The 109,916-nt window shown below is 40.8% G+C and overlaps 18 protein-coding genes and 2 long non-coding RNA genes across 49 annotated transcripts; 9 read left to right on the top strand and 11 right to left on the bottom strand.

The window, feature by feature from the left end:
* The first annotated feature begins 13,828 nt into the window (after positions 1-13,828).
* LOC124305053 (uncharacterized) lies at positions 13,829-15,340 on the top strand. 3 transcript variants are annotated; one of them, XM_046764026.1, is made up of 6 exons: positions 13,830-14,208; positions 14,341-14,541; positions 14,631-14,721; positions 14,848-14,882; positions 14,964-15,076; positions 15,172-15,340. In XM_046764026.1, exons 2-6 carry the CDS (start codon positions 14,373-14,375, stop codon positions 15,262-15,264), a joined length of 501 nt encoding a protein of 166 aa, XP_046619982.1. In that variant the 5' UTR covers positions 13,830-14,208; positions 14,341-14,372; the 3' UTR covers positions 15,265-15,340. The 3 variants fall into 3 exon arrangements, 2 of the variants coding, with proteins under 2 accessions (XP_046619982.1, XP_046619981.1); XR_006908309.1 differs by having other exon boundaries at positions 13,829-14,208; positions 14,341-14,503; positions 14,848-15,076; XM_046764025.1 differs by having other exon boundaries at positions 13,833-14,208; positions 14,848-15,076.
* On the bottom strand, positions 14,736-19,827 carry LOC124305041 (intraflagellar transport protein 81 homolog). The gene is made up of 12 exons (XM_046763999.1): positions 19,472-19,827; positions 19,248-19,393; positions 18,915-19,026; positions 17,966-18,082; positions 17,660-17,872; positions 17,310-17,588; positions 16,793-17,107; positions 16,557-16,710; positions 15,956-16,104; positions 15,756-15,836; positions 15,494-15,657; positions 14,736-15,431 (listed from the first exon to the last, which is right to left on the bottom strand). The coding sequence occupies exons 1-12, from the start codon at positions 19,574-19,576 to the stop codon at positions 15,335-15,337; spliced, it is 1,932 nt and encodes a 643-aa protein (XP_046619955.1). The 5' UTR covers positions 19,577-19,827; the 3' UTR covers positions 14,736-15,334.
* A 37-nt stretch (positions 19,828-19,864) lies between these two features.
* Positions 19,865-23,033, bottom strand: LOC124305044 (probable tRNA (guanine(26)-N(2))-dimethyltransferase). Of its 2 annotated transcripts, none has more exons than XM_046764009.1 (11): positions 22,925-23,033; positions 22,608-22,663; positions 22,395-22,547; positions 22,017-22,101; positions 21,759-21,946; positions 21,423-21,645; positions 21,039-21,332; positions 20,782-20,949; positions 20,536-20,694; positions 20,267-20,457; positions 19,865-20,126 (listed from the first exon to the last, which is right to left on the bottom strand). In XM_046764009.1, exons 2-11 carry the CDS (start codon positions 22,655-22,657, stop codon positions 19,937-19,939), a joined length of 1,701 nt encoding a protein of 566 aa, XP_046619965.1. In that variant the 5' UTR covers positions 22,658-22,663; positions 22,925-23,033; the 3' UTR covers positions 19,865-19,936. The 2 variants fall into 2 exon arrangements, with proteins under 2 accessions (XP_046619965.1, XP_046619966.1); XM_046764010.1 differs by having other exon boundaries at positions 22,921-22,982.
* LOC124305050 (alpha-ketoglutarate-dependent dioxygenase alkB homolog 7, mitochondrial) lies at positions 21,381-24,596 on the top strand. 2 transcript variants are annotated; one of them, XM_046764016.1, is made up of 5 exons: positions 21,381-21,484; positions 22,933-23,185; positions 23,284-23,457; positions 23,754-23,881; positions 23,989-24,596. In XM_046764016.1, the coding sequence occupies exons 1-5, from the start codon at positions 21,471-21,473 to the stop codon at positions 24,116-24,118; spliced, it is 699 nt and encodes a 232-aa protein (XP_046619972.1). In that variant the 5' UTR covers positions 21,381-21,470; the 3' UTR covers positions 24,119-24,596. The 2 variants fall into 2 exon arrangements, with proteins under 2 accessions (XP_046619972.1, XP_046619973.1); XM_046764017.1 differs by lacking the exon at positions 21,381-21,484 and adding an exon at positions 22,545-22,713.
* Positions 24,283-27,038, bottom strand: LOC124305048 (transcription elongation factor S-II). Of its 2 annotated transcripts, none has more exons than XM_046764014.1 (4): positions 26,830-27,038; positions 26,229-26,406; positions 25,719-26,080; positions 24,283-25,540 (listed from the first exon to the last, which is right to left on the bottom strand). In XM_046764014.1, the coding sequence occupies exons 1-4, from the start codon at positions 26,896-26,898 to the stop codon at positions 25,205-25,207; spliced, it is 945 nt and encodes a 314-aa protein (XP_046619970.1). In that variant the 5' UTR covers positions 26,899-27,038; the 3' UTR covers positions 24,283-25,204. The 2 variants fall into 2 exon arrangements, with proteins under 2 accessions (XP_046619970.1, XP_046619971.1); XM_046764015.1 differs by having other exon boundaries at positions 26,819-26,972.
* A 1,142-nt stretch (positions 27,039-28,180) lies between these two features.
* LOC124305045 (FAD-dependent oxidoreductase domain-containing protein 1) lies at positions 28,181-32,548 on the bottom strand. The gene is made up of 7 exons (XM_046764011.1): positions 31,857-32,548; positions 31,403-31,684; positions 30,694-31,200; positions 30,206-30,351; positions 30,063-30,149; positions 29,840-29,993; positions 28,181-28,794 (listed from the first exon to the last, which is right to left on the bottom strand). Exons 1-7 carry the CDS (start codon positions 31,953-31,955, stop codon positions 28,540-28,542), a joined length of 1,530 nt encoding a protein of 509 aa, XP_046619967.1. The 5' UTR covers positions 31,956-32,548; the 3' UTR covers positions 28,181-28,539.
* Positions 32,549-32,647: 99 nt separating this feature from the next.
* LOC124305051 (metallo-beta-lactamase domain-containing protein 1) lies at positions 32,648-34,492 on the top strand. 4 transcript variants are annotated; one of them, XM_046764022.1, is made up of 4 exons: positions 32,648-33,082; positions 33,301-33,363; positions 33,482-33,598; positions 33,727-34,492. In XM_046764022.1, exons 1-4 carry the CDS (start codon positions 32,932-32,934, stop codon positions 33,927-33,929), a joined length of 534 nt encoding a protein of 177 aa, XP_046619978.1. In that variant the 5' UTR covers positions 32,648-32,931; the 3' UTR covers positions 33,930-34,492. The 4 variants fall into 4 exon arrangements, with proteins under 4 accessions (XP_046619978.1, XP_046619976.1, XP_046619977.1 ...); XM_046764020.1 differs by having other exon boundaries at positions 32,649-33,082; positions 33,199-33,363; XM_046764021.1 differs by having other exon boundaries at positions 32,651-33,082; positions 33,479-33,598.
* Positions 33,648-38,796, bottom strand: LOC124305040 (carcinine transporter). 2 transcript variants are annotated; one of them, XM_046763997.1, is made up of 12 exons: positions 38,684-38,796; positions 37,991-38,209; positions 37,604-37,771; positions 37,384-37,487; positions 37,140-37,294; positions 36,761-36,929; positions 36,380-36,628; positions 35,702-35,916; positions 34,837-35,018; positions 34,516-34,694; positions 34,100-34,343; positions 33,648-33,963 (listed from the first exon to the last, which is right to left on the bottom strand). In XM_046763997.1, the coding sequence occupies exons 1-11, from the start codon at positions 38,744-38,746 to the stop codon at positions 34,106-34,108; spliced, it is 1,941 nt and encodes a 646-aa protein (XP_046619953.1). In that variant the 5' UTR covers positions 38,747-38,796; the 3' UTR covers positions 33,648-33,963; positions 34,100-34,105. The 2 variants fall into 2 exon arrangements, with proteins under 2 accessions (XP_046619953.1, XP_046619954.1); XM_046763998.1 differs by lacking the exons at positions 37,991-38,209; positions 38,684-38,796 and having other exon boundaries at positions 37,553-37,711.
* Positions 37,271-41,684, top strand: LOC124305056 (uncharacterized). 2 transcript variants are annotated; one of them, XR_006908310.1, is made up of 4 exons: positions 37,271-37,406; positions 37,555-37,867; positions 37,973-39,117; positions 40,069-41,684. It is a non-coding gene; the product is annotated as an uncharacterized LOC124305056 (long non-coding RNA). The 2 variants fall into 2 exon arrangements; XR_006908311.1 differs by having other exon boundaries at positions 37,934-39,117.
* Positions 38,684-48,283, bottom strand: LOC124305038 (importin subunit beta-1). 2 transcript variants are annotated; one of them, XM_046763994.1, is made up of 7 exons: positions 47,643-47,911; positions 46,868-46,926; positions 46,608-46,790; positions 46,121-46,474; positions 45,824-45,973; positions 43,833-45,685; positions 38,684-38,796 (listed from the first exon to the last, which is right to left on the bottom strand). In XM_046763994.1, exons 1-7 carry the CDS (start codon positions 47,695-47,697, stop codon positions 38,787-38,789), a joined length of 2,664 nt encoding a protein of 887 aa, XP_046619950.1. In that variant the 5' UTR covers positions 47,698-47,911; the 3' UTR covers positions 38,684-38,786. The 2 variants fall into 2 exon arrangements, with proteins under 2 accessions (XP_046619950.1, XP_046619951.1); XM_046763995.1 differs by lacking the exon at positions 38,684-38,796 and adding an exon at positions 42,110-43,057 and having other exon boundaries at positions 47,643-48,283.
* Positions 48,284-49,198: 915 nt separating this feature from the next.
* LOC124305052 (calcium load-activated calcium channel) lies at positions 49,199-51,132 on the top strand. 2 transcript variants are annotated; one of them, XM_046764024.1, is made up of 4 exons: positions 49,199-49,736; positions 49,839-49,916; positions 50,486-50,805; positions 50,921-51,132. In XM_046764024.1, the coding sequence occupies exons 1-4, from the start codon at positions 49,676-49,678 to the stop codon at positions 51,011-51,013; spliced, it is 552 nt and encodes a 183-aa protein (XP_046619980.1). In that variant the 5' UTR covers positions 49,199-49,675; the 3' UTR covers positions 51,014-51,132. The 2 variants fall into 2 exon arrangements, with proteins under 2 accessions (XP_046619980.1, XP_046619979.1); XM_046764023.1 differs by lacking the exons at positions 49,199-49,736; positions 49,839-49,916 and adding an exon at positions 49,942-50,168.
* A 139-nt stretch (positions 51,133-51,271) lies between these two features.
* LOC124305035 (DNA (cytosine-5)-methyltransferase PliMCI-like) lies at positions 51,272-58,604 on the bottom strand. Of its 3 annotated transcripts, XM_046763985.1 has the most exons (15): positions 57,678-58,601; positions 57,120-57,483; positions 56,718-57,050; positions 56,340-56,492; positions 55,760-56,219; positions 55,441-55,640; positions 54,898-55,315; positions 54,232-54,561; positions 53,968-54,119; positions 53,563-53,897; positions 53,069-53,180; positions 52,796-52,945; positions 52,545-52,711; positions 52,188-52,428; positions 51,272-51,578 (listed from the first exon to the last, which is right to left on the bottom strand). In XM_046763985.1, exons 1-15 carry the CDS (start codon positions 58,418-58,420, stop codon positions 51,336-51,338), a joined length of 4,401 nt encoding a protein of 1,466 aa, XP_046619941.1. In that variant the 5' UTR covers positions 58,421-58,601; the 3' UTR covers positions 51,272-51,335. The 3 variants fall into 3 exon arrangements, 2 of the variants coding, with proteins under 2 accessions (XP_046619941.1, XP_046619942.1); XR_006908305.1 differs by lacking the exon at positions 51,272-51,578 and having other exon boundaries at positions 52,306-52,428; positions 52,545-52,724; positions 57,678-58,603; XM_046763986.1 differs by lacking the exons at positions 51,272-51,578; positions 52,188-52,428; positions 52,545-52,711 and having other exon boundaries at positions 52,804-52,945; positions 53,069-53,166; positions 57,678-58,604.
* Positions 51,502-62,841, top strand: LOC124305039 (centromere protein I-like). Of its 3 annotated transcripts, none has more exons than XR_006908307.1 (16): positions 51,502-51,596; positions 58,688-58,867; positions 58,934-59,059; positions 59,243-59,392; positions 59,514-59,602; positions 59,784-59,914; positions 60,193-60,379; positions 60,474-60,580; positions 60,643-60,797; positions 60,919-61,122; positions 61,225-61,331; positions 61,416-61,735; positions 61,855-61,972; positions 62,105-62,278; positions 62,487-62,643; positions 62,737-62,841. XR_006908307.1 is itself a non-coding variant. In XM_046763996.1 (15 exons), the coding sequence occupies exons 2-15, from the start codon at positions 58,816-58,818 to the stop codon at positions 62,553-62,555; spliced, it is 1,989 nt and encodes a 662-aa protein (XP_046619952.1). In that variant the 5' UTR covers positions 51,502-51,596; positions 58,688-58,815; the 3' UTR covers positions 62,556-62,841. The 3 variants fall into 3 exon arrangements, 1 of the variants encoding a protein (XP_046619952.1); XR_006908308.1 differs by having other exon boundaries at positions 62,487-62,648; XM_046763996.1 differs by having other exon boundaries at positions 62,487-62,841.
* LOC124305042 (endonuclease/exonuclease/phosphatase family domain-containing protein 1-like) lies at positions 62,667-67,299 on the bottom strand. 8 transcript variants are annotated; one of them, XM_046764001.1, is made up of 8 exons: positions 66,929-67,297; positions 66,433-66,552; positions 66,203-66,357; positions 65,610-65,933; positions 64,729-65,018; positions 64,363-64,581; positions 63,893-64,142; positions 62,667-63,788 (listed from the first exon to the last, which is right to left on the bottom strand). In XM_046764001.1, exons 2-8 carry the CDS (start codon positions 66,464-66,466, stop codon positions 63,420-63,422), a joined length of 1,641 nt encoding a protein of 546 aa, XP_046619957.1. In that variant the 5' UTR covers positions 66,467-66,552; positions 66,929-67,297; the 3' UTR covers positions 62,667-63,419. The 8 variants fall into 8 exon arrangements, with proteins under 8 accessions (XP_046619957.1, XP_046619958.1, XP_046619960.1 ...); XM_046764002.1 differs by having other exon boundaries at positions 66,451-66,552; XM_046764004.1 differs by lacking the exon at positions 66,433-66,552 and having other exon boundaries at positions 67,189-67,299.
* A 7,547-nt stretch (positions 67,300-74,846) lies between these two features.
* On the bottom strand, positions 74,847-76,667 carry LOC124305054 (uncharacterized). 2 transcript variants are annotated; one of them, XM_046764027.1, is made up of 3 exons: positions 75,749-76,667; positions 75,412-75,652; positions 74,847-75,022 (listed from the first exon to the last, which is right to left on the bottom strand). In XM_046764027.1, exons 1-3 carry the CDS (start codon positions 75,830-75,832, stop codon positions 74,925-74,927), a joined length of 423 nt encoding a protein of 140 aa, XP_046619983.1. In that variant the 5' UTR covers positions 75,833-76,667; the 3' UTR covers positions 74,847-74,924. The 2 variants fall into 2 exon arrangements, with proteins under 2 accessions (XP_046619983.1, XP_046619984.1); XM_046764028.1 differs by having other exon boundaries at positions 76,524-76,667.
* Positions 76,668-76,922: 255 nt separating this feature from the next.
* LOC124305047 (adenosylhomocysteinase) lies at positions 76,923-79,958 on the top strand. Its single transcript, XM_046764013.1, has 7 exons — positions 76,923-77,110; positions 77,538-77,728; positions 78,337-78,678; positions 78,753-78,968; positions 79,088-79,314; positions 79,395-79,560; positions 79,699-79,958. The coding sequence occupies exons 1-7, from the start codon at positions 77,083-77,085 to the stop codon at positions 79,828-79,830; spliced, it is 1,302 nt and encodes a 433-aa protein (XP_046619969.1). The 5' UTR covers positions 76,923-77,082; the 3' UTR covers positions 79,831-79,958.
* A 206-nt stretch (positions 79,959-80,164) lies between these two features.
* LOC124305046 (uncharacterized) lies at positions 80,165-82,948 on the top strand. Its single transcript, XM_046764012.1, has 8 exons — positions 80,165-80,350; positions 80,641-80,748; positions 80,834-81,043; positions 81,128-81,619; positions 81,709-81,778; positions 81,879-82,041; positions 82,346-82,582; positions 82,684-82,948. Exons 1-8 carry the CDS (start codon positions 80,324-80,326, stop codon positions 82,709-82,711), a joined length of 1,335 nt encoding a protein of 444 aa, XP_046619968.1. The 5' UTR covers positions 80,165-80,323; the 3' UTR covers positions 82,712-82,948.
* Positions 82,943-89,452, bottom strand: LOC124305036 (GATOR complex protein WDR59). 6 transcript variants are annotated; one of them, XM_046763990.1, is made up of 20 exons: positions 89,301-89,452; positions 89,126-89,175; positions 88,921-89,056; positions 88,652-88,865; positions 88,443-88,576; positions 88,082-88,231; positions 87,830-87,989; positions 87,659-87,738; positions 87,455-87,521; positions 87,163-87,371; positions 86,820-87,083; positions 86,589-86,742; positions 86,320-86,516; positions 86,097-86,230; positions 85,826-86,023; positions 85,640-85,766; positions 85,167-85,196; positions 83,919-84,079; positions 83,696-83,792; positions 82,943-83,446 (listed from the first exon to the last, which is right to left on the bottom strand). In XM_046763990.1, the coding sequence occupies exons 1-20, from the start codon at positions 89,352-89,354 to the stop codon at positions 83,426-83,428; spliced, it is 2,637 nt and encodes an 878-aa protein (XP_046619946.1). In that variant the 5' UTR covers positions 89,355-89,452; the 3' UTR covers positions 82,943-83,425. The 6 variants fall into 6 exon arrangements, 5 of the variants coding, with proteins under 5 accessions (XP_046619946.1, XP_046619943.1, XP_046619945.1 ...); XM_046763987.1 differs by having other exon boundaries at positions 83,539-83,792; positions 89,301-89,451; XM_046763989.1 differs by having other exon boundaries at positions 83,539-83,792; positions 88,652-88,825; positions 89,301-89,388.
* Positions 86,169-90,326, top strand: LOC124305057 (uncharacterized). The gene is made up of 3 exons (XR_006908312.1): positions 86,169-86,289; positions 89,667-90,106; positions 90,201-90,326. It is a non-coding gene; the product is annotated as an uncharacterized LOC124305057 (long non-coding RNA).
* A 238-nt stretch (positions 90,327-90,564) lies between these two features.
* On the bottom strand, positions 90,565-94,746 carry LOC124305037 (coiled-coil domain-containing protein 39). Its single transcript, XM_046763992.1, has 11 exons — positions 94,262-94,746; positions 93,762-94,187; positions 93,477-93,698; positions 93,190-93,381; positions 92,919-93,134; positions 92,469-92,852; positions 92,143-92,397; positions 91,566-92,048; positions 91,273-91,485; positions 90,888-91,188; positions 90,565-90,798 (listed from the first exon to the last, which is right to left on the bottom strand). Exons 1-11 carry the CDS (start codon positions 94,355-94,357, stop codon positions 90,674-90,676), a joined length of 2,913 nt encoding a protein of 970 aa, XP_046619948.1. The 5' UTR covers positions 94,358-94,746; the 3' UTR covers positions 90,565-90,673.
* Between the last annotated feature and the right edge of the window lie 15,170 nt (positions 94,747-109,916).

The raw sequence follows: 109,916 nt of genomic DNA, 5'->3' as shown, positions 1-109,916 counted from the left end.
CAAACTACTGATGTGAGTCTGGCTGTAGCTGCGTGTGAATGTTTCCGGTGTCTAACATCTGGAGATTTCCACTAGGTACCGTTCCGACGTCACATATCATATAAAAATTTTCTGGTGCATCGGCCGGGAAACCAAACGTTATAATCGCGAAAAACTTTTTGTGACGCGAGTAGCGACCGACGGACGGCGGAATTTTTGCGCGCCACCGACACGAACTGAAAATCATCCTAATCTCGCTCGGTCTAATAAAATGACTAAACAAACTCGAATTTTAATACCCGTTAACTCGCCAAAATCCTAAAAATCAATGAGTCAATCAAGAATTTTTCCATCCGCTCTGGAAATTTCCCATTCAAATATTTCTTCAATATCGCAACTACTGGGACCTTGCATCACCGAGATCCCTCGTTTTCATCGAAATACCCTGTCGAACCAAGTTTTCAACCTTTGATCGAAATCTCTGACAAATACCCTTTGTTCTCATAACGAATGCTCCCGAAATCGAACGAAATAAACGGAGGAAAACGCGGAACCATAGCGAAGCTTTGGGAACAATATACTCAGCCGATTATATTAAGCGATCCGCACGAAATCCCAGACTCTGTAAAGGAGCCTTATCTCAATAAACCACAGAATTCTAACCACACCATCGGAACTTCTGAAGATATTTGCTATTACGAGGGAGATACAGAAGAACGAATAAAAGAAAGAAATAAGCTGTTCGAGCCCCCAACGCGACCCAGAACGATTAGCGAAGAAGACGCAAAGATTAGGAAAAAGGCGAAAATTCTTTCTAAATACCTCCCGTTCAAACTTCCAACGATTCCTACCTCCTTTTTCTCCGACACGGGATCTAAAATTTAAAATAAACCTTATTAACAAAAGATTGTGCAATCCCAACATTAAATGGGAAAGGAAGACCCTCCTACCGATAAAAAACGCACAGCCGTAGTACATAGTCCGCCTTCAGACCGACGACTCAGATCACAAGTTAGTACGCAGGGCACCCAATTATTCGAAGGACAATTAGAAAATTTAGTGGAGACGAACGCGTCGGGAACCTCAGGACTAACTCCTGAACAGTCGCAAATCTCCAGCCAAAACTCTAATTCAACGAATAAAAATTCTCCGGAGAACTCGAGAAAAACAGAAAAACCCACTCAAATACTTATTCAAACGCCTGATTCGGAAAACCAATCCCAAACACATATTAAGATTCCTCAGGAATTTAAAATGGTGAGCGAACCCGTTGCAAGTACAGGCGCAACCGCCTTACCCGCACCGACTTATCATTATATCTCAATTAAGGATACCTTAGAGGCAGTCCCGGTGTTTGACGGCAATCCGTCCCAGGTTAGAAGTTTTGTGCAGGGATGCAAGGATGCACGCGAAATGGTCCCGCCTCAAGTTGAATTAAGCCTCGCGCGAATAATACGTAATAAAATCAAGGGAGTAGCTCGACGTGTGATCGAGAACGAACGGTTCGACACCATAGACGAATTAACCGCGCGAATAAATGAGCTTTATGGACCAGCCAAATCCGTTAATCTGTGTCAGGGTGAACTAGGGAAAATTTTCCAAAGACAGAATGAAGACGTCGTGACGTACGCCTCAAGGGTACGCGAAGCGATGGAAAACATAAGACAGGCATTCTTGCAAGAACAACGTACGGACGATTTCGAAATTTTTACGCGAAATACCGAAGCGGACGGCAAAGCCGCCTTTCTGCGCGGATTAAGACCTGAAATCGACGGAAAAATCCCCACAATACCCGGTACTCTGAAAGAACTGGTCGACGCGGCAATGAAAATAGAAAAACAGGAGAAAATTAAAATCCAACTTAGACGAGGAGATCAACCTAGCACAATTCAGGACGCTACAATAAATTACGCGATGTTCCAACCATATAATTGCGTTGTATGTGGAGCAAACGACCACGATAAATACGATTGCCAATACAATTCAGATAAAAGCTATTACGACCACCGTAAACCTCGGAATCAAACTTATGTCATCCAAGGTAATCGAGCAGACTATCGGAATAATTATAATTCGAGAGATACTTATTCGGATCCCCGACGTAACTCGAACACCTACCAACTTCAAAATAATACTAACTCTAGAAATCAATTTCCGAAATATCAAAATCGTCAAATAAATTACCAACCGCAACCCGGTTACGATTCAAGAGAAAATCGTCCCAATCGGCAACAGGGACTTCCGAATTTCAGTAACCAAGACAATTACAGTAATCGAAGGTCGATCTCCCCTAATCAACAAGGTTATCCTAGAAATAATCAGTATCGCGAAAATCGCTATCAAGGGAACAATCAATACCGCGGAAACATTTATCCCAGCAATAACTCGTACCGCGGAAGAACTTATCCAAGGGACCCTAGCCCACAGAGGTCACAACCAAATTTCAGACAGGGAAACCAGCGTCCAAATCAGTACGACGATAATCAAATGTTTAGACAAACGCGTTATACTCCGCAAACAAATTATCAGCCCTACAACTCGAACCGACCTGAAGAATACCAGACAGAACAACCACGCGAAAACTGTCGATATTGCAAAAATTACGGTCACTCAATCAGCGAATGTCCAATTAAACAGCGAAATGATAGATCAAATCAAATACCGCGAGAAAATCGAGTCTCATTTTCGGGAAACGGGGAGAGCCTGCCGAACGACGGTGCGACCTCGGAGGCTCTCAAAATGCCCAACCGCACCTTATCTATTATACAGGGCGTACCGATAGAAAACTAGTGACGTTGGCTACAAGCGATATGGAACAAATAATTATAGATCCGCCTCAAAATTCCGATGACAAATCAATCAATACGATCATAAATCCAGAGAGTACAATCCCTACGATCAAATTAGAAGCGAGCGAGTTACAAAATCCGAGTACTTTCATGTTGGATACAGGCTCCGACTTGAACATTATAAAAAATAACTGTGTAAGGTCAGAAATTGAAATAAACGAACAAAAGAAATTTAATCTTAGCGGAATAGTCCCCGCGTGCATAGAAACTATGGGGGAAGTTCCCATAAACGTAATAGGAACCGAAGCTCAATTCCATATAGTTCCGGAAAATTTACCAATCCCACAGGACGGAATAATAGGATCCCAGTTCTTCAATGAAAATCGAGCTCAGATAAATTTTGATAAAGGCACATTAGAATTCGGTAACGTACAAATCCCATCCCTAAACCAGCAGGAAAAAACGACTCCGTATAGAGCGCAGACTGGCAACTGCGACAAACTCGCGGAGACCGAACTAGGCACCGAGGTTTTACCGCTCCTGGATGTAGAATCTAATGGGTGTGTCGGTTATACAAAATCCGATTTAACGGCGGAAATTTCCGAACCTCTTAAAGGAAAGGAAAAGGTCGAAAATCCGGAAGATGTTATCGTAATTCCATCGAGGACACGGCTTGGCATCCGTATCAATCTCGAAAAAACTGAGTTAACCGAAGGGTACGTACCTCTGATAGACGCAGGTGACAACGTCTACATAGGGAACGCGTTAGTGACAAACCGAGATGATAAAGCGTACCTTTATGCAATTAATACGTCAGACTCGGAAGTAAGACTGAGAATTCCACCGCAAATCCTGGAAGAAATAGGTGAAACAGCGGACTCCTTAAAATCAGATACCCAAAATTTTAAAATCAAAAGTGAAAATGCAAAAGAAACCGTTAATTATAAGAATATACCCACAAAATATCAAATATATCCTGACGAATGCATGAAATACGACAATGAATCCGATGAATCTACGAAATATTCCGATAAATCGATGAAAAATAACGACGAATCTGCGATAAATCAAAGTAAATCCAATGAATCTATGAAAAACGATAATAAATCTACGAAATATTCCTATAAACCTATGACAAATGATGAAGAATACGCGATAAATCCAATCGAATCCAATGAATCTATGAAAGATAATAATAAATGCATGAGAAATAATAATGAATCTACGTTAATACTAAGTGAATCCAATGAATCCGTGAGAAATGATAATAAATCCACGAAATATTCCAATAAATCCATGAAAAATGATGACGAATCTGCGACAAATCTAAGTGAATACAATGAATCTGTGAAAAACGATAATGAATCTACGAAATATTCCAATAAATCCATGAGAAATAATAATGAATCTACGTTAATACAAAGTGAATCTAATGAATTTGTGAAAAACGATAATAAATCTACGAAATATTCCAATGAATCCGTGAAAAATAACGACGAATCTGCGATAAATCAAAGTGAATCCAATGAATCCGTGAGAAATGATAATAAATCTACGAAATATTCCAATAAATCGATGAAAAATAATGACGAAAATGCGATAAATCAAAGTGAATCCAATGAATCTGTGAAAAATGATGATAAATCTACGAAAAATTCTAATAAATCCGTGAAAAATAATGACGAAAATGCGATAAATCAAAGTGAACCCAATGAATCTGTGAAAAATGATGATAAATCTACGAAATATTCCAATAAATCGATGAAAAATAATGACGAAAATGCGATAAATCTAAATGAACCCAACGAATCTGCGGAAAACGATAATAAATCTACGAAATATTCCAATGAATCGATGAAAAATAATGACGAAAATGCGATAAATCCAAATGAATCCAATGAATCTGCGAGAAACGATAACCAATCTACGAAATATTCCAATGAATCCATGAAAAATAATGACGAATCTGCGATAAATCAAAATAAATCCAATGAATCTGTGAGAAACGATAATAAATCCACGAAATATTCCAATAAATCTGTGAAAAATGATGACGAATCTGCGATAAACCAAGGTGAATCCAATGAATCTGTGAGAAACGATAATAAATCTACGGAATATTCCAATAAATCCATGAGAAATAATAATGAATCTACGTTAATACAAAGTGAATCTAATGAATTTGTGAAAAACGATAATAAATCTACGAAATATTCCAATGAATCCGTGAAAAATAACGACGAATCTGCGATAAATCAAAGTGAATCCAATGAATCCGTGAGAAATGATAATAAATCTACGAAATATTCCAATAAATCGATGAAAAATAATGACGAAAATGCGATAAATCCAAATGAATCCAATGAATCTGCGAAAAACGATAATGAATCCACGAAATATTCCTATAAATCTATGAAAATTAATGATGAATATACAATAAATCCAAGTGAATCCAATGAGCCTATGAAAGATAATGATAAATCCATGAAAAATAATAATGAAACTACGATAATACCAAGTGAATCCAATGAATCCGCGAAGTACGAAAATAAAACTACGAACAATAAGTGTAAAAGTAACTCCGACGAGTCCGAGAAAAATAAGAATAAATATTCCGACGAATCCATAAGAAATGATAATTCTATAATGAACCTGAGCGAATCAAATAAACCCCCAACGAATGAATTAAATAAAATCGAACTAACAGGACAGTATATTACTGACAACGCGAACGAGGCTGTAATAAATAAACGCACGTCGATATTTAAGGAAAAGGCAAATCAATACAATAAAAACCAAGAGACAAATAAATATAAAAGAAGACAAGAAATAAAGAAGTCTACGCGAATCCGAATTTAAATCCTATACGAAAACAGCCGAAGACGAGTATAAAAGGAAGACAACGTGCGCAACCCCACGGAATATCTCTACGCAAAACACGAATCAACCTAATGAAGTAGATATCCCAAAAATAAAACGATTATTTATGGTTCAAAATTCCCACAACCTAATCAAAGCCAGGGTCGAGCTTTTGGAATCCTTTTGAGATTAGAACACTTAAATACCGAGGAAAAAGAGAATATCTATAACTTAATCCGAGCAAACGCAGATATATTTCACCTACCAGGCGATAATCTAGGATGTCTAAGCATACATACCCTGTACTCAGCAGCAACGTACAAGTTGCGGCAGAACTTCGTAATGCGCAGGCACACAACACACGTACAAACATACGCACACATTCAACTCTCAGCCCAGAGGTAGTGAACTATACAGCGAGACTACGAAGCACCGCACAAAGAGGAGACCCCGAGTATAGGATACGCTCTGTAATATATCCCATCTCATTCTTTTGCACGTTCAATCTTATAGATATATATGTTTGTCTCTTTCTACTTAACGCCTCAAGGTTCCGAACGTTACACTTGATTTTACCCCACACAAAATTTCCGTACCAAGCCTTATAACTCAAATAGTTTCTTAAGGAATAAACTCCAAAAATTTTAAAACTCACGCTTCCCCTACTCCAAGAAGACATACCCAACCACACAAATCCCGTTAAAAACCAACCGCTCGCAATTAATAATCCTCATCAACACTATGATTTCAACTACTATATCAACATTTCGATTTTGCAGATGAAGCTCTTGGCAAACCAGGAAAATTTTGTCATAATATTCGCAGATAGATTTCAGCCAGATATGCGAACCTTAGAAATAAGGCGAGCTGGTAATATTATTGCCGTAATATGCAATAGAATCATGCCAAATTGGGTAAAGAGCGTGACCCGCCAGTTGTTGTGGAACGATGACCTGCCACCAAAAACCTATAACTATAGCATATATACCGACCACATCGTTAGCGATATATACACCACCGTTAATCTTTTCGATTACGGGAATTATCCGAATAGCATAGTAATGATCAAAGACGTAGATGGCGATATATTTTCAATAGTTTTTGACGATCAAAATTACAAGGTCAAGCAACACTTTATGATCGACGATCCGGCAATCGAAATTCCTAACAACGGCGACGATGAATTAATAAACTAAAGCCATAACAAGACCCATTGTCGGGCACATTACTAACTAATTCCATTATCATAACTAATCATGCCGCACATAAATACCTTTAGTTAGGTACATCTGATACCTATATATATATTAATTTATTATGTATTAATTTATTATGTATTATGTATTAATTTATATATGTATATATATATATATATATATATATATATATATATATATACATATATAAATTAGTATACCTCTAACAATAAGATAAGAATAAGGAAACACCCAACCCTTATGCGGGAGTGACAGCCAATGTACAGCGAGAGCATACATCAAACCAACCCCTTAAAAGAAATGATGCCATATGAGAACGACACTTTAACCTGTGTGCAAAGGAGCTATCACAATGTGAAACAAACGATAATCGAACTGATGCGAAACTATGGTGATTGCAGCTCCAAAATGTACATCATAGACCTTCAAGGATTTCACGGGGAAAACCATGTCTTCATGATAAAGGAAATCGCGGTGATGAGTTGCTGCGAAGGACCAATACACCATTCGATAGTCCGTATGGAAACGGAGAAATCTACCCTTCCGCCGGAAATCCAAACGCTCAACCAGCAACTAACAGATCATCACCACGGTCTCGATTGGCACGATGGCACAGCCGTTGCCAGTGACGTAACTAAGGCATTAGGGGCACTGTACAAGAGCACAAAGATCTACGTAAAGGGCCCAGATAAGGTCGAGGCCTTAAGACCATACTTCAACGACATAGTAAACCTGGACGACCACGGTTGCCCGCCCCTAACGACTATTAAAGAAAACGGAGTACCGTGCGTCCAACATTCTTTCATGGATTCCAAATTCAACTGCCCCCTCCGCAACGTCACGGCGTTACTTTACTGGATGAAACAATCCTTCCACGAACCTGTAAACTGCGAAAAATGGACAAACGGACCTAATCTACTCCCACAAATAGAAATGCCAACTTGCCAACGACGGCAGGAGACACCGAAAAGAAGGGTGCCCGAGTCACATAAGAAAATAGCCCTTAACTTACTGGGACACATAGTCGACACAATCGAAAGAGTTTGCAACAACCCAGAATAAGGAGAGAATAACAACGAATACGCGTCGCCAACCCTCCAACAAACCAAATACCCAAACCGATAAACAGGCTTGTAAACCCCACAACTATGCCCACTCGATAGCTCAGACATAATGAACTCATTTGCACCACGAAAAGAATTTGTTGAACTCGTAAATTGATAATACTGACGCCTATACGTTGTAACATTACAGGGCTAAAGATGTACATTATCGACATACAAGGACTTAGAGGGAAAGATAGCGCGTTCATCATTAAAGAAATCACCGTGAGAAGGTGCTGCGGAACCACAATACACCACCTTATCCTCATCACAAAGACAAATGGGGCTGATTTACCTGCAAGAATTCAGAAGACTAATCGCTGGCTGAAGGAGTGCCTCCACGGCCTTTCCTGGGAAACTGGATCGAACACTCGCGCTCAACTGGAAGAATTAATAAACTCATTAAACCCCGATGAAACCGTGTACGTTAAAGGCAAAGAGAAACAAATCATAATGCGTGAATATTTTACCACGGTAATCAACCTAGAAGATTATGGATGCCCAGGTATTCCGGACATAAAGAACTACGGAACCTCGTGCGACGAACATTCAAATTTGAACCCAGACTTCAACTGTTCATACCAAAACACCGCAGCCATGATGTACTGGATGAAAACAAAATTCTGTGGACCGGTGCCTTGTAGCCGATGGAAACCCAACGCAGACATCGCTTCAGAACCACCTGTGGCTTCAGACCCGACGAAACTAGAACACGCGCTCACTACAAGGAGAAGGCTAGACGTCTTGGAACAAGTGGTCGAAGCAATCAAGGAAATTAACTGCAATACTAAGGAAGACGAAGTTTAAAATAAAAACCAGCCATCTCACAAACACTGACGAAATACAACAACCACCAAAATGTCCCAACCTCCTCCACAACCGTGCACCCCCGCCAGAACGAAAGACAATCCCATCGAACACCAGAGTGCTCATTAATCACCGTCGATTTTCTTTTACGACCACAGAAGATCGAGATGGATCTCCGGCTGGCAATCCTGCCCCAACTGATCTGGATGACCACGGCTCTAATCGCCTACGACTGCGGATCAAAAATGATGAACCTGACCACGGTATCCCTCCTTGAAGTGGGAACATGCGACCTGCCAAAGCTACAACCCGTAACCAGCACCATCAAAATGCAGCTCCTACAACTCACCGACTACTCAGAGGCACGAATCATACAATGCAAGGTGGAGATACATCGATCGATTTTCCACTGCGGAATGCATTCGCATATTTCGGCAACCAGCAACGGACAACTCGAATATATACACTTTGTATCGAAGGAAGAGTGCATACAAATGCACCTGTATAAATCATGGAGATTCGGAGTTAATAGCGTCATATCCTCATTAAAACCAAATGGAACAACAACAAAAACCATATCACTCGGAGGAGCAACGAATTTTGACGGGACTTGCGAAGGCATACAATACTCCGACGAATACGGAACATGGAGCGACGTAATAGTTCAAGGATATGTAAAAATCAGTCTAGCCGAATATATTGCAAAAATAAACCTAAATTCAAATAAAATCATATTTCGATCCGGAACAACGTGTGACTTCAGCAACGGTAATTGCGTAGACAATGAAGGAGGAAACACGTTTTGGGAAACCTTGCCAAAGGATTCCTGTCAATTGGACCGATACGACGTCTTATACGACGGCAAAGCCACAAAAATCAAAAACAGCGACGAAACCTATGACGAAGTGTATACAGTTACCACCCAAGACATAACCTTCGCCTTTTCGAAAAAGGGACGTCAACAAGTATGCGGGTACGAATTGATTCGGACCGAGCACCCAAAGCTACTCATCATCGAAGAACCAACTAAAAACGCGTTCACTCACAAAAAACCCATAGCAACCAGCAACCTGGACATTTTCACCTACGTAAATTCGAAATTCGTATACGTGGAAAGACATATGAGAATGCAGATGTCAGCATTATACCGAGACGTACTCTCGCAGAAATGCAAATTGGAACAACAAGTTTTACGGAACTTATTGACAACCGCAGCCGTAACGCCCGACGACTTCGCGCACCAATTAATGAAAGGACCAGGCTACATGGCAACAATAGCAGGAGAAGTAATCCACATAATCAAATGCATACCAGTTGACGTAAAAATTAGAAAGACGAAGAACTGTTACCAAGAATTACCAGTATTCAGAGGAAACGCCAGCATGTTTGTATCACCGAAGAGCCGCATGTTGTTAAAAACCGGAGTACAGATAGAGTGTAACCCTTTCATCCCAGTAATGTTCAATCTCGATAAGAAATGGTATAAATTACTACCAGAATTGACCGAATCAGTGAAACCAGGCACAATAGAACCTTTAACCACACCAACATGGAAATACATTAACCCCAATAACCTAGCAACCAGTGGAATCTACTCCTCTGAAGATCTGGAACGACTGAGAGATCATATCATGTTCCCAGCAGAGAAATCTGGAATACTAAACGACATGGCAAGAGGAATGTCAGGACAAACCATAGCAAATCAACAATTATCTATCATGCAATTCCTAACCGAAGAAGCAATGCAAAAAATAGCCAAGAACACATGGACAAAAATGTGGGGTTGGTTCGTAAGCTTCGGCACTCTCACCGCAGGAGGAATCGGGATTTGGGTAACCATCCAAATAACCAAATTCATCCTCGACACAATAATCCACGGATATGCTCTGAGAAAAGCCTACGGGTGCAGCTTTCACATGTTCGGAGCCATATGGAATTCCTTGACCAACCTGCTCTTACATCTAGCCAGGCAAAAACAAGAGGATGATACGGAATCCAAAGGACCATCTAACAATCAAGCTAAACCGCCGCCTCAACCAAAACCTTTAGACATATCCTGGAACCAGGAACAACCAAAACCGAAACACTGCTCCGGAATCCCTGAAATACACATGGACATGTCAATCAAACACGAATACGCAATACCCGGTTCCTTCAAGCAAGAAGCACCAGCGCCAAAACCTACGGCCGGGCGATATTATGAATCAATGGGAAACAACGCGAGAAACGTTAACCAGACCGAACCCACAACAGAAGGAAACGGAGGATACAAAACACCCCAAAGAATGCCGATACCCGGATCCCTCAAGCAAGAAGTACCAACGCCGAAACCCACGGGCACACAATATTATGTATCAATGGGAAACAACACGAGAAACGTTAACCAGACCAAACCAACAACAGAAGAAGACGGAGAATACAAAGCACCCCAAGGAATGCCGATACCCATATACCCCAATTTAAACATGAAGCCAGCAACCCAATCACCAATTGCAAAAAACGTCTCAACATCGACCATGGACCCCAAGGACAACCAAAGTACCGTATGGATTGAAAAACCTACAGCACCCAACGACCGTCAGGAAGAATGATCGAGCAGAGGCTCGCCATTCTTGCATAAGGGGGGAGGTGTAACATCCGACCGGAACGTCCGTATGTTTTATCGACTATTATTACTGCATGTTACTTTTATCAACTAACCAAACTCGAAGTACGAGAATCTTGTAACCATAAGAAATTAAAACAACTGTCTAACTATTTGGAATATCCCTAGATGGAAATAACTATGAAATTCACTAGCCAAGGCTTAAAAACCATGTTACGAGATCTTCGTACTACAGAGAACTATAATACTATTATGCGTTATTATATATCATATTAACACTATAATTAACTAACACAATTATACCCAATTATTATATAACACTCAACAATGCCATTTGTGCATTTGGAGCTGAGAGCTATACTATAAGCGATATACGCTTTACTATATAGCCTGGAGTATAGAAGACTGTAAAACCATAGATAAACGCATAACCAATATAATGTAAAGATAGCACTGCTGCAATAACTCACAAAACCAGAGACTGCAAAACCATCAAACCGTGAATGCTAATTACCCAGCATGAACTATACCTTATTCCGCAACGCCGTATTGTAGGCAACACGCGCTACGTTTTGAAGGCAATGCAGATCTCCAATGTGGAACCATACAGAGCCTTACCTAGAGAATACATTAGGAAACTTACCGACGAAACGAAAACGTTCTAGAAGCTTCCAAGCCGATTTATATCAATATAAGAATTAACAACTACAGAAGGGAATCATATACAAAAGCACACATGTAAACCTGCTCTAAAGCTATGAATCATCAAATTACTAAATACTCTAAATCTGTTAAGATAATTATAACACAAACAACTAAGGATATTCGCAGCAGCGCGATTCTAATAATGTTAAACAAATAACAAACTATGTTCATAAACAATTGCTATTGTACTCCAGGTTAATAACGACAGTAGTCGACTATAATACATATGTAATCCTATATAGACATAGCTATAAAACTAACAAACGACAGGTAACCAGAATGAAATATGGGCTTTGTAACGAACAAGATAGCAAAAACATTAAGAGGTAGACAGGAAGAAGTTAAGTGGCTGAGGGGCACCACAAAAGGGGCTGGCGCCACAAAAGGGGCTGGCGCCACAAAGGGGGCTGGCGCCACAACGAAAAGCCCACGCAGTTCGGAGAACTACGGAACCAAGTCCACGCACCTACACCACCGCACCAAACAGCGATACACCATACGTAAAAACCTACGATATAGTAATAGCTAAAGAACTAAGATAACGGGCGTGTATGCGCGAGGATGTCGTGACCTAATTAGAAATTCCTAGAAAAAGAGGGGAGGTGCGCAAAGGTGACCAAAAAACTAGAGAGGGGGATCGTTCTGCGCAACGATCGACCCCTATAAAAAGGGCGACCGATCACTCGATCGCTCTCTTGTGTTTCTACCTCCAGATTCGTCATCTAGTTCCGGTACAGTCTCGCGGTAAAATCCTTTAGCCTTTTGCATTAAAACTTTCATACAACGTTACTCTGCCCAAAAGTTCAGCGAACTTCAACTCCATTTTTTGTCATACTAAGTTTAAGATCTTACACTGTGTAACTCCGTTTTTGTGACTTTTAAATATCAAAACTTATAAAATAAACCAAGTTAGTCAAAATATCCAAAATATTAAAGTCAGTTATTCCGCTAAAACCTCTCACCAATCTACAAGTCATCGCATCCAGAATATTCTCAAAAAGGTAAGCCAAATTAAATCTTTTATCCAACAATTTCTCCCTCTTCGGTTCGTTCGACTAGAGCGACAGAATGCCCGTTGTCCGGTGTATTTCAATACTTAATCGGTAATTGGTGACCCAAACTACTGATGTGAGTCTGGCTGTAGCTGCGTGTGAATGTTTCCGGTGTCTAACATCTGGAGATTTCCACTAGGTACCGTTCCGACGTCACACTGTGTCGAACATGGTGCTTTCCAACAACGACACAGAACGACACAGTCGGACACAGATGCGGAGCATGGTTGGACACTGTGTCGGATTCATTGCTGCCAATTTTTTAGTTAGAGATTTTATTTTCGACGCATGGTATTATTTATATTTATTTATTGAATGCAATGATAATCTACACGCGTTTCACAAATTTTTTTTTCCTGGAGCGCTCAACGATCCTAGATTTTTCGTATAATGCATGAGCGGACTCTAGTGACTGAATTAAGAACCTCAAAGCGTTCCAACAAGCACCAAGGCACAGTGTTCGACCGTCTAACACAGTGTCTCCTTGCTGGAAAGCTCCCAATCACATCAACAAAACATTCCACTATGGAATATAATTGTGATGACGTGAATGAACTGGTAATTCATTACGTGAGAAACCGCCCGGAATTATGGGATAGAGTATTCCTTTCTTTTAGGTTATGTAGCTATCGTTTGTACACATTTTTACAACGCATCTTCGATTTCCGTACGTGGCGTGGCGCTAAAGTCTGCCGCGTGCATGGAGTCGCCTTCCGCATGCGTTTGCCGGAGGTCAACATGGAGTCTTAGCTTTAGAGCATGTACTGTATATGCTCTGTACGGCCCGAATGCGCAGTCCATGCTCTATTTTTATAATCCAGATAGTATACAGATCAGTGTATACACCGTATACACGTTTTTGCATGTTTACGTACCACGGCAATGGTTGTTTGTAAATACAAGTGCGCTGCGAATAACGAATTTCTAGAAAGCCGAAGTTAGGCCACTTCTGTTGGTTTTCTGTATCTTGCGTGAATAGAAACTGCTATAAGTTGTATTCCAGCGAATCAGGCAAACGGTACATTTTGCGGGTATCTTCTACCTGAGGCCAAAGACTATGGAATCTGAGGCTAACAAACCGTAGAAAATAAGGTTAGCGATCAACTATTGTCAGTATTTGCAATTACATGCATTACACCGTATAATAATTAAAAAAAAGCACAAGGTGTTGTAATAAAAACACGTGATCTGATCAAGCTAATTCGAAAAATGAACGTTCCACAGTTGTCGTTGGATGAAAAAAACACCTAAAGAAAATGGAATTGGCAGGCTTTAGGGAGTGCGAGGATGTTCTTGGATTTACTAATCAGACTGCAGTCCTGCTGAGTGGAATGGGAGCTAAAGAACTTGTACCGCAATTTAGGGAGAGAAATATATCGACTGAAATGTTAGCTAATTTAACCCACGATGACCTTGTGCTACTCGGTACTCGATATCTTTACCTTTTTCAATATTGTGCTAATGTTCCATTTATTTGGATCACAGCTTATGTGATGCTTAAATTTTTGTCACAGGTGCAAGTCATGAACTTGCTCATCGTATGCTCAAGCAGTTGTCTCCAATATTGAGGCGTACCGGTTTAACGGTGTTAACACCGCAACAAAAGTAGGTTTATGAAGTAAAAGTATATAAAGTCGGTATTCATTTGAAACATGTATGCATAGGAATGAATATGTATGATAAATGGCGTTCGAACAAGTTTTGTACAGATATAATTTTCGATTTTTCCAGGTTAGACCAGCTACTAGAATCTCTGGAAAATAATGGTAAACATTTATCACTCATCAACGCGTTTGTTACGTATACCAGATTGCGTCTTAACAAGGAAAAAATGGATTCTTTCATAGAAATAAACGGTAATCTGCGCAGTAGCCAAGCTTTGGAATTGGCAGTTGCAGCAACTATTTCTGAGATCGAAGAAGCTCGATCGGCTCTGCAAGAACTGAAATTGTTTCTAGAGGTACGGAACTCCACTTTTGATTTGACTCTACCGGCAATGTACAACTCTTACCGCACTTAAGCGTATAACAAACTGATGAATATTTTTTTTTGCAGGACGGAGGCACCTCAAGGAGCACCACTTTTTACTTTGCTACGCTCAGCGGGTTGGGACTGTTGACTTGGATGTTGTTTAAAACTCGTTTCTAAGTTTTGTACCTACTTGAAACTATCCATTTCTACTTTTGTAATAAAACTATAACACGAACAAATAGTTGCATTACTGCAAAATCAAGGTCTCTGCTCCTTGTCCACGTACAACGACCCCGTCTCTGCGTTTGATTTCCTCGGCGGACTGCCATTTGCACTCGTAAATCCTGAAAGAGTCCCAGTTGTTATAAGCACTCCATTCTGCATGATATTCCAAGTATATACCTACAATATCAAGTTGCCCCACAGACGAATCTGCGTCTCACAGTTAGTCAATTGATCCTTCAGCGATTTTTCTTCATTCTTAAAAAAATTAAGCTTTTTTTCCTCTGCTTGAATTGCTTCGTTGAGCTCATCCCTTAGTGTTGATCCACTGCTGGGGCTCGCGTAGCGCTGTAAATGATGCATCGATTGGAAGGCAAGTCAAGTATGATTATAGTTGTTTGATACAGAAGTGCGAAGAGACCAAAGCAAATCAACATATTACACACCCTCATCTCCTGCTGAATTTTGTCTTTAGCAATTTTCAGTTTTGATATGTTGATGCGCAACTGCTTGATTTCTTCCATCTCCTGCATATAAAGGGATAAATTTACCTTTGAATACCAAAGTAGTTTGGATACCTATGCTAGGGATGTAGCGAGTATTTTATTCTCTGATGCACGCATAGTGTATGCATTATCAAACCTGCCTTATCATTATTATCTCGGAGAGAATTCAATTCAGATGATAATGCGACTGTAGAGCTCTCCAAGCTCGTTTCTACAGAGCCATGGCTAATTTTAGCTCTTTCGTGTTGCTCGTCTACTTCCTGTGCCTTCTGTCTTAGTGGTCTCAGGTCTGTAATCAAATATTGCCGAGGTTTCACATTTTCAACTAACTTTCTGTACATGCATACATGCCCCATAGTGAATGCTATAAAAACAGAGTTGCGAAAGACCGGGAAAATCTCGAATAGTCAAGGAATTTCGTCTTTTGGGAAGTCCGAGAATTATGATGAACGACAGGGAAAATCATTGTACTTTTTTGATAAACTGTTTTCAAATTTCAGCCATGTCTCGTAAATTCAGCTAAGCTAGCTGTCGGAAATAGTATTGTTCAATTTTTAATTATTTGTGTATTTTTAAATGCAAATTTATATATCGAAGTTGCACAATTTCTGGAGCTTTAAGTCATAAAAGTTGCCCAACATTAAAGGAAATTCTAAATTTTTTGTCATGAACAGTCAGAGAATTTTAATTGAGGAAATTTGGGAGCTCCCTGAAGAACTATAATAATTTAATAGTAATTACCGTTCAGCAGCGAGACTAGTTGAGCCCTGAATGCAGAGATATTCCGCGCCAGTTCTGCATTGGCTGAGATCACGTTTTCTGCCGTGAATCCATTGGGTAAAGTTTTCGCAGGTCCCATTTGCACGGGGCTGATACTGACCCGGACGCGGCTGAGCTAAGTTGTAAAGAGTGATGTCACAGAAGCCAGTATCACCAGCATAGATGAAAACGAGTTTTAAAACAAAAGGAACAATTACTTGCGCCTCCAATATACGCAGGGTTCGATTTAGGACTCCTCCCTCTGCTCGAAGGCCAGCAAGCTCCGCTCTGTGTTGCTTGTATAAGGTGCTCCTGGCCCTGAGGTGCGTGACGTAACGCTTCAGTTCGTCGCCTCTCGGCGCTGGCTCTTCAGCGAGCTGTCTTGCTTCCTCTCTTCGCTCGGCTAACCGAGCATTCATTTCCTCTAGAGTCTCTTCAGATCTCTTCAGCTTGTCCAGCACAGTTCGCTTCATTCCAACAACTGCCGCTGCCTGCTGCCTGAATGGTGCCACTTTGTCTGTACCTCCAGTAGCCTGCGATAATCGTAAAGCGCCCAGTGCAGTATTATGTTTCCAATAACCATAAAAATGCGGTATAAATGTGACTACCAAGAAAACGAAATTCGATTTAAAATATCACCAATTCAATTGTTACTGTATCTCGTTAACACAATGAAAATCTTCATTAAATTTGACATGTATAATACTGTAACTCTGATCAATATCCTTTAGTCACCTTGTTTTCAGCTAGAGTTTGTACTTCGCGAGCAGTTACATCCAGTTTATTCCGCAACGCAATAATATCATCTGGTCCCAGGTGCACTGAGCGAGCGACGAACCTTAAGGCATCAACGTGAGACTTTTTTGCTGCTATCTCGGCAGGTAGTCGATCTCTTGACATGGCTGTTTGCACGGTAACTTTTTCCGACAAACGTTGAATCAGTTTTTGGGGTGTAAGACTTGCTCCAGCTTCCTTCAAATTGTGCAGCTCGCGTTCCATCCGTTGCAATGATACCTGGGTGGGGGAGGTTTCAAGAATAAATCGAATTATAGACATCACAAGAAGCAATGTTCGTGTCGTTTCACCTGCAACATAGCTGTAGATTCTTGTTGTTGGCGTTTTTGCAACGTCAGCTCACGTTCCCTATCTCTTTCAATTCGAAGTTTCCGAGCAGCTTCAAGCAATTGGGGTGCACTCTCAGCCCTTAGTTTCATTTTTTCCACTCTTCCCAGAATCACTTCGCGCTCTTTTTGCATCGCTTCCAGGTCATTCTTCAGTTCTGCCGCAGCCTCACCACCCTGAAGAAAATGATGGGTGAATACCTACATTATTCATCATGCCAAGAGGGGGAAAATTGTAATGTCTAGTTGAATGTTGTTAAAATATTCTACCTTCTTTCCCGCTTCTCGCTCTTTGTGAATCACTTTGAATTCGTCGACCAATCTCACGTACTGATCGTACAGTCCTGTCAATTCAGGATCACCTGAATACTCTGTGGGCACTTCTACCTGTGTAATTTGGGAATCAGCCAAACATAACATTTCATCACTATTCATCTAGTAGCTCAATATTTACCTAAAGGAATTTTATCTTGTCTAAGAAATCTAGTGATATTTTTTCCACTTTCGCATACGGATTAAAACACTTTTAGTCAACAGCAGAATTTTGACATTTTTGAAGTGAAAACTTCTTTAGCGCCATTGGTGAAAACTTCTTCAGCACAGGAGTGATGTGAAACTCAATGAAACGACGATCGATGTAACGGAAATATTGATGAAACAGAAATGCAAAACTTAACTTAATTAGCGTGGTAGTGATTTGAAACTCGATGAAACTCGATGAAACGACTATCAATGTAACGAAAACTGAACTTCTTCAGCATGGTAGTGATTTGAAAGTCGATGAAACGAAATGAAACGATTATCGATGTAATGAAATGAAACTACTATCGATGTAACGAAATGAAACGACTATCGATGAAACGAATAGTTATTCCACTCCTGATACTGCATTTTCTTCATTCTCTCGCAGTTTAGTTTCTAAAAGTTTCACTTCTACCACATATGAGCTGCACACGTTTTTAAAAAAAAAAAAAAAAGATATATGTGACACTTTTTTAAATTTTATTGGATAATCACGTGTTTAGTAAGTTATAGGTAAGCTAGTGCAATTTTCCAGTTGCGTAAAAGGAGTTGACTCTTTCTAGATATACCGTTAAATGATCTAACTATATGGAATTCTGTGGTGTATACTAGTTAGCCAAATGTGTGTATTTCGTGTAAAGCCATATTGCCAAAAACTATTATTCTTATATGACCTAAACTTTTTATTTATCGTCACCTTCACCAAAAAGCGGGCCAGATATGCTCTTTGTCGTGAGATATCCATGTTGGATAGAAGCCATTTTAGAACGGCATGTATCGTTGAGGACTCTCCCTTCACCAGTCCGTGCCTGAGGATATTCGCAAATATGCAACTGTTTGTTATATGTTCTCACAAGTTAGCAGCGTCTAGGGAAATAATGAATTTGATCATTTTCAACTAGCTTGAAGGGGTAGACAGCCCTTGAAAGTCGAAAAAAGGGGACAGAGCGTTAGCAAAATACTAGCAAACATTGATATAGAAAAGTCAGTCTCTACATTCATCCTCAATCACCATCAATATCGCATTTACCTGAATAACGCTGGGTCACCTTGAGGTTGATACTTCAAGACTCTCAGGGCGGAAAAGATGCGTACAGAGTTTTGTTCCGGGGTTTCGATTCTAACATCGTGCGGGGGACCATCTTGTTGTATTTCGGACAAAACATCGCTGAGAACCTATAAAAATTGTTAGGGTCAGATAATGTTTGCTTTCATTATTCAAATTGTGCATGCTTAATAATAACACAAACTCACTTGTAATAGATCATCAGAACGCAATGCATCGAAGGTGATCAAATTGTAGTTTCGATCTAAAACTTTATTGAGCTCTGCTATGATAAATTTGATATCTTTGCTCATCCTTGAAACAATTGGAATAAGCCTAGTATTAGAAGAATAACAAGCTCACCGCACATACGACTTCACATCACCCTAGAAACAGCTGTAAATGTAATCAACACGAATCAATATTTTTTCACAGTTGTGCCATTTCGTTGTCAAGGCGACAGTTGCTGGGCAGGTGTTTTAAAGTCTGATCGCTCTGATGTATAAAAGTTATTTGAAAGCAGAAATGAGCCAAGCTGGATACTTTTCAACGACTAGTATTCAACTAGAAAAGAGGTAGTGTTATCAATATAATGAAATCACTTGTTCTTCATTATAAACTTTAATGTCCATTCAGAGTTATGTTAACACATATGTACAAGTTTGTAAAACTAATCAGTCTCTTTTCAACTGTTTCTGTGGTGACGGTTTCGTTTGATCGTCTTCTGGAACTACGTCGCCTTTTTCTGGTGAATCGAAAGATTTCATGATGCCAGATTCGTCAGAGGAAGCTGAGCGTTGTTTCCTTTTGAAATGTTTATTTTGGTTCTTCTTCTTTTTCAATATCGAATCTTTTGTCTGCACCCTGAAAGCGGATACACGTATTTTGTCAATACCCGCATCAATTTTAGGTGGAGACCAAAGTTTAAACTTAGTTCACAGCTTTGAGAGACCTACATAGGTATACGAACGGTGAAGAGTGTCAGGTAATTGCAAATTACATACATCATTGTCGACTTTGTACCGGGGCCCCAGTATGCGGTTGGGTTCTTTTGAAACCTGGATAATTTCTTTTGCCTCGATGCCGGATTAGCAAGGGGATGCGGTTGAAAAGATATTTCATGTGAAGACGAGGTGTTAAGAATAGCCAGCGCAGCGCTATCCGATTCAAACCTTTCCTTTTTGGCCGGATGCAACTAGAACACAAATAAAACATAATGAGATATAATAATACAGCCAGTTAACAAATAATTAACTATTTAATATAATGCCACCTTTTCCCATGCTCGAACTATGTCCCATATAACACTGTTTGGGGCATCGGTTTTAACCGATGTTTTATGTGCATGTGAAATTGACACTTTATAACCGGCGTTTATCAGCGCAGAACTAAATGTCACCATGGGGGGTACCTCGCACTTTACTATAGACATCTGCAAAAAGAGACAATCAATAGATGATTGATTAAAACTCTTGGAATTCGGCACATAAATACACTCAAATGCTGTGTGTCTTCTTACTAATCGATCAAGTAAGTAGTAGAGCGGTACGTCTAGTTCTTCGTAAATCACATTTAAGACGCCTTGAAGCCTTTTCTTGGTTCCAAATTCACCTGTATCCACTTTGGACAGAAGTTGCGAAACAAACTGGCGATCATGTAAAGGACCAAGCCAAATTGGCCCACCGATCTGTAAGAGTAAGGTTACTGCTTCACATTCCTTGGCAAAATTATCGTTATATCGCTACAACACTGTGATACGAATTTTTGCTTGCTTACATGGTGTTTGTGACCACAATAGTGACAAAGTTTATCAACTGGCGGTCCTGCTGGCAGGCCGTACTTGTTGTCAGACTTTGTCATGCTGAGCGGTTGCGTAGTAATACTCTCGCACCCGACGCATTGGTAAATCATTCCCAATTTACTCGCTACTCCCTTGCAAACAATTTGCCCTGTGTAGACCCTCACAAATACCCTGATATAAAAATCTACACTAATCGATATCAATGGCTGTATGTACCGGCCGTAATGTCCTGCATGAGATGAGATATGCTGCAAAAGTATCCTCAGGGCCTGAAAATTTTACTTTCTTTACCAGGTCAAGGCCGCGTTCGTGTGTTCCATAGCAATTCAACAACGTCGCAAGACATTCATGACTCTCACCATTTCATGACAGGCTTTTGACTTCAAGGAAATAGCGCCATATTTAACATGACACGTTTCTGGTGAGTTCCCAGCAAGAACCGCCATATCGGTAGCTGTAATCAAAAGTAAGCCCCCCTCGGAAATGCATTGTACAGCACCGTCCAGAAAAACCGAAGGTGAACCGTAAGGGTCCACATCTACAGCATCGAATCGATCGCTCCTGTGCCGGTACATAACCATACTGTGAAAGAGAATTCAAAGATTTAAGCATTTGCGATTACACGTTGCTAGGAAAAATTAATACGAGGTCAAGATAATATTCTTTAATAGAAGGAATAAAAATTAATCACGCACGTTGCATCTTCGTGACTGGTCGTTACAAGGTCCCCCACACCATTATGGAGTACATTTTTCTTTATGCTTTCTACCGCGGCGGCGGAAATGTCATTGGCAGTAATTTGATGAACGAACGGAACCTCTTTGGCATATCTGATACTGCGTAACCCTGTAGCAGACAGAGCTTCCAAGATCGTAATGCCTTCCTGTAGATGGGATAATTGAACACACAAAAATAAAGAAATCAATTACATCAAAATGGTAATCCCAACTCACCGAACACCTTTGAGCAGCCTTCTTGCTGGGTTCAATTTTTTGATAAGTCTTTCTTTCTTCAGTGAAAATTGACAATACGGCGACACTGGAAGAAAAATGAATTGTCACTGAGACATGAACAATAGAAACCCTTAATATTTATTTAAGCAATGCATCAATAGTACAAATTTTGGAGTGACACTAGGGTCACCTTGACGCTTAAACAAGTTGCTTAAACACTTAAACTCAGACAGTTAGACAGAGTGATGTTGGTTTGCATAGGTGGAACAAATCAGCATCACTGATAGAAAAAATTGAGAGAACTCTTATTTAAGAGGCCAAGTTGATCCTTCTAACGCTAATATGGCATTGCCTTAAGGCATAGCGACGAACGATTACCTGAGGTCTCTGTTGAACTCTTGAACCGGATTGTAGAAGACTTTTTTCTCATTCGCCAATATCTCGGCCATTCCTTCCCTGACGACGATGGACTCCTCGGCGCCCCGAGTCTCCGCTGCCTGAGTGTTCATTACAATTTTCGCAAAAGAGGAGCTGAAAAATGGTCAAGGATTGTTTATATCGCGCACATGATTTTGCACAGAATATACTCACGCACTACGTACGCTGACCGAAGATAAGCGAGTTGCCAGGACGCGATGCATCAGTTACTATCAGTGAAAACCGGGAAACAATAAAAAGAAGATATTGCAAACACGCGGTAACCCCCGATTTTCAATCTCCGTGAACAGACATAGAGACGCCGGGCGAATATTTAGTTTCAATTTTAAACTAACCTAATTAGCAGTCTGTTTACCGACACAACTCACCACGCAACTGGACGAGATACTATCACTTAATATCACGCTTTATTTATCTTCGTAATTGTAGATACGTATGTAGATATACTGTAACATTATAGACGTACATACTTTATCAGTAGAGGAATGTTGTCGCGTTCTGTGCTTTCGGCGTGGCCTCAAACCCTATGGATGAAGAGTCTCGGCTCTAACCTCATGAACTCGGGATCCCGGAGATCCACCAAAACTTTGTCGAGTGACTGGATGTCAGAGCTCTCTGCCACGATGCGTATTTTTCCAGATTTCATAACTCCCCAAGAAGAAGAGTCTCTATTTCAGGAAATTGAACCCTACCTCAAGAGACTCAGATACGAATCTTCGCACTGGGATAACGTGAGATCTCGTTGCATCAATTATTTTTTTTTTAATTACCTTGAGTCCCAACTTGTCCCGTTAAAATTTTAAAGTTCTATCTTTCTGTTATCCGATAGGCTATACAAAGTTACAGGGAGACTGAGAAATCGACGTGGAACAAAGGGAACTCTGCTGTCATACAGAAAATTCAAAAGACGGCATTTCCACCCGATACCTCTCTTCTAGGACATGTTCATGTGTTGGACCTGGCGGGTGACGGAATGATAAAACCTCACGTCGACAGTGTCAGGGTACGACTTGTCACTAAACGCGGTTTCCATTGACGTGTGTTTAGACACATTAACTAGTTGTCTGACAAAGATGATTGTATCTACTCAAAACAAACACACCGGCATAGGAGATGCGGATGTTTCAAAAAGAAGCTAAATCATTGGGTATTCGTCTTACAAATTTGCACGACACGGCACACGGAGCATATCTATGTCTGCCTCTTTCCAAGCAAACTAGCACTCATGAGATAAAGGTTGAAACAATATTTCTCGAACATTATGCTAACTATGTCAGATTTGGTTTTTAATTTTTTCAGTTTTGTGGTGATACAATAGCTGGACTGAGCCTCTTAAGCGACAGTGTGATGCGACTTACTATGGTTGGTTATGAAAAAGAATGCTTTAAAGATTACCTGCTCCTTCAACGATCGCTATACGTAATGAGGTAGATAAAAATCTAAAAGTTGCTGCTTTTGTCTCATTGGCATCTGAAATTTTACCACGTATAAAATTTTAGAATAACTTTATGATCAAATTATGATACTATTTTAGCGGTGCTGCCAGATATAAATACAATCACGAAATCCTTGGTCCAGATGAATCCACTTTTGAAGGGAACAAGATCCCCAGATCCAGACGAATATCTGTGATATGTAGGTGTGATCCCAAGCACATAGACTAGATGTTTTCTAATATTGAAAGAATGTGAAAATATTATTACGAAGAAGTGAATACTGTTATATAGACAATGTAGTGATACAGTATAGATACTCTTTGGCAAGTGGAAGTTACTAATAAATATGCATTTGGATATTTATGGGTAATGTGAATTAACCATAGATAAGATTCTGTGGTACAAGTTTATTATTTATATTACCAAGTTTGCGAAGAAATATACTCACACAACGTGTTTAGAAGTCACGCCTGCAGGTAGAAAATGATTTATAGCGTTGTATGCGGTTGACTTTTACAGATTGTTTATTCAAACATGATAAGGAGTAGCTAACGATTTTTTACTTTATTAACTACCATTAAATCCAATCTGCACAAGTGTTATATGTATAACTAATTACTAGCATTCACCTTTTCAATAAAACGACCGTCATTTGAAACTAATTATCGTTGACGTAATTCTCACATGCGCTAAATTGCGTCGATTCCGACAATTATGAAAAATCAGTCAGCGTTCGGCCATTTATTTACAAATTTTTCAGCTGTTTCCAATCGAACTTTTCAAAGGAGAAAAAAAAAGATAGTCTCTCCGCGCTTGCAGGCTGTGGTACATATGCCTATAGCAGACAACAATCAAGTCAGGTAACTGTAATTCGGCCATTCTCGTGTGAATGTACCTATGCGCACCAGTATTTGTATACCGTCGTGATGTTGTCTTCTGTAAAGTATGATTACTGACATATTCAAGTTTGGAATTAAATGATCCACGTTTTTCTTCCAATCGAAATAAAAAAAAAAAAATTTCATTTTCTTGTACCCAATAGACAAGCCACATCTGCTCTAAGCATCGGCACGTTTATGTATCCTATATAGATAGAAACAAGATGCATACATCAATCGATAATCGTTCACAGCTAGCCTCACACATTGAGCGAAGGAAACGATATCCCTTACTTGAATGCGTGATAATAATATGATCCGAAAATTCGTTGGCCAATGTTTGATTTTCACCATTCATATTAACGCTACGATGAACTTCAGTTTATAGTAGGTTAAATAATGTAGAGACGGAGCTGCGACGTCGCGGCAGGAAGCTTCAGCAGAACTTCCAACGGTTCCCACATTCGTTGCACAAGACAAATGTTGTCATAGGTTCGTCGGCGGATCGTGTCTGAACCTGATTATATGTGCAATTGCGCTTCTTGCACTTTCCACATTTTAATAAGCTGGTCTTTGTCCCCTGGACAGTTGCGAGTTGCGCATCGTTAATGGCCTCTTTCTTGAACTGCTCCCGCAACTGTTTAATCTCGTCGCTTGCCATTTCCTCAGCAGTCATTACAGCCAGACGGCCAGGAGGAATTGCTCCAACAAGAAAATTTGTTCTCAAAGTCGGATTTTTCGCATCTCTTAAGTTTGCGACTCGGCTGCGTACCTGCAAATTCAAAACACTTACAGGAAACAATCCCCAGCCCTGCTCTTAATAATAGATATATAAAGATTCGATGCAGTAATTCGTTTCCTGAACCATAACTAGGATATTTGAAAGAAAGAAAAATGTTTGTACACTGTGGGGCCTTAGGCTAGCTTTACACATATTTCAAAAACTCTACTCTGTTCTTGTATCTGTTGTCCGTATTTTTGAACTCTGCATAAATTGCTTCCTCCAGCTCCTCAGCAAGTTCTTCTGGACTGGCACAACCTTCAATGGCTCCTCCGTCAACTCTTAGTGCAGCAGCCAACAGTTCTCGGCATTTTAACCTAACTGCATCTGTGGTGGTGGCGGCTGGAAAAGAAGACTGTTTCCTTGACAAATCTTTACTTGTCTTATCCTCCTTGGATTTAGAATCTCCCCCATCAACAACTCCATCTTTTTCCTTCTTCTGATCCCCTTCTTCCTTGACCTTGTCCAATTTCTCATCTTTTTTTTTTGATCCACTTGAAGAACTTGAATCTTTGCAGTCTTTGTTAGGACCTAGACCGGAGAGGGAAAAGATTAGAGACGTCTATTATCGAAAATCTGTTATTTAGACTAGACTTTGAAGCTTTTTTTGTGATAATTTAAGGATTTATATGTAATGTAACGCTAGATAAACTCTACGAAGCAAAGACAACTTCCTCACCAGATAAGAATTTCTTCCAATTCTTTATGAGCGTTTTTGAAAGGGATATAACTTCGTCGTCTTTGCTCGATTTCCTCAGCGCATTTACCGTCATGCCAATCCTCGTTTTTGTCAAGAGTTCCAAATTTACTGGTAGTTTTTGCAGAACTTTCAATAATTCCAAGGCTTGTTCTTGGCCCTGTTAATAGTAATTTTAATCAATAAACAAAAAATTGATTATCCTCATTAGGATATTTCATTTAGAAACATATCGGGCCAAGAGAATCAGAAATCCACGAGTCAACAACGGCATCAACACGGTAACGTTTTGAGGTTATGTTGGATCAACTTTGGGACTACGCTTAACATAAATGCTTTAACGGTGTAGTTGCAGGGATGATGCGGGTAGCTTTTTACGATACAAAATATTACGGTATATGATAACCGCGTTCGTTATCCCCATAGGTTTTGAGGCAATGTAAATGTCGATTACTGATAGATTCGGAAGTAAATAATCTGCTGCCTCGTCGATGGCGAGCGGACAGGACAAACTTAAGAATCACGGATTAAGCCGGCAGAATTGGGGAAGCCGCGATTGCAAATTTACTCACGGCAGACTCACCGTCCCGTCGCCGCTCGACATTTTAATCAGTTTTTTCTGGATCCTTAGCACTTCCTCTTCAGCACTCATATTGATTTTTTAATATGTGATCGGAGTCCTCTTTATGATGTATGTTACGGATCGCATTAAATACACGCGAAGCAAAGTGTACCCGGCGTCGTACCAGTGCTATCCCGTGCTATCTACGCTTGGCGGCAGTGGGAGAACCATAGACATAGAAAACCTTTTGGTGTAAGAATAGGAGGTACATAAGTTCGACTCGCTCAGAATGCTTCAATTACTTTACTTTACTAGTACATCAGTCGAGTCCAGGTGTCGCATGCACCGAAAAGTCACCACCAACGAAAACTTAAAATGTCTTTTGGAATAGTTTGTATCCACGCAGGAATTACAGTCAACGTACAATTCCTCAAGCTTTCTCAGACCACTTTCTAAATAAATTATGATCTTTAGAAGCACCCAACAGTGATACTGGTGTTTCTGAATGCGAATACCGTGCTGGCAGTCGGGTACACAGCAGCACTTTCAAATTTTATTATATTGTAACAATGCGGCAATCGAGAATGGCACCTGACAAATAAACGAGTTCTTGAGCAGAAATCAAGTGATCAAATAAGCACGAAGTAAAGATACACGAAAAATGCGTTTTCACACATACTTGTTTTTTCACCGTGACATCAAAGTTGACTGAAGAGGAGAGCCAGGGGACTTTAGTAAAATAATCACGTAAGTGTTGAGTAGCTTCTCTGCTTCTCGTTACTACGTGGTGCCAGCGGAAACTAAGTATATCTCATATAAGAAATTCGTTCGTCCAGTTTGCGGTGAAAGCGGTTTCATTTATTAATTTATCAAGGACATCGTATCGATGAAGGACTCTATTCTCTGTACAGGTCTACATTCATTGTCTCAATTTTTGATCGAAGACTACTAAGTACGGTTACGCTCGTTACTTTAATGGAAGAATGTTGAACGTCTCTGCCGATAAAGAAGATACCGGATGGCTAATACAGCTTCTTATGGTCCCCGGCGCCCCCGGCCCCCTCACTGGCAGAGAACGGGTCACTAAAATTTGCCCAGGAGTAATAGTCTTTAAATTATTCCGTCAACGTACATATGTATATAATGATTCCTGAAAACCTTTGCAAATGTATGACAAAGGCTCAACTTATTTGAATCACAGTAGGAAGTTCGGGACGCATACACTGTCTGAATACCCTGGAATGTATCCTGTTGGAGACAAAACTGGTCACTGCACGTGCGCTGTGTATACCGTGCTATCTGGTTTTGAGCAAGGGTTTTGAGAACTTGATACGGAGGATACTGGGTACAAATATTCAAGTGCAAGACATTGTTTTATGTTTAAAGGATACTTTATTTTCTAAAATGAGACACCTGTCAGCAAACTCAGATTTGGTACTTTGGATAACCTATTAGTCTCAAGTTTTTTTTTTTTATTTTTGTATCAAGAGCAGATGTAAAAATTTCGTGCAAGTGTGGTACTATATTGCTCTCTGACAGATAACCATGTCGAACCGCTTTTGTATGTGTAACCATACTTATGTAACAGTACATATCCATCTCCACTGAGATAAAACTGGATAAAATATGAATGTATGGCAGACCCTCTGACCATGTTATTAATCTGTACCAATAAATTGAATGCAACTTGAATAGCATATCCTTTGTTTTTTTCTATCTATAGATAGCCTTTCAGACGATATTCGCTTCTAGCATTGGTTCTAACGTAATTATTCTATCGAAACCTAGCCTTGTTAAGTCTATCGTTACAAATCGACCATCTATAATGAGCTCTGATATAGCTCGACCCACAGCTGGTGCGTGTTGAATTCCATGGCCACTGAATCCAGTTGCCAGGTATAAATTGTGGTAGTACGGATGCATGCCAATGATTCCGTTTTCGTCAAATTTATTGTACTCGTAAAAACCTGCCCACGAACTTTTTACCTGCAATAACAATCAATTATTAAATATATATTATTAAAGTACCAGCACTAACTAATTCTGGAGACAAAATTTTCATGCACATCCGTAATTAATGTAATATCTATTCATATATGGATATTGCCTTGCAAAGTGCCCCGTGCCTATGCAGCAAGCATAGGTGGTAATTAGAGGGCACAATAAGTCAATAATGAAGTATTTATTGCCTCGTGCTCAGAAAATTAAAAGGGTATTTGAATTTTCCAGCAAAGTCGGCCAATAGTGCGCGTTTTTTGGCAATCGTGAAATTTTTTCCTTTCTTTGATATTATTATCTACTAGAGTTTCATTGCTACAATGCATTTAAAACATCTTGTTTTGCAAATGCGTTATTCACCTGTTTTACCGCGCGTAATGGTAAAAAAGCGTATTTTTTTTCACCCTTTGTATTTACGCGAAAAACATGAGAATATATTTAAAACCGTTAAAACTAAAAAAATTGATCAATAAACTTTATGAAAAATAATCATGTTCATTAATGGTGTAAGGACAAAAACGTCTACATGCGACCTTATAGCATTCCGTTCAATAATGCTTTTTGAGAAGATAAAAAATTTTACCCATTTTTCCCGAAATCGACAAATCATTAGGTTTCGAAAATTTTCGCGTCATTTACGAAATAAAAACACAGAAACGGCGAATACAACCTTGTACGATCTATAAATGCAATAAATAAAAATGTATATTGGTGATGAAAAAGCGTAGAATTGAGTGTTATGTAATGAGTGCTCGTGTAGCGAATGCTGCGAAACGAAAAATTATACACCCTTTTACCACCAAATTCGTCTTTTTAGCCCACGCATCTTTATACCATTAGATACGCGACATATTTTGGACAATCTACTTCCGTTTGCACTTGCATAATCCACTAATTCAAGTAGTAAAATAGATTTTAAGCCCAGCTAAAATTTTTAAACAGACACTAATAAGCTTGGAATTTTCAGGGAATTCTGAATGCCTATAAATTAATTTAATATTTAGATATGACAATACCATGGGTTGGAATTTACCTTCAAGTTCCCAAACGCCTCGACTCTTTTCGCTAATATAGGCCAAATTTTTTGATCGAAGTATTCAAGGTCGACTTCGAGGTTGTCGACCGCCGGTTCATCTACCAGTTCTGGAGACCGTCCGCAAATATAATTGCCAGCCAAACCTTCCCTCCTGTTTCAACGTGTTTGAGTGAAATAGATTAAGGCGAGAAGATAAGTTGCATAAGTCACGTCTGCTCACCTAAAGTACGTTCCTGTAGGATCTATCGTCAGCGGCGTGTTGAGTCCAGGGCCGTCAGGGGAGTGAAAGCAATAGACATACCTCTTCCTGACGAATACACACAGATTAACAACGGTAGTTGAAAATTTTTATATTTGGCTTACCTGGGCTCGACAGGCAATGGCACGCTCAACATTCCAGGCCCAGTCCCGATTTTTGCCATTCTCGCTATATCGTTGCTGTGTGCCCCAGCAGCTATGATAGCTATTGCAAATTGGATGCTCCTCTCTTCTCCAGATTGGGTTCTTACCTAAAAATTAGTAAGATGCCTATTGTAACAGAGATCTGAGCCTAGGTTTTGTACAAGGTTTGTTTCAAATTGCTGAGGTGAATACGTCCTTGGATTATTTTGTTCTTACCTGCAATGATTAATGATGCGCGACTTGAGAATCCTTTTTTTTTTACCAAAGATAAACGATACTTGACATAAGACTGTTCTCCAAGTCTATTTACGCATTATCCTTTTCAATTTGCGCCTCTTTTGTGGAAAATGTTTTAGGATAAAATATCGACAAATTTGAATCAGACACAGCGATAAAAAAAATAATCCTATAATGAAAGTAAACGACAATCGTCACAAATTTTAACTTACTGTTAGCTTGTCCAGTCCGACATACTGGCCCGCAGGAATGCCGGATACTTCTATGTTAGGGTTTTGCTTGAATTCAAATCCTACAGCTTCGGCTGCGATGTATTCAGCTCCGAGGTGTATAGCTTTGTTTTTCAGGCCACTAAGGAGTGTCCATGGATCAAACCAACCCTCGTTTTGTAGACCATAGCAGCCAAGCTCTATACCGTCAGTGTTGATCCAAGGAAAATTTTGTGTCAATTTTTCAGGGGTCAATAGCAAGTTCTTCGCCCCCAGAGAATTTTGCAGTACAGAATTTCTCTTAAGTGTATCGGCGCCTGCTTCAGATGCCAAAAATAAGTATCCATATGGATGAAATTGCGGATCTACCTGCGGCTCTCCTTCGATACTCAAGTATTCACCCATGTTACGTAAGAACTCTGCCCCGTACAGCGACATTTCAATATTTTCTTCCAAAGAGAATTGCTGACGAAGACCTCCAGCGGACAAAACTGAGGAACATTTCTGGTACTGCAATGAGATGTCATTATTTTTCAAACATTGTCAAAGGTTCAACATCCCTCGTTAGGGATATGGGAAAGTTCATACACATACGTAGAAATATATCGATTTTGTTACGTTTATACATGCAATATGCATGGGGCAATTTTGTTTCGAAATGGAAAGTATTTATGTATGTATTATCTTTGCAATCCAATTTTTATGCACTTACTGTGGGATCTTTTTCAATTACAACTACACGAAGACCATGAAGAGCGCGTTTTCTAAGCCAGTAAGCAATAGAGCTGCCCATCGCACCTCCACCAATGATAATGACGTCGCACTGCTTTGGGAAATCATACGGAACATCACCTTCCGTGTTATCCTCAAGCTCACGCTCTGCCTGTGACATGGTCAGGCGTTTTTTGAGCTGTCTGAAGTCGTATGAGAGCGCTCCCAGGGTGCGGGAAATTGGGTTTGCTGGGTCAGGTTTGTTACTATCATGCTTGAGTTGCTGAAAAGTTGATAATAGAAATTAACAAAAAGGAAACAATTAGGTGACATTTACTCATAGTTTTTAAGTGTAGCAAAGAGTTGAGTTTTATTTTGTATAATTTGTCAAATATGAAGTTTAAAGAATAGCCAACCATTACTGAGATTATAATAACATTAGGCTATGTATTTACCTTGGTGGAATGAAAATTAGAAGTCTGTGGGTAGAAGCGTGGGCAGCAAAACGGATTAATGTGACTGCTAGCTCTAGATATAATCACACGGCGCAGCATGTTGAAAAAACTGGTTACAACCGTTTTACCAGTAGATATGCCGGGCGAGGGAACTGAATCTTGACTGGTACATACATACCAGCTAGTAGTAATTTATATATGTAGACAATTCACTTTCGAATATTCATATGATTGTGTATGCGTATCTAAGATGCCTCTCGAGCTACGAGATTAGCACAGCACAATCTTTTCTCGGCGTTTCTGCCCCTGCTATTACTGCATGTAAGATAGACACGGGTCACTAATTGTCTACCAGGATGACATTTCATACTCCGTACTTTTGTCAGTAAGGGGATAAGATAGTCTGGTTTACTGTTGCGTTCAACCTCGTCACCCTGTTGCCGGTATGGCGTAATCGATGGTCAGAACGTGCGACTTGAGTGCGACCGATTGTGAATGCCGAAGTGCTGACTTTAGGCGACTATCACTGATATATATGACAATCGATAACTCTTCCCCTTCTTTTTTTCCATGCAAGCTCAACTTGTTAACAACGGGATTCATTCATGGATATTAGTATGTACAATATCAATGAATCCGTTACAGATGATTACGGACTGGATTCACTCCGAAGATCAGCTGAGATCAAAGCTCCAACGAAATAACAGTGGAAAAAAATTTTTTAAAAAGTAACACTCAATGCCATCTACTCGTGCGTATGACAACTACCGAGCCATCATTACGAAGGTGACGGTAGAATTGTCACACACTGATTATTTTTTTTAACCACATTTTGAACACGCCTTCCGTTAAAAAGTGCCTTTCTTCTATTCGCTCCATAAGTAGGAAGTTGAAGGATAAGAAATCTGTGCCATCGTTTACAACGTCATCTAATGAGGCTTTCATAGAATTCACTTCAGTAGAGTCTATTAGCGTAACTTAAAACTATTACACCTATTTCCGTGCTCATTTTCTTTCGAGGTTAAGGGTTTCAATAATATCACATATAGTGAAAGAAGAAACAAAGTTTTCAGAGATGTTGGATGTAGTTGTATTATTTAACGGCTACTCGAAACGTCTCAGTCACAACAGAACAGAGGCCAACTGCACATGCACGCTTATCAAAGGACCAAAAATCATTATCGTGGATACAATGACGGCCTGGGACCGAGAACGTCTCGTTGAGGGTAGAATATTATATCTGTTATCCTGAGAACCATGAACATATCAGAGACAAATATTTCGATATCTTAATGCTAATAATCACGTGATGTCATTGTTCGCTTTGTTTAATTCTACGTAGCTTTGGAGAGACACAACGTACAACCAAGAAACATTGATTATGTTGTTTGCACACATGGCCACGCGGATCACATAGGAAATAATAATTTATTTCTCAATGCAGAACACATTGTTGGCTACAATGTTCACCAAGGGACTATTTTTTATGAGAAGCAGCTTCAGGACGGTAAACACCTCTGTTATTGGCACACCAATTAGTGGCGACTTGAATTTTCGATTGAAGCTGCAGGAATATCAATTTTTAGTATATAAAATAAGACATTGCTTCATCTCTGCCACAGAAGATTACCAACTCTGCAATGGAGTCAGTATTACCGCAACACCTGGGCACACTTACGAGGATGTCACAGTTTTAGTAGAAGCTGGTACAGGGAGGGAGTCTGTCAAGTATGCTATAACAGGTAAAGATCGCGCTCTTAATTTAATCCATGAAATAACTTAGCGGAGGTATAAAACCCGAATAATTCTTTTAATCCTCTGTATATCTTATTTACATATATTCACATAAAATGTAACGGTCGGCGTGCAGGTGACTTGTTTGAGAAGGAAGAAGACGTCGCAGATCCATCATTGTGGAAAGAAGTTGGTACCTTTGCACTCCGGAAAATTCAGACTTCCTCACGTTTGCGAATAATGAAATATGCTGATTACATTATCCCCGGACACGGCCCAATGTTCCGAACCAATGACGCTCTAATTCGTTTGTTGGAAAACCAGACCGACGGAGAATGATCGCTTAGCGGATATTCGAAGAATTTCCAGAGATCTGTGAAGCAAGTTTTCGTAAAAACTATTAGGAGAATAACGTTTTATTCATTATTGATGGAATCAGTGTAAACTGTACAAAGCAAGCTGAGAAAAATTCTCTCCGTTTTACAACGCTTCAAATTATAGCTATTTACCTGACTCTAAAACCAGTAAGCCAACTTTATGGCTCCATCAGAGTCTCGCTGTGTGTCCATTACGCTTGATTGGCGAACAAGTCGCCGCATACTGGCATGAGAATCGCGGCAATCCTTTCCAGTGTTGAGAGGAGACTCCTCGGAAGCAGTTTTTTCGGTAGCATGAAACGGGTCTGGTGTTTGCTGCATTTCAACTGTCTCGCCGGCTGAAAGATCCTCATACGAAGTCGTCGTCGACGATGGCCTGCGGAAGCCAGAAACGAATAACTTTTACAACTAGACACATTGTAATTTAAACCCTTCTAGAAACACATGTTGCTCTTCTCAGAGGTGATGAGAACCCAAAACGCGCGTGATAAGAGGGTTCGGGATAGAGTAAAATTATGCAAAGTATATGTAGTGTTGTAAAAATTTACCTTTTCGGTATACACCGTATACAATCTGCCCACGACCAATTTTTCCCAAACAGCTCACCCTCCTCCACTGTTTGTGGTAAACGGTAATGCAAAGTCTCCGGTAAACGGAGCCCCGACAGCCCACCGATCATCGACACCATTCCGAGAATGATCAGAGGGAGGACGAGGTTTTCTGTGCCCTGTTAAAAATTAATAATGCGCTCATGATACATTTCAACATCAAAGAGCTGAAGATCTTTTTCAATACCCAGATTTGGTCAATAATAATATATTCTGCTTCTCTTCAATTCCCTACATTGATCAAAAATCTGAACCACTTGCCAAGTAGGTGATGAACGGTATGATGATCAATCCTAATCCACTGACATAAGCGGAAAATCCAATGGCAGCTCCCCGCAGTTGAGTTGGATAAAGTTCTCCAGCGAACGGGTAAATAATGAGGAAGGACGCTGAAATCGCGGACTTGGACAGCAAGAATAAAATTAGAGTAGCTGTAACGGCGTCTGCAAGTACGAAAGTGGTTGTAAGTATATTGCAGATTTTCGTGTCCAGTTAGTAAACGAGGATAAACAATCTCAGGTTTCGGAAATATCCGAAATTTACCAATTTCGACAACAAAGTCGTTGGTCGTACACAGGACAGTTTGTGGCGGTTAATTTTTATCCAAGGTCGAAATTCTTTGCCCTACAATAGGTAATCCCACAGCGTTGAAGGGCAGTTTGGCCATGTTTAGCTCGCGCCAAGGTAGAACAGCTATTCTTCGACAACATCGTCTTCAGTTTGCTTTTGGCCAGGGATGGTATGTTTATTTGTTGTGGAAGTAGCTCAACTGCAAAAATATCAGCTTTATCAAAGTCTGTTTTTTGTTTTTTTTTTGTTCTTTTTTGTGTTAGTTTAATGTGAGAGAAAAATACGCGTCAACCTCATTCAGCCATAATCATCATTCTACATTTTACATCAACAACAATCTTGTCGGTGTTGTTTCTATCGACAACTTTTTCAATCTATTTGCTTCAGGCAGTGGCATACGCCTAAAAACCGGAAAGTGATATTGGGGATCATTGTTGCAAGGCAGAGGAGAGCGCTGCGAAATACAAAGGTACCAGACATTGGCGCGAGCTTGACAGTCGACCGTTTTCCCAACTTTACCAGGATCAGAGGGATACTTTTGTAATTTGACACATACCTTCGGGAAGAATGACCGTCGCTATGCACGACGCGCCAGCTACGACCATGCAGAGACACAGGGGCCACCGTCTACCCCAACGATCCATGACCACCCAGCACGCCATGTAGCTTGGTATTTCTGCCAACGATGAGAAGAAGAAACTCAAATGCTCTTCACTTCCAAGTGCTGGCCCATAATATGAGAGGCCAACATAAACCATGTTGTTGGCAAACCTAAAAAGATGCAGAAAAATCGTTGATCGGTAGGTTCATCGATTAGAAGGGTATCTGGCAAAGCATTGGTCATAGTTGATAAATGGTCCCGATATTACGACGCTTCTAAATTATAATTGTGTAATTCGGGTTTGTACAGAGATCATGCTTTTCAAATGCTAACCGATCCCATCAATTTTACAGACGTGAAATAGACAGGGAAATATAGTTGACATGGAATTCGGGATATTTTGCAAACGGGGGATTCGAATTGAAAATTTAAAAACTTGGGCTACCTTTCTCAAAATGCTTTCTTTCTATCTACCTATGCACAGTTTGGAGAGAATTATGATAGATATTTTTAAAGACTAATAAAAAAACACATGACCTTTGGACTTCATCTTTCAAGTTGACTACACGTACCACCAGTTGTATCGTGATTCGAATAGTTGGTACGCGTTTTATTAATACACCTCAAAATTACCAGTTCAGAGTTATCAGGCACGTTTTCAGACGCATATTTGGCGTTTTAAAAAGTGCGAGGATGCCGGGTCCGCTGCGGAGTCGTTCCTCTTCGCTCTTAGATCGTGACATGGTCATCCGCTGGCGAAGCTTCTGGGTGAACGAATCAGGAAGCTCTTTGCCATTCACCCTTGCTAGTGTTTCCAAAATTTCATTCGCTTCCTCCAGACGACCCTTCGCCAGCAGCCAGCGTGGAGATTCTGGAAGGAACCTTTGCCCATAGTTGGCCTTACTATTCAATAACACCGAGAAGCTTACGAGTATTAATTTGGCCATTTGGCATGTTCTCACTGTTCTCTTTGAATGTGGGGAGGGCTCAAGTATTATGTTTTACGCTACTGACCACCAATACAGAAAGTACAGTAGGAACGGGGCACTGGTCGTCAGGGCGAGGAGTCGCCAGTCGCGAACCAGATACGTAACACCTGCCAGCGTACACAATCCGATAGTGTAGAATGTGCAGGTCATGACAGTGACGAAGGAGCGGTAATTTGGCCCTACGAGCTCCAGGGCTGTGAAAAAATAACCAAACTTGTTTGAGAATTTCTGCCATGGCTACTATTGTGCAGGACTACGGGTGCGAGTTTAAGCCAACCGATTTTTTTCCCACCAAAGATTGGATAATTCTGTCCTAGACAATTGGATTATGGTGGAACAATTCATGACTCTGCTCACACAGCTCGGATTGCATCTGATTTAAAGAGCGATCCTAATGATCTTACAAATAATAAACGGTATTTGATAAATTGCAGGAATCGTCAGGCCCACAATGAATCGGGTTCCGGCCCAAGTCCAGAAGGAGTTTGCCACAGACGTTAGGAATCCACCCGTGATCAGCGTTGCCAAACATATGAAGAACGATAGTCGGCGTCCGATTCTGCCCTCAAAATGAGAAAATGGATGTCGTACGATTTTTGATATTGCAATTAAACACTAATTGGGAACATTAGTGAATTCAAATTTTACCTGTCATTCAACATGCCGAAAAGGTAAACGCCAATTGGTCCTCCTGTGTTAAGAGCAACCAGTCCAAATGTCGGGTAGATGGAATAATTACAGACGAGATTGAACTGTGAACAGTAACACATGACAGGTTTAGTTAATCTCCGAAATCAGTGTATCTACCTTTACTTACAGGAGCCATATAATACCATAGAGCAAGAATACGCGTAGCAACCAAACATACGTCGATAACGATGGAAGAAGTCACCTCCGACTCATCGTACTCCCAGCCATGATCGCACGGAATTACAGACCAGGAAGCGTTGGGTGTAAGATACTCGGCCATTAGCATCGCCGGCGTTTCCCAATTAATGTTGTAACGGGTGCAACGGCTGTAAGATTCGTTGTCCCCCTACCAAGCGACCGTTTATCATCGGTACATGGAAAAAAGGAAAGGAAAGAGTTTGCTGTAATGAAAGAAATGAATCCCATTCAACGCTACGAGTAGGTATGTACATACAGATCTAAAACAAGTGTAGTATGTGCAGAGGATCAAAGTTATTTTACTTACCAGATTTGGACAAGCAAGTAATACCTGAGGTGACTTTAATAGGGTCTCTTATTGACGCACCTGACTAGGGATGCCAAGATGCCGTCTCTGAGGAGGATCGAGACCCTCGAGTCCAGGTACTTTGCACCAGTGTGGAGGAGTTTCAGACATGAAAAGCTGATTGAAGGCGCAAAATCCGCATGGCAAACATGCTGGTAGACAGACGAACCATAGAAGCAGCCGTTGGTAACGACCAAACTCTCCGACGATGGGTAACAGATCGTCAAGGTCGAATCCATCCTGTGGCAAAGTTTGTGAGAGAGTCGAAGCAGTGATGACTTACAAGTTTAATAATGGCAAGGAATCGGGCTACCAGAGGAAATTAAAGTGGCTAAACATGTCAAATTGGTATTTTGGTATTTTGGCTCAGACTATGTATTGCGAGCGACTTGCAAGATTTTGCAGGATACCTGGATTTTGTTTGCATTTTAATCCGTTCAGGAAAAGTAATAATTGTAAGGTGATCTTTACCATTTACCAACTTGGCGAATGGAACTGCTGAGCATTGAAAATTGGCATACAACAAATTCAGGGATATTTTGGCACCTATATCTGGTAAGCGTGTAGAGGTGTAATAAGGTGTGTTATAAACCAATTTATGTCACATGAGCCTACTAGTTTTAGCAAACTTTGTTATCACACCAGACCACTGAATGGATAGACGAAAAAAATTTCTGTACGAATAAACTGAGTGAGATTTAGATGCATACTCACGTCGTCGTCGTCGACACGATGTACTTGCCTGTCATCTGGCCCCGAGTTATCTTGAACATTCATACTGGCAATGATGAGGGGCTGGTCTCAGGCTACTGAAACCTCAAGGAAGCCTTAGAAAAAGGTCAGGTAACATGTATCAAGCTTAGTTGTGTCTCATACACGTGACATACAAAAAATTGCTAACGAAAACTGTGATTGTGGCAGCCACAAATTGTGGATTCAGTAAAAAGGTGTCCAAGAGTTTCAGGAAATAGTGGAACCGTGTCAAATGGCAATAGGGTGGCACTCTAGACGAATGGCAACGATGACGTGTAAAAAAATATCCAGTCCTGGGGTGGTTCTTCTATAATTGAATTAGGCTGGAGATGCTTAAGAGAGATTAAGGGCACTGCTGACACACAGCGCATTAGAGAGGATTGATTTCATGCTCGGTATGGAAATAATGATTATCAATGATACTTGGAGAATGATTCTTTATTACATGTCATAATTGTTCTGGTTCTCTGCAAGTTAGTATTCTACAAAAAAAAAAAAAAAAAAGAAAAAAAAAGGATCAAGTGATTGAAAACAGACAAATAATATCGTATTCAGATGCATATTCGTTTGTATCTGGTTGGTGCGATTCGAGCTCAGCAGACCGAGTCGGTCTGTATTGACATATCCAAAATAAAGCAGGTGGTGTGCCAAATTTGGAAAACAATATCTTTGATAATAATCGTAGCGTTACAATCTGAATCAGTTTAATTAAAATTTGCACCAGATGAATCTACGCAAATTTAACGAGAAGACTGCGATAAGTTTGATTATTACTACATTCATTTTTCTCATCTCACTCACGTGTCTTTTCAACTTCCTTGTCATTCGAATTAAAGAAAAAATATATGTATATATTAAAAACAGACTCACAAGCAGGAAATACACTTTGTATGGCACACTCTCTTTTATGCATTCCTTGAGATCTTTCCATTCAAAAATATATTTGGCGCCACAACTGCCATTGCAAAGTACATCAATCACCTTCCTAAATATTGCAGATTTTACAAGTACATTCTTTGACAATTGTACAACACAGGTCTACGTTTCATTATCATCTGCACGTAGTCACATGTTGTTCTCGTCACACAATAGCACGTTTAAACACCGGAATATCATTCGCCCCACCTCGCTTGGAATCGCCCTTGATTCTCGTCCAGACAAATAAACAACGGGTAAAGAACCCCCCTCCCCGCGACCTCTCGCAACTTGTACTTGTCATTTTAGTAATCAAAATAATAACGATTTACTGACTAAATAGGAATGTTTTAGGCTGCATGTCCATCATAAAGTAAAATATATCCCGACATACAGCCGGCAGAATCTTAATCATTGTTTATTTGTTCCAGGCCGTGTAGGCATAAATTCGTTCGACCACTCGGTTATACACATTTACAACATAACAGCGTACGATAAATGGATTGGCTACCATAAAATTTAATCCTAATTTACCACACGTAATTCGTCATACTGACCTCTGGGGCAGTGCGCAACCACCCCACACATATAGCGGCTGGTTTTCTTCTATTCAAAATAGTAATTACAATATAATTCACCCTACAAAATGCAAGTTATATTTAAGGACAGCTTGTCAAGCTGCCGAGTTGAAATCGATTAGTTGAACAGCATGGTGAAGGAATTTTAGGGCTTTATATGCACATATTATACAGGTGATGCACATCTTTTCAGCATCAGGATGCTACAAATAATGGCTAAGGCCTAAACGCTTCAATATTCCAGTGTTTTCTGACGAATTTGATTTCATCCCGGTATTGCCAAGTTATCCTACTTCTAGAAATCTCAAAGGACCTCTAAGTGATTGGCGCATTTCATACTATTGGATGCAAAATTTTTATTCGTTCTTTCGTATCATTTACACCCGCCACGCCACCATTGATGCAATGTAATTCAATCATTTATTACTCTCACTATGAAATTCTTTCAGGCTGCACCCGTGCACATCATACAATCTGGAAATAATTATCTATTTGGATAATTTTAGCAGTCTACAGTGAAATTATCAAGCTTTTGACTATCGATACATAATCTTGAAATTCCGAATCAATACTCACAAAAAACAAAGCTCCATACAGACTCAATATACGTAAAAGTGAAATTATCGGAGCCAGATTGCCTTGGCCCATCAATTCCATGTTTTTTTACATTCCATGAGTAGGCATACAGTCGTCCATTTAATTGCAGATGATACAAAAGTTTACATCAATACAAAACTGAACTGTCGATTGGCAGAACGAAGAGTATGCAAGGGGAAATTTTATTTTCAGTGACTGTGAGGTAAGAACTCGTGTACCTGTAATAGTGATACATAGCTCTTGATAAAGATCCATCGACAATTCGATAGATGGGATGCCAAATTCATGGTAAAAATGACGCTATACTTTTATTAGTTACATGTTTTTATTCAGAATCCATATGGGAGATACCCACTGTTCTTTGATTATTCACTCGGTAAATTTTTTTTTCTTTAACCGAATTTAGCAACTTAAATCACTGATGAAAAAAGAAACAATTACCACAGAGTGCCAAATATCGCTTCACGACGTAGAAAAGTGCCATACGAAAGTCAGTTTAATAATCGTATTGATATAGGTATTGTTGGAGTACACGTGGAAATAATCGATTACCTGATCTGATCATAAGCACAGACGTTTTTGAGTGGTTGAAGTAAGGACTCAGATGATCCAATAATAACAATTGTCATTTAGGTGTATTTTTAGTATGTAACAATCAAAAACAACACATATATTTCAAGACAAGGGCCAAGTTTGCCGAGCCTATAACATCAACAAATGTTATATCTGCTCGTGCAAGATTTGGCAGGTTTCCTGAGTAATAATTTTGTGTCACGTTATATATTCTTGGTTTCAATAAACATAAACTAAAGTGGATGAGAGCTATTACAAAGAGAAAACAGGGAGTAATAAAAGAAGATGTAATAAATATATGTGGTGGGCGAAGAAATAGTTTAATCATTTTCCTCGTCTAAGTTTTCCTGTCTGCATAAATTCATAGTTAAAGTAGTCGACGCTGTTCAATGGCCATTATTTTGAAATGCAAGGTGTGGATATAATTAAATGCAACTTGTACACACATTGAGAGCGTTGACGATTGAATATAACTTGTACAGTTCCTAGTTCCCAGACCCTTTAGGCACTTTTAGTAATTTAATATCTAATCGTAATACAATTATCGCAACTGTTTGGCACTTGAATCATTATACCACGGACGGTGGAAAAAGGTGTTCGTGGCAGCGACACTGCTCTCTGGATTGTTAAAATTTATCGTAACTATTTTTTATTTGTTTCTAATTTCACTTGTGGATGATTGGACAGGCTGGACAAGGCATTACATAACTGAATAAAGAACTAATTATGAAGCGAAAAAGAAAACACGTAGATTTTAATGTATCATCGATAGCAGCAGACAAGCACATACGAAACAATATGACTTACATCATTCATTGGATTATAAAATCATTCACTCCGACCGTTAATTACTAGTGAAACTCTACCGTATTCTCATTCACACAGAAAATTTATCCTATCGTACATTCTATCATCACAGACACATTTCATTGGCGTAACCACCCATTACTCAGAAACTTTCCTACTATTTGTGCTCATACTTTATTATCGCTATGGTTATCATCATCATCATCATCATCATCATCATAATCATTATTTTCTCGTAACAAATGGTTCAACATTACAAACATTCTCGAGCAGGAATTCAAGTTTACCCAATAAACTTACTGGAGTATTCACACAACACGCGCTACATCAGACAACAAAAGAAAACAGTTACCGCGTCGCTCGGTTTCAGGTTTATAATTTGAAGTCTTCTCAGGCTTGAACTCACCGTCGTAATTACGCAGGTTAGGCTGTAGTTCAGTTCAGTTTAGTTCAGTACAGTTCAGTACAGTTTTCAGTTCAGTTTGGTTCGGTTTAGTTGAGTCCGTACAGTACGGTACAGTACAGTTCAGTTTAGTTGAGTCAAGTTTGGTCTCAGACACACTCACATCATCAGAATTTTCATCTTCATTCTTGTTTCACTCATCGGCAACATCCACTTCCCGTAATCCTTCGGTCGGCATGTAGCAGATCTACTGCAGGCAGTTTTCGGCATTCAACCATGGACTGGTCAGATACCGGTAGATCTGGCCCAGTAGATTTAAACATTACCAGTAGACGCCATCATTTTGGAACTCACGCACATCTATCAATTCGCATCCGTACTATCCAATCTTGTTGTCTTTGTATTGTGTTTGATAGTTTTCTAGTCAAATCAAATTGCACGACAGTACAACCACGAGGTGATCTGTGAACATGAAAAAGTTTGAAAATATTCATCAGTCACGAATGTTCTGCAATCGTTACCTAACGACAATATTATTTTATTATTATAGTTTTAAGATTTTTCCTAACAAGCCGTTTCGACAGCTTCTCACGATACTCGACTTGCTAATATGTCGAATATACTTAAGGGACACATGTGATATCTAATTTTTTTCAAATAGTCTAGCAACTGCTCAGACTCGCTGGATTTTCTTATAGATTCGTGCATTACGAAATGTATAAAATATGCAAACTGAGATATCGATGGGTTCAAAAACGAACTAAAGTAAATACAGTGTGCGAGCGAAGATGATAATTTTCAATTTGTCATATTCACTCTTCATAAGAGTTATCGGACAGTAGTACCGAACATTTGGTACAGACATGAGCCCCTTTGATTCCGATGTTTCACTGAATACAATACGAAATCAGTCCAGTCGAGTCATAATTTTTCAAAAATACTTTCATCCACACATTATGGCACGCATGCAGGCACTCGGTAACGATAGGCAAGTAGCACCCCTGTACTCGGGTTTTAGAAATTACAGCTTTCTGTGATTTGGAAATGGATAACATCTTGCTGGTCGAACCATGGAATGAATTCAAAAAAAAATAAATAATCAGAGTGTTTGGGATTGCTCGTAGGATTGAACTGAAGTAATCGGGGAAGATTTTCGTCACGAGCATTGCTGAATTTGAAGTCAGGTAAAACCGAAACAGGAAAAAGTAAAAAAGTTACGAGCAACATGGAAACTCACCAACTAGACTGAAGTGGCACATTCTTCAGCCTGCGAATTTCTTTGGTGGCCCACGTCGCCAGAGTTTTAGTCTTGTTAGTTCGAGACCTGCGTCCTTTGGTCAACAAATCAGTTATCGGCTCAGTTTCGACCATGGGCAACAAGTTGACGCCAAAAACGGTAACCAGATCACCGAGGAGGCCAGCGGCAGCAGCGATATTACTATCTGAATGTTCGCGATCTTGAGCGATGGAGGTGATAAACTGTATGATGAACGGAACATGTGGCTCGACAAGACTGACAGGACTAGGCAAAGTTCCATCACCCCTGAGTCCCTGGACGATACCCATGTAAGCCTCGAGGACACCCTCTCTGAGCTCATTCAAATAGTCGATTAGATCGTAGTCACTCCTGTCGACGTTCGCCTGGGATGCTTGGGCTAGAGTTTGTAAAACAATTTCCAAGTACTTTCTGAATTCAGGGCCGATACTTAGCGCAATGTCACCAAATACAGATAGTATTTGCGGCTTGACTGATCTGTGCACGGTATTGTTGCTTAGGTTCTCCAGAAGGAGGGTCATTATTTCATCGCAGTATGGTAAGACCTTGCTCTTGAGGGCTCGGCAAATATCACCTGTCAACCCGACTGCCGCGCAGCAGACTTGATATTCAGCATGGTTCTTCAAGCCAAGGCAAAGGAAAGGCTTGAACGCGTCCATATACTTGAGGAAGCCTTCAGAGAGCACCTCGACGAGCGTAGATACAGCCATAAGGGCATCTTCCTGCACTCCGCCAGCTTTGCAGGAGTTTGAGTTGAACATAGCGAGTAGAGCAGTCATTATGGCGTCCGAAATTTGGGGAGCATCTTCAGGCGAAACTTTCCTAAGTACCGATTGCAGCGTAGCACAGAGCAGGGACTGAAGGTCGTTGTACTGGGCCCGATCCGAATGGCTCTGAATGTGGGTTTCCATCTGAAGAACTTGTTGAAGTCTCTCAAGAATCACCATCGTTGTCCTTTGCACAGTGACGTAACAGTCAACGGGCGAGTTCTTGACCATTTCCATAAGCGCTTCATATGCCGCGGATCTGAGGTTCGCCTGGGCTCCGTCGACACGATCCGTCGTCTCCAGGAGTCTCTGGATAATAAAATCAAAGTACTGAGACATGCAGTACGTCTGCGGCTGTGTTCCATCATCAGTTGCCTCAGCAGCCTCGTAGCTCGCCTCCGCAAGCCCTGTGAATGCCCAGCAGACGTTCGCGGCGACCCTTGGCTCCGCCTTGAGCCCATTCACCAGGGATTCGAGTAAAGGTTTGAGGTACGTCTCGCTTATCGCTGCCTCTGGTATTATCTCGCATATCCGGCCGAAGGTCCAGGCAGCCGTATCCCGCACGACTACGCTGTTGTCATACATCAGGTGGATTAGAGTGGGCATCGCCTGCTCAACCAGAGGTCTCAGAGTGTTCGGCTCTAAGCCGCCCAGAATCGAACCGAAAGCCATTAGGGCGGCATCCCTGAATCTCCAGTCCTCGCTTTTTATGTGCTCTTTGACAAACGGGAGGACATAGGGGACGATCGCGTCCTCGCAGCAGGACGCAAGGAGCATCAGACATACACCAGCTGCTTTTGACGGATTCCAGTCATCCTCGTCATCAAATTCTTCCTGCTTAGTCAACTTCTGCATAAGTACCGGCACCAGGAACTGCAATGCCCCTTTTGCGTAATGTCGAGAGACTCGCAGTGGAGGTCGACCTCCGTCACACGCTTCCCCCTCCTCCATAGACAAGTCCACTTCCTCGTCAGACACGTTGGACCAGAACTCTATTCCTTGAAGCGCCACCTCGTCTATGTCAGATTTCATCGCCTCCAGGGTGATCTGTACGATGCAAATTGATACGCGGTCAGACATGTGTTATAAATTGGGACCATATTGAATGCGCCGTTTCAATTGGCTGGGCTAATTGCGATTTATATCAAATAAATGAATAAATTGAACATGACTTGCAAGACTTACGGGAAAAAGTGCAGGGCCCATGTACGGTTCCATGTACTGATAGTAGAGAGACATTATTTTTACCAGACACTGCAAAGCTGCGACTCGTACTTGGGTATTAGTAGACTGGGTAGCTTCGCAAACTACTTCCATTATAAAATTTCTCTCACTCTGGAATAAATTTCATAGAATGGTAACTGTATTATTTTGTAAGTTTACCAAATAATATTTCGCAACTTTTGTATAACCTAGATTATTGTGAAAAATGAATTGTACTGCAAGGCTACCTTCACTTTGAAAATAAATCTGTCAACTTACCTCAATGTCAAAATTTCCTTTTGTAAATTCCAGGGAATTGAAGAGAGCACTGGTAGCTGCAAGTCGAACATGATTCGAAGTGCTCGAACCCTTCATGCCATGTATGATAGCAGTGAGTATCTGATTCGACTGAGCAACAAGCACATCTCTGTCAATATCCTGACAGATATATCCGATCGTTTCTAATGTCGCTTCCTTCATCATTTCTGTGCTGTTCGGATCGGCCACATTGTTCACTAAGACAGGTATCAGGTCGCTCCATTGTTGAACAGGAAGTTCTGCAACAGCGACGTAGGCGACGCACTGTGCAGCCGAGCTGGGTCTGTTATTTTCAGTGCCCAAAGCACCGAGGATCTACAAACAGCACAGGAGGAAGGAATGAAAAATGAATAAAAATTGCATAAAAATAAAGCACGTGAGGAAGTAAGAGAAATCTTTTAATATCTTTTCCTTCTTTCAATTATATATCTTTCCTTGCAATGCTCACATTTTTCTTGATATAGTCTCGAGACTCAGCCGGTATGGCGAGCCACCGCTCTTGATACTGTATCTTTAGAGCTGGATCTTTGGATGTCAGCTGATTTTTGAGTTGCAGACCAGCAGCCATGCGAGCAACGGCGCTGACTCCTGCTGTGACCAACACGCCACTGAGACGCTGCACAAACTCATGCTGAAAGAGCCAAAGTAAAATTGCATTACATTATTTAGACAAGTGTGCGTAAGCCAGATATCACAAGTAATGCTTACAAGATTCGCTTGTGCAGCCTGTTCCAAAAAGTTCTGTGCTGCTTCAAGTTCATTTTGATCTGAAAAATAATCATGTAACAAATCAGTAAAGTATTAATTGGGAAGTTTAGCCGCTAATTATTTATGGTTGTCAAGGAGAACTGAAGCACAGTGTTAACGTGTGTATGAACTTAAATCGACTTGACGTGTGTCAGGGTAGCCGGAGTGTGCTTAGTGGAATTTCGTCTGACATGGGTTAGAAACTTCATCTTCCCAACCAATCATGTTTGCAATATGAGATAAAACGAATTTGATAAAATCGCAACTGTTTCCGGTAATGAAAGAATGTTGAATTGACGTCAGCCTCGGAAGCTGAGCAGGTTAGATGAGGAAGGGCAGCCAAACTGTTGGGGAGAATCTAAGTTAAGGGGTGCGAGAATTGAATAAAGAAAAGGCGAGTGAGTCTAGACATAGCAGTTGCTCGATGCGGCGGAGATGCGAAATGCCTGCATCCCAACGTAGATATTTGGGAAACATTGCCAACTCGTAACGGTCGTTGAGTGGTTCGCAAGATCGCAACCGATTGCAAAAGGGTAGACTCGAGGCATTTTTCGAAGCCTTCGGCTGCGGGAATGATGGCTAAGGAAATATGTACACAGTACGTATGTACATACTCACACAGAGCGGGATACGAAGAGCATGCAACGGTTGCAAAATGCTCGGGCCAAACAACCGCCGTTGCCGCGCGCGGCGGCGTCGTCGGGGTAGAAAATGATTAAACGGCCGCGTCACTCACCCGGGGATACGGTCTTCTCGAGGACCTGTATCAGCTGCACCGTGGTCGGATCCATTTGTATTCTTTCTGCTTTGCGATCTGGGCTCTTAGTCCTCGGTTTTCAATCTATTTCCCAATATTACGTTCACTGTAAACCGGCGGTTGCCCACATGTAGGACCGAGTCTCCACCAGTCAGTTGAGTATCCCCTTCCACTTCCTGTCTTTTCCCTCTCGCCCGCTACTTCGGCTACTCCTATGCATGCGTCGTACGTAAGCTTGTGGTGAAATATGTTACTCATGCACACTGCATGCGCCTCGCAAGTTATATGCATGGATGCATGTATGTATGTGCGTATGCATATAGATATGTATGTGGTACGTAACGACGTACAGCGCACAAGAGCCGTACACACCAACCGAAAACGTCTCTTGTCTCTGGCAGACTGGTGCGTATGAATACAGCACCTCCGATTACTCAGCGTAGGGATCTAGAGATATGCATCTGTTAAATTACGGGAAAGTTCTTTCCCAGATTCCTTGATCACTCGAAAGATGTCGAGTCACGTTGCCAATGAGCTTCACTCTCTGTATTCATTCACAAAACGACCCGGTAATTATTCTTCTATTTTAAACGGTCAACCTTGGACTATTTTGTGTATGACAAACGATCATAGATAACCAGCGCCATCTCTTGGATCCCGCTCAATTTTCTCCATTTCCGCTGTTACCACAACTTCCGGTACGGAAGTGAGTTAAGAGCACAGGCATTTGTACCAGAGATGAGTAGGTTGGACCATGTCTTTGGACCACGGTCTTTACATACAGGTCTGGCAACGAAGCCAATTTTCTACAGAGCGGCGTGGTTCTCTTGCTGTCCGTGGTTTTTAGTGTTTGAAATAGTCATGTCGCAGCGCTGCTATCTAGGGATGTACGTGGGTTAGGGATGGTAGGGATGAAAATGTGCCAATAATAATATTATTAGGTTGGCGCTGCATTGCGCACGCGTTGATTATCCATCCCTCGATCACAATGCCGGCCTGGCGGCCACAAAGTGAGATAAATAACCGGCCATGAAATGAACCACCCCCACTACCTTCGTTACCAGATCTGTATGTAAGACCGTGGGTTGAACCTATCCATAGTATTCGTCATGTTAGGTTCCCTAGTGTTACGTTTGACAGCGCCCTACTGGTGGCCGCGAGCCAAAACTTTGAAAAGAACTTGATTAAATTATAATTATTAATAATAACGTTAAAATGAAATTTAAAAAAATTGATGTGCTCCAGCACGTGTGGAACACACTATAATTTGTAAACTCAGCCTGACAATCAGGTAAACTATAATACCTTATCCGTTTTTTGCGAGAGGCGCTCATAATTATAGTACGTCAATTATTTATTTCACGTTTCAATCAAATCCGAACCAAAGTTTCAGCTGTTTTCAAATCTCGAGCAGTGGCCACCAGTAACGTTGACTGAAGATATTATACCTATATCTTCAGCCAACGCCAGTAGAGCGCTGCGACACCTGACACGACGTGAGTGCGCTGCCACTGTAGCAGATAGCGCTTCAAACTAGGATTATGGTTGTCGCCTTACCGATGGAAAGCTCTGTCAAGATGCAGATTCCGACTGTCCCTACCATGTCACTACCAGGTCTGGTGGGGTAGCACCACAAATATTGCTAATGTAATATGTAATGGAGAATGGAGATAATGGCTGATTAAGATATATATTATCTGATGACTGACGAATTGCATGGTCAGAAAAACGTATATATGGATCTGATTGAATAATACGTGCAGGGCTTATTTACGAAGCTACTCACGTCGTTATCCATTTAAAGGGCAAATAAAAAAAGGAGAAAATAAAACTAAAAAAATTATTACATCGTATTGTCGCGCACAGTCGCGCATGTTCTCTGATTCAAGGGTACCCCATAACCAAGTTGAAAAGAATAAGGTTTGCAGCCTAGTACATACTTTTCGATACCTTCTCGCTATTTTCTATCACTCCAACGTGGTGAACGAAGAAAGGCTAACGGTTTCCGAGAAATGTGGGCTGATACAGTGTTAATTGTATTTATCAGCGTGTGCACTGCACTCCTCGGAGAAGGTAAACATCGTTGACATCAAATTCTGACTACGGTATTTTTTACTGTACGTTAAGGTTTATACATGTCCTCAAAAATCATTGCCCTTTATTTTGTTGTTCAAGGTCTCACCTGGTTAATGGTCTACAGGACGGAAAAATATCAGAAGCTGAAGGCGGAAGTAGAAAAACAGAGCAAAAAACGTAACATCTCTAAATAAGACACAGCCTTAACACTGGCAATTCGTACTATCAAATGAACCTATTACATGGAAGGCTCCAAATACGCCAAATGTTCGAATGTCGCGAATTTTTCAGACAGAAATAAAGTGTCCGAACAAGTTATAGAAGCATCCCAAATTTTGATGAGTAGAATTTTTTGGTCACTCATTCTTCAAAGATTAAAGATACCTGTAGTGCGAGTTGTACATAATGTACCTGTTGCGATTCCGGAGAGTAATACGATAATTGATAAAAGTTCTACAATAGTATCACATAAATAATCTGAAAAAATCTAACCTTTTTTTACGTGACCTGGAATAATCATTCAGAATGCTCAAATTTCGATAAGCAAATTGTCATGGGCGAACCATTGATGAAATTTCAAATACAGGTTCAGTCTGTAATGCGAATAGCTACAGTGTAATCTTGAACTTGCCTTTAGGTTAATGTGTCTTTTCTATATACATTTTCTATAAGTGGATGTGCTAATATATACGGAGGTGACTGCCTCTGAAAAGCTGATAACAGAGGTTTCGCTTGATTCTTTACAGTTGAGAAGAGGAAAGAGGCGCATGGGGACTCATTGGATAAACAGCAAAAGAAAAAGATTGAACGTGAAGAAGAGAGACTCAAGAATAACAATCGTGATTTGTCCCTCGTTAAAATGAAGTCTATGTTTGCGATTGGCTTTGCTTTCACCGCACTTTTGAGCATGTTCAACAGTATCTTCGACGGTAGAGTTGTTGCCAGGCTCCCCTTCACACCCATCAGTTGGATACAAGGACTGTCACACAGAAATCTACCGGGCGACGACTACATGGAATGCTCTTTCATATTCTTGTACATTCTCTGTACCATGAGCATTAGACAGGTATACCATTCGCGATATCAGCTAGACTGAATAGATTTCATTGAAATGTATGTTAAATGAAATGAATCAGATAAGCTGTGCATTAAATCTAAATTTGTCATTACTACTTTTACAGAACATACAAAAACTCCTCGGCTTCGCCCCATCAAGGACGGCGAGCAAGCAGAGTGGTAGTATCTTTGGTCCACCGCCACAGCAATTCAAGTGATCCAGCTCAGAGTTTGCAGGAGAAATGTGTAAATGAAATAAATTGTTTGAAATTACGTTATATGCGACTTTGTCGGTTCACAAGTTGTCACACGATAAAATTGACAGATCGATTCCATACGTTTTAGTTGTTTTTTTTTTTTTACTGAAAAAGACAATTCCTTCATTATTACGTCATAGCAGGCACGCAGTATAATTAAATTGATATGGGAAAAGCAACTCGCAGTCTTTGAGATACTCAATAATATCATAAAATCACCTCAACACCCGTCACTCATTGTTTGTTTAAAAATCACAAAATATTTGTCGGGTTTCTTTTCTGCTTAGGATTCAACCTTGATACCGAATTCGTTTGCAGTCTTCGTTCGTTCCGCTTCCCGTTTGTGATAACACTTTCTAATCTCGTGTCCTATTGCTGTTCCCATCGGTGGGGGAACCGCATTCCCCACTTGTCTGTGCTTGTCAAGTACGCTGCCAAAGAACCGATACGTGTCCGAGAATCCCTGTGATCTGGCACACTCTCTGACACTGACCACTCTAGTTTGTTCAGGATGTAAAACTCGACCCTGCGGTACAGAGAAAAGGTAAGTGGAATAGTACATTGTGCACTGAGAGCAAAAACGTGCGTTTGCTCGCTACGTACAAAGTAGAGGTTCCCGTGGTAAAGCCGAGGGGTTCTTGACTTGACTATATCCATTATTTAAAAGTTATACGAACATTTCATTGCTAATTCTTGAGATTACGTATTTAAAATGAATGGTTACCGTATTTTTCCGAATTTTTCAATTTTCACCAAATTTCTTGTTTGAAAGGAACACTATCGAGATAAAGCTTCCTCTTTTAAATCTAATCCCTCATATTTAATGTCATGATTCTGGATTTTTATTGAATTTTTAACTTATACTCTGTTCAACAAGAAAATGAAGACGTAGATTGTTTTACATCGAATTAGAAATATTACAAACAATGCGAAATTATGAAACATTTTCAATCCTCCGCGTTTCACCAACCGAGAATCGCCCGTTTTCGATCCTCCCCAGCGAAGCGCTCGTTTTCGCTTCGCTCTTGAAGAAAAGTCATTGTACAAGTCACAGTAAAAGTATGTACACGTGTACAGAACTTAATTCAGAGTAGGTTTAAGCACTAAGTAATGACGTATGAAAGAAACTTGTCACCTGTTTGCCCATTGGTTCAGGATTCGTGATTGTTGTACTAAAAAATCCGTCCCATTCCAACCGTCCGTAGAGACCGGCCCAGTGATTATGACGGTTTCCTGTATGAGGCAAGCACCACGGAATGAGTGTATTGAATTGCCTATCCATTGGGTCGCACATCTTCCCTGTACAGCAGCTACAAACTCCTCGGTAAGCCCCCGTTGAACTTTTGCCAGCTTTTTTATCGTGATGCGTATATTGTCTGAAAGTTGAAGAACAGTCAAAGATAGTGTCTTCCAGACTCTAAGACGAGCTGTTTGGAAACTCTGGACACATTCGTCATTTTATTTCATACCAGGTAAGATATTCGATGCTTACAATTTCTTGGCGAAAGTCCCATCGCTCAACTTGAGGATGATATTTGGTAGATCTCTCCAATCTGAGCCACTCGCCGTTGGAATATGAGCCATTCGAGCCTCGACAAGTGGTGCCATTTCCTTACAAATATGATCCTTTAAGGCTGGCTGATACTGATATCCTCGCATCTGCGGAAAAAGCCTTGAATCAGTATGGATAAAATTTCTTCATTTTTCTCTTTAGTTCAAGCTAAGACTTTGACGTTTTTCTACCTTTCTCTGGAAATGTGAAAGTGCCTCGCCGCCATATGGCATGGTTTCTTTGTTCCAACCATTTTTTATGTCTGGCAGATCGGACATAGCATCTCGAACGCTGATCGTTCTATACGGCGCTGATTCTGTCCACTCGCAATTCGAGGAATACTGTGAATAAGGAGTGTATTAAGTCCAAGTAAGGTTTTGCTAACGCGAGTTATTCTTATAACACTCGACATTTATGACTGGTAGTAATGTGGCAAAACAGGGATAACAACAAAAAAACCTTACCTTCTTATCGTCTACAACGACACTCAATTGACAGGCACGTTTGCTGAACACGTGGGTCGGCTCTGGATATTTGGGAAGTATCTCTCCAGGTGCAGCGGCTAGAATGACCAGCCTAAATTACACGAAATTAGTTTACTGGTTTAAAACTGCACAGTTGAAGATCGTAATAATCAATTCAGAATAAGTTCGTAAAATATTTAGGAAATGTGCAGACTCCATTTCCTACCATTCATAATTCATATTTTTACACTTTCAACTATTGCGTCTCGACCGGACAAAATAGGTAATTATTTAAACTAACAGTGAGCTTGCAGCCTAGGGAGCATATGTAAACGTGATAACTAAATAATCTATAGTAGTCCTTCGACTCGTGATCGAATACGAGAACTGTCGATTTATCTGCGGAAAAATAATGGCAGAGGCCGATTATTTTGCAAGAATGAATAAAGAACTAAGCGTTGATGCTTGAAATTCAATGGGTACAAGTAATATACCTTCGCCTTGTCTGCGGTACTCCGTAGTTTCCAGCTTGGAGGATCCCATAGGTGCACTGATACCCCATTCGCACCAAGCATCTAAGCGTTAACTTTAGCACCATACTCCGTTTAAATGTGACAAAGTTTCGCACATTTTCCATTATGAAAAACTTGGGCCTATAGTAATCACAGAACGACAGGTAGGAGACAACGAGAGAATTCTTGAACAGCGAATACTGCCTTGAATTGAAGCGATTCATGCCGCTGAAACCTTGGCAAGGCGGTCCTCCGCACAGTAGCTCAACTGCTCCCCTTTGCGGAAGCGGCTGGCCGTGCTCATCTTTTAGATTTCCCTGAAATAGGAAAACTTGAGAATTGGCCCATTTCACCAATTTCACTAAATGCTAACCCTTAAATACGTACATCCATAACCATTCTTAACAACCGATTGCAATCTTCAGAGAAGACAATTGCGTTGGGATTGTTTAGACGGAAAGCGTGTGCAGCTGGCTCTTCTTTCTCCACTGCCCAGCGACTCTCTGCGATGCCAGCCCTGTGAAGGCCTTCGGATAATCCTGATGGAATACATGAAGATTAAATGACTTCTATATAAAATCTTTTTTTCATAGTAAAAATCAAACTATACGAAAGCTTTGTGGAATACCATTCGTACAATCAAGTACCTACCGCCGCATCCTGCAAAAACGTCGAAAGTTTGCAGGCGTTTATCGACCAAAGGATAGTCTGGAGCGGTTTCAGTTGACGGTTTTTTCGAATCATCCTGAAGCTTTGTGCTCTTCCCTTTTCCTTTACCCTTTCCTTTGCCCTTACCTTGTTGACCAATATTTGTCGCATGCAAAGGTGGTTCTTCAAATAATTTCTCATTTACATTGTAAGCTTGGGAGAAGTAGAAACGGTTCGGTCCGGCTGCTGACCATTCTTCGATCGACTGATTCAAATTTTCAGTGTACATCAAGTAACACTTTCCAACCACTTTCTCAAATCGGATGTTGCACACTGCAGGGTATGAATATGCAGAAATGGAAAAAAAAAAAAAAAAATTAGAGCCAAGATCGGGCTTTAGAACTTGTCGTATTTTGTAGCAATGTATCTTGATTGTTGAATTATTTTAGTAAGTGATAGGTAAGATAGTTGTCGGGTCGCGTATGAGAAGTTCTCTCCTTCACTATATACTGTTGAACGGCATATAGTCCTATTGTATGCCATATAAAGCCATTTTGCTGAACAAACATTATTGTCTTTGTTTACGTTCAAATGACTCTCAGATTCGCCGATTTTAGTCAAATACATAAGGTTTATCTCATTCATTTGTATCAGGTAAATAAAACTGACCTTCGTTGCTCCAATACAGTACGTTAAGATCCGCTTGTTCCATCAGAGTATGCTTTTTGTGGGTGTTTTCTGGCCTGTACAATTTTGTAACCGTGATCCAGATGTCACTAGACGATACAAGTTTGTCCGTTGTTGAGGCATAGATCGCGCTTATATGACCGATGTGGAATGGTTCTGGTGTATCATAATTCGACCCTTTTACGTGGTCAGAAGATTTACGGTAAAACTCTGGATACATGTCTTCATCAACGTTTTCTTTTTTCGTCTTGGGCGAATCGGTTTTAGTTATACCATATCTGAATTTAAATGTTCCGGGTATCAAGTAAACTGTTGTCCCCACTCTGAATTCATCACCTTTGTAACGCACGATTCCGTATATCACTTCTTTGCTACTCTTCTGCTCGCCGCGTTCGTCCACCTGCCATAGTTTGAAATTGATAAGGAGTGAAAAAAATAAAACAATCTAAACGGCTTAACGCCAATATAAAACGATCAGGTTTGCCGATAAAAGAAGTATTTGCCGTTTCACGGCTAAAAATTGACCTTCGGTATGTTTGTGCCTTGATTTGCACTGAATCGATCGCAGGCTGCACAAAATCTGTGCATAATTTCCGGTCGCGAGCAAGTCGATGGCACCGGAGGGTCTTCGAATCTGGCAGTTTCCGCCGTGTATTGTTTCTGATAAAAAAACGTCCTTCCGTCAGTATCTTTGATATCGTCTTCTGGTTTTAATTCTTCGTTACCTAAACAAAGAATAAATAGAGCCAGCATTAGTCAAAGTAAGGAAAACATGGAAGTTGAAGTAATGCGACGAATTAGCGAATCGTTTGCATCTGCATAGATTTAACACAGCACGACTTGCCTAACATTGACCAGTTACTGGGTATCTGTTTGCGAATGACGTTGGCCTTGCACTTGACGGAAGCAAACGGAGTTTCCTCGCATTCGTCTATGAGAAATAGTTCAATGGGATCGGACGTTTCCCCCAAGACGGTATCACTGCCTCTGCAGAACCAATTTGCATGAAACAATTTGTCTCCATTCTTTGTTTCGAACATGTATACCACTCGAGCAATGTAGAGAGGTACTGCTGGGTCGCTGGGCTCAATGAGAACGCAGTCATTGGGGTGTATTTCTTCGTCACCTAGCATAACAGATTCGTAAAAGGTCTTTCTTCCATCTTGGATGATCGGTTCCCCTATCCATTTTATTTCTTTTCTAACATTTCTCAATCCCTTCGACACTTTTTGAGTCACAGTAGCCTTGCATACTGCCAACGCTTCATACTCTTCTTCGTTTTCCGGATCCGAGTCGTCTGCCTCCTGTAAAAGTATGAATACTTCAATATTCTTTTGTTTGCTTGATAATTCACTCCTTGTTTCGTCCAGTGGAGGAGAAAGAACACGAATCCAGATAGATGTTGCTAAAAGTTGATCGCTCACCTGAAGAGCCATATTTGGACATCTGCGCTGGATACAGGCTTGTTTGCTTCTTCCGGAGCCCCCGAATTTAGTCATGTCTTTGCAATGGATGCACAGGCCGCAGTCAGGTTGTTGACATGCCTCGCATACAGCACATCTTCGCCTCTTGGGACCCTGAGCAACATGAAATGAATTGATCATTGTAACTAGAAATAGCAAACTCTACAGCAATGTACACAGTTTTATTTGTCAACACGTAACAGGGATTGAAAAAGAGGTTCTTCCTGGATGGTTCTACATCTGTTTGCACATTCAGTATGCAATATCTACTTTTACACATGCTTAATTATAGATTAACAGAGAAAATACGCTTCTCAACTGTGATTTTGCTCAACTTACACCAACGCCTTTTTCCCTGTCATTTTCCTTGTCCAACTGATCGGTAAAAAACGTCTCAAACACATTTTTAACCAGGTGCGTCGTAGTGGCCTTTGTCCATGCAGGTTTTTTATCTTTTTGATATTTACGGTGTGCTTTTCGCATCGCTAATCTCTTCCCAACTGTCACACCTGCCAAGTTGACCAGTGCTCGCATGCACGGACTTGTAAGTAGCAGTGATTCTCCCGGAGTCGCAGAAGCATCAAAGGACAGAACTTGATCGCAAACGAATTGAGCGTGCCTCAAGAGAGAGTCTTCCGTGAATTTGAACAAGCCTTTGGGTGGAACAGTTGTCTGTAACAATATTGGTCTCACGTAATTTTAAGAAATAAGGAAATGTGATCGATCTGATTTAACACTCACCTGTAATTTGTTGAGCAAATCCTCGTAAGTTGGATTGATTTCGTCGAGCAAGAATTCGATTACCAACTTACTGATGTGAATCTTTTCTCTCACTGCTTCCATAAAAGGTGCATAAGCCTCCGATGGCTCCATTAAAATGTACTCTCCAAACGCTGTATTGAACCCTATAAGTGCCAATTCGCCACCATCAAACCCTGTCACCCACCACTCGTTTATCGGTCCCATGTCCATTGTTGGGACACCCCCTTCTGGATCAGGATTTTCCTCATAAATTGCTTTCATATAGCCAGAAAAGTAGAGCAGCACGTTTCTTTCTATGAGTCCAGTATCGAATGGACAAAGATGACCATTTTTGTCATAGACGCTGAAACATTGCCATTATCGTTATTGTCATTATTATTAATCAAAGATCATGTTTACTGAAAAGGCAGAGTGACCACCGAAAATAACGGATCTGTCAAAATAATGAGAACAGTCAGGATCCCCGGAATAAAACTGGTTTTTGAGATTAGATTAGTCGTCACAATTTCTTTCCTCTCAAATGTTCGGACATCATACCTGAAATGAGTGAGCTTATTCTGTGGCCTTTCATCACTCTCGTTAATCATAGACTCCTCACCAGTGAACAGCGATAGTCTGGGGTCTGTTAGAGCAATGAATTCTTCCACTGCGCCGTTCGGATGACCCTGATACAATTTAAGGTCGTCGTCAAAGAGCAGCTGACGACAAATTTGGCACTTTTCTGGAAGAGATCTGGGTTTGTCGATCGGAGCTGGCACCGCAGCCAGCTTCCCACCCTCACCCTCATCCATGTACACCTCCGAGCGGTCGGTCAACTTGATCTTCTTTTCAACGACGAGATTGTCGTCCGTCTTCACGAGGTCCTCAGCGGATTCATCCGCAATTTCGACCTTGACTATGCGGGTCAGGGGGGACTTCGGAGCCTCTGGTGATCCGTCTTTAACTTTGAGAAACATACCGTCGAGGGTGCGCTGATCCACGGAGACGGTTCCGGCGTGCCTTTTCATCCCTTTTCGCTCGGAACGAGCCGGCCGCTTCCGAACGCCAACCTTCGTGTTTCTTCCTGCCTGCTGCGACGAAGGTCCGGCTACATTTTGCTCTGGCAGGCTTCCGGCGTACCGTCTGGTTCTCGGCGGTGGAGATAAAACTCCATCCCCGCCAGGGCTACTGGCGATCATTTTATTTTTCACAGATAACCTATCATTATTCTCCACGTTTTCTACCTCTGGGAGATTCTCTTTTTCGGAAATGTCACTCGGTGATATAACGGCCGACGGCATGTGGGATTTGAGCGGGATCTTTTCGACAATCTTCACATCACCTTTCCCCACTCACCGCCGAACGCAACGAAATTGTTATATAGCAAATTATAAAATGCAAACTATTGCGAGAACCGTATTGCGAGGGCAATACGCAAATTGAATTGATGTGAACTGTTGAGTAGCGATGGTGGCGGTTGGCGCGAAATATAATAGTTAAGTATGCGTACATTCATATATACAATACATGCCTATGTAGTATTCAACAAACCCCCCCCCCCCCCCCAGTGTTCCGCACTTTACTCGTCAGATGCGGACATCGCGGACCATAGAATTCTACGAGGTTAGCTATCTTCGCTATGACAAGTAAAACGAGGAGTAATGCCGGCTAGATTTAAATTAAACAGCCTGGAAAAATGACTGCAGAAAACGTAGAGGTGTACACGTCTTACTTAAAGAGATGCAAAGGTATGTTGGATCTATCTTCGTGCCTGTGTATTATGCTTTTACTTTCACTGGTCCAATATTCTGCAGATGCTGGAAAACTGCTTGCTGGATTTTCTGAAATGCTAACGATGTTAAAGGCTGAAGTCTCGACCAGTGGTCTTCCCGACGACCAGATTCAGCTCTTGATTTACATCATCACTAAAATCACTATGGGTATAGCTTTTACACAGTCGCTCCACCTGTGTTTTTAAGTTCCTCTGCTCAGTTTGTCGTTTAAACGTAGGGTAAAGAAACACGAACAAGTAGAGCAGCTTTACCCAGGTTCCGCTGTAACATCCCACACAATTGGGCCATGGTAGATTGCATTTTTAATCAGCATTACCATTTTCTTTTTAGGTAGTACACATCGTGCAGCTTTGATCAAATGTTTGATCCCTATCCATAGAATGACCGAAAAGATTGTCCAAGACATTGGGTTATGGTTTATATCGACATCAAAGAACATCCCAGTTCTACCGGGTATAGCTGTACTTCAATGGTTTACTGGTATGTCACGGTTAATTGAGCAGTCCGTAAATTCAATAACTTTGGAATTTAAGCCAATTTATTCCGCTTCTTATTTAAGTATTTCAATAAGTTTGGTGCTATCAATCACCCTTATTTACAGGTCTATTGAATTATGGGCTTGTCGAAGCTGTGACTATCAACGCTTTCTATGATGCCTTTTTTTTCATCCTCGTGAAGAATACAAAATTTGTGAGATACTTTTTTCCTACCAGTGAATTTTTTGTGTAGTTTGCTCGTTTCTGTGTCTAATTTTTTTAAATATTTTTTTCCTTGCATAAGGCAGGCACCTGAAATCAATCTCAATGCATTTAAAATTAATACTAGACTGCCAACTAAAAATAATGTACTTCTTCTCTATATTTCGCCGTAGGAACCCTTCGTTGCTCAACTAATCTATGTTTTAACTAAGCCTGAAGACGTCACCCGCAGGCAGGTGTCGAGAATTCTTAAACTGCAATCGCAGTACGCAAAACCCAGGAAACATCTGACTGCTTTGTTGTCGTAAGTAGATTCATCTGAAAATGTTGCATTTTATTGTAATATTCTCTTATGATTATTTACCATATTCTTCCTATAGGATGCAAAGTCTGGAAATAACCTGGATTTATTCGGATACCAAATATCAAACAAAAATTCTGAAATGCCATACCTTCTTTAGTTAATTGAACAAAAATGTCAATGATTGAAAGATGTCAAATATTTCTTAGAATCTTGCAAGTGGTTATGCATTTATTTATTTATTTTTTTGCATAATTATTGTCTGTTCCAATACCGTACAGATTGTTCAAGTCTTACAAACCAGAACATGTGCCCGAGAAGATTCCAGCGACAAATGTCGAAAGTGCTTGGAAGCGACTTCCAGAATCTCTGAGACTTGACCTTCAGGATGCTGCCAAGAGGTGTGACGCAAGTCACTTGACAGCGTGGCAACCTGACTTAGTGTGGAATCCGGTAACAAGTGGCGAGGTAAGAAAAAACTTCATTGCAATCATGTAAAATTATTATTAAAGGATAAGTTAACTATTCTCATCAGAGCATGTCTGTGTGTGCTTTCACATAGCAATCAAGGAAACAGCGAAAGATGCCCATCCCAACTGTTAGCTACATCAATATTGGCTCGAGTATTTCAAAGGAACCGGATGCGAAGTCAATTTTCGAAATTAGAACGTAAGTGTAAACCGAAGGTCAGGATGGAATCATAAATCGAACTGACCAAGTTGTATTTTCAGACTGGATGAACTTGGAAAGCATCAGCTAAGCTTGGAACTACCGTGCAACGCGCTGTCGCTGTTAGCCAACAACGCAGGCTTACATATTCTGACGTTTGCATCATCTGACTATCAGAGTAGATTCTGTTACAACCTGTACAACACCCTACAAAATGGTGATAAGATGTGTCTTCTGTTGTGAACTCAGTAGAAACAGATTTTTCTTCAGTCAGATAGATTTTGAAGTGGTAAAACTGAGCACACTAAAACTAGCCTGTAGGTAATCTCTGTTCTCAGCCTTTATATACGAAGTTGGAAAGTTTTCTTACCAAGACCGTGAACGACTACTTTTTATGACCGCTCAACTGTCGCGATATATGCAGCAGGAAATCATTCTTGTCTCACGATTCCTAAAAAATTACCTGCCATTTTGGAATACGAGGGACCACCGAGACAGCATTTTCGCACTAATCCAGTGGATCACAATCTCATCGTTTACCGGTAAATCATATTATTCTGAGTAAATTCGCCTTTGCATTTCAATTGTCATCTCAATGCATCAAACTAGATATGAAATGATGTTTAAACTGTCTACTCATCTAGACGTACACAGGAACATCCTTTTGCCCCTTCAAACAATGTGGGAGTCTTCATCGATCAACGTTAAGTGCGAGATCCTCACGACTCTGAGATCAATGTTGACGAATCTTGTGAGTATGCAAAAAATTCCCTCCAGATTAACGATAAAGTAACGTAATTTACCTAGCTAATTTCAAACATTTATACCTTTGCAGTTCATGAAAAATGAATTCAAAGATAGAGATCTTGGACAAGCTCCACTTTTCCTAGAAACAGATGCACAAAGTCTAGACATTGCGGACGTTATAGATCCGCTGATGAAATTCACGAGTGATCTAATTGTTTCGGGTCTATACAGCGAATCAAACAATGGTATTTTGGTCTCCGAGGCATTAATTTTTTACCAGCATGTGTCTGAGCTTGAGAAACGCAGTGACCTACCATGCTGGACTATCTCACCATCAGTCGTTATTTACAGTGGACTTGTCAGTCGGAGCATGGCCATTTTGTCAGGAGTCTGCGCTTTGTTGTTGAGGTAAGATAAATGGATGAATCACATTTCGTAAGCTTGCTTTGTACTTCCAACGTATTTGGTTAGTTTGTCACTTGAAACTCACTAACAGTTAATCAGGACGAAAAATGTACTCATTCCAGGTACCGTGGTATCAACGCAAAACTCCGAGAACTCAACCGTCGCGATCTTTTTGAAACAAAAATCAAAATAATCGACACATACGCCACTGACATAGCAAAGAGTCTGTTGTACAATGAGGTTTGTACTCGTACCTATTCACTGACATTAACAAAAATACGTTCTGTGCAGTACAATGAGTTGCCGAGGAAAAAATCTTAAGATCTGTTTAAACATTACTTACGAAAGATGAAACTACAATATATTCGGTAGGCATTTTGTGAATCTGAGGACCGATGTTTTCTGAGGGGAATCCCTGAACCTCTACTGCTCGACTTCAGAACTTCGTGTGCGTTTGACACAGCACTCAACATTAGCAATCATTTCGCCATTTTGCCCTACAAATTTTCACTAATCGATATGGGACTGGAAATTGTAACAACAGAGGTAAGAACACTGTTAACTTTCTCAATGACAACACGCAAGAATTAACGTTTTCATTGAGGTAATATGGGAATATCTTTACGTATAATAAAAATTTGTTGTTGAGAAAGAAAGCACGTTGCTAAAGTTCACCAATGACTTTTCCTTTCTCATGCTCTGTTCGTTTACCGAGTTCTCTTTTTTCATGTACATTAACCGTGTCTTTTTACAGGATTGTATCAGCGTTGCTGAAACGTACTATCCAGAGGTGGCTAAATTTCTCCAGATCATCAGTGAATAGCTCGTAGCAATAAATTCATTCAACTTAAAATACTTACTTATAAGTTGGCATAATCAGGAGGCAATATAATACCCTCAAACTTATCAGAGTTGAGGGAGTTTGTACTCACAGTTGGATTCCAGAAATAGATTTTATTTATTTCAATATTTTATTTTAATTATCTCGTTCTATCACACAACAGAGATCAGTGAAGACGATTGACCAGCATCGTGGATTTCATTGGAATTCTCAACTCCTCATTTTGTTAAGTGCCCACAGGCGAAATAAAAATTAATCAACAAAATAACCAAAGAAAAATATATACATATACTTATCTTTGTATGTATGTACATATGTATATCACATCCCGTACACTCGTCGTAACTTACAATTAGCTTTTGTTTTTCAATACTCCCCGTGAAGACTACAAAACTGATTGTGAACCAAAGATCAACCAGACAACGTCTCCGACACAAGCGGCTATTTTTATCACACAACCATGCATAGGTATAAGTGTTTATACAGACGATTCAATGTTTATAGAGCACTAAATGCTATGAAACACTTGAGATGGAATAAGCGAGGCACCTCAATAATTTGAGTATGGAACTTTCCCGTTTGCCTAAATATTAGCTGCATTGCAAATTACTTTGCAATCATACCTCCTAAACTTATCAACATTTATAAAATGAGCAGAAGAATTCAACTAAAAATGAAAAAAAAAGAGAAAGAACAAATGTTGTACCAGGAAGATGATTGATCAGACAGTTTGATCCGTTATTGGAAAAGTCTCATTGTCAGAGAAAGCATGAAGTGGATCTTCCTTAGCCTGTAACTTGGCGCGTTTTTCTCCGGGAAGACTGCCGGATGGGTAATGAAATGTTATTACTCATCCAGCTGTGAATATATCTGGCACCAAACCGGGCAGTGGGTTGAAACTGCGCCACCCCATTTCCAACCTCGAGGTATACCCAGATGCGTTAGACCCTGCTTAACGATACCTGAATGCCCGGTTCGCAGCACCGCTCTGGATTTACGGCTCCATGCGATATTATCGTTGAAAAATAATTCTTCAGGATGAACCGCTGTGTTTTCGTTGCGCGGTAATTCGAGATCAAGATCTTCCACGCCGTTCATTGTGGAAAAATCTCCAAGCACAAGAGTATTTTGGAATCTGCAGTAATTGTCTATTGCCCTTCGATCCCGGACGCCGTGCAGTGCCGCGTTCACAACCGTTATAGTAACCTTGTTGATCTAGAAATGAAATGAAAAATAAAGTCAACTGGAATGTAACTAATCGAAATTGCTCGTGAGTTGTTTGCCTTTCTTTTCGGAAATAGTCACATTCAAGAACCCACGTGAAATGTCGCGCAGGCAGCGGCGGGTACTGAATCCGCCGCTGCCGACGACTGATGCTGAAGGGATATACGAATTTTTCCATCTGTATCCCATAGGATAGCAAGGCCTTGTCCTAAGTATATGGATCGCCAAACCTTGCGATTTCCTTGCCAATCGCGAACCCGTTTCAGAATTGGACTATTCAATTCCAGCGTTATTTTAGCCAGGGCTTCGCTGCTCTCAATCTCTTGTAATGCCAGCAAAGATAATCTGTCAACAGAAATTGAAATTTGAAGGTGAAACTTGCTTCGATAGAAAAATTGGTAGAATTGACGTGGCACAAGCAGTAAAGGGAACCAAGACTCATCGAGTATGGTGAGAACGTTTGTATCATCCTTACAAACTTTCATCAAACTATTCAACCTATATACTATGTTATACAAACGATATACTATATCACCTATTTGGCATGGCGATAACTTGCGCTTACCTGTTCTCAAGTATAGTCCGACATATAACTTCTCGCACACCTGGGTTGCAAGCTTTGTCAACGCTAAAACGCTCTAGGTTCCATGTGGCAATCCTGAAGGAGGTCCTTCCCTCGAGTTTGGTAGAATAATTACTGGGCGTCAAAGGCCGAGGACTGGCAACACTGAGTAGCTCCCAAATTTCATCTTCAGTTATTCCTGAGCTCGTTTCAATGTCATTGCTGAAACAATTCGTGTTGCCCTGAATCTTTCGATTAATCTGTATTCGGCAGAAGGTTTGCCTCTCTGATTACAATGTCGACTGTATAAGATCATAAAAGCATCACACCCTGGAAGAATGTATTAAGAAATGTTCTCATTAGACTCACGTGACATGAGCACTTGGATTTATTCCATTGACTCCAGGCACCTTGCTCGAAATTCTAACCACACCGTTGGAAACAGGGGTACTTGTCATTTGTGGATTGGTACCCAAAGAAGACGATGTACCGTTGCTAGGGGTTGGGGTAACGGATCCATCCGAGTCAACGACGATCTTTAGATAAGGCTTAATTATCGCCAACCGATGCTTTCCAATCCCTCGGACTTTTGCTAGTTCATCAAGCGATTGATAAAATCCGCGCCTGTGTCTCCTTTCAACGACGTTAGCTGCTAATTCCTGCACAGATGCAAAGTTGATGTATCATGTTAGGGGCCATCCATAAATTACTTCACACGAATTTTAGAACTTTTAAACCCCTCCCCTGTCCTTGTCACAAGTTGTCACATTTTTAGAACCCCCTCCCCCTGATGTGACGTCACAAATTTTTGAAACTTATGCATGTATTTAAAAATAATCAAAAGAAAACAGTTATTTTCATTTTTTTCACTTGCATTACAACGCCGCTTTAGAAGTTAAATGTTGTTGCGTGAGAGGTAATCTTATAGCGAGAGTGTTAAATTATTAATAAAAATGTCGATCAAGTTCGAAAATTTTAAAAATTTTCTATTCACATATAAATTTCGTGTTTTAGTATTTTAAATTTTAACATGTGACGTCACAAAGCTTTTGACCCCCCCTGCCCCTTGTCACACTATGTCACATTACGGTGATACCCCCCCCCCATTATCGTGTGACGTAATTTATGGATGGCCCCTTAACAGTTGGCATAAATTTTGTATTTGAGCGTACATTTTTACCGGTAATTCTGGGTTTGAAACTGTCTTGCTAGCCGTGATTCAAGTGAAATTTTAGAGAAAATAAGCATACCTGATTCAAACCTGGGATTCCTTGCAATGCAAAAACACTCGCACTATTGATATCCAGCAAACTCCCCGTATTCCCCGAAGAGTTCAAGCTTATGGAAGCTTGAGATGAACTTGTGCTGGCATTGGCGGAAGCTACGCAGATCTCAGGTCGAACCAATTCCAATTTATAAGCTCCCACTCCTGAAACTAAGACCAAGTCTTCCACCCTGTGAAATCTCCCTATCGCCTGTCTATGACAAACTATATTCCTGGCCACTGCCCTGCTTATTCCTGGCAATGTCATCAATTCTTCTTCCGTAGCTGTGTTCAAATTCATCCGGTCAACCTAGGCAGATAATTATTACTGAATAAACTGTAAGCTGTTAATAATGGTAACAGAGTTTCATTGGTAAACGGCAAAAGCTTGCACCAAACTATCAAAAAAAATGTTCTCTCAATTTGCGTGTTACTTTAGCAATCGCCGAGTGCAACTTAAATTCAATCGATCACTAGCTTTAGTCTAGTCTGATCTGATAAGATAATAAGCGTGACGACAGCAAAGTTTCTATCTCTCTTGGTAACGATTCGCATGACTATGGACAGTGATATTTATACCTTAAGACCCTCATCATCATATGCAAATGTGTGCGACAGGATTTTGCTAGGTTGAGAATGTTTTTTTCCCAACATGCTAAGGGTTGCTCGTCTGAAATTTCGACCACGTCCCCGATGCCCATGGTGCGTACTTCCGTTTTGGCCCATTTCATTGACTATATCAGTATGTTGAATGTATATAAGTATATTGACGTATAGCCGTGCATATACAGATTTATACATATGCATACATGTACGTATTTGGCTACCTATGTATGTATGCATAGATGTGCATGTACAAAGGTAGATTAGTTTCACATTATCTATTGCCTAACGGAGGGAGATAATACGCCGATAGGCATCTGATAATCCTGTAATAAAAAAAACATGTGTATTTCCCCTGTGTCATAATTAAGCATCACAGGTGGGTGAATCTATGCATGTATGTAACGTCTGTATGTAATGTGTGCAGATTGCCAAATCACATCCTATTTACTGCTAGGACATCCGATAATTTCAGTCCGAATATACCATGAAATCGAGCCTCAAAGCATGAGTGGGGGGATGATATGAGAACGGAAAATAATACCAAATATGAGACGCGTGAGGCAATGAAGGTCAGTTTTTAGGGATTAATAACATTGATTTATTATGGACGCTTCAGTCACTCGTGCACTGTTCGATTTCATTTTACTTAGTGGGTACATACATACGTAGCTATTATTAAGAATGACCAGTCGAACTTACATGACTTTCCGTCTATAGCCTTCCACAATTCAACTCCGGTTTCTCAGTCGAAGTTGTTGTTCGGAATTAGATTCACCAATACAATACATTTATACTTGTTTTAAACCAGAGAAATATGTATCACTGCGTGTCGTGCATATCGGTATGTACTGTGTAAATGCATACATAGATGGCAACATATTAACCAATTCTTGGAGTGGACTTGATTATTTACGTATGTATGGATACGTACGGACGAACGAGATTAAATGCTTAATCACCTAGCTCCCCCTCCGAAATGACAAATCTGGGCACGTGCGACGCCCTGCACCTTGCTGTCCGTCCGCACAGCGATCAGCCCGATTTCACGAGTGTAGTAAAACTACAACCAGGTGTATTGTAATCTGCCAAGTGCGCGCCATCCCACTGTAACATCCGACCGGAACGACCGTATGTTTTATCGACTATTATTACTGCATGTTACTTTTATCAACTAACCAAACTCGAAATACGAGAATCTTGTAACCATAAGAAATTAAAACAACTGTCTAACTATTTGGAATATCCCTAGATGGAAATAACTATGAAATTTACTAGCCGAGGCTTAAAAACCATGTTACGAGATCTTCGTACTACAGAGAACTATAATACTATTATGCGTTATTATATATCATATTAACACTATAATTAACTAACACAATTATACCCAATTATTATATAGCACTCAACAATGCCATTTGTGCATTTGGAGCTGAGAGCTATACTATAAGCAATATACGCTTCACTATATAGCCTGGAGTATAGAAGACTGTAAAACCATAGATAAACGCATAACCAATATAATGTAAAGATAGCACTGCTGCAATAACCCACAAAACCAGAGACTGCAAAACCATCAAACCGTGAATGCTAATTACCCAGCATGAACTATACCTTATTCCGCAACGCCGTATTGTAGGCAACACGCGCTACGTTTTGAAGGCAATGCAGATCTCCAATGTGGAACCATACAGAGCCTTACCTAGAGAATACATTAGGAAACTTACCGACGAAACGAAAACGTTCTAGAAGCTTCCAAGCCGATTCATATCAATATAAGAATGAACAACTACAGAAGGGAATCATATACAAAAGCACACATGTAAACCTGCTCTAAAGCTATGAATCATCAAACTACTAAATACTCTAAATCTGTTAAGATAATTATAACACAAACAACTAAGGATATTCGCAGCAGCGCGATTCTAATAATGTTAAACAAATAACAAACTATGTTCATAAACAATAGCTATTGTACTCCAGGTTAACAACGACAGTAGTCGACTATAATACATATGTAATTCTATATAGATATAGCTGTAAAACTAACAAACGACAGGTAACCAGAATGAAATATGGGCTTTGTAACGAACAAGATAGCAAAAACATTAAGAGGTAGGCAGGAAGAAGTTAAGTGGCTGAGGGGCGCCAGAAAGGGGGCTGGCGCCACAAAAGGGGCTGGCGCCACAAAGGGGGCTGGCGCCACAACGAAAAGCCCACGCAGTTCGGAGAACTACGGAACCAAGTCCACGCACCTACACCACCGCACCAAACAGCGATACACCATACGTAAAAACCTACGATATAGTAATAGCTAAAGAACTAAGATAACGGGCGTGTATGCGCGAGGATGTCGTGACCTAATTAGAAATTCCTAGAAAAAGAGGGGAGGTGCGCAAAGGTGACCAAAAAACTAGAGAGGGGGATCGTTCTGCGCAACGATCGACCCCTATAAAAAGGGCGACCGATCACTCGATCGCTCTCTTGTGTTTCTACCTCCAGATTCGTCATCTAGTTCCGGTACAGTCTCGCGGTAAAATCCTTTAGCCTTTTGCATTTTCACTTTTGATTTTAAAATTTTGGGTATCTGATTTTAAGGAGTCCGCTGTTTCACCTATTTCTTCCAGGATTTGCGGTGGAATTCTCAGTCTTACTTCCGAGTCTGACGTATTAATTGCATAAAGGTACGCTTTATCATCTCGGTTTGTCACTAACGCGTTCCCTATGTAGACGTTGTCACCTGCGTCTATCAGAGGTACGTACCCTTCGGTTAACTCAGTTTTTTCGAGATTGATACGGATGCCAAGCCGTGTCCTCGATGGAATTACGATAACATCTTCCGGATTTTCGACCTTTTCCTTTCCTTTAAGAGGTTCGGAAATTTCCGCCGTTAAATCGGATTTTGTATAACCGACACACCCATTAGATTCTACATCCAGGAGCGGTAAAACCTCGGTGCCTAGTTCGGTCTCCGCGAGTTTGTCGCAGTTGCCAGTCTGCGCTCTATACGGAGTCGTTTTTTCCTGCTGGTTTAGGAATGGGATTTGTACGTTACCGAATTCTAATGTGCCTTTATCAAAATTTATCTGAGCTCGATTTTCATTGAAGAACTGGGATCCTATTATTCCGTCCTGTGGGATTGGTAAATTTTCCGGAACTATATGGAATTGAGCTTCGGTTCCTATTACGTTTATGGGAACTTCCCCCATAGTTTCTATGCACGCGGGGACTATTCCGCTAAGATTAAATTTCTTTTGTTCGTTTATTTCAATTTCTGACCTTACACAGTTATTTTTTATAATGTTCAAGTCGGAGCCTGTATCCAACATGAAAGTACTCGGATTTTGTAACTCGCTCGCTTCTAATTTGATCGTAGGGATTGTACTCTCTGGATTTATGATCGTATTGATTGATTTGTCATCGGAATTTTGAGGCGGATCTATAATTATTTGTTCCATATCGCTTGTAGCCAACGTCACTAGTTTTCTATCGGTATGCCCTGTATAATAGATAAGGTGCGGTTGGGTATTTTGAGAGCCTCCGAGGTCGCACCGTCGTTCGGCAGGCTCTCCCCGTTTCCCGAAAATGAGACTCGATTTTCTCGCGGTATTTGACTTGATCTATCATTTCGCTGTTTAATTGGACATTCGCTGATTGAGTGACCGTAATTTCTGCAATATCGGCAGTGTTCGCGTGGTTGATCTGTCGGGTATTCGTCAGGTCGGTTCGAGTTGTAGGGCTGATAATTTGTTTGCGGAGTATAACGCGTTTGTCTAAACATTTGATTATCGTCGTACTGATTTGGACGCTGGTTTCCCTGTCTGAAATTTGGTTGTGACCTCTGTGGGCTGGGGTCCCTTGGATAAGTTCTTCCGCGGTACGAGTTATTGCTGGGATAAATGTTTCCGCGGTATTGATTGTTCCCTTGATAGCGATTTTCGCGATACTGATTATTTCTAGGATAACCTTGTTGATTAGGGGAGATCGACCTTCGATTACTGTAATTGTCTTGGTTACTGAAATTCGGAAGTCCCTGTTGCCGATTGGGACGATTTTCTCTTGAATCGTAACCGGGTTGCGGTTGGTAATTTATTTGACGATTTTGATATTTCGGAAATTGATTTCTAGAGTTAGTATTATTTTGAAGTTGGTAGGTGTTCGAGTTACGTCGGGGATCCGAATAAGTATCTCTCGAATTATAATTATTCCGATAGTCTGCTCGATTACCTTGGATGACATAAGTTTGATTCCGAGGTTTACGGTGGTCGTAATAGCTTTTATCTGAATTGTATTGGCAATCGTATTTATCGTGGTCGTTTGCTCCACATACAACGCAATTATATGGTTGGAACATCGCGTAATTTATTGTAGCGTCCTGAATTGTGCTAGGTTGATCTCCTCGTCTAAGTTGGATTTTAATTTTCTCCTGTTTTTCTATTTTCATTGCCGCGTCGACCAGTTCTTTCAGAGTACCGGGTATTGTGGGGATTTTTCCGTCGATTTCAGGTCTTAATCCGCGCAGAAAGGCGGCTTTGCCGTCCGCTTCGGTATTTCGCGTAAAAATTTCGAAATCGTCCGTACGTTGTTCTTGCAAGAATGCCTGTCTTATGTTTTCCATCGCTTCGCGTACCCTTGAGGCGTACGTCACGACGTCTTCATTCTGTCTTTGGAAAATTTTCCCTAGTTCACCCTGACACAGATTAACGGATTTGGCTGGTCCATAAAGCTCATTTATTCGCGCGGTTAATTCGTCTATGGTGTCGAACCGTTCGTTCTCGATCACACGTCGAGCTACTCCCTTGATTTTATTACGTATTATTCGCGCGAGGCTTAATTCAACTTGAGGCGGGACCATTTCGCGTGCATCCTTGCATCCCTGCACAAAACTTCTAACCTGGGACGGATTGCCGTCAAACACCGGGACTGCCTCTAAGGCATCCTTAATTGAGATATAATGATAAGTCGGTGCGGGTAAGGCGGTTGCGCCTGTACTTGCAACGGGTTCGCTCACCATTTTAAATTCCTGAGGAATCTTAATATGTGTTTGGGATTGGTTTTCCGAATCAGGCGTTTGAATAAGTATTTGAGTGGGTTTTTCTGTTTTTCTCGAGTTCTCCGGAGAATTTTTATTCGTTGAATTAGAGTTTTGGCTGGAGATTTGCGACTGTTCAGGAGTTAGTCCTGAGGTTCCCGACGCGTTCGTCTCCACTAAATTTTCTAATTGTCCTTCGAATAATCGGGTGCCCTGCGTACTAACTTGTGATCTGAGTCGTCGGTCTGAAGGCGGACTATGTACTACGGCCGTGCGTTTTTTATCGGTAGGAGGGTCTTCCTTTCCCATTTAATGTTGGGATTGCACAATCTTTTGTTAATAAGGTTTATTTTAAATTTTAGATCCCGTGTCGGAGAAAAGGGAGGTAGTAATCGTTGGAGGTTTGAACGGGAGGTATTTAGAAAGAATTTTCGCCTTTTTCCTAATCTTTGCGTCTTCTTCGCTAATCGTTCTGGGTCGCGTTGGGGGCTCGAACAGCTTATTTCTTTCTTTTATTCGTTCTTCTGTATCTCCCTCGTAATAGCAAATATGTTCAGAAGTTCCGATGGTGTGGTTAGAATTCTGTGGTTTATTGAGATAAGGCTCCTTTACAGAGTCTGGGATTTCGTGCGGATCGCTTAATATAATCGGCTGAGTATATTGTTCCCAAAGCTTCGCTATGGTTCCGCGTTTTCCTCCGTTTATTTCGTTCGATTTCGGGAGCATTCGTTATGAGAACAAAGGGTATTTGTCAGAGATTTCGATCAAAGGTTGAAAACTTGGTTCGACAGGGTATTTCGATGAAAACGAGGGATCTCGGTGATACAAGGTCCCAGTAGTTGCGATATTGAAGAAATATTTGAATGGGAAATTTCCAGAGCGGATGGAAAAATTCTTGATTGACTCATTGATTTTTAGGATTTTGGCGAGTTAACGGGTATTAAAATTCGAGTTTGTTTAGTCATTTTATTAAATCGAGCGAGATTAGGATGAGAGTTAACGGGTATTAAAATTCGGGTTTATTTAGTCATTTTATTAAATCGAGCGAGATTAGGGTGATTTTCGGCTCGTGTCGGTAGCGCGCAAAAATTCCGCCGTCCGTCGGTCGCTACTCGCGTCACAAAAAGTTTTTCGCGATTATAACGTTTGGTTTCCCGGCCGATGCACCAGAAAATTTTTATATGATATGTGACGTCGGAACGGTACCTAGTGGAAATCTCCAGATGTTAGACACCGGAAACATTCACACGCAGCTACAGCCAGACTCACATCAGTAGTTTGGGTCACCAATTACCGATTAAGTATTGAAATACACCGGACAACGGGCATTCTGTCGCTCTAGTCGAACGAACCGAAGAGGGAGAAATTGTTGGATAAAAAGATTTAATTTGGCTTACCTTTTTGAGAATATTCTGGATGCGATGACTTGTAGATTGGTGAGAGGTTTTAGCGGAATAACTGACTTTAATATTTTTGGATATTTTGACTAAGTTTGGTTTATTTTATAAGTTTTGATATTTAAAAGTCACAAACGCAGAGTTACACAGTGTAAGATCTTAAACTTAGTATGACAAAATGGATTTTAAGTTCGCTGAACTTTTGGGCAGAGTAACGTTGTATGAAAGTTTTAATGCAAAAGGCTAAAGGATTTTACCGCGAGACTGTACCGGAACTAGATGACGAATCTGGAGGTAGAAACACAAGAGAGCGATCGAGTGATCGGTCGCCCTTTTTATAGGGGTCGATCGTTGCGCAGAACGATCCCCCTCTCTAGTTTTTGGTCACCTTTGCGCACCTCCCCTCTTTTTCTAGGAATTTCTAATTAGGTCACGACATCCTCGCGCATACACGCCCGTTATCTTAGTTCTTTAGCTATTACTATATCGTAGGTTTTTACGTATGGTGTATCGCTGTTTGGTGCGGTGGTGTAGGTGCGTGGACTTGGTTCCGTAGTTCTCCGAACTGCGTGGGCTTTTCGTTGTGGCGCCAGCCCCCTTTGTGGCGCCAGCCCCTTTTGTGGCGCCAGCCCCCTTTCTGGCGCCCCTCAGCCACTTAACTTCTTCCTGCCTACCTCTTAATGTTTTTGCTATCTTGTTCGTTACAAAGCCCATATTTCATTCTGGTTACCTGTCGTTTGTTAGTTTTACAGCTATATCTATATAGAATTACATATGTATTATAGTCGACTACTGTCGTTGTTAACCTGGAGTACAATAGCTATTGTTTATGAACATAGTTTGTTATTTGTTTAACATTATTAGAATCGCGCTGCTGCGAATATCCTTAGTTGTTTGTGTTATAATTATCTTAACAGATTTAGAGTATTTAGTAGTTTGATGATTCATAGCTTTAGAGCAGGTTTACATGTGTGCTTTTGTATATGATTCCCTTCTGTAGTTGTTCATTCTTATATTGATATGAATCGGCTTGGAAGCTTCTAGAACGTTTTCGTTTCGTCGGTAAGTTTCCTAATGTATTCTCTAGGTAAGGCTCTGTATGGTTCCACATTGGAGATCTGCATTGCCTTCAAAACGTAGCGCGTGTTGCCTACAATACGGCGTTGCGGAATAAGGTATAGTTCATGCTGGGTAATTAGCATTCACGGTTTGATGGTTTTGCAGTCTCTGGTTTTGTGGGTTATTGCAGCAGTGCTATCTTTACATTATATTGGTTATGCGTTTATCTATGGTTTTACAGTCTTCTATACTCCAGGCTATATAGTGAAGCGTATATTGCTTATAGTATAGCTCTCAGCTCCAAATGCACAAATGGCATTGTTGAGTGCTATATAATAATTGGGTATAATTGTGTTAGTTAATTATAGTGTTAATATGATATATAATAACGCATAATAGTATTATAGTTCTCTGTAGTACGAAGATCTCGTAACATGGTTTTTAAGCCTCGGCTAGTAAATTTCATAGTTATTTCCATCTAGGGATATTCCAAATAGTTAGACAGTTGTTTTAATTTCTTATGGTTACAAGATTCTCGTATTTCGAGTTTGGTTAGTTGATAAAAGTAACATGCAGTAATAATAGTCGATAAAACATACGGTCGTTCCGGTCGGATGTTACACCACGTTGACGTAATGTATTAAGCCTGGATGGCGGTCCTTGCAAATCTCTGATCATGGAGCTTCTACGATTCACGTATACACGACCGTGCTTTGATTTAACCCATTTTTTAAAACAAAATCCGTTGCAAGGTCCGTTGACCGAACTGTGAAAATGGCTCCACCGATAAAGAAGCTATCGGATCGCTAACGCAGCTTCTTGGCACCAGGCCTACCTACCCGCAAAGTATTGGTCAAGAAAATTTGCCCAGGGATAACCGTCTCTAAATTCTTCAGTCAACGACAAAATGTTTGGCATCGCATCCCAAAAAATCTTGGGAAGTAAATTATCTGGTAAACTCATATAATAATGTTTGGGGATTAGGTGAAACAAAATTGCACCACGCACATGATCTACACGGCTACGTCTACATGAAGCGTTGATTGAAATACCTTCAGTCAACGCACAAAGATAGCTTACTGATTTTGATTTGCTTATTATTATACATATTTTGCAGAATTATTGATTTACATTGGTATTTGCTGGAATATCATGGGCGCGAGTCCGCTGTAGTCGGGAAAATAATTATACGTCCCTCCTCGCAGCAAGATCACTTTGGCGTTTTGTTTCCGTCGTCAGTTGTCACGTTCAGCGCCGCGATTTCAGCTTCTGCGAGCTTGACTATGCGGGTTAATCGCGCACGGTTCTCTAAGCAAAGTAATAATGATGTTACCATATGATAGTTACAAGTAGAAATCGCGTGACCAAAAAAGGTAAGAAACTTGCTGTCGCATATGAAATGAATTCGCGTAAAAAATAGGTCAACATCGTTTATTACCATTATCATTGAATTCTACACTTCAATTAACTTTGAAACTTTGTACACTTGATTAATTTGTCTATTCGTTCAAGTTCGACTGGTTTCATTAGGACCGAGAGAGGCTGGGGTTATTCGTTATCGTTATCCGACGCCGCGGGATCATCAAGGAAAAGTAATTCCAACGCAGCCAATTCGGCTAGATGATTTATGTATGTAAATAAATAATATTTGACACTGCGCTCAACGATTGCGCAAATTTATTGCACGATTACACTACCTTTCGCTGCGATTGCTTTTTCCTGAGCCAGCCGCTTCTGACGGTGTTCATTCGCTATCTTGGCTTGTGTCTGGAGGGGCTCCTCAATCAATTTAAGTTTCTTCAGTTTATCGGCACCATGAAATATCCCGGCGATCAGACATACCCATCTAAAAAACTGGTAAATATTTCTTGCATCTGATCGTTGCGACGTAGATATGTTACAATTACTATTGTGAATTCTGATAGACGTAGTATACAGCTGTAAAAGGAGTACATTGAATCGTACAAATCACCGGCAATAAAATTACACGGTACGAGTCGTGAATGTTTTAATAACTTATTTTATATGTTACACCTTGATTCCCGGATGAACCTCACATGGAGGAGGCAGACCTGCCGATACCCTCTTTACCCCATAATGTAACGTTTGCCTATTCATCCTGATCAGTCAGATAGCAGTAAATTCTTGAATATATTCCGGTGCAATTTTTTTCATGTTGACATGAACTGCGGCAACAGTTATAAAATCGGTTCGAGATAGACCAATTGTTCAAGCCATCCTCGTAGTGCAAGCGCCTAATTTCAAGCTATTCTACATATTCAGTATGTGGTGTGACACAAAAATCGAATGGTAACTTATCGAGCTCAACGATTATACCAGATCCAATACCACTGAACTATACTCAAGTTTAGAGTGTCTAAACTCAAGTTCAGTGATCAGTACGCGATCTGTAGCGTAGTGGTGGTATGGCTCACTGACACCTCTGATTCTTTTTCATGTGTTAGAAAAAACAGTGCATCTACTATTGTTCATAGACTTGAAGAGATGGACTGCACGGTCTGTGAACGGAGCTGAAGCCGTAATTAATAAGAAAGAGTAGTAGCTGGAGTCGGACCTCTCATTCTAATCGGTGACTTCGTCAAGTACACTTCCCCGCTTGTCTTATTGCGTTCCTCCCCTGATGCCTGGTTCCCCACTCCTTCGGTCGTGCAACAGAGAGGTCCAGCTCTATCTGTTTTCTCTCTTTTTAATTATGTCTTCAGTTCGGTGTACTGACCGCGCACTGCGCGGTCTATCTCTATAAGCTATGCTATTATCGACCGAACATCACAGCAACGTCTTCGCTTACGTTGCGAATTTTGAAAAAGTATCGATGAACGTTTAATGGGCGGGATATATAATGACCCGTTATAATCATCGGTTCTTATTGTTCTAGACTGTCACATTTATTCTGGTTATATGTTTGAATAGGTTAACAACGATAAAAACAGAACATTATAACGGACCGTTATATAATACGGCCGTTAAACGTTTAATTCAGGAAACTAGTCTCGCGAGCTGCGATCACTGTCGACATACAGGCTCGAAACGACGGTGGTGGGAGTAGGCCATAGACTTGTAGGGTCCACGAGATCGACTCTATCTTCATACCCAGTACTTATCGCCTTATACTTCTATGATGCGGGTTGCAAGCCACCCACCGAAGTCTGATAACCAGTAGAATTCCACAGTCTACCACCGTCTGCACAGTCGTCTGCGCGTAGGGCTTGCGCTCCTTTGGACATACAATCATACAAAGTGTTTGATAGTCCGGCGGGTTTCGTGCTCGCAGAAATACTTAAAAACATTTACTTATCAAGCTAATTTTTTATTTCTATTGTAAAAATACACCCAAAATATCTGTAAGAATGGCGACAAAACCATTGTACAAAGTTGGTAAGTTTAATCACATTGAAGACAATATCTACGTATGTACATACATACACACTCATAACTTGTGAATTAAGAATTGCTAGCCTAGAATGATAACAAAATAAGAACGCCGTGTTCACCATAAATTCTGATAAACTTGTACCCTCTTGTTTCATTATCTATTTGTTACGCGACACTTATTCTGTCAATATTCCGGCTTTGCCAATATTATGCGTAAACCATTATTTCACCGAGACCTAGGTTAGTTGCGCTGCACGTGGGCCGGCTGATTAGAAGCCGGTTAAAGATAGCGAGCGGCTCTCGTAACACGAAATTGAGAAAATTGTATAACGGCCGAGCTGTAGTTAAGGCCACCTTGGCACTATTTCCCATATAAATTATACCATAGCTATGTAATTGGAGTCTTTATTGTTTGTTCACGCATTTACAGCGGATATTTCGCTGGCGGAATGGGGAAGGAAGGAGATAATGCTAGCCGAAAATGAAATGCCTGGACTCATGGCCATCCGCCGTAAATACGGACCATCCAAGGTGCTCAAAGGTGCGAGGATTGCCGGATGCCTTCATATGACTGTACAAACAGCAGTGCTAATCGAAACACTGACTGAGCTTGGCGCAGAGGTAGAGTATAGTTTCTCAATTCACTATTCTGAATCCTTGATTACAAGAATTCGCTATTTGCGTTACTTCTTAACTCTACAGAAAGCTTCAATTATATTTATCTATGCTGCGTGAGGGAGGTTTAAATTTCTGGAAACCACATGCAGTTGCTGAGTTTTTATACCATGACTCAAAAGATCCATACACAAACATTGACAATGGCATAGAAAAGAATTGTACATTTCAATATGTTGGACAAAGAATAAAAGAAAGAAATTATGTAAATTATAGAAAGAATATACCTTCTCTTCCAGATAAAAGCCTTCGTGATCTAATCTGAATTTTAAAATAATCTATTTTAAACAAACAATGATTTATTATGCCAATGATTCGTTATCTGTGTATCCATGACCCCAGGCAGTTGAATACGACTTGGCTTGCTCAATAGTAAGATAAATGGTAATTTGTTACACCAGAGCTCAAGGAGTTTCTAACTCATGCATCCGAGGTTATTCGCTCGTCAAATGATTTTACTAATCTTACATCACGACTGATTCGGTTGTGATAACTTCTTTTTCTTTATGCAACTTGACAACCTCTTACTTATTATCCTTACTTCGTGATTTCAGGTACAATGGTCCTCGTGCAACATTTTCAGCACACAGGATCATGCAGCAGCAGCTATAGCAAAGACTGGCGTGCCAGTTTATGCATGGAAAGGTGAAACGGATGAAGAATACATGTGGTGTATAGAACAAACCCTGGTATTCAAAGATGGAAAGCCTTTGAATCTGATCCTAGACGATGGAGGAGATCTGACCAATCTCGTGCACACCAAGTTCCCTGAATATCTGAAAGACTGCCTTGGCATCTCGGAAGAAACGACAACTGGTGTTCACAATCTTTACCGCATGCTTAAAGACGGAAAACTCAAAGTACCTGCGATAAATGTCAACGACTCTGTTACAAAGGTACGGAAAACAGAAGACAATTAAAACGTGTTTAACGTAGCGCGGTAGCAATCACGATCGATGTTTCTTCACAGAGTAAATTCGACAACTTGTACGGATGCAGGGAGTCTCTAATCGATGGAATCAAGAGAGCAACCGATGTTATGTTGGCTGGAAAAGTGTGCGTAGTTGCAGGTTATGGTGACGTTGGTAAGGGGTGCGCACAAAGTTTACGAGCTCTTGGAGGTCGAGTTATAATAACAGAAATTGATCCCATCAATGCCTTACAAGCGGCAATGGAAGGCTATGAGGTGAATATGGAAATTTTGGATTTGGCGTCTTTGGATTTCTCGATTAAATAACCAGAGTTTTGTCTTGTTGGGTAATCAGATGAGCGATACAATTTGTTTATTAATTTCTTTTATTGCAGGTCACAACTATGAATGAAGCTTCGAAAAAGGGACAGATATATGTGACTACAACCGGATGCAAAGATATCATTCTAGGAGAACACTTTTTGAATATGCCCGAAGATGCTATTGTTTGCAATATTGGGCATTTCGATTGCGAGATCCAGGTCGCTTGGCTGGAAAAAAACGCGAAATCAAAAGTAAACATCAAGCCCCAGGTCGATCGTTACGAACTGAGCACTGGCAGGTTCGTTTTGCCCAATTAAGAAACAAAAATCATCTCTGATTTGAGTAGCAAATCAATATTCTATAGCAAAATATTTTTAGGCATGTCATTCTCCTTGCGGAGGGTCGACTAGTCAATTTGGGTTGCGCGACAGGGCATTCGAGTTTCGTAATGAGTACCTCATTCACAAATCAAGTCCTAGCCCAGATAGAGCTCTGGACAAAGTCTACCTCGTATCCAATCGGTGTCCACATGTTGCCAAAGAAAGTGAGTGAAAAAATGCTACGGTTACGGTTTTTTCTTCTGCTTCAACGTTTTCAATCATTGTTTATATCGTCATTGTCATCAATCACGGCATACCGTTGACGATGAAAGTTACCTATATCCCGTTTTTCCTACCAACAGCTCGACGAAGAAGTCGCCGCCCTGCATCTCGACCACCTGGGCGTGAAGTTGACTAAACTCACTACCGACCAGTCCAAGTATCTCGACATTCCCGTCGATGGCCCATACAAATCCGACCATTACAGATACTGAAGCGCGAAGGGATGAGAAAGAAGAAAACGGCGAGTCGGAAGATGAAAAGTGCGGATTTTGATCTGAAACAAACTATAGGAGTGTCTTGGATTGACTGAGGGCGACTAAATAAACGAGCGATTCAAATATTTTTCGTCTGTTATTTCTGTACCACCCTCACATTGTCCTGATTTAATTTACAATTAGTTTATACCGCACTGTCGGGTAGAGTAGAAAAAATATTCATTTCTCACAAGTAATGTGACTGATGCTGTAAGGATCGCGGGGACGCAGTGCGCGGGTGCAGATGCACGCGCGGAAGGCTAATGAAGGCGCTTGCGTCCGCGGGAGTCCTGGTGGAAGGGGAGGTTCCTCTAAAATCGTACCGCACTACGACTGCAGGGGTAAACGAGCGCGTTCCCGCGATATTATGTAGAAAATTTCTCCTCGACGGTTTATTACAGTTTGACGATTAGGTGATTCCGTGGAGTGGAGCTCTCTACATGGGATATGAATGAAGACCAAATCCCTTCACGCGGAGGTAATAATTTAGAATATTTTAGAAAAGTTTTCGATCGAACTACACGCACGGCAGAATCACGCGCAACATCCGTGTCACAGCGGCGTAAATTAGGAAAGGAAAAAAAATCAATTCCCGACCTGTGTTATGCAGGGTTGCGAAAAAAGCAACCTTTTCTGTTCTTTCATTCCGCACCGCAACGCGACCCGACGGAATCCAATTCACCACTTACCTTCTTCAATTCCCAATTCAGGGATAATGAGATGCGTGTAACGAGAAAACGAATAAATATCACCTCGCATGATTCACAGATATTGGCAGTGCTGCTGCTGTGTCAAATACCATGGCCAGGGCCGAGTGTTTTCAAAATATCATGCCCTCGAGACAGTGCCTCGGTGGTACGGAGGATAGTACAAAAGGTAAAGGAGGAGTGGCTGGCTGAATTTGTTATTCTCCTTATTTTAATCAGCTTCAATTTTTAATCGCAAACTTCCCCTCTTACAGAAATGGATCCCCGTGCTGAACAAATACCAAGTCGAGCTGCCCCTCGAGTGCCCGTTCCATAGAACCAGAGACATATTTCACCCTCAACAGACGGCCAAATATCAGCATCGACCTTCCCAATGGACGTGCGGGTTGTGCGGAAAATCATTTTACGAAGAGCGTCACCTGGACATGCATTTTGATAATAGACACAAAGGCGACATCAATATTGTCAGTACAGATGTTAATTGTTATTAACTGTACTATCATTGCTAGTTGACTACATTTATTTACGTTAGTATCTTCCTTGTTAAGGCAGAGGATGCTGTCTGTCTAGCCGACTACTGCGATATTATGAGGTGTGACGTTCTGATAACTCAAGACTTTGAGGGGTCATCAATAGACGATTCGAGTACCATCAATACGGACATCGAGGTATGGAGGGAAACGACGGCTCGTCAAACAACGCTAGCTCCTTCGACCGGATCCAGAGACTTGGCTAGGGTATTCGGTGACAAGTTTCAAGAGTCGCAGACCAGCGGTGGCACTAACAGAGGAACGTTCCATCACTACTGCGACAGGCGAGATACCCCTGAGAATCATTTCACCATTAACCATCAGAAGCAGAAAATGATCGGTTCTGAGGATGAAGAAAACAATAAGACACATGACATCTGTGACAGTAATCATCTCGTAGACTCGGCTCTACCAGCTATCGATAGAAATCAGCAGCGGCTCGCCGAGCTACAGAAACTCAAATCAAACTGCAAGCCTGAGGAACTTTTGAAATTGAAAATAAGATGTGAGGTACTAATACCAACAATTTATACATTTTTTACAACTTCTTCATATCAATTTTCATACTCCCTTACCACGCTGATTTTCTTTCCCCTCAGATTCTGGTACGTGACTGCATCGCAGGATTGCTTGTTAATCTGTCCGTTCAAGATTTCACGGAAGTTGAAGGTGCGTGGTTTCATGCCACGATTGGGCAGCAGTGTTTTTAAGTTCTTTTAAAATTCTAAAACGCGTTTCACTCTGCTTTTCGCTGTTTTTTTGAGAACAGGTGAACTCAATCGAGCCGTTTGCTGGTATTTGACATGCGAAAAATACTGGGAAGATACGCGCAGACAGCAACGTCAGATACCGTGGCATCTCTTATTCATACTAGCCATGCTCTTATCACTGGGAATGTCAATGTGCTATTACATCATTTGGATATTATTTGAGTAAGTAATTAATAAAAAGAATCCCAAGGAGAGTCTAGATTTATAATAGACTTTTCCTTCCGGATCGTTTGCTTGCACTACTTTCTTCAATTCCGTTAAGTAAGTTTATACGAATGCAACGCTTCGATTTGATCCAAGCAATGGATGGGATTGTCAAAATACGTCAAGGGTTTCACGAAAAATCCTTGCTTTCTTGATGTCAATCTGTCAGTTCTGTAAATGCTCTATATCAAACTGATACAGTTTAATCATGGCCATTAGTTTATATATTGTGAATGTGCAAGTAATCAATTTCGTATGACAGTTCTGTGCATGAAATGAGAGCTGATGGAATGTCAGGGATTTCGCACTCACCACACAACAATAGGAACAAGGAAATGACGTCTCCGCAGCATGGTTCGAAAGTTGACCAAAATAAGAAAGATAGCAAAGGGAAATTGGAACCCGGACAAGACACGCCCTCCGCAGGGAGTGCTGAAACACCCGATCATTACATATATGTTGCATACCCACCTGAGCTGAAACGGCGACTCCTTGAAAGGTAGACTCACGCTTGATGTATGTTTGTATATACTTTTATATGGCGTTGCAGCTGAACTAGGTAGGATGGCAGTGACAATTAACTTCTTGGATTTTTTGTAGCTGTTATAATCGAACAACGCGCCTGTAGAGTGAAATGAAGATCGACAGCCAGTTTGGGGACATGATTGACACAGCAATTCGCACACGCATACCTCTAGCCATATTGAATATAGAAATTACATCTTAAGGTAAGGATTATTTTTTATGAGCATCAATTACCGTGCAAAGACCTACGTGTAAGAGTTGAAGGATGAAATTAAAACTGTACAGTTTATTCATGTACCGTTGAAAACTTGATTGCTAATAAAAAATGCACAAATAATAATTTGATGCCTATCTATATTTTGTAGCCGTGGTCGACATCGAGATCTTAGTATTTTTTTCTAATTCGCAATAATTATACAATTGTATACAATGGTAATACATGCCCAAAACTGTTCTACTTAACTTATAATAGCCATGTTCAAACGATACCGATTTTATACAAACCAAGCCGAGGAAGCTAATGGTCCATGTAGAGAAAATGGGGAACTTGTTCAAATTCCTCCCCCTCACCGCCGTTTGCTATTAGGTGATGTCGTGCATGGTTTGTACAAAGAACATGCGATGTAACGTGTCGATTGTTTTGGGATTGCATAACTTTTAGACTGGTGCGTGGTTACGATGTAACAGTGTAATGGTGATTAAATTTTCATGAGGGTAGTGCTCTCGTTGAGACAGTAGCATCCGCAGCCTGTTGGACACAGTGTCTTGGTTGTGAACCAAGCGGCCAAGTGTTCGGTGTGACCTCCGTGTCCGCAAACTACACACACGTTGCTGGGTCCTGAAATATCGATGAGTACTGTGTTTAGGTGATTTTTTCATAGGATATCAGAGTGAATGTCACAACTGAAAGCTGTACAATTAATTCCATACCTCTAACGGATATGTGACATATGGCACATTGAAATGCCAACTGCCTGCAATTGTTGCACTGTGGACCACGACTAGATTTATTGCAGATATAACATTCAATTTGAAACTCTACAGCCTTGTGGGAATCGATCGGTGGTACACTGACGTGTTTTAGTACCTGTGCCCTGGCATCAAGGAGCCTCCAACTATGCAGGACTTCAGCATATGCTTTTTTATAGCTATCGTAGAGGGTGGTGTTTTTTTCATCAAGAAACCTGAAAGAGAGAAGTACGTGTTAGCTTTCGAATGACGATGTTTCATCCTTGTCCCAAAGTGGGAGAAATTTCGATTGTTTTCTTTCTCTACAAGACCTTACTTCTTTAATAATTGAAAATTGTCACCTAATGTTTCGGACGGGATCACCCAATGTTTCTTGAACGAATTTAAGGTCGTCGAGAGATTCAGACCACGAGTTTGACCTATGTTGTTTGAGATTTTGGAAATTCCATCCCTCAAGCGTCGTATCTGCAGGATGTATTGTGTGATACGGTGAACCGCCAGGCTAAAATTGTTATGTTTGAGCGTTAATTGAATGACGAGTAGAAGATTTATTATACACACAGGTATAATACTTATTCATTTATTACAGCGAAAGGTAAGAGAAAATTAACGAGTGCCACAGCTGCGAACACGCAACAAACTATTGGCAAGCTTCAAGCTCTATGAAATATTATCAATTGGTATATTAATTATTCTTTAGTGCATGCAAACTCATGTATCATATTTTAACGAAATGCATGTATGCATGTCTGTACCTTTATTTGGGCGGAATTTCAAAAACATCATAGGCCCTTTTTTTTCAGCAACCTATAGTACACTACAAGCCTATCGAATATGCGCTACCAAACTCTGACGTACATATGCATCAAAATACCGAATTATCATAGTGTAACAACCCGTCCCATTGCCGTTACACTGCTTCAAAGTAACTATGCTTGCTAGGTGGGGGGGTGCCTTAGTGGCTATTACCATGTTATGTAGCGCCAATGTACATGCATACATACATTGAGGCTGGTAGCAGCCATGTATGTAGCAGTCAATCATCAATGTTACATCAGTATACCTTGCAATATTAGGAATAAAACATTATTGCTATTACGTAATGCGTGTCACATGTTACGTAAATGTCATATTAGAGCTACAAACCTTTGAGTGGAGCATAACTTGTTACACATGAGTTACAAGTTATGTCACGGTAACGCTTCTTGTTACATCATGTTTCACCGTCGATATATGATTGTGATGAGATTTTTTTGGGATATTTGTCGAGAGAAGTGGAAACTACATCTAGAATGTATCTACGTACCCAAATAAAAGCAGAAAACTTAGTTTAATCGAAGCTCTAAGTCGACGAATTCGGCAAGGCATAGATTCTTTGCATTAGCTTAATATTTGTCAAAACACACGCGCACGCACACACACAGGTGAAAACTTTAATCAGTCACAACATACTGTAAGCCCTGGTGTGATAACCGAAGCGGAAGATATGAATTTTTATTGCCGAGAACCAAAGAAGAGTAATTTGCAAACCAAAAGCTGTCGTTGATACAAATCTATAGATACGCTAAAGAATAATATTTATACTTTACCTTCTGCCACCATTTCCCAGTGGAAAGCCTCTACAACAGAGATAATAAAATGTCAGTTGGATAAGCAATGCATGCTCGGCAGACAAATTGTTATACACTACGCAAAAGCAAAGGGACAGAGGAATCAAGAAAGCACCGCAAACAGCAGCAAGGGGAGCAGCAATAGTAGCGGCATTGGCAATCTGGTAGGGCAGATCAAATCAAAATTAAAGAAAAGAAAACGACAGAGAACGCCTGTCTAAGTGAAAATACAAAATCTTCATTTATAGATTTTGATAGCCATTTTCTTCGTTAGCAATGCACAAAGCATGCATCATAAAAATAGCAATGACAATAATAATAATAAAAACAAACGTAATAATTATAATGGCGACGATGATAATTTACACAGTAGTTACCTGCCAATTGAATTTTTCATCACAAGTCGTTGTATAGTCTACTTGGCACTTAAAACAATATTGTGTCTTACTTACACTGACGTTTACAGACTTGCTCACTGCACGTCCCTGCCCAACATCTTGATTTTCAGAACGATAAGTAAATGTACAGCTCAGCATGCCTGCCATTTGTATATCAGACTGGCTGGCGTAATGCTGTATACTGAAAAGCGAATAAAGTTGATCATCAAGGGTCTGCCTAATCTTGAATCCTGAACTCACAGAGAATGGATCAAGTTTTGACCAAATGGATGCAAGGGCCACGGAGTCTCGATATCGTTTGAGGAGAGGTTGGAGGGCATCGGCTGCGATATGACGAGTGCGGCTAGGCACCAAGCTTGAACGAGGTCCGGTCTTTCAAGCAAAGCTGCCACTCCGGCATTATACTGACACATTCCAGGAATGTCTGTAATATTGATGCTACAGTGGGGGTGTTGCTTTATTCTTATTGTTTCGTGATTCAAATACTCAATACAAATGATAAAAAACTCACATGTACTTTTCAGCGAGTTCTTTGTTAACAAAGAACAATGGGGAGGCGTCATAGATTGTAACCATCGGATGATTTTTATTAGGTGTTTTCGAGTGGAGCCTGGTCGATGGGTGCAAACTACGTCTGGACCCTCTCTATTTGCAGATGAGACGTCACGAGAGAAACAGTTCCAAGTTACTGGCAAAGTTTTTATGTAAGTATATACAAATGATGACAAGTTTACCCGTTCGTGAAAGTAGAATGAGCTTATAGATATGTTGTCAGCTGCATTCGGTTGTGAATAAGCCGGATATACGTGGGGAAAATGACTACTGCTACCGACTCCCGATCCTAACGCCGAGAGAGCTCGCGGCGTTACGCTTTCCGGCTTTATGGACGGCCTTCTGGCGTACAGCGTTCGGCCAAAACAAACTAGTATTCCTGGAAAAGATTGGTGTAGATTAAAATACGGGTTTAACCCCTTGTTTTTACCCTGGCTTGAGAACTCCTTACCTACGCAGCAAAATTTAGCACCTGAAGTCCGCGGAAAAGGAATGTAGGTATCCTGGTAGTTTGGAAATATGGCACCGGTCGTATTGAGAAAGTTAGCACTATGTGGCATCCTGTATCCCAGATGTTTACCCTCAGTCTCGTCGCTGACGCACATCTGTTTAGGCAGAATGAAATTGATCATCTTCAAATGATAAAAATCGAGAACTCGACAACCAAATCAAAAGGAAATACCTGTTCCAAAGTTGTGATCAGCTGTCTTAAACAGGGCTCTAAGCAGGATCGATTCTTCCTAACTCGTTGTTGAGCGGTCTGCTTCAGTACCTTCGAGAGCTTTGCCATCGCTGTATTGTCTATGGTTGTTCCAGGACAGAATTGAAAGGTTGGTGACGCATTGTATGGGTAATTACCAGGAAAGTTTACTTTCAATATAACATTGTAATTTTTATTTGACGCTGTGACCGTACAGCTTCGTTGCTCTGCATCCATAGCGTTCACCTGAGATGCGAAACACAGAATACATTACAAGTGAGTCTGGAAATAATCGAAATGATGCAAAAATCACGAGTAAATTTACCTCAATGTTTGGAATGTTCACATTGATCAATGAAAATTCTTGCTGTAACGTTTTCGGCTGAGTCGGCGACAAAACATCTTTGTCGCTTGTTGAGTAAGTGAGCGACTCTATGCCCATTTTACCTCCGTCAATTTTTGACATGACAAAATTCATTTCTCTGTCGGTCGGTGTATCTTGAAGCTCGAGCTGTTGCATAGAACGTAACGTCCCTGAGAATTTTATTAGCCAGTCATTGCAAATACAATAGCGATTCTCCTCATAATTTCGTATTTGAAGCTTGCGATACACTCACTCAGGTTATTGTCTTCTGTGTACGAAGTATAGACAGATGTTCCATCATCCAAATCGTGTCCGCATAGCTAAAACGTGCAAGGATTGATTTTATTTGTGTTATAAGTAATTTTTAGTAGCAACATCGTCGTTTCATGAGTCTTAGATTTTGTGAATTCTCAATACAGAGTTATGAACTGAGTTATATGATGATTATAGTGATTACCTTTTGTAGAAATGGATCGATTTTGAATATTCTCAGGCATTGATCTTTGGACCAAGTTATCAATTCAAAGTCATTCGGTGCTGCGATAGGAAAATAAGTTATTGTTGCCCTTTGACATTATTTAATACGGCGCAATCAAATATTTTACTGCAAAAACCCCTCTTGGAATACCTTTTTTCTGATGCCTCCACTGAAACTCTAGCACAACGTCAGTGTGCCCTATAAACGTGTAAATTGGAGCTGTAAGATTCGAGGTGTTCCACAGTAGCAGACTATTTTCCCCTCGCCTGAGCTGTGGCACAACTATTGTAACCAGACCTTCCCCAAATGGCTACAAGCAGATGTAAATGAGATTTTGAAAATCTTTCACGACTTTCTTGCAATTATTTGATACAGTTAGCAATACAGATGATTAAATTTTACCGTGTATCTGGCTCTCCACACAGGTGCACTTGTTGTCAAAATGCTTTCTGCTCGTCGTGGATTACTGACATCAAATATTTTCACTGTACAGTCCTGACTAGAAGTCGCCAATTGATTTTGTTGAAAAGGACACCAGTCCAGGCCATGTATCTTGAAAGACAAGAGGCCACTTATCCCAAATGTACCAAGTCAGTAAATAATACGAAAATTGTTGAAACGATTGTGAAAATTCACAACATTCGGACGTTCATGCTATACATTTTAAACCAAGCACCACACAAGTTACAGTTTCCCCTGTTCAATGTCCTCGGTTTATAAGCATTCACACAAAAATAATTGGGAAAGAAAACCAAACTAATACCTTAGTTAAATGAGCAGCTATGTACTGCATCGGACTATTCCCTTTCCTCTGGTCCCATATTTTGATGTCGCCATCATGCGCAGTGGCCACAATGTGTGGAGACAGACAGTTCCATCTGACCTGAGATGCTCCGGCTAAAATGAGATTTTTCATCAAATAACTATTATGTAACAATTGTTGAAACATAAAAACAAAATTGGGACTTTTACCAACAGCAGATAGCGACAAGCAGGGCCTACGCTGATCTCTAATGTCCCAAATGTGTATGAATGTGTCTATGCTGCACGAGGCGAGAATGTCAGGCTCAGTGGGATGCCAGTTCAAGTCGCTAACAACACGCGTATGTGCTCTGAGGCTATGCGTCGTTGTGAGATCACGTCCATCTCCACCAACAAAATTGAGTATTTCGACTCTGTTGTTACTCTGTAGAAAGAAAACAATGAGCCTCTCCTTATTTATCGATGCTTTTTCGACTTACGGATATAGCGCAAAGGTGACAATTCTGAGAGTTGGGATTCCATTCGGCAGAGCCAACTTCGTACTTGCTCTGACGTTGGAATTTTCGCAGGGTGTCCGTGCCTTCGTCCAGGTGCTTGACGGCAAAGCATCTTCGCCTGCAGAGCCAATGAATCGGTATATTTGAGAGGCTTTATAGGAATCTGGTCGAAAGCATTGAAACTCACCCGGCCAGAAGAACGAAGCTCCCGGTTGTGTCAACCGCCATAGTATTGGCCTGGTGCATATGGAGAAAGCTAATTATTTGAGGTTTGGGGCGAAGCTCGATTACAAAGATCTTGAGCAACAGTGGTTAATTTGAGTTAGTTTTTCAGTGGGGGCGACGCGAGTCGCTTGGCTTACCTGCAAATCCCGGTGCTCGGCGACCACATAATCGCTACCCCAACGTTTTGACATTTTCAGAAATGACAGGGGACCTCGACATCATTTGATGAAATTTGAGGTTATAATGAATCGTTGTGTACGCATGTAAATATTTAAACTTGTGATAGAGTGCAGCACTATCTGATCGGCATGACAGAATCCCTGTGTAATAGGATAAATAGGCTCGATTGGTATTGGATTGGTACAGTTTGCGGGTGTCATTTTACGTTACAATCAAAGAAAAAAACAAATATAATTACATTTCGTTCTTTTTTAAATAATCATAACGTACACTTCCCAATTTAATTATTTTGGTTTTGAACATTTTAGAATTACAGATTTCAGATTTCAAGAACTCGCGGTCATCATTCAACATCCGTAGGGTTGGCAACATGCATCGCTATTCGATGAATTCAAAATCGAAGAAACAGTTGCCGGCAGAATTTCAAATGGCGACTATCCGTGACGGCTTCAACGCAGCGTTGTTTCGAATAAATTTCGTGAGCTTTTGGAACGAACAGCGGGCTTAGCATTGATCAGAATATACCTACATAAACCTTTATTCAAACGTGCGAATGAATATCAGGTTAACTGTCAGATGTGGCTGTGCAGGTATCGCGGATTCCATTTCCTCGAGTTCGGAAGGATTTGCTGATGGTAAATGTTCCGTGTACGTAATAATACGTCTATAATGGTGTGTAAATATCAGCCAGCAGTGACAAACATTGAGTTCATAATTCCCCGACTGTCTGAGATGGTTAACCAAAAAGTTGGAATAATAAAGAGTGAGTCAAGTTTGTACGCGCGATATAAGTAATCCTTGCTGTGTTTGCGGTTTCGAGTAAGTTTGAAATTCTAACTGACAACGTGCATTTTTAGTGATTGAGAGTGGACACACTGGAGCAAATCACGGACGTCGTGGGAGCCAACTGCTATCAACAGTAACGTGAAATCTTATTTCCACTAAAATCATGCGCGTTAACAATCGCGGCAGCATCTTGCAAACCTTCCGATACTTAATTCTTTCCAATATCATTGTGATTTTTTCATCTCGACCCTGTTCCACGAGACAAAAAAAGTCAAGAAAGATCGATTCTAATCCAATATCAAAATCATAAAGCACAATGGAGCTACCAGCTATGAATAAAACTCAATGGTGAAAGTCTCAAGTATCTATACTAGACCCAGTTTCATGGAGGAGGAGGATAAAAGCGATGCACCAATATATTGTTAAATGCTGAAGTATATTTATTTATTTATTTTCAATTTAAGAATACATTTAAGAAGTTTGTAGTTCCACGGTGTATATATCGATAATTTTTACCTTTGATTATATAAAAATGAACGTTTGTTCATTTTTTTTTAGCTAGACCGGATTTACCACTCGACGAGGATTGAGTGCTACACTGAGAGATTGGTTTCTTAGGCCGTGTACTAGGGTCTGTGCACCTCTTAGCTTTTCCATGTAAACTTGTATCTGTAATTCAAATATTATTAAACTACTAAGAAAGCAACGAATCGTACTGAAACAGGCGAATTAGATGAGAACGAAACGTGAAAACAAACCCTCAAAGTTTGCCTGTATATTGACAATGGATCCCAAACTCTCTGTCGATGGACACAATGTTGAAAACACATTTTCGCTCTTCCTCGTTGCCATTTTAGTCGATATGGAACTGGCGCTGCTGTGGCATCGACTAGATGTTGGTGATGGCTTGAGATAGTTGGTACAGGGCAATACCATATTTTTGTCCGACAGTAATTTCTTTATATAGGGCTCAGCCTCGGCATGACGAACCGTGAGCTCAGTGATGTGTTGCAGGGCAAGACCGTTCTGCTCTTCAAGTTCATGAATTGCAATATCCTTCTGTGAAATTTTCAAAATATTGCATCGTCAGGTTTATGCGGCAGCTGTCTATACCTTTGAAATAAATCATCAGTCAATTCTTACCTCCTGCATTAGGATCAAACTGTCATCGGCACAGAGTTTCTTGTTTTGAATGTCCTTGTATACTTTGTGAAGGCTTTTGTCAGCCCTCAACTGCTTTTCCAGTTGATCGCTTATCTGATGCTTCAGGGTTTCCAGAAAACGCTTTTTACATGTCTCTTTGTCATTTGCCTTCTCTATGTCTTCCAATAGCTGTTTATAGCTATCTTTCATTACCTGTGGAAATATTATTTGGATTGCCATTTAATGTAGAGTTATTACCAAATTGTATATGTATATGAAAATTTTTAGCTCACCTCTATGTCGGCCTTAGCCTGTACCAGTTGTGCCCTTCTGTATCTGAAGCGTTCCGTCTCATTGTACATTTCCTCGCCCAATCTTTCCTGCTCCATTTGCTCGGGTCCTCGCTCTTCGACTAGCCCCAAACTTTTTTTATATTTATCATTGGACGCATTGACAATCCTTAACGTGTTCTCCATACTCTGAATCTCACATTCAGTTTTTCTAATCGATTCGTCAAGTTTGTCCCCCTGCTCTTGAAGGGCATACTTCTCTTGCGCGCTTTTAATTTTTATGTAAGTTGTTGTCAAGGGCTCCCCGTCTGCTGTCGTCCCCAAGCAAGACATCAGTTTGTCGTACCTAGTTTGTAGCTGTTGTATACGCGTCTTGCGCTCGGCGATCGCCATGCGTAATTCTGACGTCTCTGTGCTGGCTGTCTTTTTTCTCACGGCAAGGGCTTCCTTCTGAGCTTTTATTTCAGCTTCTCTCTCTTGCATTGTCTGATACAATTTTTACATGAAATTACAGATTAATAATGAATGAACATAAAGACAAAAAACTAGAAATTTGACGTCGCTAGTAACAATCACTCACCGCTTGTATCTCAAGTTTGTACTTCTCCAAATTGTATACTTTGTTGTTGATATTCGATACAGTTCGTTCCGCTTGGTAAATTCTTAACCTAAGTATGTTTTCGTTCACTTGGGTCTCCTCGTTTCGAGCTCTGGCTACTTTTAAGTGTTTTTCACCTCCCTCCATAAGCAGCACTTGATCCTGCTTCTTGTTCTTCAGCAGTTTTAACTGCGCTTCGTCATTAGCTATATGAGTCGATAATTTCTTCATGTCGTGCTGAAATATTGTTGCATTTGTAAGGAATTGTTTTCAGATCCAAGGTGGTAAATTGCACACTTGAAATTTACCTCCAGAGTCTTAATCTGAGACTGAAGAAGCTTCAACAGGTCATTTTTATCAGTCAAACATTTTCCCAATTCCTCTATCGTTTTTTCTTTCTTTTCTAACTCTGCTCCGTCTTGCTCGGCTCCACTGAGGTGTCCGAGTTTCATCCGACCCTTTTGTATCTCAAAGTCACGATGATAGGCAGAATCTATTTTCTCTTTCAATTTTCGTCTCTCTTTGACATGCAAAATCTCTAGTACTTCAACTTTTTTCCTCTCATTCTCAATTTGTAGCTCCAATGTTTTTATCTCGCCCTCAAGCTCAGATATTTGACTCGTGCTCCGCATATTCATTCCTTGGATTCGATTAATTTCCTTATTGATGAGCGATTGGAATTTTTCCTCCTTCTGCCAAGATAAGGAAAGAAAATACTTGAATCTGTTGTCTAACATCAAATTCCATATATTATTTACCTCAATCATATTCTCGAGTTGCTTGGTTCTCTCTGCTATGTTAGTTCTCCGATGATCTATTTCGTCATAAGTCTCCTTCAGCTCTTGTATCTGCTTTCGCCACTCCTCCAATTTTCTATTTCTGTTCTCAATTTCCGCCTGTGCCCTTTTTCTTTTCGCCCTCACACTCTGTGTCCTTTGCGCCGCATGCGCCAGCATTTTCTTGTACATGTGAAGCTGGAATACAATTTTAAATTTCAATGTGAAAGATTGTTAAAAAATGACGACCCACCTCTGTTGTATACGTATTAAAATTCTCGGAGAGCCTCAATCGCTCGTCTTTAATTGCAACGAGTTTTTTCTCCAGCTGTCTGATTTGTTCCTCGAGCAGTTTGTTATTCTTGACCTGGTTCTCGATAAACTTCTCAGCCTCCTGCAGCACCTCCATTTTTTCTCTAGCCACTTCCCGTAGCTTATCTATTTCCTGCACTAACAAGGAAGGGACAAGAAGTAAAGAATGTCTGTGTTTGAAGCAGGGTGAAAGATACGAATGTGTATAAATAGCAACGTCGACCTGACCCTCAAGGCCTTGTGAATTTCATCATCCCTCTGCTTGAGCACGAGTACGCTTTGTGTCCATTGACTTATGAGCTGCTGGCGTTCCTTCAAGGCGTCGCCGTACAGCCTGGCTGTCCTGTCCATTACATTCTCCATTTCAAAAACACCATTGACAGCAGTGACGACGGTTTGCCGGCAACATTCTACCTGTGTCTGCAGTTTCTGCCGCCTCAATTCCAGTTCCTATAAAGAATTGGTGTTGCAGTGTTTTTCACATTTTTAAAAGAAACCCACCCAAACACCCACCTTAAACTTCTGGCTATCAGTTTTCATATACCGTTCAATAAGCTGGTTGTCCTCCTGGCCCCGCCTCAAAGCCTCTTCCCATTGAACAAGCTGGTAGTTATCAAACTTGGCATTTTTCTTTAGTTCCTCAAGCCTCTCCGTGAGCTTACTCAGCTCACATTTTTTACTCTGAATCCTTTGGATGACATCATTCCGCTCCTTGTTGTATTGCCTCACCTCCTGACACATCTTGGAATTTGTGCTATTGCACAACCTGAACAAGTGATCCTCGCTATCCAGCTGCATGGAGTGAGCGGTGAGCAATTTTTGGTTGTTCTCGTGTTCCAGGGCGACATTTCCAATGTGCTTCTTTATCGTATCGATACGCCGGGTGACGGAGTCCAACTCAAGGCTCAGCGAGCTTTTGTACTTTGTCTTTCTGTCGATCTGTTAACAATTCCAGGTAGATAGTAAGGTAGGCGTTTCGTTTCCGCTACTAGCAGTATGAACAACTCAGGTACCTCTTCCTCGAGCCTCTTGTTCTCCTCGTTAGCAACAGGCACGTGAAATCCATCACCCCAACCCAGCTCCGTCAAAACATCATGAATTAATGCCATGTTGCAGTTTTTTTCATTCGAATTGCAATTTACAAAGTTGTGGGAAAAACCAAACACCCTACTTTTGTGGAAAGGAAGGAGGCCGACATCAGAAGTCAAGCGTCGCTCATTTCCATGGCAACTTTCCTACCAAAGCTTGGGCACACAACGATAGATGGCAACATACGATGCGGTCACCGAAGCGGAGGAATTGGATGATCATTTTCACGTGAACACAGATGTCACTCGATGCATTGCTTATTATGTGGCCACCTATAGTAGCTCGTCGATCTCACGGACAGGGTGAAAAATGGGGTCGCCGTTGAAAGTAATCCAGGATATATTTTATTACCGAGGAATCACTTTTTTTTTTCCTATTTTTCTTTATTTTTGCAACTACTTTTCGAATAATCACCTCCATTGGTGAATTTGAAGCGGTGATAATTATCAGATACGGCCCTCTTCACTACCCCGTACAAGTTCGTATCGTACGTGAGAATTTTCTTAATCTGTAAGATATTCGAGTAATTTTGAGTTTCTTGAGAAAATAAAAATTGCTTATTTACGAACGTTATTTGAGCCTATAACACACACGTAAGGCTGTGTGTTGAAAATGTTAACAAATTTTTTCCACCACCTTCTCTTATCTTACGGTACATCCGACAACCGATTCTTAAATTTTATACTTGTGACGTTCGATACTTTACAAGCTTTCACAACATGTTCGAAGCTAGGACGTTTCCTTGAAGTTGTCTTCATAGAAGAACTACTTGGTCGGTATGCATGTATACGTACATGCGTAGCGGACGCGCAAGTCCTCATGGAACCGTTAATTTCTCTCCTCCTCGACACACCGCTCGCACTCGGTATATGCTTACACGTTAGTATTTCCCCCTGGAAGAAATTGACAAGTATTGCGGGACTTTTAATTTCGCGGGTTGAACCGCGTGGAGCGCTGCTGCCACGTTTGCATCATTCATACATGCGGGATTCGCAAAAATATGAGGAGAAGGGATGACGGAGTGGATAATCTGATATCCAAGTCTCGTAATACCGGAAAGCAAACTTTGCAGAGAGACCTGCGGTGTAAGATATCCTATTATACACCTGTACGTAAAAGGCACGACGACGGGGCTGTAGGACGGACGTGCTTTTTTTTTCTCTACCTCTACTACGTTCCCTCCTCTAATCGTATTCAGCCTCGCGTTGTCATCATTTCGTCGTACCTGATATCAATGTGATATTATTTTTTCCTCCGTTTGCGTCGATATATGTTAGACAAAATCGAATCGTATAACTGGTATACATCCGTTCTGTCCAAGTTATACACCTACGAGAAATCATGAGGCTGAAGTTAGTAACGTTAACGTTACTGTAACTCAACATCAGGAAAAAAATCATTACCGCGCAATATTATAATGACTTTCAAGGAGCTTTGGCTTTGCAAAATATGAGTATATTGTATTTATCATGGTTTACTTGATTTCAGATATCCCTGAAGGTGCGAAGTAACGATTTTTCCTAAACATGCATCGCTACAGTAACGTTGCCGACTTCATCCTCATCGAGAAACACATCTTGGGGTGCAGGCGGCAGTCCGGTAAACTGAGAAAACCGAGAAAAGAAAAAGTGAGTGACTTTGTTCGAGCCAATTGATCGCCACCCTGTGTAAAACGTGCATACTGTACATCTTGCGCTGATTTTGGAACATGAACCCTGGACGATGATGACGTCAACACCACGTTGAGCATACTGCGTATAGGTATGAAATTGACGTCGTCGGATTGGGTGTAACGTTAACTGTATAGGTATACGTGCATGCTCGCTGAACGTACACATGCGGAGAGTACAGCACTGCACGATTCAGTCTTCTGGCACGGGGGTGTAACGGGGACAGGACTGTAAAGGCAATGCACTTTAAGGAGCACACGAACCACTCTCTCGTCGACACGCCACTATCTCTCGCGAGGGGAGCGTTAGGCTCGGTTCACAGCCCGCATTTCTGCCTTATTCACTCTGCGGTATATAATACAATATTACAAGAACGACGTTGAGTCGAAGAGGGAACGGAGAAGAGGAAAAAAGAGAGAAAATACCCGCGGCCAACTCTAACGGAGATCCTTAGAGACCGGAAGACATTTGAACAATGTCGGTTTGGTATAGTGTGGAAACTTGACGTAATGCTAGGTGCGCGCGTGTGTGTGTGTGTGTCCCTTATCACTCGGTCGAACTGCACCACAGGTGTTTTGTACAGTTTTTCTCAATACGCGATGCGTGAATCATGTCGGGCAACTTCGAATTGGTGTTGCAGAGAGAAAGAGAGAGAGAGAGAGAGGGAGAGAGAGAGAGTGAGTGAATGACTTGACACCCCGTAGCAGGCATGCAGCGTTGAACTACGTCTTGCCGTAATTAATCGTGCTGAATAGCGATAGCATAGTGTAATTGTTCATCATTGTAATATCGTAATATTCCCCGTGTGAGAATTTCACGAGAAACAGCGTTCAGGCAAATTAAATACGGTTTGGACTCGACGAACACGTAGTATTGAGCAGGTACTTGGAAACGGGTGAGATATGTCTAATCCACGCGAAGAAAATGAGGAAAAAATTACACTGTTATTGGAAAACAGGAAGCTTAGGATCGGTTGGCTCGGCCCTCGGACGACGGAACTTGCGTTTCCGATGTATAATCACGAGTCAGTCCGTGGTATGAGTGTAAGATATATGTATATATATATATATATATATATATATGTAGAACGCGTAGTTCGGCGAGTTGCTTAATCGTGTTTAACCCCCTTGACCCTGTTAGGAAGCCTGGAACGGCGGCCCGCAGTCGCCCAACCTGAGCCGATTCGAGTTACGACTTCCTCTTAAGTTTTATTCGAATTCTGAATATTGTCTCGGCCATTGCAGTGAAAAGAATAGGTACTCAAAACGTTTTCAGAATACAGCATTTAGGATGAAAAAGTATCTTTGACTTTCATGCACACAGATGTGCTTTCCATTCTACCGTTAAAAAGGGTCATCGGACTGCAACTCTTGAATAACATAACGACTGTTCCGTATAATTACTGTTTACAGTATAGTAGTGTTGTGCGATTAATCGACAGCTTGGATTAATCGGTTTTTTGATTAATCGATTAATTTAGTTTTTTGATCAGTCGTTTTTTTAATTAATCGATTAATCGGCGGCTTCGATTCCATATACCGATTGACCTGCAGATTTATTATGAGGCAACTTCGATCAATCGTTTAATCGCACAGCACTAATCTATAGTAATAATTACTATTACTATGGGATATCAGGTATACCGAATGCAGTGCGCGTACTACCACCAACAAAGCTATGAAATTGCCCCTTAAGAAGAACTAGCATTAGGGAGTTACGTTACGATTACGTTGGGGTTAAAAACCTTCGATAAACTACCTCGCGATATCAAGGAAGTTCCGTTGAAGAATTTTAAAAAGCGAATCATTAGGAGTTTTGTTTTTATCTTCACAATGCCTATCAGTTGCCGATACCTAGCTAATTAGCTTTTCAGCCTACTAGTCGCTAGGCGATAGTCCTTAGACTTTTGCCCGAATCCTGATGCCCATACACAGTTAAGAATATTCATGTACAAGTCTCATGGGTCACACAGTTACTGTTAAAAATATAAGGTTTGGATTTAAAATGTTGATAAATATTATTTCTTCTCTATTTTTTTAATTTCATTTCGTTTCATTACTTACATAGCACTATCTTTCTTTTAAATTTTCACCACGACTTGCGATAAAACCTAGTTTTAGGTTTATTGTAAGGGGAATGGCGTCATATTCTAGTGATGTACTTTCCTGTTTCATGACACCTGAATTCAAACGATTAAATTTTTTTTTTTTTAATAGAAAGGCTTGAATAAAATAACCAGTGGAAAGAATTGTTATTTTTAACTGAATTTCCGCATCGCCTCCGTCATCGTTAGGCCGGGGTAACCCCTCTGAACCGGGCGTTACAGATACATTTAATGAAGTACAACTCTGCAGCTGGATCCGATTCGGGCTTGATCGAGCATGGTTGAGAAAAGATCCCACACTTATGCTTCGAGATTTTGTGTGGCTCCACGAATTCTATCCAACGACGTCGACGACGACGACTACGAGAGGGCATAATAACGGTTTTAAATTTATTTGAAATTCCTTGGTGGGCCTACACTACCTACCTACCTACTACTTTCTCTATACGTCTTCGCAGCTCGCTCCTCGCGTAGGTACACCTATTACACCTCGATGGATCGCGGAGTTGCAGCTTCGGATAGCCTGGTTATCGCTGTTGTTGAAATCCTGCACCCCGTTTTTTCGATTATCTCCTACATAAGTTGCGTCACGCTGAATCGCGCGAATTTAGAAACGACGGAGTAACTGAAGATGACGAGAGTGAACGGAACATAACGAAACGCGGCCAACCGTCCGTTTGTTCGTTCGAAATGTGTATACATGGCGATCAAGCGGAACTCGATCTGCCCAGGAAATGACCAGAAAACGCGACCGCGACCGTTATCCTCCGCCAATCCGTCGGTTCGTCCGACCGAAACAAATCTATCCATGATAATTCTTTCCGTAGATCCCGGCTTGAATCAATCCTGTGTAAACGTTTCTATCGAGCACTCCTCGGAATATCTTCGTCTGCTTATACATATAGATGATTAATACCACTCGTTCCAATTCAGGCTCACAATAAGTAAAAGCTGATCAGTTACGAACTGGCCGCACAGCGGTTAGCAAGGGAAAGAACATCTGTTGTAAAAATCATTTGGGGATTTTCATAGATAATTTCGCGAATGCAAGCAGCGGGAGAGTTTCTGTTGATCTGGATTTACACTCAACAACAAGCGGCTTTAGGCTGGCCATGAGCCAGCCCTCCAACATCCCGTTCTCACACATTACAGGTTCTAAGTTCACAGAAAAAAAATAATATTAATTATAATCGTCAATTCGAATTTCAAAGTACGAATTCAGATTCGTGATTAACGATTTAAAAGCTCTCGAATACCATATTACATGAAAATATGAGGATTTTTTTTATTTTACACCACTTTAATGAATCCACCATTACAAATTTTGGAAGTTTGATCTAGGATTCGTTATCAGTGTCCCAAACATCACCGCCTACTAATTTCTACTAAAATTGGAATCTTTTCAGATTTTTATTTCACCATTTTGAATATCGAAAATTTGACCTCACGTTCGTGATTACCGACCCGAAAAATCAATTCTCAAGATATCATAATTTTTATTTGACTTCTTAGAATCTTGTTATTCAAATAATTTAAAAAGTACTCGACCGATCAACGCCAAAATCCAATCAGCTCTAAGTTTGGAATAGCCGCGTCGATTGAGACCAAAATCATTGAAATCCAGTAACTTGTTCTCGAGATATCGTTGGACAAAAAATTGATCACGCACACGCATCGATACACACATGCACACAGACGTCCATTCGAAAATGGTCGAAGGTAATTTTCTAGATCTCGAGACGTCGAGATCTAGTGAAAACTCAACTTTTCATTTTCGGAGTAATTGCAACAACTTCCTCTTTTCTGTAAAAATATATAAACAGGAAGTTAAAGAGAGAAACGTATTATAGCCACTATTTTGACTCACTAACTCACGAACGTATAATTCGTTTATTCCGATTGATGGATATTTTCTTTTCCTCAGGTTTATCATTTACTCAAACATTGTAGGGAAACGCTGGATTCTCTTTTTCACTGCTATAATATCCCAATTGGTGTATAAAGTTTTTAGTAAGGGTTGTAAATAAGTGTACACCGAATATCGAGCAAATAATCTTTCCGATGAAAACCGTAGAAAATTCACAAGTATAATATGCATCGAAAGTATGTAAAATTCAATGCGCCCTGCAGTGGTTAACGATCACTCGCATGATTGTCGATTGCTAAATCCGTCAATATTGGGCAGAGGGGTTCGTTACTCGCTGCGTTAGAGTAGGTTTAAAATTCCCGAGTAACGAAATATCAAGCCGCCTGCAATTCGTGAGTGCAATGTATCCAAACAGTACAAAGACGAAGAACGAAGAAGAAGAGAGGGAAACGCATCGTCGAGCTATAAAACGACCGAATAAATGGGTTAGCTGCAGGGGCGTCGTCGGGCGGATGATGGTCCAAAATACGGATCGGTGTCACGTGTGGCGCGGGTTTTCACCGTCATACAGGGCATAAGAGTTTCGAGGAATATATAAAGGTGGCGATGGGCACCATGCTTCGGATCCAAAGACGCAGGAGCTGCAGGCCGCACGGAGCAGGCAATCGACTCTGACTCTGACTCTGACTCGGACTCTGACTCCGACACCGATTCTCTGAGATGGAAAGAGACACCGCGGCGCGGCGGTTCGTTCGTTCGACGGGGTCGTTGAACGGCCAGGGGTACCAAGCAACCCACTTTAGCACCGCACGCCGTGGCACGAGGCGCGTCCCGTATTGTACACATCTTCAGTCTCCTCCACGCGTGCAGCTCCGCGCCACGTCTGTATATCTATAAGGTACGTACATACCAACGAACAACTACGTATAATACACTTGCCTACTCGGGTCGGTACATTACCATCTGGGTACGGGTGGGTATACGTGTCGTTGTGTGTCAGGGTGTGCGCGTCCGTCGTATTGTAGTGCCAGGTTTTGTAACTTGTATCGTGTACTACGGGGCGGGGTTGAAGTTCCGAAAGTGCCAAATTCCGATTTTCTTGTGGAGAAACTTAAGAGTAAAGAAATCGAACTTTGACGAAACATCAAAGTTTCGAATGTCCCGGAACTCGACGCTCAAAGTTTCGAAAGGGCGTAACTCCGACAAGTCAAAGTTTCGAAAGTGAAAGTTTAAAGATTTCGAGCATCGAAATTCCGAATGATCGAACACCTTTAGATCGGTGAATTTTTGGCTTGGTGAAATTTCACCATTTTGATCCTTCTTTGTTTTTGATTTTCGATACTTTTATCTTTTACATCCACTCGTTGAGTGAGTTACGCTGCGTAAGTATATTTAAAAGTTTCGGAATTTTACTCTGTCGAAGATTTATATTTCGGAATTTTGCTTTACCAAAATTTTACTTTTCCGAATTTTGCTCTATCGCAACTTGAATTTTCGAAATCTTGCATTTCGGAGCTTCGAGATGTCGTATTTCCGACCATTCGAAACGTTGTTTCGTAAAAGTTTGATTCCTTTGCTTTAAATTTCGCTACCAAATAATTCGGAATTAGGCGCTTTCAAAGCTTTTCAAATTCGGAACTTCTATCCCGCCCCTCAAATTCCACGTATCTCAAATGTGAAAAAGGATTCAATAGCCCTGTTCTATACACAATTCTGAACAAAAACACACCAATGCATTTTCACTTGACGCAGAAATACAGAAATGGCACGGATTCTACGAAATAGTAAATTACTAAAAATCGTGCCATGCCATTTCTTTATTTCTGAGTCAAATGAAAATGCGTTTGTGTGTTTTTGTTTAAAATTGCATAGAGAATCGCGATGTTAACCCCTTTTTCACGTTTTCGGTACGTGGACTTAGATACTTGGAGATATATACGCGAACGTCGAAATCGACCAACGCACCCTTCAATCATCTTATTGTTAGTGCGCTTCGTGTGAGGAATAGATGGATGTAATAATAATGAAGGAGAATTTCGCGCTTGTTAATTCATCCACGTATCCACCTGTTTAGGTATATCATGCCTACAAGTAGTGTAAATATAACTTGTAGGGAAAGGGCTGGCTGCAGGCCGAGGCCGGGTAACTTGCCCCGCGCTGTGAGTTCCCAAAGGTGAAAGGAAGCAGGAAACAGCGGGGGGCGTAAGTGCGATGCGATGCGATGCGATGCGATGCGATGCAATCTCGACTCCTCGTCCTGTTGCCTAATTCCTTCCTCTCTGCTGCATAACGCGACCATCACGGGTCAGGGTATATATATATATACCTCCGTGACATTTCTGCCCGATGAACAAACCAGCTGGTCCGAATCGTATCGCGTCGGTGTCACGCTATGCGGCTGAATTTTATACAAACATGTACGGTGTTATTTTTTTCTTACATATTTTGCAGGGTATTTATTGCGTATATGTAATATATGTAATATATATATATATATATATATATATATATATATATATTAAGATATATATATATATATAATATATAAGAAGTGTAAAAAATTTGTTTTTTCTGACAATTTGGTTTGGAAAATTCATTCTCCGCGTATTGACATCGTCTATACCTGTATCAAACTGTACAGTGCGTCCCTAAAAGTAACCTATTATTTTTTCTTCTGTTATAAGCACTCTTAAATCGAAGGTTTTCCCAAAATGTTTCTTAAAACACAGTCAATTTTCCCCTGAAACTCCCATATCTTTGCACAGTGAGTTACTTTTTTTTTATAAATTAAAATGGACTGAAAAAATCAGTTTGATGCTTGCGAATAATGTTCATACTTCCAAGTCAACGTAGGAACAAAAAATAAATAAAACTCTGATATTTCACAAAACCATAATTTTTACGGTTTAATTGAGTGTAGTTATCTACGGAATATGTGCGCTCATCCCAAATTATTTTCTAACTACTTTAATTGGAAATATAAACGTTGTTCTAAAGCATCACATCAAATTGATCTTTACAATCCATTTTAGTTTACCAAAAAATAAATAATTAAAAAAAATCGAACATCTCAATGTATTTTACATTCAAAATTTCAATTGCTTCCCGGTACGTGTTAATATTATCTGAAAATTTATAAATTTACAGGAAATTTTTTCTGTTACAAAATGAACATACTTTCGTGGTGCAATCGAAAAAGTTCCAAAGCGACCAAAATAACGGACACTACAGCGTGTATCTAATTTTGCTCTATTTTATCAGTAATGTGAAAAAAATATTGGAAACGTAATACCCCATTATTTTCACAAAACTTTCCCCTATTTCTCCCAAAATTACCTGGCCTGAACACTGTAAAGCCTGCTATATTGACAGGTGTGTTCGAGGACGCGCCGCCCATTCTATAATTTTCATTCATTCCGAGTGTGGTGCGTACACGCCTCTGTGCCAGGTATAAACTATATATACATACCTTTTACATACAATCCATTCATTTTTACGATAATTGTCGGAGCGTGATGTGCCTGAATCTTTGTGTATCTTTATATTCTCTATATATACATCCTATTCTTTACGTTATCGAAATTTATTTTTCGCGCTATCGCTTGCTTATGAAATGGGCGTAACAACGATACGCATTTGCAAACTTACTACCGAATAGAATAACTGCGGGAGGAATTTCCCCTTACCTTGTCTTATCTCGGAACCTGATTCAGTTTAACATCCGACATGTCTACACGACCCTTGTCTTACCCGAATCAACAACCACATGCAGAATTTTGCAACAATGGCTGCAATGTTCTTCATCCATTTTCGCGTTACCCACGTACTGTCGGTGCGGTCTGGGTCCAACAACCCTTTTACGATGTTTTGCTTATGTATATTTGTACCGGCGTTCGATTATTGGATACAACTGAAATCACAATATGTACTATATTATTATACAAACGCTCTCGTCTCGTATATGCGTATACCTACACCTAGCGGTGCGTATGCACGAGTTTAGTACCCCCCGCATATGCGCGTATCATTTACATACGGTATATCCCACAGAGCAGCGCGGTAGCTGCGCTTGACATTCCGACACCCACCCTCTACTCTTCGCCTTCTTGTTCTTCTTCTTCTTGTTCAACATCTTCTTCTTCATATACCTATTATGTAAGATGTACGTGTATGTTTGAGGTAGATATGCCGTATTGCACGTACATTCAACAAGGTTATATTTGTCACCTATTAGGTGGTTTTATATTACGCGGTCTGATGGGAAATTACAGCTGACAGTGACAGAATCAACCTCGCTGGGTGTACTTAGAAACTATATTCATATCGTATCGCGGGAAAGTTCTTACCGTTGAATTTTTAGCTATGGTCGCTATAAAGAAAAAGTTTTATATTCACTCCTGATCTTGTTGTGGACAATTAAAAAGAAGTGAATTTTTTTCATTTCAAAACTCCTTAGTCCTCTTATACAGATCGCTCATCACTGGTTCCACTTTCGCAGTTTTGGCAAGGAGCACCACGTGTGATACCAATCGAGGAAATCAAGTCGCTCCAAACTTTCGTTAACATGCGGCTAGTTGCAATGCTCTGTGTCGTCTCCAAAGTTTCCGACCATACCTTGTCTTGAGTTGTTAGCTCAGTTTTAGTTTCGTTGTTTATAATGCTCGCCATTTTTCGCCCAACATCGGTCTGGACAAAATAATAAAAAGAACAAGTCTATCCGTCCATCTATCTATTCATTTATCTATTCATCTATTTATCTATCTATCGATCTCCTCGCGCGTAAACCACGGTGTAGGAGGAAGCAGGCTATATCGTACCACTCTACAGTAAATGATAGGACAAGTGATGTATTTCCTATATAGCGGTACGATTTAACTGCAGGTTGTACGGTATAGCCTACTTTACCCTACGTATATAACGTATACGAAAGTTTGGTGCGCATTCCAGTCCGCGACGGGCTCGCGCGAAGCTTTTAAACTCTTTGGAGCAGTCAAGTGCCATTGTGGTTTTCGATCCTCTCACCCCTTCCATTGCGCATTCGTGCTTTGTCGACGCATGCATGCAGGGAGACTATAATATATCCACAGACTACGGACGAAGGTTCGCACCTGCCCGTTAGCTATTTCGTCATAAGCTAGATAACCAACAGCGAATCTATTTGTCTATATCTGCGCCGTCATCCAATACACCTGTGTGATCATCTAGCATTCTCCCTTCGTCGTCCACGTTCGTCACCCATCCCTCCCCTAAGCATGAAACTTGGAGTAATGGACTCGCTAAACGTGCCCGTGCACGCGGTTGGGGCTGAAAATCCCAACCTACGCTGCGAGACAAACACCTGTGCATCAGGCGAGGAGAGAAAAGGGGTAGCCCAGCGTCACGGGAGACGATCACGATCGCGTTGTGACCGACCCACGAGACCATGTTATGCTATTATGTAGGCATATTCTAAGCCTTCGTGTGCACCGGTCTCCACCGGGGTTACTTTATCCCACCCCTCTCGACCGGGTGATGCGTGACGACGAGTAGACGGGATATCACGGCAGGTACACGCACGTCACACGCATACGCTATACGCGGCATCTATGAACGTACAGCTACGTGTAGCGGTTGCACCATTGCTTCGTATACGGAATACGTCCACGTGCACCTATACCTTATCCCATCCGGGGTAATCGGGAAGGGACCGATTGTCGGACTCATTCTTCCGGTACCTCGACACCCTTGTTTGAGTCCCCGTACTAAATGTCTCTCTACACAAGTTTAAACTAACGAGTATAACGCTATTATACGCATATCTATGTGGGTTTTGATCCTGCATTAGAGACGTACGTACTAAAAATTGTGGTCTTGAAAGATCCTTGTACAAGCGTACCCTGGTGGAAATAATTTTTACGCCTAACTACGAATTAAGCCTACGATTAATCAGTGAATTACGGACACTTTCGTGGTTTTGGAATAGAATTTTTTGTAGATTATCGTCATTTTTAATAGATAAGTTTGTGTTAGAATCGCTCGCGTTTACGCGATTGTTTTTCTTATATCAACGGTGGAAATGGATATAATTTGTTGTAAAATATTGTGGATTTCTTGGTTTGGTGAAGTAACAAATGTTAAGTCTTTGATAAGACTCAATTATTGAGATAAAGTGAGTTCAAAAATATAATATACGACAGATTTTCTAAATCCTTCCAGATCATACTCACGATCGGAAGAATAGAAGATCAGTCTTCTTATCTTTCACAGAAAATTGTAGATTTTTATAATTTTTCGCAGAAATTAGTAATGTTCTATGCAATATACTACGATTTTTAACGATTTTCCACAACGTTGTTCGCTTTTCGATGATTTCCTATGATTTTCGAGTATTTCCCACAATTTTCAACCAACTGCCTTTTAATGTAGTTTGACGTATAAATTATTTTCACTAGGGTATCACGGGCTTACTAACTTTTGCTAAGGCGGAAGAAACACATTTTTTTATCTGTTTACAAAAATTCGTTGTAAACATTGCCAAAACTTCCACGTATTTATACATGTACCATAGATAAACGGTTCCCACTGTGTGTTACACACTAGTGCTCGGATGTTATTTTACAGAGAATCCTTCGTCAAAAAATTTCGAAAAAATTCACTATATGTATTTCATATTCCAATAGATTTTTGATCGAAATCTTTTGCTGATTCTTTGTAAATAATTCTTTAATATTAGACAGTTATGGAAGATGGAAATTTCCGCTTAGCACCAAAGTGTACACAGTGGTGACGGAGGGTTGAGTTCCTATATTATAACAGTATAATGAATCGAGTGGCCGACGGACGGTAGCGCCCTTCGTATAAAATTATTGCTACCCATTGAATTAGTCGCGTGTACCGTGCGGAAACATCATTATACCTGTGTTAGCTTTTTTTTTTTATGTATGCAAATCAGTATATTACACCTGTTACACGTATGTGTAGGACAGTATCATGGAACGCTCCTGCTATTGTTGTCGTGAAACAGCAGGTACACATCTGCATGTGCTCGTACATTTGGGCTGCGAGTGTGCAACAGGTTGTTTCGTCTATAATTTCAAAAGAGGGGAAGGTTAAGTGAGTATGTAATGCGCACATTAATTCGTATACTCGTCAACTTTCTCTACCCCCTATCCCCTCTTCTTTCTATTCCATTTTGTTTTTTGTTTGTTTTTCTCTGTTCTTATAGTTTCCTGGTTTGTATTGATGATTTCAACCTGCAACGCAAAAGAAATCTAATCTTTTATAGTAGTATGAATAATTTATGTATCCATCTGTCTCTTTCTTTTTTTTATCACTTCGTCATTCTTCAATACTCGACTTTTGCCACTCGTTGCACGGTCAAGACTAGCTTGAAACGAGAATACAGAAAGATAACCGATAACCGTACTCATACATTTCCGTCAAGTCATTGGAAAAGTCGCTAATAAGCTAGAAATATCATTTTCGTCAGAAATGTTGCGACGATGATCGTTGAATTAATTTCTGGGGTAGCATATGAAAATCTGCAGCTTCAGGCACTAGAAAAGGATGAGCGATACTTGTGCAATGTTGCGATTTACAGCCCAAGTTTCAATACACGTATGGAGGTTTATCTGACACACGTGTCCTGTACACACCACCTCCTAAATTTGGTTTCCCTTCGATTCCTTTCTCCCTCTGCACTGTTTCCTATTCCGCCGAGTTTGCAGTTTAATCACTATTGAACGCGCCCCTATCCACCACACTCCGTTCATCGAATACGCATACAACAACACGCTGCTCCAGGCAACAGTCGGAAAATTCAAGTGACGTGATAAACAATACGACAGATGCATACACGCATTGTACGTAATACGTCTCGAGCGTCTACGCCATGCCCCCATGATTGACTACGCAATGCGACCCTGCCGTGGGTTTTTCCCTCTCTTTACCCGTCTCCACAGGCGAATAAAACAGTGCAACGTCAAGTTTATTATACGTACGAAGAAGTGAGTAACCCTCTGCAGCAACGTTACAAGTACATCTAACTGGGGGCCTCTAGTGAATTGATAGATCAAGATAAGGGTGGGCGTTACTCTCGGTTCCAAGATATAAATACTACATATCGTGTGTGTATATATATATGTGTGTGTATATATACAATAGCGATTAGATACCGCGCAAGTGCACACGGGCACACACGTCACGACAGGTGATTGTGAAAAGGACAATTCTGAAATCACAGATTAAACGATTATAACGTTGACAAAAAATTGTCATTTCAAGTGAATTTTTTTTCCATCATTTGTATTCAAACGCTGCTTTCATTCAACAGCAACAATTGTTCAATCCGGGCATTAGGGTGATTCTTAAATAATCCAACACGGTACAGTACCGTAGGCCATCTCTTACCTACGGTTAGGTTGCACGGAATTACCCAGATACACAATAGTTTTAAAACGTCACCTCTCGGCGTGCTCGCACCGGTATCGTGCATCCGTAGGCAGGTATAACTCTTACGGACACAATACCAACACAAACACAGGCGAGTTAGTGGCGGTGCTGGTGCAGCGTTAGACCGCAGCAGCAAAAGCAGCAGCGGCAGCAGCAGCAGCAGCAGCGGCACGGCGGCAGGCGCAAGGTCATTGTCCTTCGGGGTTCAAGGAACCCTACAGGGGATGGTAAGACGGGTCTGCTGCGGGGGCGGGGTAGGGGAGAGGCACGCAGCCGAGGGACGCGCCCCTCCGGTCCTGATTGTGAGACCCAAGTTTCTGGTTATACACGGCGCGATAGGGGAGAGAAGAGAGAGCCGCCTGCTGCCTAGCTCTCCGTAGTCGACGGTCGTCGGCATGCACGGAACGGTTGTAAGAAGAACCAAGAACTAAGAAAGGGAGACCCGACGCACGCGGGTGTAGGAGTACAGGGAGGGAGGGAGGGAGAGAAGACGCTTTATACCCACCCGTAAAGGTCCCTGCATGGTCACGGGTCTACGAACTACGAGCTCCAGCTACTCGTCGAGTTTCACCCGGGGTGGCGTGCAGTTATGGAGATATTGGGTACAACTATCTTTCTATCGTGCGCGCGTCTCGAGTGGAATTTTTATTTTTCAAACAGAGATAGTAACCACCTGTTAGGGGCTGTGAAGGAACTCGAGACCCGACGACCTTCCCGAATCCCCTTGCTTACAACTCGCTCGTTCCTCCGAACGCCCGGCTCTAAACGCCTTCTCGTATACCACGACCACGCTCCCCGAGGCACAGGGCTTTATTTCTGGAAGGAAGTTAAATTTGAATATCCTCGTCGCCGCCCATGGGAAATATCAGGAAACGCGAGGTCTGCTCAACTTGCTCCGCAAGATCGACTCTCTAAGCCCCAAGGCTCTCTTGCGAGGGATAGTCGAGCTCCGACGTCCTCTCAGTTTTATTTATTTACTTATTCCTTCTGCCAATAGCAATATACAGCTGATCAACTGACTCTCTGGATGTAATTTTCTTTGTATAATGTAACGGCGAAGGTCTAACTTGACAATTTTCTTATGGGACAGCATGAATATTACCCTTTCAATGGCACCCTGACGGCATGAAGTTACATCAGGCTTGCATTGAACGCACGAGAAGCCTGGAATTATTTTTTTCTCCTTCGTTTCCAACCCTTATCGAAACTTATATACAGCCATCAATGCCGCGTGTTACTGCGAGATAGGTCACAAGGCATTGCCGAAATATATTTTACGCAAGTTTATAAGCACCGCTGTGACAACTGGAACCTTCGACGATGCTGCAGGTGGTAAATTTTTATGAAAACATTCCGTGTGGGGTGAAACGCCGAGATCAATTTCTGGGTATAAGAGAAACTATGACGTATAACGCAAGACCGTCGTATCTACTTGGCACGCGGAGAGACTTTTCGTAAGACAAATTCCCTTGGTGTCTGGCAATTTTTCGATTTATCAGTAAAAATAG

This window comes from Neodiprion virginianus, chromosome 5 (genome assembly GCF_021901495.1).
Source record: "Neodiprion virginianus isolate iyNeoVirg1 chromosome 5, iyNeoVirg1.1, whole genome shotgun sequence".
Taxonomy (NCBI): Eukaryota; Metazoa; Arthropoda; class Insecta; order Hymenoptera; family Diprionidae; genus Neodiprion; species Neodiprion virginianus.
This window is presented reverse-complemented; position numbering and strand designations above follow the sequence as displayed.

What these genes read in the sequence shown, in the direction of transcription:
- LOC124305040 (XM_046763997.1), bottom strand. Translation starts at nt 38,746, where the DNA reads ATGAATGTTCAAGATAACTCGGGGCCAGATGACAGGCAAGTACATCGT. An exon ending in CTTCTTCCATCGTTATCGAC is followed by an intron (nt 37,488 to 37,603) that starts GTATGTTTGGTT and finishes TACTGTTCACAG; the next exon opens with TTCAATCTCGTCTGTAATTA. An exon ending in CTGTACTTTCTGTATTGGTG is followed by an intron (nt 36,629 to 36,760) that starts GTCAGTAGCGTA and finishes CTATGGGCAAAG; the next exon opens with GTTCCTTCCAGAATCTCCAC.
- LOC124305036 (XM_046763987.1), bottom strand. Translation starts at nt 89,354, where the DNA reads ATGTCAAAACGTTGGGGTAGCGATTATGTGGTCGCCGAGCACCGGGAT. An exon ending in TGTGGAGAGCCAGATACACG is followed by an intron (nt 87,990 to 88,081) that starts GTAAAATTTAAT and finishes ATCTGCTTGTAG; the next exon opens with CCATTTGGGGAAGGTCTGGT. An exon ending in TCGATCCATTTCTACAAAAG is followed by an intron (nt 87,522 to 87,658) that starts GTAATCACTATA and finishes TGCACGTTTTAG; the next exon opens with CTATGCGGACACGATTTGGA.
- LOC124305037 (XM_046763992.1), bottom strand. Translation starts at nt 94,357, where the DNA reads ATGGCATTAATTCATGATGTTTTGACGGAGCTGGGTTGGGGTGATGGA. An exon ending in ACAAGAGGCTCGAGGAAGAG is followed by an intron (nt 94,188 to 94,261) that starts GTACCTGAGTTG and finishes AATTGTTAACAG; the next exon opens with ATCGACAGAAAGACAAAGTA. An exon ending in TTAATACGTATACAACAGAG is followed by an intron (nt 93,135 to 93,189) that starts GTGGGTCGTCAT and finishes ATTGTATTCCAG; the next exon opens with CTTCACATGTACAAGAAAAT.
- LOC124305042 (XM_046764000.1), bottom strand. Translation starts at nt 66,466, where the DNA reads ATGCATACATACATAGGTAGCCAAATACGTACATGTATGCATATGTAT. An exon ending in ATGATGATGAGGGTCTTAAG is followed by an intron (nt 65,934 to 66,202) that starts GTATAAATATCA and finishes TTATCTGCCTAG; the next exon opens with GTTGACCGGATGAATTTGAA. An exon ending in GAATCCCAGGTTTGAATCAG is followed by an intron (nt 65,019 to 65,609) that starts GTATGCTTATTT and finishes GCATCTGTGCAG; the next exon opens with GAATTAGCAGCTAACGTCGT.
- LOC124305047 (XM_046764013.1), top strand. Translation starts at nt 77,083, where the DNA reads ATGGCGACAAAACCATTGTACAAAGTTG. An exon ending in AAAACCATTGTACAAAGTTG is followed by an intron (nt 77,111 to 77,537) that starts GTAAGTTTAATC and finishes ACGCATTTACAG; the next exon opens with CGGATATTTCGCTGGCGGAA. An exon ending in TACGAACTGAGCACTGGCAG is followed by an intron (nt 79,315 to 79,394) that starts GTTCGTTTTGCC and finishes AAATATTTTTAG; the next exon opens with GCATGTCATTCTCCTTGCGG.
- LOC124305050 (XM_046764016.1), top strand. An exon ending in CTCACGTCGACAGTGTCAGG is followed by an intron (nt 23,458 to 23,753) that starts GTACGACTTGTC and finishes TAATTTTTTCAG; the next exon opens with TTTTGTGGTGATACAATAGC. An exon ending in CGATCGCTATACGTAATGAG is followed by an intron (nt 23,882 to 23,988) that starts GTAGATAAAAAT and finishes ATACTATTTTAG; the next exon opens with CGGTGCTGCCAGATATAAAT.
- LOC124305053 (XM_046764025.1), top strand. Translation starts at nt 14,373, where the DNA reads ATGGAATTGGCAGGCTTTAGGGAGTGCGAGGATGTTCTTGGATTTACT. An exon ending in GTGTTAACACCGCAACAAAA is followed by an intron (nt 14,722 to 14,847) that starts GTAGGTTTATGA and finishes CGATTTTTCCAG; the next exon opens with GTTAGACCAGCTACTAGAAT. An exon ending in AACTGAAATTGTTTCTAGAG is followed by an intron (nt 15,077 to 15,171) that starts GTACGGAACTCC and finishes TTTTTTTTGCAG; the next exon opens with GACGGAGGCACCTCAAGGAG.
- LOC124305045 (XM_046764011.1), bottom strand. Translation starts at nt 31,955, where the DNA reads ATGCTGCGCCGTGTGATTATATCTAGAGCTAGCAGTCACATTAATCCG. An exon ending in TAATTGAAAAAGATCCCACA is followed by an intron (nt 31,201 to 31,402) that starts GTAAGTGCATAA and finishes ATCTCATTGCAG; the next exon opens with TACCAGAAATGTTCCTCAGT. An exon ending in CCTACAGGAACGTACTTTAG is followed by an intron (nt 29,994 to 30,062) that starts GTGAGCAGACGT and finishes ACGTTGAAACAG; the next exon opens with GAGGGAAGGTTTGGCTGGCA.
- LOC124305044 (XM_046764009.1), bottom strand. Translation starts at nt 22,657, where the DNA reads ATGCATCGCGTCCTGGCAACTCGCTTATCTTCGGTCAGCGTACGTAGT. An exon ending in GAGTTCAACAGAGACCTCAG is followed by an intron (nt 22,102 to 22,394) that starts GTAATCGTTCGT and finishes TTTTTCTTCCAG; the next exon opens with TGTCGCCGTATTGTCAATTT. An exon ending in AGGCTGCTCAAAGGTGTTCG is followed by an intron (nt 21,947 to 22,016) that starts GTGAGTTGGGAT and finishes TCCCATCTACAG; the next exon opens with GAAGGCATTACGATCTTGGA.
- LOC124305054 (XM_046764027.1), bottom strand. Translation starts at nt 75,832, where the DNA reads ATGAATAGGCAAACGTTACATTATGGGGTAAAGAGGGTATCGGCAGGT. An exon ending in AGGTTCATCCGGGAATCAAG is followed by an intron (nt 75,653 to 75,748) that starts GTGTAACATATA and finishes CTCCTTTTACAG; the next exon opens with CTGTATACTACGTCTATCAG. An exon ending in AAAAGCAATCGCAGCGAAAG is followed by an intron (nt 75,023 to 75,411) that starts GTAGTGTAATCG and finishes TACTTTGCTTAG; the next exon opens with AGAACCGTGCGCGATTAACC.
- LOC124305048 (XM_046764014.1), bottom strand. Translation starts at nt 26,898, where the DNA reads ATGAGTGCTGAAGAGGAAGTGCTAAGGATCCAGAAAAAACTGATTAAA. An exon ending in TGTCGAGCGGCGACGGGACG is followed by an intron (nt 26,407 to 26,829) that starts GTGAGTCTGCCG and finishes TACTATTAACAG; the next exon opens with GGCCAAGAACAAGCCTTGGA. An exon ending in ACAACAGATACAAGAACAGA is followed by an intron (nt 25,541 to 25,718) that starts GTAGAGTTTTTG and finishes TTGAATTTGCAG; the next exon opens with GTACGCAGCCGAGTCGCAAA.
- LOC124305038 (XM_046763994.1), bottom strand. Translation starts at nt 47,697, where the DNA reads ATGGATCCGACCACGGTGCAGCTGATACAGGTCCTCGAGAAGACCGTA. An exon ending in CGAGAAGACCGTATCCCCGG is followed by an intron (nt 46,927 to 47,642) that starts GTGAGTGACGCG and finishes ATTATTTTTCAG; the next exon opens with ATCAAAATGAACTTGAAGCA. An exon ending in AAGGAAATTTTGACATTGAG is followed by an intron (nt 45,974 to 46,120) that starts GTAAGTTGACAG and finishes AATTTATTCCAG; the next exon opens with AGTGAGAGAAATTTTATAAT.
- LOC124305046 (XM_046764012.1), top strand. Translation starts at nt 80,324, where the DNA reads ATGAAGACCAAATCCCTTCACGCGGAG. An exon ending in AATTGAAAATAAGATGTGAG is followed by an intron (nt 81,620 to 81,708) that starts GTACTAATACCA and finishes CTTTCCCCTCAG; the next exon opens with ATTCTGGTACGTGACTGCAT. An exon ending in ATCATTTGGATATTATTTGA is followed by an intron (nt 82,042 to 82,345) that starts GTAAGTAATTAA and finishes TTCGTATGACAG; the next exon opens with TTCTGTGCATGAAATGAGAG.
- LOC124305035 (XM_046763985.1), bottom strand. Translation starts at nt 58,420, where the DNA reads ATGCCGTCGGCCGTTATATCACCGAGTGACATTTCCGAAAAAGAGAAT. An exon ending in GTCCAAATATGGCTCTTCAG is followed by an intron (nt 56,220 to 56,339) that starts GTGAGCGATCAA and finishes ATACTTTTACAG; the next exon opens with GAGGCAGACGACTCGGATCC. An exon ending in TGTTAAGAATGGTTATGGAT is followed by an intron (nt 53,898 to 53,967) that starts GTACGTATTTAA and finishes TTCCTATTTCAG; the next exon opens with GGAAATCTAAAAGATGAGCA.
- LOC124305041 (XM_046763999.1), bottom strand. Translation starts at nt 19,576, where the DNA reads ATGAGCAAAGATATCAAATTTATCATAGCAGAGCTCAATAAAGTTTTA. An exon ending in TGGCCCGCTTTTTGGTGAAG is followed by an intron (nt 18,083 to 18,914) that starts GTGACGATAAAT and finishes CAAATTACACAG; the next exon opens with GTAGAAGTGCCCACAGAGTA. An exon ending in TCCGAGATAATAATGATAAG is followed by an intron (nt 15,837 to 15,955) that starts GCAGGTTTGATA and finishes CTTTATATGCAG; the next exon opens with GAGATGGAAGAAATCAAGCA.
- LOC124305051 (XM_046764019.1), top strand. Translation starts at nt 32,932, where the DNA reads ATGTTGGATGTAGTTGTATTATTTAACGGCTACTCGAAACGTCTCAGT. An exon ending in CCGAGAACGTCTCGTTGAGG is followed by an intron (nt 33,083 to 33,198) that starts GTAGAATATTAT and finishes AATTCTACGTAG; the next exon opens with CTTTGGAGAGACACAACGTA. An exon ending in TGTCAAGTATGCTATAACAG is followed by an intron (nt 33,599 to 33,726) that starts GTAAAGATCGCG and finishes GTCGGCGTGCAG; the next exon opens with GTGACTTGTTTGAGAAGGAA.
- LOC124305052 (XM_046764023.1), top strand. Translation starts at nt 49,982, where the DNA reads ATGGAAGGCTCCAAATACGCCAAATGTTCGAATGTCGCGAATTTTTCA. An exon ending in ACCTGTTGCGATTCCGGAGA is followed by an intron (nt 50,169 to 50,485) that starts GTAATACGATAA and finishes GATTCTTTACAG; the next exon opens with TTGAGAAGAGGAAAGAGGCG. An exon ending in GTACCATGAGCATTAGACAG is followed by an intron (nt 50,806 to 50,920) that starts GTATACCATTCG and finishes CTACTTTTACAG; the next exon opens with AACATACAAAAACTCCTCGG.
- LOC124305039 (XM_046763996.1), top strand. Translation starts at nt 58,816, where the DNA reads ATGACTGCAGAAAACGTAGAGGTGTACACGTCTTACTTAAAGAGATGC. An exon ending in ATCCGGTAACAAGTGGCGAG is followed by an intron (nt 60,380 to 60,473) that starts GTAAGAAAAAAC and finishes GCTTTCACATAG; the next exon opens with CAATCAAGGAAACAGCGAAA. An exon ending in GTACAACACCCTACAAAATG is followed by an intron (nt 60,798 to 60,918) that starts GTGATAAGATGT and finishes CTCTGTTCTCAG; the next exon opens with CCTTTATATACGAAGTTGGA.